Raw genomic sequence first — 144,179 nt, 5'->3', positions numbered from 1 at the left:
TCAGCAAAGTGCTGTCCTTCCTGAACTTGAATTATATCCCATAGTGACAGATTTCAAATAAAGGATGACCCGCTTAGCACTTAGCCAAGGAGCCCATATCAAATTCCCAGGCTTTTCCTCCTCTCTAACAATGAGAAAATTGTTTTAAATTAATCTTATATATCAAGCTCATGACCTCCTTAAAGATTTAATTTTAACATCCATGGCTGAAATGCCATTTTCAGTGTGTGAGCAACATTGAGGACAGAGCTCTCTGCATCACATTAGGCTCCACTTTACTTCATTTCTTTGGATCTTTTCCACCCATGTCCTCCCTTTGCTCGCAGACCTTGGCCTGGTTGTTGGCTACTGTAGGGATGGCACAGGTGGAAAGAGTAGAGGATTGCAGATGAGAGGCAAGACCTGGGCTATGCACTTTAGTCAGACATGTATTTTCTGGTGTAGGGTGACACTATGGTTTTCAGTAAACTGATGGGATTGTTGCTCCTGTCACTGTTATTGTTGTTACCTCAGGAGCACCAGAGGATTCATCCCAAGTCCCAGGCATTTTGAACTGGGCGGGTACAGAGGGATGCAGAGAGTGTGCTACAACAGTTTCTAGTATGAGTTATGTGCATAGTGCACAAAAATGTAGAACACTTGGATGCAGGTAGACAAATAAGCACACACATGTTTTGCATTTATATGTACCTTATGTATAAGAATGGTGTATATACATATATATATTTTATATATATAAATATATATATATATATACACACATATATACACACAAAATATATATATACACACACATCTGTAGATGCCTCCTACCACTGTACAACCCTCTGGGAAGCAGTACTGTGCTCTCAGTGCTTGGTCAGTGTGAACAAGTTTTCAGCGTCTCCCTTGCCTTTTCAACCAGAAGGACTCTCTAAATTTTGGTGCTCTCTTGCCCACTCTCCCCATATTTGATTGCACAGCTTTGGCTGATCTCTGCTTTTGGCTTCTCTTTTGCCTGGACAGGGAGCTCGGCCTGGGTTACAGCCCAGGCTACATCCACAGTGATGTCTTTGACTGCAGTGATATCTTCAAGGCAACATGCAGTAGGCTTGCATCAAAGCAAGGCTGTGTTTTACACTGAAGAGGCAAACAGCACAGAGTAGGTGTTATTCCGTCCTCTGTGGAAAACTCCTGGGACGGCAAGACCAACTCTTGAAGCTTTCACCCAACAAGCTTTGATGCCTTTTGAAAAGGCTGCCTTTTTCCTCTTTCCTTCCAGCTCTCTCAGCAAAAGGGCTGAGCCCATGCCAGTCCTGTGGCACCAGGGCACTGCAGCCACGCTGTGAGTGCCTGATGGGGTTGGTCGGCGCTCAGGGGCCGAGAGGAAGCCCAGCACCTTTGCACACTGGGGCCCTTCACAATGACTTTTGTTGCTGATGGCGCATGTTTGGTTGTACTCGTTAAATCTTGTTAAACAGGAAACAGGTTTTGAGGCGAGAGGGTCCCTGAGAGTTCAAGCTCCCGCTTTCAAATGTTCTTACAAGATGCACAATTGGCACCGACTTACAGGAAATGTTTAATTGGAGTCGGAAGGCACTGGCTCCGCTGACCTTGTATTGCATTCCTCTGGGTGCTCCTTTCACAATGATTTTCACCTATAGCTCGAATCAGTGATTTATTTATACCAGCCAATGGTGAGTCCAACAGCACCGAGGGGCTGAGCGTACCAGGCATATGCAGTGAGCTGGAGGGAGGAGCAAGCAGCAAGGAACAGTCCTGCGGCAGAGAAGGGGCTGCCACAAACCCAAGAGTGACATATTTATGAGTCCAGTATCGGTTGCCTGCACTGATAAGCCACGGTCATTAAAGGAAGGAAAAGTCACCTTTGTGTATATAAAATATACAAGATTCATAGTCTGAAAAGACTTGACAGGAAAACATTAGGTAAATAAAGGATATCCCATAAAGCATAATGTGAAAATTAAATTACCTCATAAGGGAGGAAGGCTGTCTGTCCCAGCAGTGAAAGTGAGGAAAAATGAAATTCCTCTTTTCCATCTCAAAACCGATTTGGCTTTAGGGTTTTGGGTGGATCTAGACACATTGTTACTGATGTCTATAAAAAAAGCATTAATGTCCATTATGTCAGACTGGAAATGCTGCAGCTTCTCATAAATTTTCACTAGATGCTTGCAAGGTGGTGAAAAGCATCTTAAGCATTGCTGCTCTAGGTGGCCAAATAACAGAAGTACTATCTCGACTTCCAATGTTGTTTAGGGTTTTCAGGTCTCACTAGATTTTATTTTCATCTGATTTTGGGAGCTATCCTAAATCACTTGGAAAAGTTTTCTGCCCTCCTCCCCAGACATTTCTTTTCTGGTGAGTGAAACATATCCAGGATCCACCTAGTTTTGCTTTAACTGGTAAGTAAGCCTCCAAAGCTGAAGAAATGTTGAAATATCAGGAAGAGGCAAAAGGAGGGAAATCAAGAGGGTCCACTTATTACACTATTCAACAAAAAAGATAACAGGAAAAAAAAAGAGAGAAAGAGGAAAAGAAAGTTAATCTGGTATTTAAGAAGTCCATAACTTAAAAAAAAGCAAGTTTTTTAAAATGTATTTCTATTTTTACAGAATGAACAATTTCACAAATAAGAGGTCTGCTAGTGGCTGTCCCTGTGGAAGGCATGTACAGCCCCTGCCTTGCATACAGGTGGCCAACAGGTGACATTGCTCATGGATGGCTTTGCAGTCTCAGCAGCAAATCCCTGCAGGTCCCCTCAGCCCCTCAGCCGCTCTGAAGCTCATAACTGAGAACCTCACTGATTCATAGGGTATTGTCACAATGCTTTTGTTGGGAAGGAGCTGATCCAACCTGAACCAAACCAATCTCCTTTTTTAATTAAAACCCTTATCCTGAAGATACAATTCAGTGATTAGGTAGACCCAAATCCAGATTATAGCCATCATTAAAGTCAGATTTATTTTTTCCCCAGTAGAATTCACAGATCACCATCTATTTATAAATGTAACAGTCTGCTTTAGTTCTCTCTCTTCATGGAAAAAGCCTGGGGAAAGTCACTTCCCCAGTGTGCTGTGGGATTTTGGAGGGATAACTTTAGCGAAGAGCACCTTGGGTCTTTGCTCCCAGGGACCTGTACCACACTTGCTGAAAACCACGTTTAACTTCTCTGGTGCATCAGACAAGCACGAATCTCTCTGATGAGGAGTCAGAGGCCCAGGAAATGAGAGCTGTTATTCAGAACAGCCTGCCTTTTCCACTGCAGGTTGCATCAACACCTCTTCCCACCAATTCTTCTGCTCCAGATCTTCCCAGGTCTGGGTCATGTTGCTGTCACATTCCATTCTGACTGTGAAGTCCTTTGCTTCCCAGGAGCTGACAGGGTCCTCTCCAGAGAGCCTCCAGCCCTTCAGGACTCTGCACCAGGAAAATGTACTGAGGATTGATATGGGTGACCATTAAATAACTGAAGGAAAGAAAAAGAGCAAGAAACCTCTGCTGGGCAAACTGAATTCAGTTGATGAGGCTGAAACTTAATTATGTTTGCAGACTAGTAGTCTGATGGCATCACTTTTGCACATCAACATTAAAGAATTGCTGGAATACCAAGCCATAAAGAATCACCATAAAGACCTCTCCTCCCATTTTTGGAATGCCCACAGTATAGACCCATGGTGTTAAACTTGGAAGTTTCTTTTCCAAGTCAAAACAAACACAGGACTTTCTTGGCAATGAATGCTGCTTCAGTGACCTCCATTGGTCTGGCTTTTACCAGACAGGGCCCTCACTCTTTTCGAGCTGCCTTTTCTTTCCAAGTGCATGGGAGGAGGTCCCTTATCTTTATCATATATCTTCAAAAGGTGCCTCTGAGCAAGGCAATCAGTATCACAGACAGGTTTGTGCTTAGGAAACTGTGACTAATGAAGCAATAAATCACTGATTTGCCACCTCTGGAAATGCAGTTTAGTCCAACTCTGTCACCTTTTTCCGCAGCCTTTGGGGACATTCCTTTATTTTAAGGGGTTTACTTTCAAAACTCTGCAGGTGATCCCCCCATTAGATAAAGAAGGTGTGATCCAGAAGAGAGAGTAGTTTTGCAAGAAGCCTGCCTGACGAGGCAGCTTCATTTCATTTGATTGGGGATTTTTCTTTAATTCACTCTTTTGCCCTCTGCTGATGCCTCAGCTCCCTCTCTAATAAATAACTGGTCCACATCACTAAAGCGCTGCACATAACTCAGAGCAATTTGTTACTGTTGGCAATGTCTGTGCAGAGGGGGCCCAGGAACAGACCAGCATGGAAGCAGTCATACCTCCCACTCTTCAGGAGCAAGATTTCTGCCTGATTACACAAGGGGTCATTAGTAGGACAATGCAAAGAAGGTCACATACAACTCCCTCCACACAAATTGTGTGTGCTGCAAGATACTCACACAAGCTGCTCTACCCAGGTGTATCTGGCAGGAGAAATCAATCCTGTGATATCAACACCACAGATGTGACAGGGCATAAAAAAACCCCAATACATATTTGTACAAACTGAACACATTGAAAATGTGTGAACACTTTACACAGCCCTGGGCCCAGAGGATAGCTTAAAATACAGAAATTCCTTTAGAAGCAGTGATATAATGAATCCAGTAGTTCTAAGGTCCTTCCAAAAGTTAGATTATAAACACAGTCTCCAAACAATTGGTGAGGTTGTAAAATTATGGGTCATGAACAATTTTAAAAGGAAATGAGAAATGACTACATGGGGGTTGTTTTTCCCCTGCCCCTCATCTCTCTGCTCTTCATGAACACTGAGCAGTGTTCATGGTTATTTTGATGCATGGTTATTTTGGCATGGCACCCACCACAAAATACTTACCTGGTAGTCAAGACACAGGGAGAGAAGGAGTTCCAGGTTCCTGCCTGGAATGGAAGAGCTCAGCTCTTCTCTGCCTGCAAAAAGGTTTGAGGGTTGTGGCATGTGGCACTGTGCAGGTGGGGCACCTACTCTGTTTCTTCCCAGGAAGGTCGTGAGGGGTGAGGGAGGAAGAACAGCAGCTCCTTGTTCACAGAAAAAAAATCCTTCAGTCCTCATACGTGCCAGCTCAGCAGGGCCTTTCTGAGTTTTCCTTTGTCCATGCACTTAGGAGCACATAGTGCCTAATGCACCTTTCCCATTGTAGCCACGTCCCTCAGGAACCCTTTTGGATGCCAAGACATGGAAGGAGGGAGGAAGCAGAGGGAACATTATTTCTGTACACGCTCGGGTCTCTGTGGATGTTGGTACTTGAGCCTGGAAACCTTGGGGCTCGATGGAAGAGCATCAAATGGAAGTTGAAAAATAAGTCAGGAGGGCAACTGGAGGGCAACTGTGGTTTGCCAGGGCTGTAACATCTGGGCTCAGTGGCACCCACCATGTGCCAGTGCTTTACAATTTCAAAGCTGTCTTATTTGTTTCTGTGGGAATTTCGGGGAAGTTTGTTATTTGCTGTTGGGTTTGTGTTTTTGTTTTGCTTTTTAACAAAGCACACCTCTCAAAAGGGTATGCTCTCCAAAAAGGCATTGTTTAAGGTAATAATACAGGAGGGAAAATGGAGGATGTGGGGGAAGGCAGGAGAGAAGCAAAGCAGACAGAAAACCTCCGTAGCTGCTCTCAGTAGAAAAACTCTGGGTCTATAGGGTGTGATGGGTTAAAAGCAACAGGGCCTCCTGGAAATTTTCAGATGGGTTCCATGGAAGGCCATTTATCCTGAGAGAAAAAAAGAAAAAAATCTTTAGGTTTTTCTTGAAATGTTATGTTGTTGTTTAAGATTACAGGAGAGCCAAGCAAGGCAGAATATCAGGCTCCCAGAGCTCCCATGCCCAAAGCACAAAGATCTGTGGCAAACTGGGTTTTGGCTATGGCCACACTACTGACCAAAAGAAAGGCCATGATGATCATTTTCCTGATGGGGTTACAGGAGCCTGGAATAAAAGCCACAGATTACCTAGGACCTCCACTTAGAGCCTCCACTACTGGCTCTTTGGCAGAACTGGTTTGCTTATTTCTGAGGAAGCAGTCAACTGCAAGAGGTAAGTTTTAAAACTCAGACTGGGGAAATGAAGGTGATTTGAGCTGCTTGGCTCCAAATACAACAGAAACAAGCAAATGGAAGATGAGGGAGCAAAGAGAAATGGCAGGGCACACCATGATTCCACTCTGTGAGCACAACAGCTGACTTCTCCCCTGCATGCCACCACTTTGGCAAATTTCAGGAAGGGCAAGAGCATAATAGATGGCTGTGCTGATGATGGACACTGCCTATGTCAGTCATCTGCAGGGGAAAACAATGCACAACAGGCCTCCTGTCTTTGACATCAAGCAGAAAGATAAACTCTTAATATCAGAAGGGACAGGCAGAAGATTACATCTTTCCCCATCCCTTTAAAGATTTGTCTTGATTAATATTAATATGCAGGTACCTCAAATAATGCACAAGGTTCAGATAGCCCTGCTGGTTACCAGTTAATTGCATCAAGGCAATAACACGCTTTACGTGAGAGGCTGGTATTAAATTAAAATTATTTGTTTTACCTGCATAACTTGTATTAGTGACATATTATTGGGCAAAAGGTTGAACCCAGGCAGTGTAAGATGAGAACAGACTTCACAAGATGGTGGCATTCAGCTCACTCTGGATGTTTCCTCTGGATGTGAGACCCCTAATAGGGTCTCACGAAAGAAGGATTTTGTGGGGTATCTCTCCACCTGTGTAACACTTATTGTAACACTGAGCCTCTGCATTAGCTGCACAAAAATAAAACAGCTACTCACACATGTAAAAGTCAGACACAGCTACTTGTCTTGCTGGATCAAGATAAAATTTCTTGCATCTCCAAAATGGAACTAAATGGAACTAAAAATCACAAGTTCTCATGGGATTTCCAGTACTTCCCATCTCGAGGCGGGCTACCAATCCTGCCTGAACATTTCACGGTGCTACACCTTGCAAGCCAATTCTGGTCAGATCCAGCAGTGGTCTCCTTCCTTAGAATGGAAAATATTTTATGTAAGGTATCTTTGCACACACTAACTTCAAGTTTAAAAAAAATCAAAAACAAACAAACCGAGGCTTGGTTCAGGTCTGGGCTTTTAGATTAGCTCTGCTTATTTGATTATTTTTAAGCTGTACTCATTTTTGTCCTCTTAACATGCTTATCCTTTCCTTCTCTTGCCCAGCATTTCCAGACCTGCTAAATCTGCACCTTTTTTGTAACATGTTTCTCTGGAAAGAATAAGCCCCTCCTCCTGCCTCCCCCTTATCCCTGTGTAAGTAACATCCATCACTGTATCAGCACCTGACTGAGCAGCACTAGGGAAGGGTCAAGGTATTGCTTCCTACCCTTGACAGGTGTTATAACAACGCTGAACCACCTCACCTTATAAAACTTTCCATTCTACAAACTGCTGCACAGACTTTTGTTCTTGCTATTCCATCCTCCCTGGAGGCTTCCTGGCTCTGCTTGTGCCAAGGCAAAAAGCCACTTGCTCTTCTGCAAGTACAAAGGCCAAAGACAGACCTTCCCCATCTTGCACAGTGTCTAGAAGAGCCAGTGAACAAGAGCCCAGCCTCAGGGGTCCTCTGTGATGGCCACAGCTGGCATTGTCCCCTGGGTTAGGCTCTGTCTGAGGCATGGTGCTGGGAATCTCCCCACCAAGCAGGGCTGTGCTTGGGCTGAAATAGGAGACCCAGAGGAGAAATTCCTAGGAATTCCATAGGAATTCTTCTCATACACCAACCAGTTAGCCCTTCTCTGTGGAGGGGTCAACCCCCACAGGCACTTATAGAACTTACACAAGCAATATCATGGCCAGAACTAGGAAATCAGGACTGAATTTGAAGTGTTGGGATGCCTGTTTGGTTGTGGAGGAGGTAACAAGTGCCAGTGCCAAGTAGAAGCAGTAATGCACACATGAAGAGCACAAGCACCTCAGAGGGTGATCTTCAGAGAGATGCCTGATACTCTTCCTCTCACTGCATTCCTCACTGTCCTTTTCTGCCTCCTGTAAGTGTCCAGACTAAACTAGTTTAAATGACTCCATCTCTGTGGCCATCCACCAGTTAGGACAATTAGCTGAAATGAAACATCTAGATTTCATGAATGAAATGATGAATCCTCTCCCTTGGGATCCAGATGCTTAGATGTTGTTCAAAAGTTCTCGTTTCCCACATGGCACATTTTCTGTTAGCTTGTAGCTCAGAGACACAATACAGCAGTCATTTGTCCAAGAAAAAGAGAGCTCCTTGGAGAGGATGCATTTTGGGACTGTCAAACTCACGTACATCCTTCCCTTTGCAATGATTTTATCTTCATGCAAATCAAGCAATTATTGCTGGGTGAACCAGTAGCCTAGCACAAGGATTACGCTTGGTCTTCTCCTCAGGAAATGCAAAAAAAATTTTCTTATCAACCTAACAGTGTGTGGAGAAAGCATAAGAGAAGGCTACTGGGAAGGTGAAAAACTGTACTGTTTCTAAAATATTTAGTATTATAATATATTATTCTACATACTTCCTTTCGTATTGTTTGGGTCATTTTGTTGGGTGTTTTACTCCACACCAAGCAGCACTGTGTTTAAGTAATTTTGTACATCCTCCTGCATTCAGTTGATGATAACCATTGTGGAAAAGCTGCAGACCTGCAGTCTCAGAAGCAAACAAATAGTTAAATATTGACTGGACCTGCTCAGAGGTAGAGTGAGAATATTTCTGACATTCCGAGGCTGGCAAGCCAGTGGAGAGGACCCCAGCCCAGCACCAAGAATTAGTGATTTCCACTCTCCACTTGCATTCCTGCAGACTGAAAGGTGGAATAAGAGACATTACAGCAGCCTTTGTCCATCAGAGACATCATCCAAGCAGAGGAATCCTTGCAAAGACTGTCTTTAAAAAACAAACAGCCAACAACAACAACAAAAAAAAACCCCACCAAGAAAAACCCACCAAATTTATTCCTTAATTTTGATTAGTGGTTTAATTTAGTTTGGCTATAATTCATAAAGAAATCTCAGGCATCTATCCAGCAGAGATGTGCACAGCTTCTTTGCCAGAACTCCTGTACTGGAGTACAAGCAAAACTGCTTTCAGCAAAACCCAGAGAGAGAAACTACAAAAACAAGAGCAATAAAATAATACCCTAGGCAGAGGATAAAGAAAAGGCTAAAGTCAGCATTTTATCTGATAGTCTATCTTCAGGAAATGCCTGTGAAAACAGTTTTGGAAAGTAATAGCTGATCTGGCTGCAGATATTCCCTGAAATAAGAAAGGTGCAAAATCCTGGTGCCATTTTTTGAGTGAATTTTTCATTGTTTTGGGGTTTTTTTTAAAGAAAACAAAATAGTTTTCATCAGAAGAAAAGCATTCTGCCACCCCAGGAAAGGCAGAGTGCCTATTATGGATAAAGTATTAGAAGATACAAAGCTGACAGGCAAAGGAGTCACATAATTCTAAGTGCAAAAGGAAATAAGTCTGCATGAAAAATGAGTGAATGGAAAGGAATAGACAAACACAGAGGAGGTCGCTATGGTGTTGAAGTGTTTACCTAGAGACGCTCTTTCTGAATCTCTGAGTGCCATCATCACAGTTTTCCTCATTCTCTGAATTTTTTATGTGCTTTGCTTGTTGGGTTTTTTTAATTGACAGACAATTGTACCTGTGAAAATCTGAACCTTGATCTGCTCTGCTGCATACCTTCTCTTCTTCATTCACTTGAAGGCATGCATTCTGCAGGAGAGGGAAACAGCTGGAGAGCTGGAGGTGTCATACTGCCACTAAAGAAATGTATCTGCAAAGGTTTTCAACTGTTATAACATCCTGCCTAACCACCCCAATTAAGCAAGGCATTGTAATTGTTGCTCCCAAAAGAGGGCTTCCCTTCATCCCTCACATTCACACTTGTTCAAAACATACATGTCTCTTGCAATGGCAGAGGGCTTGATCTCACTCTGTCAATAGCTTTTTTATGGGGACAGAAGCTGAGTGCAATGGAGCCACACATCTGCAATACAAATGCTATCCTAAACGTGTCTCCTGAAAGCAAATGCACAGCACATGGGAGCCCTGATAGATGTACTGTGTCCTGAAACCTGGGAGCATCATAAATAACACCAACCTCACTGTCAGTACCCAGGGCCCTGGGGCAGCACTACTATGGGGGCACACTTGGTTGTAGGGTGATACATAAGCAGGCATCTTCCCCTTGAATTTCTGGTTTATTTTCCATTGGTTTAAAGACAGGAGAAAGTTCTGGAGAAAGAGACATGGAGAGGTGCCCTTGTGCCTGGAGCTGGCGGAGTGGTCTGCAGGGAGGATGGCTGCACCTCCTGGCCTACTTGGCTAAAATGGCAGCTCAAAACTCCAGGCTTCCCTCAGTTGTGGTTTGTGGCTTATGGTTTCTTGGGAGGAGGGGCTCCCGAGGAGGAATAAGGGAGCTGATACCATAAAACAGTCTGTAAATCACATGTCAGCTTTTATGGCCAGCGTTCATACTTGTAGAGGCATCTTTCAGATTGTTTAGGCTGTTGGGCTGTAGGATGGCTCTTACTGAGCTGGGCAATATTGGGATTGTACAAGCAGCACGGTGGAAGCAGATCAGACACCCTGCAGACAACACTGGGGCTGGGATCCAGCAGGTAGGCTGAGATGGGTGTTTGGGGGCTGTAGAAGCACGTGCATTTCACTCAGCTGTAGCCAGTCCAGAGCCCCTGAAAGTGTCAGGTATATTAAATACTTGTAGGCTTGGGTACTGGATGCAGCACACCTGGAAACTGTACTGTAGAAATGAAGTGGCATCTTGCCATCTAAGTCAGGCACTCCAGCGTCCATGTCTTCCTCACATCTGGTGCCAGAGTCAATCAGCCAAACCAGATGCTGATCCAATATAGCTGTTACTGGCATGGAAATGGGAAGGGAACCATCCCAAATAACACCAAAGTGAATATCTCTTTAGAAACTGCCTAAATAAATAGATAAACACAATAAACTAATCCAACCAAAAATTAAAAATTATTTCCCTGAGCAGCAGCAAGTGGAAGATAAGAACCAGCCTTTATCAAGTCCAGAGGCCTCCTGGACAGAAGGAAAAACAAGTGGAAGATCAAATGGATTGTGGGTCAGGTAAAACACTAGGCAAAGAGGTTTGAGCCAAACCACAGGACACATTTGTCAAGCTCTTAAAAAAATAGAAATGCAGGATCAAAGCAGAAGCACTTTGCAAATATTAACATTTGTCACCTACTTTTACTTTTGATGTGCTTCATTTTGAAGACATTTCTCCCTTTTCTCTCTCTTTTTTTTTAACAGGATAATCTAATCTTTCAGTACACACACTTGCCTTCTTCAAAAGAAACACAGGGACAAAATTACTGAAACATGGAAGACTTTAATAAGAACAGATTAAAAGAACCAACATATGCTGAACAAATATTAAAAATATATTAAGCAGCAGTCCAGGGAAATGTTATTAACACTGGAGTCAAATATTCTAACATAAAAGTTTTGGTAGTTTTCCCAACAAAACACAAATGAAACAATAACTCCCTATATTGCATCACATTTGAGTGGAGGAAGAGCATTCCTGTAGCACTTGAGTCAGCAACAACATAAAGAAAATCACATTAGCACTAAATAGATCACATTCATTATTGATCTGTAGGTATTGTTTTGGAGATGCTACCCCATTGATTACCAAGATCAAAATATGGTTAAAAAAAAAAAAAGAGGCGACGAGAAAAAAAAATGGCAAGGAAAAAAATAAAAGGTTGAAAACTCTTTATGGAGCACTTTCAGCTGTGCGTTTGTCCCTGCTACACCAGTGAGAGGAGTCCTTACTCAGCGGTGATGCAAGCGGTTCCTGCAAGACTGCGTTACAGCTTTGTTTTCTTCTGCCCTTTGGTCAGAAGGTTTCCATGTCTCCACTGACATCCTGAGCCATAGGACAGGGGAGGGAAACAGCCTTGGAGGACCTTGGGCCTATGTTGAGAGCAACCTGCTGCACACTGGGCCACGGCGACCTTTTGCGCGCTGCGGCCCAGGCGCTGCTTCACACGGCGCAAGATACACAACAACAACAATACCTCGGGCTGAATTTAGGAAATTCGGTAATTGTCAAGTGTGGTAAATCATCTTTAAAGCAAACACTCTTGAAAGCACGGAGATAATGTTCATTCCCCCGGGATGAGGCGGTAGCGAGGCTGTGGGCAGGGTTTCAAAGCAGCCCCCCTCACACTGGGCGAGATAGTGCCGCCCGCTCCCTACGGGATTTCTGAGACTGCTGGCACCAGGGTGACAGGCCAGCAATCGTTAACAGGGGAAGTCTGTCTGGTGCCTGCTCTTTGTTCCAGCCCCACTTTCATATTTGAGAACCCTTAGTGTATACTTTCTATTCACAGCAACATTTCAGCCTGTCGCAAGTGTGGCCCCGGTGATTATAGTTAGGCAAATACAGCAAGAACCCACACATGCTTGAGCCCTTCAAAGTATCTTTTTTTCCCTCCGCTCAGTTTCCACTTGTTAATATTTGACTGAGTCTGTAGTTTGAACAAGTACTTCCCAAATATATTTCAGCTTTCAAAAAGAAAAAAAGAAAAGCCACCGAACGTTTACGGTGTTCAGAGCATTTATGGCTGAAACTCGTTCTGCAGGTTCAGCCATTTGTGCTGCCCATCCTTGCACAACTGTTCTCTTGTAAAATGCAGTCGGCCTTCTTATTGGGGAATGCTCAACACCCCTGGCACCACAGTCAGTTCCTCGATATCCCACCACGATGACTTCTTGGAAATACTAAAAGCAAGGAAGATGCTAGGAAGATGTGGCTCAAGGTGCTTACAGCTGCAGGGGGGATGAAGGCGTTGAAATGTGGATAACAATCTCTTAAGGGATCCACTTGAAGGAAGGACATACCCAAAGTGAGGGATTGCAATCACCTCCCTAGAAAGATGATGATGGGATACATACTTCTGACTACATGAAAGGGAATTGCAGTACCAGGAGGAACATCAGAGATGGGCCAATGTAAATGTTACTCATATTAACAAGTATGGTAATTGCCATTCCTAACTGCTATCCACATGAAAGAGCTTGTCAAGGGAACCTATTCCTGTTATTCATGATTAGGAGAAATGTACCTGGAATTTCACAGAAGCTGGAAAGCACAGAGTTCCAGCATCTCCAAGAGCAGCCCTTCCAAGCACTTTACAGTCTTAGCACAGGTGACTCAGTGGGATTTTATGCAAAGGCTTCTTCATTCTGCTGCTGGCAGCATAAAGCATTTTAAAGAGGATATCAATAGTGCTGTTTTTATAGAGGCTATAACAATTGTTCTTATGTGAATCTGTTCAACTGTTTTAAATCTCCTTAATCCTATGAGTGGACAAATGTGAAATCAGAGAATTTTACAGACCCAGCTTCTTTTTATTCAGTCATGCACATATACCAGTGCTGGATTTCAAATTTCTGTATATAAGGTTATGCCCTGTATGTTGATATTTTTTGCTCACCAAGATAAGAAAACAAGGATGCTGTGATATTTATAACAAGGCAGCCCATTTTCCCTTTGAAGAAAAGTTCTTCTTTGAAAATAAGCTTTATGGTAGATGTAAAAAAAAATTGGTGTGTTCTTAGAAATTATGGGTATTCCTTAGCATGCCAATATAGAACTATTATAATGACCCTCAACAAGCCTGAAAGGCTTTTCCATGAGCAAGAAAGGAATATGTGGGGTTCATCTCAAAGTCTGTGTAATTACAGAGACCTACAGTTTTACAGAGAACTGTAAAAATGGTGTGGGAACTGCAATGTATGACAGCAACCCCACTTTCATATTTGCCTTGCTTGTAACTGGAACAAAGTCACTTTAGGTGAAGCTCAGTCCCACTACAGCAATCAAACAATTCTGATCTCACAGGGACACCAGGGGAAAAAAAATGTTGGGAAGGCTGAAAATGGGAAAGTTTTTCTAAGAGCTTAACTTCCAAAAAATAAATAGCTAAGGTTAATAGCATTTATCAGCAGTGCTGGTTAAGTGTTTGAATCAAGCAATTTTTTACCAAATTTTCTCACTTTACCATGGGAAACCTTAGAACTACAGAAACCTTCAAAGCCAAGAAGAAAAACCATGGCTCTCCATCCTCTCTAATGGCTGTTACAGTGCTGTTGAAGACAAACAATCTCACAGTGCCCCTGCAGACATCCTGGGTGAAGGCACAGTTTTGTTGAGCTGAGTTTTATGTGGCTACTTAAATAAGTATAAAATGTTCCATTGTTTTCTTCCCATTCTTCTCATAGGCCATGAATGCTTCCTGTCCATTTCACAGACTGCAGATGTTAATGCCACATCTCCACTTTCTCTCCTCTGCCAACCCTTTTTCCAGGTGCCCCTTTACTTTCATACATGCTTCTTTCACTCTACTGTCTTATCTTCTGTTTTCCCACTGGGCAATCACAGTTGGACCTGTTTTGTCATTTTCTCCCTGGAAGACACCCCTCTTTCTGCAGCACATGGAAATATCACAGCTTTCTCTTCACTAATAACACCTCACCAGCTCAAGCAGGCTAGCAGAGGCAACCTGCAATCTCTCGCCTATAAGGCCTATGGGTGCTGCCAAATGACCTCTCTTTGTAGCATCTCTTCCTCCTGGAAATGCAACCATGGAACAGTTAACATTTTGAAAGTGTAAATCAGGCTCCTATCTTGGATGCAACTGGTACAGTTGGAGCATGGTAGGTTTAAATCAGCTCATAAAGTGAAAACTACATAATGAATGAGCGCAGAAAATTGACTTGGCAAAACTCCACTGCAATGATTTGTTTTCCAAAGTGCAGCTGATTTACAGATTTGAGGCCTTCATTGGTGCTCTCTGGGTTTAAAGCAAGATATTTCAACAAAAATTATAGCTGAAGAGCCATTCTGCTAATCCAGGAAATGTTCTGAGGGTGACAGTAAACGCTCGAGGTATGTGCGAGAGGGCTATGTCCCAGCTGGTACTGTTACATCTCTGCACAAAGCAGCCAAGCAAGCAGAGTTCCTGGATTTATTGGCTTTCCAGGCCCCTGCCCTGCCCATGGCCCCAGAGCCATCCCACTACTCCAGCAGGCCAGGCGTGGGTTTAGCCGGATTCCTGTGAATTCCCACCAAGTTTCCACCCCGTAGCTGGAACGGGCACGTGCAGACACTGCTGGATCTGTGTGATTGCCAACTACCCAGCCCCAAAACCACCCTTTTCCATGGGGGCAGGCTGATTCCTTGGAGGGCAGAGGGAAGCCTTCAAGAGCTGAACCATGAGTCACAGCCCTTGGAGGAAACAAATGCTAAACAAGGCACTTCCTTGGGCCTGCTGCAGTTTCTCTTAGTAAAGGGAGAACAAGATCTCCATGTGCTAGCTGCTGTCTGTGCTTTCCAACCCCAGCATTTAACTTTCATCTCATTCCTGAGCAAGGAACCAAAAGCTCTTGGAGAGATTGACCTACTACATGCTTTGTCAGTTGTAATGTAAGACTCAGTCCTTAATAAACGGGAAGGTGATTCTGTTGTGATGACAGAGGAACTGGTAGCTGACATCGAGTGGAATGCCTGGCTGCACACCAGCCATCTGTGGGAAGGTGCCCACAGGCATTTAGGAGCTCTCCAGGATGGATATATATTTTTTTTCTTTCTTTCTCCAGCATGAAATTAGATGATGGAAATTTAAAACTACTTAAGACATAACAAAGTGCCCATCAGAGATAATATAAGCTGTACAACCCTACAAATATCAGTGTCCTGAGTATCTTTAACCACAGTGTCAATTTAAAAACCAAAACAAGAGCACAAGGGAAACTCATTAGGATGGACTGTGCCTTCCTTCAACTCCTATACTGCAATTAAGTCCTCTGGCTTAGGGATGTGATGAAGGAGGTTGATTTCTCTTTTAGAGGATGTGATATTAGCTTGGAAAGCCATGGGGATATTTACTGACAGCTTCCTCACAAATGAAAATAGGATAAAGAGTTTATTAAACTTTCAAACTTTTTAAGATGACAGACTCAAATTATTGTTCCATGTATGATGTGAAGAATAGAAAGACAGAGGCCCTTCTGCTGTGGGGTGGAAAGATGGCTTTGTTTCTAGCAGACCTGAACTCCAGAAGTTAGGAAACCACAGATATTTCATATCACTCATTTGCCTGAGTCTGTGGAAAGAGAAGCTTAAAAGTTCTGCCACGATATTCTCATGACCAGAAATACTGACAGTCATCCAACCCTCCTTGGGAAGCTGGGAAAGGCCTGAAGAAGAAGAGCTTTTACAGGACAGAAACTGGAAGGAGACAAACTCAAATTACCCAGAAATGACTTGGCTGCAAGAGGAGGCTAGTCAGAAATGTAAACTCAGAGTTAAAGGTGTAAGATTTTCAGAGGGGCATCACAGTGCCTTGCCCAGCACTGCCTGACATTTGGGACACATTTTGGTGGTGTAATGCCAGCAGGATGTCCCCACTGAATGGACAGCTGGAAGGAGCTGGGAAACATGGCCCTTGCTAGTTCAGCTGGGCAAACAGGGCTGGACCTGCACCCTCCCCAACACAGAGCACCTGCCCATCAAGGCATTCAGAGGCTTTTTTTTTTTTTTGGGGGGGGGTTTTTTTGGCAGGAAAAAAAGAAAATCCTTCCATTTTTCTGTACTTTTTTATTGCTCCATTTTTAGCCCTGATTTCTTTCAAGCTACAAGTTCTTCCTCTTTGTGCCACATCCATAACTTCCTTTTCCTCACAAATTGAAGTGGAAAAATGTTGGAGGAATAATAGAAAATTCTCTAAGAATTCTCTTTTTCTGGAGATAAATTCTGAATTTTTTTCTTCTTTTATTTTCATTTACAGATTTTCAAGCTGACTGCTTTCTCTATCAAGCCTTGGAAAGACTTGACAGCTCCTATGGGCATGTGAAACCAAACTCACCACCCTGATTCTTAAAATCCTCAGAAGGTCAACATTCAGCAATGCAAAGCCTGAGACTATTACTTCTTGCATTTGCACATCATTATTATCTACTCGAAACTGTAGCTGAAGAAAGACAGGGGAAAGCCACAGGGATGAACTCATGTGGCTACCAGGGAAAATTTGCAATTGCCTTAAATGTGGGTAATATAATTTTTTTTTGTCAATACTTGCAGGGCAGTGTAAGAGGGCAGCTTGGCTCTGTATGTGTATTCACACAGAGTCGCAAGTTGGTGGCATGAGCAGAAGTTGGGGGGGTTGGGGTTTTTTTTGCTTGACTTTTTTTTTTTTTCCAATAGAACCTGGGCAAAGTTTTGTGTAATTTTCCAGTGACCTTGATTATGCAATTGGGCATGGCTGCTGCCCTAGACGACATCAAAGATGCCACTCTCATCAGGTGGCAGGCAGCCCCAGCCAGGTGAGGGACACTGCAAAGGCACCAGGCAGTGGCAGATGGTTCTCCAGCCTGCCTGGTTTAATGAATTTCTCGGGAAGCTCTTATTGCTCCCACTCTATGGTTTGTTTTGATTTTTTTTTTTTAAGCAGGGGAGTTACAGAGCAGCCAGTCATAAGACACACAGAGGCATCAGCAGTTAGACGATGATCTACTGCAAATCAACTGGATTCTTTATTTCCCCTTTCAAACAAGGAGAGGAAGGTCCCAATCCAGAAACAGCACGTGCCTAACTCCAGCCAGGAGCTCAAACCCCACTGAAGTGAAAGGGTTAAATTCAGCCCCCTTTGAAGTCAGCAAGGGCCGCTCTTCCTCCCAGCACTAAGTGCTTTGATGAACCCGCACTGTAACGCCCAAACGAGGTGCAAAGCAACATCCCCCCTTCCAGGGTCCCTCCCTGATGCCGACACAAGGCTTTGGAGCCAGGCTGGAGCCGGGGCTGGGACACGGCCCTTCCACCCTTTCTCCTATAAACGTCAGGAATATCAGGTGAGAAACACCTGGCTCCTCTCTGCAAGCCTGGCCATGGGCAGGCAGCAAAGAGCGATGACCCTGCAGAGGCAATGTGGTGAGGCAAGCAGAAGTATTGCTGCCCCAAATTTTCTGTGCTGTTGGAGACCCTGGTCATGCTTGATGAACCTCCTAACCAACCTCACAGGTACAGAGGAAACCAATTTCAGTCTCAAACTGCAAAAATGTGGCTAACATTACCCAGAAACCCTCCCATCACTGCCGCATTATCTTTCAATGTTACCATAATTTTACCCTTCCCCCAAAGACAGATGAAAGCCACCTACACCCAGTGTTTCAGGTGGTTGAATGTTAGTTTTTTTTGTGGTAGGACCTGGAAAACTAAGCTATGAGAGGTTTGTACCTGGTTCTCTTTGAATACTTCTTTCTCTTTGGTCCCTTTACCACAATTTCTGTTCCCTGAAAGCCTGGGAGGCAGACCTTAGCAAACAGGTAATCTGTCTCCCAAGTGCTCTTGACATAAGTGAGACAAAGAAGAATGAAAATTGCCCATTAATCCTTGGTTTTCAGATTTTTTTTGCATCAAAAATTTTCTGACCAAAGCAAGTTCTTTCCAAAGCATCTTTTTTTCTTTCCCCCCAAAAAAGGCAGAAAATTGAGTGAAAAATAAGAACCAAGAAAAAGAAAAGATAAGGTCTGGTCAATCAAGCCAGGTCTCTTGTCTCCAGTTTGTGATTATGTTTTATGATCTCAGACACAACAGATTGTGAGCCTGCAATGTTTGGAAATAGTAGATGATTAAACCTTCTGGCCAGGTGTAAATGCAACCTTTGTCTTCTGATGACTGTGTGAGAATTACCTTCCTTCTCAAAGTCCCTGGCTGGTCCTGCTCTTACTGATACAAACACCCCTGCTTGGAGCTACAACCACAATGTGGTTCCACTTTATTTCTTATCTATCCACAGGCACCATCACAGCCCATACCATTTCAACTGTCCTGAGACAGAGGAAAAAAAAATGCTGAGCAAGCTACCAAAAATTTGAAAGAGTGTGGCCTGTAAGTTTTTCTACTTCTTCACCCAGGGGATTTTGTACCAGGTAAATAATAGAAAACGTGTAATGATTGACTAGGCTTTTAAACCTGAGCTGAAGGTAAGTTTGCCTTGCTGTTCCAGTTAAATATTCTCACTAGCCCCCTTCTTTTTCTCCAGCTGATCATGCCATGAAGTCCCATTCAGTCCCTGATGCATTCTTTATTCTTTAGAAATTTGGGCAATAGTCAAATCTGACCTTTAGAGCCATAAACAAATTAAATTGTTTCACAACCAAATAATATGAAACAATATTGAATAGCTCAGCTTCCGCTGAGTTTCCTCTTAAAGAGAAAGAAGCCCTGGAACAGCACAGACGCGGGAGATAGAGGGAGAGAGGTGGAGGACAGGGGATGCTGATACCCCAGAGGAGTGAGATGGCAGAGCACTGGGGCTCAGCTAGGGACTGATGGCTATTAGCCCTTTGGAAAATGTTGTGAGAGGCATTTATTAGTTATTCCCTCTTCTGGGAGCAGAGCACTTCCCGAGAGCCATACCCTGCTGCACAGACACCAGTGCCAGCAGCACCTCGCGCTCTGGCTGCGCTTCAAGGTGAAACCCAAAAGTGGCCAAGGCGGCCTTGGTGCCACTGGGTCGGAAACCATCTCTGCTCTGCACTGTTTGCCTGAACTTTGGCTGCAGGCAGCCCAGCCTTCCTGCACACACAGCTCCTGCTGCCACACACGGTCCTGCTGACACGGCCGAGGGGCAGGGCTGTGTCACCTGCTGTCAGCCCTGCGGGGACATCCTTGGGAGCACGGCCCTCCCTTCCCCTCGGAGGGCATGCAGGAAGCTGACAGCTGCCGAGGTGGCAGCAAGTGAGTCCTCTTTGGAGAGATGCTGTAGGGTTCAGCACCTTTGTGGAGCATTGCTGGAATGCAAAGCATCTGGAGCAGATGTGGAAACGTGATAAGGCTCCTTGCTGTCCTTAAAAACACTGTGAAGTGGCCGGGTAGGGATTCCCCTGGCAAAGGGAGATTCCCCAGCTGGCACCAAGCAGATCTCAGTTGCCAGTGAGGCTCTGGGACCACCACAGGCAGCCCACCCTCAGCCCCTGGGGAGATCTTTGCTGTGGGTGGCACCCTGTCGCCTGCTCCCCCGGTCTCCTTTGCAAGGGGACACCCCAGCTGGAGACAGGTCACCCCTCTCCTCCCCTGCCTGTGCAGCCAGCTATAGCTTTTGCAGAAAGGCATAAAGAAAGAAACAGAGCAACGAGAGGAGCTCTGAGCCAACATGAACTGCACAGTACTGCAGCTATATTGGGCAGGTGGCACCCACAGGCCCCTTGCTCTGACACCAGGGCTGGCAGAGTTGTCCCTGTCCCTGGGCACCCATCAGCACAACAGCCCCCCACTTCCCCATCTGTGGGGCACCTCTCAGCACCGACACCAGCGCCAGGACACTCAATGTAGAGAGATCCCAAACCACAAATAATTCTTTCCCTACATGATGTCTGCCCACACCGTCCAAGCAACAATCTGCTTATTGGAGATGTACAAATGACACTCAGAGCTGCTGCTTTTCCCTGAGGCTGGGCACCTAAACTGCCATTACTGTCTCTGATATGAAAAGTATTTAATTACCTACAGCTATGTGCCATTTACAAAGTAGAGACAACAGACATGAAGCACATTTAGATGCCTTAATTAACTTGAAGAATTATGAACCCGTGCCTGTGACTGAGCTGTAGTTTTGCTTTCTGTAAACCGTTTGGCATAAGAATGAGGAGTATAAGAATTAGATGTAGGAATACATCTAAATATTTATACTATGTTCACTACACCAGTATCTGAGCACATGTTTATGTTGTAACCTCCACTTTTACATCCGTTAATTTTGCTTTGCTGTGTAACCCCGGGTTAGCCACTGCTCAGTGCCACGGTGCCCTTCTACAGGCACTGACTTGGCTCTGGGATGATTCAGAGCAAAGCTCTTTCTCTGGGCAGTGCATTTCCACGCTCTTGGTGCAAGACTTGCTGAGGCTTCAAAACCAGGACCAAGGATTGACCAGACTTCTGACCTTAACTAGGCTGGCAACCCCTGCCTTGTACAGCCCCAACAAACGGAACCTCCTCACGTCGTATTTCAAAGTCCTCTGACAAAGGGCAAGGAAATGCTGTGGCTGGGATCCAGTAGCTGCTGTCATCAAAATGCTGACAGAAACAGAGGTTAAGGGTACTAAATATTTCACTGTTAACAAAGCAAATCTAATGTGGTTTTTTGGGGAAAGGGGGATTCTGCCAGCAATACTAAAATACTAAAATACACACAAAGCCCTGAAACTAACTTTGAGAAGTTACTAAGATTTTAGAAGTCTTCCAATTAGATGAAATAAACGTGCATTTTGATCAAATGTTCTGCTCTATCTTTAATGCTTGTTTTCATTTAAAATATTAACCAGTAAAATGAAGAAAATTCATTTTTGGGGAACAAAGTCATACTTGATTTTGAAAAGTTCCAAACAAGGCTTCTTGTGCCTTGGCATTTTGTTCCTAAAACACATTTGCTAATAAATTGTTATCCAGAATAATCCATCTAATTTCACAATTATTGTAGCAAAAAGAAATTTTAGCAATAATACACTCTCTCACACACAGGTATTTACCTTTTTTTTTGTCCATGGAACAGAATTGCAAGTGCTGCAGGCAGAATTTTTGGCCAAAGGGCCATTCGGAATTTTTGTATTAGCAAGCTAAATGGTTGGACAGGGTACTTCTAATTTTTTCTACTAGACACCATGACACCTGCCCCTTGCCTCATTCCAGAAGATCTCTTGAAGTCAGCATCTTCAGGGAGGTGGTCCCAGCAGAGGCTTTCCCCCAACATCCTTGATTCTACATTTCCAGCCCATCTTCTACCACTCCAGACAACAGACACAGTGTCATCACAGTCTCAGTGACTGACAGCTTCCTCCATGAAGCTCAGCCATTTAGCACTGTCTCTTTGTTCTGTCATTTCCGTGACTGCCCTTCTTTCCCCTCCACACACACAATTTCCCCAGTCAGTGCCCTAATCCTGGCTCTGGACAGGAGCAGCTCCCTTGCCATCCTCCTTGGAAAATGAGAAAATGAGTTCTGCTTTGCAAGGGACAATTCTGTTTTGCCAGCAGGGTGAAGAGCAGGAATGACATCTGGCTCTCTGCAGCCACATCCCCAGGGGAGTGGGTGGGAGGTGTTGGCCACTGCTGGGAACAGAGCCTGGGAGAGCCAGTTTAGGTGGGACAGGGATTTGCCCCCCTGACACGTGCTGGTAGATGGCTGCTGGGGAGCCCAGGCTCCATGCTCAGGGCCCTTTGCATTGCAGGGACACCTCTCACCTCCATCTCTGTATCTCACAGCAGTTTTGATTACTGGGATTCAGCCCCAGACTGTTTCATCCTATTCCTGCTTCATCCACCTGCTATTATCTCCTGCCATTCTTGAGAAATTACTGCCAAATTATGCTGCTCTCTCTTTTTTCCCTCCCCATCATTAATTTCTTTTCTAGGGTGGAGAGCTTCCCAGATCACCCTCCACCCACTTACACACATGCATGCACACAAACACACACTTTATAGAAAGTGTTTACTTATGCGGGGGCAATAGTTTAAAAGGTAAATGAAATAGAGGACACAGCCTGGATTGGCTTAGCAACACAAACAGTGCCAGCAGGTAAAGGGCCCAGGCCTGTTCTTTCCCACCTCAGAATTGTTTTAAAATGACACCCCTTCATAATTAATTGTACAGCACCTGATTAGTCACTATTGACAGACCTAGAGCCAATTGACTTTTTTTCCTTCTTTTTTTATTTTTTTTTTCATCTGGCTGGGTAGAAAATATGAAGTGCCTGTAGCCACACACACAATATACCTTCTGGTGATTATATCAGGCAGCTGAGCAATTAGAGCTGGTAGGATCAGCTCAGGAGCTGGAGGCTACAGCAGCAGGATCACAGCCCAACCTTACCCTTTAATATGAAAATGAAGAAGGGAAGCAACAAATCCAATAAACCCTAAAAGTCAAACAAAGCCAACTGGGAGCTCATTTTTGATAAGCTGAAGGAAGAAATGGGGCTGATAAAGCTGGGTGCTTCTTCTGCTGCTCTGGTGTCTCTCCTGCATGAGGAGGATTAAACTAGTCAGGAGGCAGCACCTAAGTGAGAAGGCAACCCCAGTGGCAGAAAATGTGTGTGTGGTTCATCAGCACTGGATTTGGGTCAGAAGGGGTGGGTTTGTACCCCTTTCCACTTCCAGGCATCTGTGAGCACTTTGCAAAGCAAATGAGTTTGCTGTGGGACAGGGCAAGGACACATCATACCAGGGGAAGGAGCAGGCAGCCTTCGCTCACCTTGATCTAAAACAGCATTAATCTTGCTGGAAACTCTGAAAGAACAAAGTCGGTCTCCACCACCAGGAATGCAGTTGAGGTGCTCCATCTCCTGATCTCCAGCATCCCGACTCCAGACATGCTGCTTCCAGGCATCCCAGTCAGCCTGGTATCAGCTCAGCCCAGCCATTGTACAACCCAGTAAAGCCGAGGCCTGCCCCTGTGCAAACACTTTACTCTCAAAGAAGAGTATCTGTACAAGACCTCAGCCAACTTCAGAGTACTTCTGAGTGAGGTATTAAGCCAATATCAGTGCCTACACAGGCGTTTGCTCCAGTGTGAGTTAATCAGGTTAAACCCATACCTTTGGGTAAATACTCGTGTGCAGGCAGACAATGACTTGGGATTTGACCAAAGCTTGGTGAATACAATGTGAATGAATGTGTGCTCTGAATAAATAAATAATTAAAGACACACCTAATTAAGGCTCCTCTGTGGTCATTCTTGAAGATGAGGCACTGTATGCAGGAAACCTCTGGGTCAGCTCTAAAGCAGATTACATTGATTTATCAAAGGACCTCCTGTTCTGGAAGCTGATGAGTTCATCGGGAATATTTTGCTCTGAAAAACTCTCCTGCATGGAAAGGCCTCAACATAGCCTGTGTTTAAACTTCTTAGACACAGGTGATTTTACATCCTAGATGTAGAAACTTCCAGACTTAGACCCCAAAGCACACGAGACTGCAGAGCAGAAATTCCACAGCTGGCTGACAAGAACCACTTGGCTACAGGAGGAGTTCAAGCCACTTTGGGCCCAAGGTGACAACTCCTGCTAAAGATGTCTAGCACTGGGCTGGGTTAGTAACATGGTCCTGATGTACACTTTTAAATCGGTATAAAATGCAGCATAAGGTTAGTAGAAACTGCTGTAGGTCAATTAGAACCAAGTCACAGCTGTTTAGAGTTCCAGTTTAGGGTCCAGTTCTCTTTAGAAGAATGTAAATACTGCATCAGTTGGTGTCCTGAGACCCCATAGATGAACTCTAGGATAGGAATGTATCACAAAATTGCAAATTCAATTAGTTTGGAAAAGACTTCTGAGATCATCGAATCTAACCTTTGACTAAACACCATTTTGTCAACTAGACCATGACACCAAGTGCCACATCCAGCCATTTCCTGAATGCCTCTAGATATGGTGACTTCACCACTTCCCTATGCAGCCTGTTTCAATGTTTAACAACCCTTTCTGTGGGGAAATTCGTCCTCATGTCCAACTTGAACCTCCCCAGGTGCAGCTTGAGGCATGTTCCCTTATCCTGCCACTTGTTTCCTGGGAGAAGGGATCAGTCCCCAGCTGGCTACAGTCTCCTTTCAGGTGTGAGAGTATAGAGAGTGATAAGGTCACCTGTGAGCCTCCTTTTCCCAAGGCCAGACAGCCTCAGCTTCTTCAGCTGCTTCTCATGGGACTTACCCTCTCACCCTTCCCCAGCTCTGTTGCCCTTCTCTGGACATGTTCCAGCTCCTCAGTGTCCTTCCTGAATTGAGGGGCCCAGAACTGGACACAGCACTAGAGGTGTGCCTCACCAGTGCCGAGCACAAGGGGACAATCACTGCCCTGGTCCTGTTGGCCACACTATTCCTGATACAGGCCAGGATGCCATTGGCCTTCTTGGCCACCTGGGCACTGCTGGCTCTTGTTCAGCTGGCTGCCAACCAGCACCCCCAGGTCCTTTTGCACTGGGCCACTTTTCAGCCACTGTTGTTGATAAGTTGCAGACGCTGTTGAGGGAGAGATGAGAAGGGCTGACACTGGGGCAGAGGGTAAACATGGTATCTGTTTCAGGCAGTGTTTGATGCCACCTGAAAGGTGAGTCCAGTTACAAATGTCTCAGGCAATGCTCAGAGGGGAAGATCTGAATGCCACTTTCAGAGGAGGAAGCAACCAAGAGTTCCGGTCTTGGAGGAGGGGTGTTAGGAAGGCACTAAGGATGGAAATGCTGGGCCCAGTGACTCAGAACACTGGCATGGGATAGTGCAAACTCTGGTTCCATCGCTCACATCTACTGGTGGACTACATGAGCTCACTTGTCTCTATGCTATGGCATCTACTTAGATAATACTTAGATAAGTATCTTAGTGGTCATGATGTTGCCTTCTTTTGTGTGTGTGTGTGTCTGTGTGTGTGTGCGCAATGGCAAGACCAACAGATCCCCAGATCCCAAGGTACTGCAGCAACATGAACGATCCTGACAAGGGGAGGAGCAAGAGACCATGAAGCCCTGCTTCCCTGGGACACCAGCAGCTGAAATCCATTATGGACAACATTGTAATAAATGCTGATCATTTTTTGTTAGTGGAGGACGAGTGTCTGGGGATTGGAGGGCAGTGCATTCAGGCTGAGTGCTTCAGGCCAGGTGCTGAGGAAATGCTGTCAAACATAAATGGCCTGAGCATGGGGATACCTTTCAAAGTTTTGTGGAAGTCCCACCTTGATCATTAGGAAAGACCTATCAGTAAGTTTGTACTTCCTAATGTTCTTTATCCCTGACATTATCATGCTTGATCTGGCTGTATTTTTCTAGCTCTTGAGTGGCTTTTCCTCCATGGGTTTGAAGCTATACCTGTGTAAGAGAGATGTGTCTCTACCCATATCAGCAGATATACATTAGCCATAGGGCTATCTAAAGGATATTCTGTGTCCAACAGCTCGTAGACTTGAATTATTTTTCTTTCTCATTAGTAGTGGTTAGGAATGATAATTTCTATTCTGCAGATTATTTTACCATTACAAAATTTTTTGCCATTTTGACACCAAAGTATTAACCTGAATTGCTACCTAATTTTAAATTACAAAATTGATATTCAGGAGGGCTTTGTTGGGATAATTCCAGGAAAGTTCACTTTGTCAAAGATGATGATTCATTAGTTGAATAATTTACTTAGAGTAAAATGTTGAAATAACAGATTTTAATTTCATCCTCTACGTGAAATGCAGAAGACTTATGACTTGTTTCAATATATTTGGTCCCACCAGAACTAGAATTCTTTTTGTATAAAATGTTTAGAAATTTCAAAAGGAATAACTGTTCCACTCAGGCTTTAATATATCCTGCAGTTATAGCAAACATCACTGTTCCTAGTTTGCATATTTTTTATTCTCTTTGTACTTTACCTGTGGGCATAAGCCAAGAGGTAGGGCCCAGAGGAAGGTAATTTAAAAGAGTAGTAATCCATGAATAAACTATTTCTTGTAGGAGAAATCATAAATTTTGCCGCAGCTGTCCAACTCAGGATGCTTAACAGTACTCCCACAGCACATTGTTATTCCAGAGGACCATTAATTCCTGCCAACTTTTGCTTGTTTGTCTGTAGATATTTGACTGTTTGCTCAAACTATGGAATGATAGTCTGAAGATACCTACACACAGGGAGCATTTGCTCTTTACTATTTGCAGTGTCATCTTCTATTGTCTTCACACAGTTGAGTAAAGCTAAAAGGACTGTGCCATGGTACTGGGGCAACATGCCACAAATTGTCTCTGATAAGAGTTTTATCAGATAAGCAGCTTGTTGATCTAAGAACCTGTCACAAAGAGAAAATTTACTAGATAGCTCATTTCCAAGGAAAACTCCATCTTGAAACTTTTGAAACTTTCCTTCCAGCAGCAGTCAAGACCCAGTGCTTAAAGAAAAAAAAAGATTGTAAAAATAAACCAATCATGTACCCGTAGAATTGTGCATTCTTGTTACAGGAGAGATCTCTGCCTCTGCCCCTACTGCTTTGTAGGATGAGAAGGTTGTAATGGGGTCTCACCTAAGTCTCAGGGAAGTGAAGACAGCACCAGTGGACTATGGCTCTTGTTCTGGGGTCAAGACTTCCAAAACCACCAAAAAAGTGGAGAATGTGCAGGAAAATACAGATCAGAGGCAGCGCCTCTCAGTCAGTGTCCAGCTTTTTTTTGCTGGTGGTACAAATCCATTCAGAAGGAAACTGCATCACATAGCAAACCCCACTTACTTTTGCTAGGGAAAGACACAATACAAAGACGGGGAATTTGAAGCCAGATTAAAAAAAAACCCAACAACCAAACCAAAAACTGATGTGAGAACTTACAACTACATTCTTTACAGTGAAGCATGAGCAGAATGGCAGCAAGCTGCTGGGCTCACCAGGAGGACAAAATGCAGGGAGGAACTGTGTGGCCAGTGTTCTGCAGGAGACCCACAGAGCTGTGCTCTGGCACCTTCAAACCTTCACAAATAACACCTGGAAGGACTAAAACCACTTACACTTGTGTTTAGCTGCTGATGTCAGTAGCCACCTGTTACACAATGTTTCCTGATTTTCATCTTTCACAATCATTTCTATTCCTGTAGGAAAATGTTTGGAACCTCGAAAGCATCTTTATCCACTTACTTCAGTACACATATAATTTTTCCCAGAGCAGACCACCCCCATCCACTTGCTAATGCCTTAGCTTTCCCAGATTGTTGCACTCCCAGATGCTAAACACTAATCACCAAGCAGGGAGGCGTGTGAAACCGTCCAGAATAGATCTTTTACATCCCACGTTAGGTCATGACAAATGACTTGCCATTAATGAATTTCATCGGGACTAGCAGGGTGGGGGATGCAGGTGTGGTTTTCAGAAATCCCAGTGGCAGCTGTTCGAGGTGCAGCAGCCACAGAGGCATCAGCAGGAGTGCATGCAATGGTCAGACCTGAGAAGTGACTGTCCAAACCACAGAGATGTGAAGAGATGCAAGAGACAGAGGGGCCTGAGGTCAGCTTAGGTTGGTATTTCTTGAACGAACCAGGCTGTACAAAAGACTTGATTTAGGTACATTTTTTGCCTTTCCTGCCATCATTTTTTAATGCCTCTGCATCCACAACATGTCTTATCCTTTGATTTTCCACAGTTCTTTCAGCCCATAGTTCCCCTTCCCACCCCTGGCCTATTATTTCTCTCTCCACTGCTAACAGAGTAAACCTCAAGCAGAGGCAGCACTGGTGGGATCATTGCAAATCAGCCCTCCACAAAGTCATTTTGGTGCTGGCCTTGCATTTCCTGAGGGTAGGTGGGGTCACATCCCGGTGCTTTCAGTACCACCATCGATGACACCAGACTCACCTGGCTGGATGTCCTGCAGCTTGTCAGCCCAAGGGGCAGCGGCAGCAGCTTCCCCCTGCGTCTGCACAGAGCTGCTCATTTCTTCAGTCCCTTCACCCTCCCTCGCCAAGAAACATCCTCCCTAGCCAGACATCCCATATTATGACTTAGGCAGAAGGCCATAGGTTTAGTCAGTTTGTGTACAGTTTGCAATTATTCAGCTGTTTTAATGAGAAGAAAGACCTTGAGGCCCGTGATGTCAGAGATAAGAAAGTGTGGAAAGCAGCAGATGTGTGACCTTGCTGCTCTCCTTTTGCTTTCTCCTTTGTTGTGTGTGCTGCAGCTCTTCAAGGTTTTAATGCCAGGAAGGGGTGAGGAGAAGGCAGAATGCTGGTTTCACTGTACCTCAAACCCCTGGTTTGTGGAGCAACTCCTGGCTTTTAATACAAGGCACTAGTGACAACCAAAATCCAAAACTTGCTGCTTTCGAGCTGTGGTCTTGTAGGCTGTAGCACCTAGATATTTCTTCTCTTTGGTAAGTTGGGATAGAAGTTCTTAGTATTCAGTATTTTCCCAGACAGAGAAGTTTTCCAAAAGAAAAATACCAGTTAATGAACACTGGGAGTCTTTTTCAGCCAGAACACCATCTCCAAACATGTGACCAGGACTGAGTGAAAGATTTCAGTTTGACATGCGTTTGTGCCCTTTGGCCTCTCAGGGAGCTGCACTGTGAGAGCTGGAGCCAGCAAACAGGCAGAGGTGTCTAAACCAAACCTCAGTGGCCCAGAGGCATCTGAGTGCAAAGTTTTCATGCTAAACTTCTCTGCTCAGGTGCCTTCAGACATCTGGGGTGTACCTGGCTTCTTAAAACATGGCCAAGCTAAGTGGCAAAACGCCTAAACCCCACAGGTGTCTGTAGCAGAGTCTCCTCCCAGCTGTCTTGCCAGCAGCATCTTCTCTCTGAGCACTGTCTGGGCACAGGGCTTGGTGCTGTGCCTTCAGGTAAACCAGGAAAACACAGCTTCAATACAAAACTGGTCGGATAATGCAGTCCAAGAAGCAGCTGGTGCTGGTTGTTGTCAAAAAGGGGAGAGACACAGAGGGGTGGGTAGAGGAGGCTTGTACCCAGCTCTGCCTGGCACCATCTGTCAGAGCACAAGGGAACACAGACTGTGATGGCAAACCTGGTAGACAGGATCAGAATTCAAAATCTTAAAAATGAGGAAAAATTAGGGAAAGAGACATTGTTTTGACAATTTAGAGAAAGTGCATGACAAAACTCAGCAGAGTGAAGTGCAAGGAGCTACAGTCAGGCAGAAACAACCAGGCAGAAATGGCTGGTTAAGAAACAGTTCTGTGGAAAATACCCTAAATCACACAATTACCAAAACCAAAAACCAAAACCAACAAAGCAAATGTCATGTTGGAAAGAATAACAAGCAGTGCTGCCTGTACAAAGAAATGGCCCTTTTGTTCAGTGTGGATGAGCTGTGCTACTGCTCTTACAGGGTGGCCAGTTTTGTGCAATGCATTTCAGGAAAGATGTTGGCCTTTTGGGGAGAATCCAGAAGTCTGGAAAACGTGTCCTGCAGAGGAGAGCTGAAAGAACTGGATGGCTTAGGTCAGAAACAAACAGCTGAGGGGGATGCAGTAATAATCCTCAGCTACATAAAACAGCTCAGAGATGAAGAAGGGAAATGTGTGCTCCCCTGTCCTTAGTGACCAGGAGAAAAAAACCCAAAACTTTTCTAATGGTAAGGCAGACCCTGAAGAATGATGTAAGAACATCTTTCACAACACAGTGCATGTATAGTTGGTCTCTTCTTGGGCAGAGACACAATTTTGGAGACCCCTTCCAATGCCTCCATTCATTTCCGTACTCCAGGCATGAGATCCCTCACTTGCAGGTAGGCAGTCATATGTATCCAGAACCAAATAAACATCCTTACCACCAGCCTTGAGGCACAGTTCCCTTTGAAATTATTCCACTTGGCACAGAAGGACTATGGAGCCATTTGTCTGGAGTCGGAGATCACCCTTGCCTCGACCAGTCCGTGCAGGTGTGGCCAGAGTGGTGTGGATTGGAAGAGTTTGTCACAGCTGAGGGTCCCTCCCTGACCAGCCAGCTCTTCCCTGGGGCGTCAAAAGGAAAGATAGGCCTATTTGAAGAGTATTTAGAACATCTCTGTTACCCCTGAAAATACTTCCTGAGGGAATTTCTCTCCTCTCCTCAACTATAGAGGTAGCTAAGACGATCAGGAGGCTAGATAAGCAAACTCGGTACATCAGCTTATATGATCTCCCTCTTCCCCAAAATGTCCTGCTTGCAAAAAGTGGCATTTTTGCACACATTTCAGAAGACATTTAATCACATTGTCATCATTTCTCTGAGTAAGATCTAGACCCTTGAACTGTGAGGGGGAAACTAAATATTAAAAAATATTAGCTGGACATGATATTTATTTTTCAAATTAAAAACCCACAGCTCAGTTCTTTATTGATTGCAGCTGGAAGTCGACCCGGCAGGCCATTCCCACTTGCAAATACTTTGCCTGACACGTCAGGGAACAAGAGCTCCAAGCAAGTTGTGCCAGCCACAGCCCTGGGACAAACAGCGCCTGCTCCCAGAGCTCACCCTGTGCCTGAGAGGGGGCCAACACCTCGCCCTGAGCCATGGCACTCCCAAAAGGACAAAGCAGAAGAAAAGGAGCAACCCTAAGGCTATGATGTTGGGAGCTGTGCCTGTGCCCATCATTATGTGGCTGCTACATTCTCAAGGCAACTTTCTGGGACAAGATGCTGTGTGCACATCACCTGCCGAAACACAGTGGCCAGAAAATACAAAATTCCAGCCATACAATGGCTTTCTTCCACTTATCTCCCATAGCTCTCCCAGCAACCTCCCCTTTTATACCTCTGGACATATTTCAGAGGCCGGTGTGGGCATAGGCAGGGCGCAGGGTGGGCTGGGGCAGCCCCACGGAGCAGGTAGGCAGCCCCAGGCTGGCCCCGCCCGCAGCCCCAGCGCACCATTGTAATCCTTATCGGCCTCAGGCACATTTTTTGCTCAAGGTGGCAAAACGCCCAGGACTGCCAGGCTGCCAAGCTTTCACTAAAAATACCCCTCAGACACATTTCAGACCGGGCTCATTGGAGAAAAGAAAGAGTGAGCGTGTTCTGGTTGGAATGGAAATGACGTGGAATGAGGCAGGGGAAGAGAGAAAGGGAAGGGGAGACAGAAGGGAGAAGGAGGTGGCACGAAGGCTGGAGCGCTGCCCATGGCAAGCTAAAGCCAGGCTGAGCCTGAAGGAGGAATTGGTTGTCCCTGGGGGTGCTGAGTGAAGGCACTGGTGTCCCATCCCGCTGTAGAAAATGTTTGTCCCTGTCGTGCTTCCTGTGTGTGATGCCACCAGCATGGCAGGAAAAGAGGGAGCATCTACAGGGATGTCCCCCAGCAGTGCTGAGAACAGGCAGGGACGTGGCATAAGGGAGAGAGGGACCAGGGTGAGAGGGCAGGAGGGAGCCCAAGAGATCAAAGGGAGCCTAGGCAGCCGGGATGAAGGCAGTCTGGTGTGGAAAAGGAGGGAAAGGAAAGAAAAAACAAAAGTTGGGTGAGCAGTGGGTACAGAGCGTGGGGAAGGACTAAAAGCAAAGGGTGGGTGATGCTGTGTGGGTGACAGGAGAAAGGGAGAGGAAAAGATAAAAATTAAAATGAGTTAAAACAGTACAGGGGATGGCAAAGCACTCTCAGTATGAGGATCCTCTGGCTTCATTCTCTGTCAAGCTGGATGCCATTAGCTAGAAGATCCTTGGGCAGATCCCTATTTTGGGAACCCTGCACAGTGACCAGTAGTTCATTGACTTTCCTGGCCTCCAACAAATCTGGCTTTCATTAAATATAGCTGATTGTGTTTTATCAATGTTGCAAATGGAAAGAGCAGTTGCAGGGGGGGAGCAGTAAGGAAGGGGCTTAGGTTTTGGAGAGTCAGGACTGACTAACCCATTTTGCTTTTCTTCTTTTTTTTAACATTTACCTCTGTGTTTAAACTGTATGAGAACTGACAAACCTTCACTAACACAGCCTGTACTTCTCTCTGACCTTGCAGATAACCATGAACCAAAATGTGCAGCTCCCTAATTGTTGTTCCTGGTGGCGCTTTACAGGCTTGTGCTAAATTTAACGAGGAGGAGGAGGATCTGACTGAAAACCTTCCCAAATGTTTCTTTCCTGTGGCATAGGAACGGATTGGAGATGCACGAGGATTGGAATCACTGTGCGCCTCCTGTGGCAGGGAACAAAAGTGCAAGAGATACAGAAATATCCAGAGGGCGCAACCTTACTGTAAGGAGTTAATCCAACCACTGGAGCCTGCATGCACTTTTATCCGTATTTATTTGTCCATATGGCCATAACAAACATAAGCACAGGGTTTTTTGTATCTGGTCACAGCCCCGTGCTTCAGGTCCTGCCACACACACCATGAGGTTCGTGTGACAGTGGAGGACCTGAGGGACAGGGATCCTCTCCTTGGCCAGGGTTTCTTCTGCCCACCAGCCTGGGGACGCCCTGCACAGGGGTAAGGAAGGACACAAGGCAGCAGCTGGGTCCACGAGGACCTCATGTGGCTCCTGGGAGGCTCAGTGCCAGCCAGGATGGCATTCCTGGAGCACAGACATGCCACCCTGGGCCAGCCTCAGTGCCAGGACATAGCACTGACGCGCTGTAGCTGCTGAAGGGTATTTTCTTTTTCATTTTTCATTTTTCAAGATGCTTTTTTCTCTCAGTTCTGTCCCTTCTGGCCTGGTATGTTCCACACTTATGATATGTCAGAGGAAGCAGATGTTGCCCTAACCACAGAAATTGCCACAGTGTTTAATTTTATTAGTCTCTTGAGAAAAAGACTGTAGGCATCTTTCACAAGCTGCATGTGCCAGCCTGAGAGCTGCAGATGACACCAGGCAAAAGCCATCCATCTGGAGGATCACAGTGTGTCCAAAGAATGACCTTAAAACAGGAGACATCAGATCAGCTTGAAATTACCTGCTTATTGAGTTAATGTTGCAGAAAAAAAAAAGAAAAAAGAAAAAAGAAAAGAGAAAAGAGAAAAGAGAAAAGAGAAAAGAAAAGAAAAAAGAAAAAAGAAAAAAGAAAAAAGAAAAAAGAAAAAAGAAAAAAGAAAAAAGAAAAAAGAAAAAAGAAAAAAGAAAAAAGAAAAAAGAAAAAAGAAAAAAGAAAAAAGAAAAAGAAACAAACACCAAAACCCAAACAAAAAACCCCAACTTACCAGAAACACACAGAATGATACAAAAATCATAAAGAACAGAATATTCACTGATCAAGTAAAAGGGACTGTAAAATTCAGTGGGTGACTTGGAGCCCTGAAGAGCCCTTCCTGAGCAGGAACCTGGTTTCATTGCTCCTTGTTCCAGCACCCATCTCCCCATGCCTCCTCTCCCTGCCACTGTCTGTCCTGTCTAACAGGACTGCAAGTTTCTCAGGCCAGGGACTGTTTCTCCCTGGGGTTTTGCATATTCCCAGGGCAGTTAAGTTGTCTGGTTGTTTCCCCCACCACAAGCAGTGGCAGCAGGAGGAGCAGCAGCAACCAAAGTTTTTGTACCTCATCAGAGCCCAGGCTGGTGAGATTTTTCCAATTGTGTTGCATTGTTTGGCTTTGGAAAAGAGGAGAAACACATGACTTACAAGGATATGGGAGATTCTCCCATGGTCCCATTGCATATTTCAGTCAAGTAAAATTAACCTCTTCATGGGAGATGAAGATTCAGTGCAGGCAGGATTGCAGTGAGTGTGGTGGATGCAGCAAGGATGAATAGAGAAGAAACAAATCAATTCACAAACAGAGGAAACAAAAAACTGCCGCAGACAATCCAATAAAAAAAAACCCCAAAAAACAAAAAAAAAACAAAACCAAACAAACAAAAAAACCCAAAACAAAAACAAAAAAACCAAAACAAACAAACAAAAAAAAATAATGTGGGGCCAGCTGCAGAGAGCTACCTGAACTGGAAAAAAAAAAAAAAGATTAAACAGCCTGTGCAGTACATGGAAGAAGAAAACCCAAACCAGTTTGAAGGATTAGAGAGCCACATCCTTCTAGGTGCATACAGCCAGTTGGTAGTGGCTGCTAAGTACCGCTTAGCAGCAGCAGCAGAGCAGCAGAGCAGCAGCAGAGACAAAAGTCAATCTTCTGACTTCTCTAAATATTTAAGTGAAGACAACGTTTTCTAGTGTGTGAGGGGCAAGGGCATGGAGGACATAGCAAGGGAAATGGCTGTGGATGAACTGAGCCTGTGAGAGGAGCATTTAATAATAGATGCTTGTGTTGCAAAGAGCCTGTTATCCATTTATTTTTCCTGAAAGAGGATTCAGTCTTAAAATAGTGTAGGAAGCACCGATTGAGGCAAATGCCCACACTCCTGCAGTGCCAGGAGATGGGCTGTCAGCAGCTAGAGTACCTCCACTGGGTTTTCTCCCAAAGGTTGTTGTGTTAAACCATCCAGTTAAAAACCTGAACTTCTGCCCAAGTCCCCTGGAAGTTTTCCCACCTTCCCTTCCTGCCTGAGCATGCCTGGGTGTGTGGCTGCCAGCTGGGTGCTGCAGCATGGGGAAAGGAGATCAGCAGGTGGCCCAGGACAGGGATCCCAAGGTGCTGCTGTAACTCATCAAGTATCTGACAGAATATCTGAATTCATGGTCAGTACTTTCCAGAACAAGAAACATGAGAATGCAGGTCTAAAAGGCCTAAAAGGTCTAAAAGGCCCCATAGGTCTTTCCTGTCTTTAGCCATGTGTGGGTGTGCTGGGATGTAGTACCTGACAGAGCCTATATGAACATCTGGCTTTATTTCTGCTGGAATCCAGGCCTTGACTCCAGCCACCTCAGGTGGCAGACAGGGAAACAGCAATATTGGCAGAGTCTGACCAAAATTGTGGCACAGCTCTTGACATATGCACATATTTCCTCCTCTCCTTGCCAGGCCTGCTTCCAAAGTCAACTGCTATGTAAAGCTGAAGAAGCTCTAACTCTACCACAAGCAGAGGTAGGGAATTTTTGTCCAGAATTAACTGGTTAATAACAACAATCCTTCAATTTTTTCCTAACTGCTGTGTTCCAGGACACTTGAATTAACAATTCACCGAGCATGTTCACTTTGAATGAGTGCATTGAAATCGGCACAAACTCAAACAGAAGCCCTATAAAAAGCCAGGGCTTTATCGTGTGCTCGGCGGTGGCAGCGAGGAGGCCTGTGGCAAGGAAACAATACCCGTCTGAGTGGAGCGAGGCTTTATCTGCCTGCCATCAGAACAGCCCAGTCGTGTTGTTTTTCCGTCCGTTCCCCGTGGAAGCCAGCTCCGGTGTACAGTACCAGCCTGAGCAGGAGCCCGCGGCTGGCTCCCTCTGTTTGTAGGGCTTGCTGACATAAGGTGGAGTTGAGGTTATTGTGGTGTGGGACGTTTCCTGCCCTGGCCGCTGATAACCGCAAATCCCAGCAGCCTCACAGGCTCCCTTTGTCTGAGCTATGTATAGCCGTGCCCGCCCAGCCCGGGGCAGACGCGCTCGCATCCCGGTGCCCAAGGATGCTCTGCCGCACGCTGATCGCTGCCCTGGAGAGCTGGCTATGCTGAAAACCTTCCTACACGGGGTCCAGCTGAACTTTTTACCTCCGGGGCAAAAGGAGGAGGCAGAGGATGGGTCTGTGTGGGGCAGTCGCAGCCGTGCAGCACGGATTCCTTCACACCAGAAGTAAAAGGATTAAACTGACTGCTGAAATCTGGCGTCATTTACACCGGCTGAGGTGTAAATGAAGACCTTGCTACGAAAACAGCATTAAGTTCACTTTGCATTGTCCATCTCGGTGCCAGTGTGGGTGGTGAAGGGTGACACCTCCGTGACAGTGTGTGTCCCCTGCCCCAGGAGTCGGTGTGGTGGTGCCAGCCAACGCATGTGAAGACACGACTCTGTGTGTGGCTCTGGTGAGCAGAAAAGAAGTGCAGGGAATGTGTTTTCATAAAGAGGTGATACAAGAGGAGGTGTGGACAGTCAGTCAGGAGAAGGATGAAGTGTGGGATGCAGGAGAGGGGAGCACAGGCACAGAAGGGTTGAGCACCAGCTTCCAGGATGTGGGCAGCACAGAGCTCTGCACTGCTCTGGGAAAGTGATGGAGCAGCAAAGGGGCAATGGACAGCACCGTGCAAAACCAAAGGGTGTGGAGCCCAAAAGAGATTTCCCGAAGCCAGAGCTCTCTTCCAGCCTACCTGCTGCAGGATCACCCCAGGGACCAAGTTGTGCAAGTGCCAAATGCAAGTTGAAGCAGGGAAGTGTAGTTACATCTCTCTAAGTGAATAAAATCCTGCAGGAATATCCCCTGGTCTCAAAGCCTGCTAGCCCAGTGCAGCTCACACTCATGGGGCCAGTTAACAAGCCTCTAAAAACAGACTTGTCACAACTAATGTGCATGGTAGTCACAGCTGCTGCAAACACCTGAAACACTCCAATCACAGAATCACAGAATTATTAGGGTTGACCACACTGTTCCCAAAGCCCCTCAGGATATCACTGGCCCTCATGGGCACAAGGCACTGCCAGCTCATGGTCAACTTGTCATGCACTGAGATTCCCAGGTCCTCCTCTACAGATCTGCTCTCCAGCAGGTCGCCCCCAGCCTGTGCTCATACTTGGGGTTAACCCTCCCCAGGTGCAGGACCCTGCCCTTGCCCTTGTTGAACCTCATCAGGTTTCTTTCCACCCAACCCTCCAGCCTGTCAAGGTCCCACTGAAGGGCAGCAGAGCCTTCAGCTGTATCAGCCACTGCCCCCAGTTTTGTGTCATCAGCAACCTTGCTGAGGGTACAGTCCAGTCCATAATTATTTACTTTCATCCAGGTAAATTATTATAAACAAGCAATCAACAAGTTGAATAAGACTGGGTCTTGATCCCTGGGGAATGCCACTGACTACAGGCCTCCAGCTTCAGCTCCACTGATCACAGCCCTCTGGGCTCTGCCATTCAGCCAGGTCTTGATCCACCTCACTGTGCATTCATCTCACCCAGATTTCCTGAGCCTACCTACAAGGATGTTCTGGGAGACATGTCAAAAGCCTTGCTGAAGCTGAGGTAGACAACATCTACTGCTCTCCTCTTATTGTCCCACCCTGCCACACCATCATAGTTGGGTTGACCAATCCTGAGAATGATCAAGCATGATTTTCCCTTCACAATTCCATGATGATTACTCCTGATTAACTTTACTTCTATGTGCTTGGTGATGACCTCCAGAATGATCTTCTCTGTCACCTTTCCAGGGGTGGATGTGAGCCTGACTGTCCAGTAGTTTCATGCATCCTCCCTCTTGCCCTCTTTGAAGATAGGAGTAACATTGGCTTTTCTCTAATCACTGGGCACCTCCCATGATTTTTCAAGGATGATGGAGAGTGGCTTAGCAACCAAATCTCAGGGTGGCGGTAACTGGCACGGGCCAAGCTCATGCAGGTACTTGTGCTAACAATTCAGTGATACAGAGCAGCTACATCCTGGCCTAATTTAATTTATTGACATAGGTGTGGCAGATGACATGGAATCCTCTTTCCTTTTTGATTCTTTGTGTGTGGGCAGCAGCCCAGACTGGAGGCTCCCTGAGCTGCCCTGTACTGATGCTTTCTATGTCCAGAGTGACCAGCCAAAGCACCCAGACCTTCACTCCCACTGACACAGGCTCTGCTGCCCTGGTCCCTCACTGCAGCAGCCACGGCAGACAAGGTGCTGGAAAGATCAGCTTAGTCTGGCAAACTGCTTTGGTGCAAGGCAGAGGGCCAGAGTCCCTCCCATCAGCTGGGCATTGGGACCATGCTGAGGGAGGAATTGGGCTCAGAGCCAGCAGAGGGGCAACACAAACCCCTGAAGAAGGGCAACCCTCTGGTTCCAGGGCTGGTGCTGACACTTGGCAGGGAGGTGTTACAAGGCAGCAATATTTTACCTGGGCTCACATGCAGTCTCAGCAGGCTGTGCCCTGTGGCTAAGCTGTGCTGCTGGGACAAATGGCAGTCTCCCTGAGCACCCCAGGGGGCTTAGGAGGTGTCCCTGGTGACATCTGTTATCCCAGAACGGAGAATTTCTTCTCCCCACCCCACCTGGTGAGCAGACCTGCTCTGCATGGAGGTTGAGGCTGCACAACAGCACCCATGAAGAGGAAGACAAAGATCTGTCTGGCTCCCTTACACCAGTACTTGACTGCTCACTGAAAATCTGGCTTTGGTGTGGGTCTGTGGATGGCAGAGCAAAGAGTGTGGTGGAAGAGATTAATTAAACCAGGGCTTGAGGGTCTTGATGGCTAGACCTTACTTTGCATGAGGTACAATTCTCTTCTTGCCTCCACAAGGAGCCCAGCACCTCCTGTTACTGCTGGTATGGAGCTACAAGCAGTGGAATGGTACATTCCTCTCACAGCAAGCCCAACTGATGTGCCCTCCAGCTGGGAAGCACTGAAGACTTTCACTTTTACACTGTATTTGCTTTACTGCATTCACACCAGCTTGGGGGAAGAGCACTAATACCATCAGCTACCAGTGTCTGCCTCTAGTAATCAAATATCCTGCTCCCTGTGAAACTCAGACACCAGGCACCCGACACTGCTGCTCCCATGAGGCTGCAAAGCAGGAAGATCCCCCATCTCCTGAGCAAATTCAAGTGAGAAAATGATCTGAATAACGTGCCCTACTCACCTCAATCTACAGCTGCAACGCCTCACACTCACAGATTACCCAGCCCTGGTAATCAGAGCAGATCCCATTTAGCATACCTGTTAATTTATCAGGTGTTTCATCTGTCTTAAATGTTCATTTCTCAGTTGTTGGACCAGACAACATCCACATCTTTCATTCGGTTCGCTGTTTCCCCACCCTTTGGAATGCTCAGGGCTCTCATTCCTCCCTTCCACTTTGTCAGCCAAAGAGCTCTCCCAGTCCAGGCACAGCCATTCTCTCTGAGTCATGTCTGTACCCCTCGTGGGGACAGATTTCTGTGCCCAAGGATGATGCTGCACACATGGCAGTGAATGTGGTGACAGAGGCTGGAAAAGGCCTTGGGAAGAGGATGTGGCAAACACACCCAAGGTGGAGCTGCTCTTAGGTGAGGTCTGTAATGCTAATGGCATAGTGAGTCAGACCTTGGAGACTTCTCTTACTCCTCTTACCTGTCCCCTGTGCCATGTCAGAGGCCAAGCTGTGGCATTCCCTAGGCCCTTCCATCAGCCAGAGGGATTCATTGAGTGCTCTGCTTGCAGGAGAGACCCTTTGATCCCTAGCTTGAAGGCGCTTTTTTTGGTGTTAACACACCAGTAAGGCAATGCCCTCCCCCAGCCACATTTGAGCTGGAGCTCCAGCCCTGTAAGAGCCCAGCAAGCTCCTCTGACCAGGCAGCCGTGCTGGCCTGCACGCCAACCACAGAAGGTACAAACCAACCCGCAGAACAGAGAGGGGAATAAACAGGCAGCGCATGGAGGGCTGGGAATGCACGGGCTGGGACTGGAGCAGATCCGCTGGCTGTGCGTGGTTTGGCTGGGCTCTGCCTGCACCAGGGAGCACAGGTTCAGTTCTGCTGGAGGGACAGAGTGAGGGAGAAGCCTTGGATTCCATCCCTCTGGAATGAGTGGCGTGTGGGTACAATGAGCAGGACCCAGGGTGACATGTCAATCAAGGCCAAGCACTCCATCCATCTCGCTGTGCTAGTCACTGCCGGCAAATTTTCTCGCTGTGAATATTCCACCCGGCTCCCTCAACTCGCCCGGATAATGGCATTTCTGTTCCAGTTGTTTAAACTAACAGCAGCACAATTCGCAGCCAGCGGCTTCAGCGCTTTGTGTTCATTTGCTCAATCAACATTCGCCCCCTGGTAAGCGACTTTCAGAGAAAAGTGTCACCGGCAGACAATGGGCTGGCAGTCAGCAGCAGCAGCTCTGTGTCTAAATGTTTGCAGACGCTCGGGTAAAATGTCTCAACCCAAATTTATAAGGACAGTGCATGGGGCGGGAGAGGCAGTGGGGAGACGAGGGTGGCTTTCCTTCATCCCTGCCCCTGCGCTGGGAAGGCCGGGGGAGGCGTCTCCAGGCGGGAATCTCGGCGCTCCTGCTGATGCTCGGCCTCCCGCCTTCCCCGCGACCTGCGCCGACAGGGAGCTCTTTCTCCGAAGGACGTGGCTCTGCTCCCAGTTCTGCTCGACAGTCCCCTGCCACCAGCAGCTCCCTGGCAGTGCCCCCAAACCTCAGAACTTCGTGAGAAGGATTTGCCTCCCTTTCTGCGGCTCACGTAAAACATTTATTTCGACAATGAAAGCGATTATTAATTCCACCCGGTGATTTATTTTTCCTAAAAGCCCATTGTTATCCCCTAAATGTGCATGATAACTTGCCATTTGAGATACCAGCAAATGGCTTATAGACTTGTCTACCAGGAAAAACCATGTCAGTTTATAAACAGGCTGGTTAAGTGGCTCCCTTGTGGCAGCGTCCTTATTTTGCTTTGACAGTAAAACTTGATAGGGTTTGAACTGTAGACAAACCATTACTTATGTAAATTGATATGATTTTCTCGTGCAGCTGAGACACCCCCTGGTTTTGATAATGCCATAGAAATGCTATGTACCAGCAGGTCATCTAGAAGTTAGATGGCAGGTTCCTTCTCATCCTTCTGACAAGGAAAAGGTCCTGAATTGTGAACTTCCCTGAAACTTTTATCAGAGTCTTTTAAACAAATATCTCTACTTTCTTGCCTTGGGAAAAAGAAAAAAAAAAAAAAAAAAAAAAAAAGGACATTTCTAGCGTTCCTGGCTGCACGCAAACCTTGACAGACAGGTCTTCCAAAGATTCAAAAGCCAGAAAGAGAAAAATGAAGAGTGTCTTGGGTTTTTCTGTCTCTTCAGGCTTATAAGAGTCTCCAGCTCCTTAAGCCAGACCTGACTGCTGCACGTGTGAGTCTCTGGCAGTGCAATCTGCCAGCCTGCCAGGTGTTGAAGATCCAGGTTTTACGCAGCTTGACAAAACATTGTCTGGTTTTTACCACCAGTGTTTCCCGCACAGCATATGTTAAAATGAAAGCCAAGAGGCTGTGCTATAAATCACCCCATGCACCTTCTGCCTGCTCATAGAGACTTTTCCTACTCCAGAGACCCTTTCTCCATCACACCACCAAGCCCCTGCTCATCCCAGGGATGTCCCTGGCAGATTGATCCCAGCTCCAGGACCCGGAGCGGCAGCCTTCCAGCGCACATGCATTTTGGGAAGGTAAATACACAACCAAAATATCCAAGCTGCGGGGCGGCGTGACCCTCGGGCGACCCTTAGCCTGACCTAACGCTGGTCACTCTCACCAGAAGATTTGTTTATCTCGGGACCTCGAACCTCCCAACCCGAGAGCACCGGGCTGACTCCCAGCTCCAAGGCCTGCCAGTGCTGGCTGCCAGCCCCCATGAGGATCGCCCAGTGAGAGGCAGATTTCATTTTTTAGTCCCATCCCCCCAGCCTCACGCCAGGCGAGTGGCCGCGATCGTGCTAGGAAAGCCCTGGCAAGCGAAACTGGAGTGTGAGCCCCTTCCTCGGCCTGCGGAGCAGCTGTGGGCATCCACTCAGGAAACAGCTCCGAGAGGAGCTTTTCCTTTCATCAAAACTTGGAGGAAATTTCGCCCGCGGGTTTCCTCTCTTTGCAGTGTGGACCGGGAAGCAGTTAGGGCAGCAGATGCAAAAGCAGGGGGAGATTTTCTCTCCCCATAAGAGAGCAGAATGCAGGGGGCAGGGGCGGCAGCGGCACGCATCATTTCGGGAATGTCTGCTATCCCAGAAGTGAGTGGAAACAACCCATCTGAAATATGCAGAGCCATTATCAGGCCAGGGCTTAAATAAACTTTACTGTCCATTCAGTGATCAACCTCCCTGGGAGCCACCGGCTCCATTCATCACTGTCACCTTTTCAAAGTGACTGTGATGACAGTTCATGATCATTAACTAGTAATGGTGTGCTTTGCATTAACAGGAGGGCACATCAAACGGGCAGGCCCGCAGCTCGAAAGTTAACTAAATTATATAATAAACATTCTCCAGCTAACCATGTACAGATGGTGACAAAAGGTGGGACAAAGTGGCAGGCGGGAGAGGAGAAGGAGCACTTTGGTACCTACCGGGTGATTCGCCCCTCGGCTTGCTACTAACTAGAAATGGCACAACGTGCCTCTCCAGCCAGAGGGACCAGAGCCGCTTGCCGAAGTTGCAGAAGTTTTGCTGTCAGAAAACTTGCCTGAAGATTTCACAGATCTGCCACGGCCATGGGATTTTTTTCTGCATTTTGTCTTTTTTTTTTTTTTTTTCCCTTCTCAAGTGGTATTCATTGCGGGCAAAGATGAGGCACTCCAGGCACAATTCAGATGGGAAACATTGGAAACTGAAAAGAAGAGGATGTGAGGAGAGAGATTTCAACTTGTCCTTCATCTCAGAGGGCTGGGGTGGCTCGGTACCACTTCCTACTGGCACAGAGCTCCAGGCTCCTGTGCAGCCTGGTGCATGCTCAGAGCCAGAAGTGCCCATGCTTGAGTGGGGCCACCAGCTCTGCCAGCTGAGGCAAAACAGCCTTGTTTAGAGAATAGCTTGGGAGGCAAAAACTCCTAGCACAATTCTCAGTACAATCCCTACTGACTGAAAAACATTTAAAAAAAAATCTGATTTTTTCCATCTATTCACCAGCAAAAAAGGAAAAAAAAGCCATAAATCTATTTTATTATAATTTATTATATTATACTTGTAACCAGATCGTTCACACAGAGAAAAATGGTGCCTAGAGTCGGGTTTTAAAGTCCATAATTCAGCACTTTAGGGATATGGCAATATATTTTATGTGGGACTTCAGCAGTAGCTGCTGGATGTTCAGAACTTCTGCAAAAGTCCAGCAAAATTCCACTAAATGCACTTCAGCAAAGGGCTCTTCTAACACATAATCCAGAAGCCTCTCTACTTAAATGCTTAACTATGGATTTGAAGGGTTTTATTTTCAGGCACCAATTTTTTTAACCATTCATTTTAATGTTTTAAATTAGTGCAGTCACAATCAGGAAAACCTTTGTGTTCCCATGACTTAAAAATTACAAAAAAATTCATCAGTCAGTGACAGTTTGTCTTCCTTCCGTCCCCACACCTCAGCCCCTTCAGCAATCTCTCAGATGATGTACTTTTTCATTATTTACCCCTCTCTCATAGCTATGTCTTCACAGAAAAATGTGCCAGAAAAGGTAATGTGGACTCAGCTTTTATCCTAACCTAAACAGATGCTGGAGGGGAGGAGAAGGAAAGAGGGTGGCCTGATTTTTGTAGTTCCTCTCCCAATAGTTCTTCAATCTGCACTCGAAGAACTGGCATCCCTGCATGAAACATTTTTGGACATGTATTTTCAAAAACAGTCTATTTTTCAATGCTTAAGTTAGTGTGGGTTGAAGGGATTGACTTTTCCTCTGCTCATGCAACCACCTGTTTTCAGGCACCACTGAGCAGGGTGACTCTCCCACTGGTTCACTCTAACTGTGGGGAGTGCTGTTAGAATTGAGATTTTTGAAAAGAGGCTTTTAAACCTGGGTCATTCACCATTTGGGAGCATGATTTTGAAAGTGTGTGGCTTCAGCTCTCTGAGATGCCCAGAGCTCCCACTTGTGTCAGGTCTGTGGGAATTCCATGGGCATAAGGTCACGAGTGCTTCCAAGAATTTGAGAGACCTGCAGACAGAAGGTCCTGTCCGAATATCTGAGCAGATGAATTGCATTTCAGAGCACAATCATCTGCTGCTGCCACCTCCCCTGTCCCAGAGGTTGCTGGGTTCCTGCAGCAGGACAGCAGCAGCAGAACGTGAGCTCTCCCAACCAGAACATCCCCGACGGCTCCAGCTGCTGACAAAAGGAGGCTGCTCCGAGACAACAAGCTGTGAACTGCTCTGACTGAGATACAGCCCTGCCTCTGCCCCTGGGTGAGAAGGGTGGGGCAGACACCACCGGCTGCCATCTCTGCTGCTTGCCAACAATGTAAATGGGGAGGCGCAGCTACGGCAGCACATCCCTTCAAGGCTAAGGACGTGAGAGGGAACCTTAACTTCTCCTACAGCTGCTCTTTTCTCTTTTAAGCTGCAGGAAAAGAAGTGACAGTGTCCAAACTCTAGAAAGCCAGCTAGGACACCCACTGTCATTCACCCCCCCTCTCATGCTCTGCCAGAATCCCAGCTGGGCTCCGCTGCCTGCCCAGCACAGCATTTCTCCTCGGGAATATGTTGGGACACCAGGCATATAGTGCCCTACAAGGGAAGAAAGCCTTTCAGAAATCAGATAGAATGAAGAAGCTGCATTATTTTCTCAGGAGATTTATATTTCTTGTGGGATGTTGCTTAACAAATCTTTCTGTCTCTCTTCCTTGGTTCTAAAACAATGTTTCTGACAGAAAAGAAAAGCAGAGAACTACAACTGGTTTGTGATGTTTCACAAACATCTGTAAAATACCAATCCACCCTGGAACAGAGTGGGTGAGAGAGGCAACACAGCCGAGGACTTCTGGGTCCTGTTCCTGGTCTCATCTGTTGTCAGCTGTGTCATGTCACTGGAGTCACCTCGGGATTGCTTCGTGCCTCTCTGTGACTGTCTTGCAAATGAGATGCTTTGTATTTCAGCATCGATGTAGTCTTTCAAGTAGCCCTTGAGGTGATATTGAATGGGAGCTGATGGACTCAGATGTACTCAAAGCAAAAACAAACAAACAAACAAACAAGAGCTAAGCCATTCTCTAATATTAACCATATGCCCCATACAGGAATGACAGAGGTTTTGCACTTACTCCTGAAGGTCTGTGCTGGGCTAAAGGTTACCATATGCCATAGGAATGCTCTGCAAACACCAATGAGTGGCCATCAAAGCTGAAAACTGAAGTTACTATATGGTCAGAGGTGGTTAATTGCAGCTTCTGCAGCCTGCTTGACTAGGTATACAGAACATTCAACTGCTTGGTTACCAGGGATGTCAGCTTTTCTGCTCACACTTGACTGACTCATTTTCTACATACCATTCAAAAGAAAATGCAAACAAAAGTGGCTTTTCAAACAGAACATGATTTCTTCTCCAGAGTGGCATCTACAAATCTTTTATGAGTTCTACAGTGACTGATCAGGAAGGGAAAATCAAGATCCATGGCCAAGTGGCTTAGGAAGGAAAGGGAATGGAGTTCTCAGCAGGAAAATCAAACTCTGATTGCCAATAACTATGTTTTGCTTATGCTGGAAGGTCTCCACATATTTTGCAAGCAGTTAACTTGTACCACACATCTCATGCATCAAGCCTCTGATGTGGGTAAGGGCATATGATAAAGCACATTTTTTTCTAAATAAAGAGCAAGAATACAGATGGACATCAAGGAACATGGATCCACGGGGGTTGCATTTACAGTGACAGTGACTGTCATTCTTCAAGGATTGTGAAGTCAGGGACTAGCAAAGTGGGGCAGGCAAGCACATCAGAAGCATGAATGAGATTGGGATTATAGCATCATAGTGTGGGATCCAGCTATGATCAATGGAAAGAAAATAGCTGTATTGGTCTGCCAAGATCACCTGAGTGGAGCTGTGTTCAAACTGAGTGATGGGTGATGGGTGTCCATCTCACAGGCATGGCTCAATCTGCAGAGGAAGATGTTCTGCAGGAATGTGTCTCCTCATACACAGAAACTAGATGAAAGAGCATGCTGAGATGAGGAATGGCAAGCTAAGACACAATAGGAAAGTGTCCCTGAGGCACATATTGGTCTTCCACTGTCACTGAAAGGTATAAATTCACAAACATAAATTATAGAATACATGTAGGTGCAAAAAGCACCAGAAATCAGTCTGAGATGGAGGTGAAGACAGAGTGGGAATTAGGACTTCCAACAGTATAATTCAGCCATTCTCCTACAGTCTTCATTCAAAAGTAGGTGGTGATTCAGGTTCTTAATTTCACCAGAGTCCATTGAAACACCTCTGCCCCCGCCATGTATACAGCTGAATCATCTCTTGCAAAATGCCTGCCCTGGTCTCTTAGCAAAGATCTACTCCAGTCCACTGGCTTCTTTGGAAACATCTGCCCACACACACGATTCCTTCTTTGAAAACAAAAAAATCCTAAAAGGCCAAGAAAACTAAAAGTGACAAAGCCATTCTCACCTGGTAGAAGATATGAGAGTCATCACTAGCAAAGTGACTTGAATAGGAAAGCCTGCAAAAGTAATTTTATTAATCCAGACAGACTGGGAAAGACAGGGTGCAGGGTATGACAAGTATAGGCAGCAAATGAGCAAAGGGGAAAACTGAGCAAACCTTATATACTGAAGAGTGAAAGGAAAGTGTTTCCTGAGCTGCTCCATTGCAAATTAGACCCATGCAGCTGGATTCCTACTTCCCACTTTCAGGAAAAGTGCTCCAAACAGAGAAAATGGCAAGCTCAGCTCTGACTAGGAAGCAGGTCTGGTTAAAATTATGAAAGAAACTAAATTTCCCTTCCCCCAGACTCTTCAAGGGCCAGAGATTTGTGTGCAAAATAAGTCGAGTTTTTCCCCATGGTCAAAGACTGGTGTTTTATTTATTTGTGGTCAGTAATGCTGGACCTCTGTCATATTTTGCTGTGGTACTCCATTATTTAATAAAGTCCCAAGGAAACTGGCCAATGCCTTTGCTTGACAGGGACTACTTTCTGACACTGCACCTGGCCACCAAGATCACTTTTTATTGAGAGAGGAGAGGAATTAAAAATACAACAAGAAATTGGTTTATAGCCTGAAGGAAGGGGAAATGTCAACCCTGAAGTGGTTTGTGATTTTTTTTAACACATTAGACCAATACTGCAGCTTATGCCACAGAGCACTTGTGTGTTTCGATCAAGCTGCTTTCAAATCCTTCTAAGCACCACAGGCCTTGGCAATTTCTCCCTGTGACCAAAACCTGAGTCTGCCCAGCCACTGCTTAAGAAAAGCCTTGGGTTTTATCTATTCTGAAAGCCTGGAGTGAGACCCCTCAAACAGCTCCTTATTCCCACGTCCCAGGAAAGGCAGCCAGGCTCCTGCAATCCCTTGTGCTGATAGCCACCCTCTGTAGTCAGATTTGAAAGCCTTTCCTCAAGGCAAGGAACATTACCACTGCTCACCACCAGCCCAGAGCCTTTGTTACTACCCTGCAGATCTGAATCCTGAACATCATGAGGCTTTTGGGATGGAGGCTAAATACAGCAGCACTGTAATACCAAGCCCTGCAACTGCAGGGATGAAGACAGTGTGAAAACAGGGACCACTCTGCCTCCTCAGTGAGAACATTTTGAGACAGCAGCTACTAGGCCTGGGAAAATAAACCAGGGGAACTAGACAAGAGAAAATTATAAACTGTTGAAGTCCTGGAGTACTTCCAGGTATTCAAGCAGGTAATAGATTTGTTTAAATAAGTGGAAATAGTTTCAAAACGTCAACTTTGCCACATTGTCTGGCTTCTCCTTTCTGGTTCAGCTCCAGTCTGGGAGGTTTGTTCATGCATGAGCTCAGAGAAAAAGTACCTACTGCAGAAATATAGCAAAACCTACAGTGTTTCAGCAAGGGGATTTTCAGCTGGCACATGTCTAATGTTTTCATGGTTTCCTGTTGGACAGATAGCTCTGGGGAAACAGTTATATGACCTACTGCCCAAGGAACTATGCACAGAAATAAATAAGCAAGCTTAGATAAATGTGACACTTGTTCCTCTCTTCCCTGCCAGAGTTCTAAAGGCTGTTGGATTCTTGATAATCCAAACACCTATTTTGGCCAAAACTTTATAACTAATATCAGTTAGGGAGGTGACACAATAGAGCAGAGCCTAATGACTTCCGAAGTCCATTAATATACAACCATATATATATAAAATATACACATATACACCATATATATGTATATATACACACACACACACACAATACCAATCAACAGGTTAATTAGAAATAGAGAAGTATAATGATATTTCATCCAGGATGCAGCACATAAGTCTATTTGCTTCTCACAGGAATGATGGCATTTCAAACCTCTGTGGATAGCCCATTAATCTCCACAAGTGCTACTTTAAGACATTTTAGCTTTTCAATATCCAACATTAATTTGTGGCAAATACCAATTTCTGCATCTTTCCAAAATTGTTCTTTTTCTCTGCAGCCCTGGCTGAACAATAATAACACACTCATTAAGTACAACTTCTGCCTGGAGGTATTTTATAATACAGCAGTTTCTGAGATGCTCCCTTTGATTCAGAGCTATGAGAAAACAAGGCAGACAATGATTATTGGATACTCACAAGAATTGTTGCTGGTATGGAGATGACACAGATGTCCCAATTTTCACAAATGTTCACACACTTCAAGACAATTCCCTTTATTTGTCTAAGTGATCACAAACTGGCTGCCAGATTTAAACCAGTTTGCATTTAGCTCAGCATCCTATGGAACCAAACCTTGGGCAAACTAAATTTCACAAACCAAACTTCAACAAAGCCTGAGAAAAATAGACAACTGCATAAAAGGGAAGAACGAGTGGGAGGGAAGGGGAGAGAGAGCGAGACCCAGAGAAAACAGCATGGGTCACAGCCGGAGCTCAGAGAATCTGCTCCAGTAAAAGCTGATGAAAATCTGATTCAGTTCACTCCCTTAATCAGAGAGAGACTTGTTCCTCCATATGCTCTGTAAAAAAAACACTCCTCATGTCAGTAACATGTGGAGACAGCAAATATTTCTCAATTGTGAATGATTCATTGACTTAATAAGCATCTGGCCTAAACATCTGATATATATTTGAAATTCCATCTATTTCCTAAAAACTAGTCCTTTTTTTATTTTGAGTGATCAAAACCAAACGATAACAGTAAAAAAGGCAATAGGGTAGTCTTTTTTGGATGCCATTTGTGATCAGGGGAGAAGCTGTTTACCATTGGTGTGGACCAGATTGGGAGCAATTCCTTGCTAAAACCCTTCAGCTGCTCCTTTCTCAAGCGGAAGAGACTGAACACGATGCACCTGAATCTGGGCAGTGAGGGACCAGTGGTGCTGCTGGGGTCTGCTTCAGGCAGGGGAGGTGATGATAGCATTCCTGTGCAGAGGGCTATCCCCAAAGGCAGCTGGTGACTCAGCCTGCCAGGTGCACACCCGCTGCAGGAGGACACAGCTCCTGGCTCCAGCTCCAAGCCACACCCTGCACCACAGGTCCCTATCAGATGACTTTTGCCACGCACGGAAACTGGCATCAATTACAGATCAATTTATCACTTTGGAGCTGGATCAAGCACCAGCCCTCCAGGTCACTGTGGCTCCAGCCCCACATGAATCAACATTTAATATGGCATTAAAATTCTCTGGTGATTGCTTTTAACTTTTGCGCAGTGTGTGCTTAGGGCCGCAGAGCGCGGGTTCTGCTGTGCAGTGTTTTGTAGGCTGGTTTGAGCTGCGTGTCCAGAGTGATATTCCTCCTCTTCTGGATGATCCAGAACATGACACTCTCGCCCTGAACCCATTTCCCCTCTCTCTTCTATCTAGTAACAAAGCAGCCTGGGCACAGGGATGCACAAAACATCCTTCTGTGGTCTGCAGTACAGCCAGGATATGAAGGACCATGACACAAGGGCAACTTGTTATCATTCACTTCTCCAGCATTTTAGCTTCTTTTCCTTCCTTGTTTCTGCTGGATTAAGCTTTTCCAACATAACTGGGCCGACTCTGGGTGTCTGGGCTTGATTTAAAGTTCAGTGAGGTTCTTTATTTTCCAGGAAACATTCTTCCTTCCTCTCCTTCCATGATTGTTCCCACAGGTTTTAGTTTCTTGTTTTGGGGATTTTTTTTTTCTCCCTTTCTGGGTTTGACCTTTGTCCAGATGCTTTTTAAACAAGAGTCTTGAGGGTTTCAACACAGTTGTGCTTCCAGTCTGAAAGGGGACTTAGCTGGACAGATTGGAAGTCTCAGAGCTGGAAGTTCAGGCTCAAACACTGCTTGGTCACCTTACTCCACACAGAGATTTACACCTCCCAACAGACTGTACAGGGGCTGCTGCTCTCATTAACTCAAAGAGCCCATTCCTGTCCCTGCCTACCACAAGCAAGGATGGTTACAAGAAATTTAAGGCAGCATACTGAAGCAGGAATACCTTCCTTCGAGGCTTTTCATGAAAACTACATATATGTCTGTGCACATGTGTGTGGATAAAGTAATATGGAAAGAATATAGAAAGAAAATCTGTTGTCCTCCTTCATCCCTTCCCACATCCACCAGAATGAGTCTCTTCTCCACCACCAGGTTAAGCAGTTACCATCTACCAGAATCAAATACATTTATTCTGAGATGCCAAATACCATTGTATTGGCAGAGAAGACAAGACCTAAGACAGTGTAACTTGATCTAAAGCCTCTGCAACTTTTCTGTCTTTCCAGCATGGTTTGCTTGGCTGAGGTTTGTCCCTGCCCTTCTTTCCTACAGATCCCTCACACTAGGCCAGTATCATAATGAATATTGCTCTCCCTGCTGCTGGCTTGCTCATCTGTCTTTGCCAATCTAATAATGCACATACTGAACACTTACACACTCACCAGGTTTTCTAAGCTGCTCATCTTGGAAGGCTCATCCAGAATCTCACAGTGCAGACTATGGGAATCTCCTCTTAAACCTGCAGCCTATATTCTTAAATCTACACTTAACTGTTCTCTCTACTATTTTTTACTCATGTATACTCCTTATAGTCACTGTCCTTCAGTTCCAGTTCCTCTTCTTTGCACTTTTCCCATTCTGTAGTTTGTGAGTGAAGCTGCTTTGCCCTCTCACAAGACAAAGGTTTCCAGCCTCCTGGTTGTTCTGCTAGCCTGATACTTTTAGCATGGTCTGTTTCTTTTTTCAGTTCTTCCTACAAAGGCAGCTGCCCAGAGCCACACACAGCATTTCACACGAGGTCCCTCCTCAGCACCTGGCTCAGCAGTACAGCTACAATGCTCCCCTCTTCCCTGGAAAGACCTGCACTGACTCTGCATCCAACTTACACTTCCTGTGACTCACTACGGCACCCTGGTTTTCACCTTCTCCGAGCCCTCCGGCTCCAGTTCATTGCCAAAATGTTTATTATTTTTCCCTAAATACTCTGAGATCTTATCTCTTGCAGCATTAAATTTCACACCTCTTCTGCTATGTGATTATTCTGTTCTCCTTGTGGAGATCTAAATTCCACTCTTTATGTAAAATGCTTCCCAACTCCAGGTCATCAGCATAATCCTACACTGACACTTGGTGAAAATATTAATGCAACTAAGTAGCCAAATTTAATTTTATGAAACTATGCCAAGAAAACTCCCTCAAATCTATTATATCTTTTTAACAGGTAAATCACTTTAATTTGTTGTCTGTTAACCACGCATTGAATTCTCAATGCAAATAGTCAGAGTTCAAATAAAAATCATAACCAATAATTTGACATGTGAATTTTTCTTAGCTTTGTGAGACTGAAATGGAGATGAAGAAGTTTTTTGCTATAATTCTTCCATTGGTGTTACTTGGGCTAGCTCTGCCTTTATTAACCAAAGGAAAAAGAATGAGTACTCTTAATTCAAGCTAACTGTGGTAAAAATTCATATTAAAAAAATAATGAAACTTTTAGGTCTTTATGAGCCAGTGGGTTTTAAGCTCTAGTTATCCTTTTCCCACAGTCTTTAATTTAATCTGCTTCAGCATCCCTTACTTGGCTAGGTTCTCCTCAGAGCTGATGTTGCATTAACACTCCTCTCCTGGCAGTGAGAAGACCTCAGACCAGAAAAGTCAAACCAAGATTCTCCATGTCTTCCACAGAACTTTTCTGGCATGTTTGGTCCATGACTGCTTCTGCCTCCCTCTCTGAAGTATCCCTTAAATACAAGTGACATGAATTGCTTTGCCAGATGCCTGATACGATTTCTCTCAGGAAAAATGCATGTTGATGTTAATCTCACATGACATCGGGAGATTACATTTCTTCCAGGGATAAAAAAATAGAAATCATCCTGATTTTCCTCTTCTGTGCTCATATAAATCTGGTTACGTGGAAGATAGAACCCCATAGGTCTCATCTACCAAAATACTTTGTTCAATACTCATTCTGAATCAAATTGCCCCGAATTTGTGACTCTACAGCTATGAAATGTCCATGTTTCCTTCATTCCCACACAGGTTCAGGGTTGTAGCTTAGTGAACAAATACAGCAAGAAAAATCTTATTTCCATCTCTTTGGATCAGACCTTATGCTGGAGACTAATAGAGAAGAAAAGGGAAAAAAACCAAACAAAAACCCAAGTGGTAGGAGAGGACAAGAAGCTGCCGCAGCTGAGGACAAAAGTCCAAGGCAGGACTTACCCAACATGACCACAAGGAATTCTGTCAAACTTATAAAATCTGCATTAATGCCAGGCTAAGGCAAAGACACACACAACCTCTCAATCAACTCCTTGGTACCACTCCTCCTCCCTGGTAACCCACCACACCACCCTCCCCTGTTTCCAGCTCCCACTCCCTTATCACAGCAATGTGAGGGACCAGGGTGCTCAGACCCTTCTTCCTTCCAGCTGCTTTTCCATGATGGCCTCATCAGCCAGGAGCAGGCCACTGGAGATGGGCACATGCACTGCCTGATGCCAATATCCATTAACAAGGATCCAACATGCTTGAAAAGTGAGGAAAACTGGGGTCACTGAACGTCAGCGAGCTCAGCATCCTTTCTTGGTGTTGCCCAGTGCCTTTGAAGATCAGGCCCTCGGGTACTCGCTGCCTGAAGACATGAATAGACCTTTCTCTCTGCCCTCACTGCAGACACTGGCAGCATTGTTAGAGCACAAGCACAACCAAGTCTAAACTGGCTGAAAATTTGGCTGGCCTTTTTGCTTCAGCGTGATCAAATGGCAGCATTGCTCACCGAGTGTGAAGGGCATGAAAGGATTAGCCGCCCTCCCCCAGCAAGCAGGTGAGCTGAAACCCTTTCCAATTCACTACATGTCAGTTTACAAGTAAAACATAAGGTATAAATGCAGCTATTGTTAAGGTGAAGCAGCCATCCTGGCTGGGCAGTTAGATTAGCAATTTACCCTTTGTAAAAGGATTAGTACACCCCTATTGTTTCAGTGTTTATTTATCAATTTGCATTTTTAAAAGGGGGCATATATCTGATGAGGGCCCAGTTCTCCAAATACCCCGGGCCGCACCATTTCCTCCCAACTCCCCATTGACAGAACTTACCAGAGCATTTTATAGACCAGAAATTGAGGAGAAACCAAAACTTTGGCAGTGCGGCTGCTCACACAGCATTTTGTTGGGCCAGCAGGCATCCCTCCCTCTTTCAGCTGAGAGCAACTGCTGGGTGCTGCCAGCCATGCAGATCAAACACCAGAACTGGATTCCCACTTTTCCTCAGAGACCTGAGCTGAATGCAAAGATATTTACGGCCCATTCACCACAGTTTCTAAGGACATGAAAACCTGTGCCAGATTCTTCCCTTACACTGATTGCAGGCAACAAAGCAATGAAGCTCCTCCATAGAGGTGATTCCACACTTGTGGTCTTCAAAGCTCCTCAAATAATTCCTACAGCTTACACTGGGCTCATAAAAGCCTGTTTTTTTACTGACAAGGGTAGCGAAGAAATTACTCGGTCCATTAAGCACAGAGGTTAGCATCAAACATCATTTCTTGGCATCCCAACATCTCCAATGCACTTCAACTTCAGTGGTGTTGGGCGCTTACAGAGTCTTTGGGAGCCTTTATTGCTGCAAGGGCTGGTTCAGTTTCCATGAGCCACAGGGACTCCTCGCTGGAGTTCAAGCTCAGGGAAGAGGTTTCACACCGAGCCCTTCGCAGCAGGGAGAGCGGGAACGCGGCTCACCCAGCCAGCCCTGCCAGGAGCACGGGCTGGCTGTTCGGCAGGCAGCAGCTGCTCGCTCGGATTAGGTAAAAATTCCTTGGTCAGAGGGAACAGAGGTGCTCTGGAAGGGAAGTGAGAGAGCAGATTTTTTAATTAAAATGACACCTTTGCGCTCTGGTACAGCTCCACAGCCTGCTTTTCCATGAGATGGCGATTTAGGAAGCCATTCTTTTAGACCATAAAAACAGTTTGGAAGACAAACAAGCTTCCAGCTGTGCTAAATTATTTTCCTGCTCCCACAGGACCCAGCAGCAAACTACAGCATGTATTTTACAGGCCTATGATTTATTTATATAGACTAACATACAGGTATTGATTTTGACCCACAAACCCCTTCTGTGGCTGGGGGCCTACACATCCCAAAGCCTTCTCCCAGCCCAGGCTCCACCACCACAGCTGTGCAGGAGCAAGATCTCCATTTGTGAGAGAGGGAGAAGAAACCACAGGGTGTTCTCTGGCTTTTTGTAACTCCTTCCTCACATCCATTTCTTTTTTACCCAAACAATTCTAGTTTGTTGATCAAGCATCTCACACAGGCAATTAATATTTCCTGGTCATGGGGGAAGTGAGGAGGCTCCAGTGGGAGCTGTTAAGATCTTAAAATACGCTCTGTGCTGCTGGCTTATTGCAGATACTCTGATTCATGATGGAAAAGAGAGGCCATGAGTGGACTCGATTAAAGACATGAATTTAGGAATCATCAAGGAGCACATAAGGCAAGCAACAGCTACTCTGCCCAGAGGATCATGTGCATTCATAAAATAAAATAAAAGTAAAATAAATTAAATTAAATACACAGAAAAGGAAGGGAGAGAATGTAAGGGACAGACCCTGTCCCAAAGGGCTTACAATTTACATTTAGATTAGCACAAGAAGAAGCAACATTACAGGGAAGGTGGGTGAGGGTTACAACAACAAAACTTTGTGGCTGGCCTGCATTGTAATTTCACTAATTAGAAAAAGTGAAGTTTCTATAATAATAATAAATCATTCCTATCGACTGATTTGAGGGAGGTACACAAATACCTGTGGGATACACTCTTTGATTGGATTTAGCCATTCTACTATTTGGAGAAATGGTTTTAAATCATTAGCCTTTGAGGTCTGCTTTGAAGATAAATGAAATGTACCTCAAGAAGAAACAAGCCTATTTCCTAAACTTAGATTCACTGTATGTCCCCGAGTAATGCTGGTGGGCACAAAAGAACAAATCAGGTGATATTGTTAGCAATTGCTCCAGAATGACACATGGAGAGGATTTCTTGCTCTTTTTACTCAAGTGAGAAAATCAATTACCACATCCTCATGGACAGGGACTGGCAATCTCCCAATGCATGGAGCTACTGACCACTCCATAGGAGCTGGATTAACCAGGCTGATTGCTGGTGAGCGCTCGGGTGTCCATAAACACTGACCTACATGCAGATGCTTCACCTTGAGAGCAAGTCTTCTCAACAGACCTGCAGAGGCCTCAAGTCATCTCTTAGACTGGACTAGCGTGGCTGTTATCAATAAATATCTAATCATAGCTGAGCACAGCACCAGCCCACAGACATCCATCACTGCCCAGGTGCCATGGCTACGGCACAACACACGGCAGCAAAGCCATGGCACCACTGGCACCACCGCCGCCCTTTATCGGCACTGCACACTCTGCCTCCCTTCACGAGGCAGCAGCGTGCTCTGGGAAGGGGTGGCACTGGCAAACACGATTATTCATGGCTCTTCCCATAACAGGGCCCTCTCCTGCTCCTGATTTACCACAACTCCCCTCTCAGTATGGAAGCAGAGAAGTGACTGTGACTCTGATACTTCTTGACCCTACTCCAAAGGCTGGTGATAGCAGCCTAAGATCTGTGAAGAAAACTGCTGATGCCAAGAACTGTCCTGAAGTGTAGTTTTTGTTCAGCTCAATGTCTAAGGTTGGATAGTACAGGTGAACTACCACAAGGCACGGCTGAAACAACTCCTGTGTGGATACAATTGAATATATTGCCTCATCCAAACAAGAATAGAAGGGAAAAGCCAATTACTCTGTACTGAGAGCACTTTCCCATTCAGCTGGCTAGAAATAGGCCAGGGATCTCTTGGTATTGTTGATATTTGAACCACTTTATTTTTCTATATCAAATTATCCTCAGATTTTCAGGCTAATATTCTGTTGTTATGATCTTTCTGGATTCAAATGAGGAAACAGAAATCAATATACATTTGAAGCCAGACAAGCTTTGGCAACCATGTTCTGGCAATTTAGCATGTTAGCACACGTGTCTGGGGTGAGACTTCAGCTTCCAAAGGTACTTTTCATTGCCATGCTCCAGATTCCCCTTCCTCACCCTGCCCAAAGTGCTCACTGAGTGAAGGTGGTTTCCTGAACCCAGTGACTGGCAGCAACCACAACACTTTCTATCTTAGCTCCAGGAACATCAGAAGGCAAATAAATTACTATTTTAGACTGCCCACAGTCAACTGTTTGAGGTCAAACAAAGGTTTAACAACACATTCTAGTTTTAAGGCAAGCTTCAAAAAATACTGTACTACTGGATGACCACAGAGTATTCAATGGTCAAGGCTAAATGGACACCACTGTACCAGGCAAATATTCTAGAGAATTCTGTGACTACTGTTTAAAGGCAGACAGAGTGAATTGATAAGGCAGAGGTCAACAAGTGGTTCTGATATAAAACATTAAAAAAAAAAGCAGACCCAGATCATGGTACAGTAACTTTTATTGCAGAGATCAGTAGGCCAGCACAGCTATTCATAAGTACTGTACATACATGAGTGCTTCGTGCTTATGCCAGCCTGCACAGGCTAAAATGGAAGCATATAACCAATTAGTGTTAATAGGCAAACAATCATTAGAAGTGTTAACAAGTGATGCTGGAGAGGCTGTTTTTCATTTTATTACTGATCTCTAGTAAGTGTTATTATCCTCATAGAATAACATTCTATTATGAAATGCACATGCACAGCATTAAAGCCTTTGATAGTCCAATGCTTGCCAGCAGCAGCAAAACTGTAAACAAAGTGAAAGAATCATTTCTGAAATGCCAACAGCCATTAGTATTCACAAAGTTTGGAGGATGCAGAGAGCCAAAGTGTAAATAACAGGAATTTACTATGACCTGGGGATCTACGGAATAAATTGAGTATTCAGTTTCTTCCCATTTTTTAAAAGAGCCTGAACACACATGCTTAATCTCAATTGATTTGTGCCTGAACTAAGGTCTTCAGTCTGTTATTTATTTTCAAATCTTTTCAGCCAATAGACTCCCCTAACATTTTTCTCTTTTATAACACAGCAAGCAGCTGCAACTAATCATATTTCATTATGGTTTTGTAGATGTTTTGTTTTAAAACAAATTTTATTTAACCAACAAAAATGCAACTGAGCAACTTCTTACTGTAGAAATTTTTCTGAAGACTGGCAGAATTGGACATGACATCAGATACAATCAAGACAATGTATTTGTTTTAAATTTTAGCAAGGAGGACATGGGTTGAGGGGAAAAAAAAACCACTTTGAAATGAAGGACAAGACAGACTTAATCTTTGCCTACTTTCTATTACTGTTCACAGACAGATGACTTGAAAATTACAGATGCATTTTATATGACTACCTATTTATTGCAACCATTTCTTCAGCTTTGACATACAACCAGAACAATAAGTGAACAAGGCTTACATTTCTGTGTTGGAAATATGCAGTCTCCATCCATCAGGAAAAGTCTCAATGAGAACTCATCCTGTGTCATAACTGAGTAACACCAAGCCCCTCCCAAGCCACCTTCAGCACCAACACAACAGAGCAGGGAAGTGCACACAAGCCACTTTACTGCCCTGCATATGCTACATTTAGGAAACTTTACTGAACTATTAAATAAGCAATTATGACAATATAAGATATTAAATGCAGATAGAGTAGTGTCAACCAAGCTACTAAATCTGGGCTTTGGGCTTTCCCACAGAAATATTAGGGGCATTCAAGTAAGCATTATGCCTTTCCTCCCAACACACACTTCTTTATTCTGAAGACATCTAAAATTCAGTGAAGAAAGAAAAAAAAAGAAAAACATAACACAGCAAAGTCCTACTGGGGAATAGGGTTTTAATGAACACACAAAGCAACTAGGTGACATCTTTATCAGCCCTCATAAACCTTGATTGAATACACAGTGATAAGGCCTGTTTAAACTGTCATCCTCACGATAACAGAGGCAGAGACAACGCCGGCCTTAGCAACGACCTGTGCGAGGGAGGCCCCTGCCGAAGGGGCCACCCTTCCTTCCCACTGCTGGGCAATGTCTGTGCTGTGAACAGTGCCCAGCCTGCACGGCTGCCTGGGCTGTGCCACGCTGGGGGCACAGGGCTGGGATGGCACAACCATGTCTTCTCCCAGCAGTGGCTTGGAAGAGCATCTGAGTCAGCTTCTCTGGCTTTGGGGATGGCCGGTTCTCCAGGGAAGATGGGGGCTTTGAGGAGAGTGACCTTTAGCACTCAGATCTGCAAACAGCAAGAATTCCATATAAGTGGCTTTAAAGAATTCAAGGAAAGGTTTTTGGGGGTTCTTTGGTGTTTGTTTTTGGCTCTTTTGCTGTTGGGGTTTTTTTAAACCACCATCATCTCTGAGGCACATAGCATTAAGCACTAGGAAGCAAGGCAGCATTTGGGGCCAATATGGCTATGGAAGTGGCCAGTGACATGACTTCTATGAGAAGATTGGCCTTGGCCATCTAGGATACTTAATTTTATTTTTTTTTTAATAAGTATTTCAGACCTTTAAGCATCTCCAAGAAACATTTGTGCAGATTGCTAGGTTAGTAACTTAGGATATAATTATTCTTCTGCAATTATTTCTAACTTTAAAAAAATACAGCATACACTTGAACTTTTATTCTTTCTCCCCAAAATCGTTCTTCCCTCACTGCAATGCTTGCAGTGACACCCACTGGCTGTGGGAGGTGGAGTTGCAGAGAGCACTTATTGAAATACTCAGTGCACTGACAAGATCACAGAGAGAGAACCTCAGAGAAATGTTACCACCCAAAAGCTGGCATTTTGTCAGCTCACTTAGTTATAACTCAGTACCTGCATTGAATACAGCCCTTTCTCATTAACAGATTTAATAAGGAAATAATGATCAACAGTTACTTGTTAAGTATAATAAAATACACATTGGCATATAATTACTAGTTAATTAATAACTCCCAGTGCTTGGGTGGTGGAAGGTATTAGTTCATTTTATGCCTATTTGCTCTGTGACAAGATTGAAGTAGCACTAGTACCTGGTTTCAGTTTTTCATCAGGAAAACACCGAACTGAGCTGGTACACCACAGTGTGACTGGTTGGCAGGGGAGGCATCTTATCTACTCAGGAACTCATTACAGCTGTTGTAGGAGTCCCTGCATACACCAGCAGATTTCTTTTCGTACCCCCAAGCAGTAATTTCTCATTTCACACTTAAGAAAGAGAGGAAACACAAAACTTAGTGACTTGTGTAAAGACTCACAGGAAAACCACGGAAACCAAATGTAACAAATCACAATCTAATGGCCTCAGTTAGAGGATAACTTGTTTCTTCAACTGTACTAGAGAAACTTCTCTATATTATATACACATAGGCTCTTAATGTTTAAACAAAATTATCCAAGTTTAAGCTGAAACACAAACAAATCACTCCTGTTACACAAGGTATTTACCAGAAGAAAAGGCTGAGTTTTAATTTAACTACAACATGATGGCTTGGAACGGATCAGGGGAAATTTCAGAAATACTTAGAATAAAAAATTAGAAAAAAAAGAGACCTACTTTTTGCCTGCTCCATGGCATAAGCCAAGAGCAAATGGCTCCTGGCTGTGAGCACACAAGGTATGTTTGCTGACTTACTCAGATTAAAAATATTTTAGTCACCCTTGTGTTATTTCCCGCATAGACGGCACTAATGTTCTCTCCAGAGAGTCAGAAGCAGAACTATTACATCCATGGAAAACACATTTATACAGGACTTCCCGCAGAGCTGAAAAAAAAAAAAAAAGTTATCCAATGCCTTCCCAGCCAAACTTCCTCCTGAAGTGAAAAATCCTTCCCTTTGATAAGAAAGCTGTGTCAGACCACATTTCTGTCTCTGACAAAAGAACAGCGCTCCCTTGGCTTGCTCCAGTTTTGGCAGCTGTGCTCAGCAGAACCAGGCCGCTCTTCCCAGCCAGTCACCACGCTTAGCAGAGACACCACTTTATCTTCCCTGAACAATAAAACAAAAATGAACTATGTACAAAGCAAGCAGTAACTGTGGGTAACACTGCCCACAGCTCCCAGGCAGGCAGTTCTCTGGGTTAGAAATTCCATCAATAATGTAACACATCATTAAAGACCTCTCTGTCCTTCCCCCCTCTCCCTTTTTTTTTTCCTTGGCCTGTCCACATTCAAAGCTATCTAAGGAGATGTTCAATGCTGCATAGACACAGTTTGAAGCAGAACAAGCTAGGCTTGTTAGCTTCCTGTGTTCTTTCAGGAGGAAGCAAATTAATAAAGCACAGGGAAGGACACTTTTCGTGCAAACATGGAAAGCTGGTGCCTTATAGGTCCTCTTGTTTCTAATTCACTGACAGCCAATCCAGATACACAAGCAAACTTGTTCTAGAGTTTTGGGCTACAAGTACCCAGCACCATCCAGTGCTCTACTTCCAGGTTCCCTAGGGTACCTACTGACCTCATCTCAGGCTACCTACCCTTCCAGAAAAGCCAGATGTACCAACTCATGAAAACTATTATGTTATCATGGATGCAGTGCATTTCCCTCACTGCTAGCTCCTATGGACACAGCATTGTGCCATGAAGATGCCTTAATCTATATCTGCCCTTCAGACACTGCAGGGCACACAGCATTTAGCATTCAGCTGTGACAGGGAGGAGCTTAACCTAGGATGTGCTAAGCTCTTCCTTATCTTCACTAGAAAAACCTGCCAGCTCCAGGCCATCTGTATTAATATTCCTATGAGCAGTACTGGCCAGCTTAGTGTTTAAATACCTGTACCTCATAAACCAACCAATCTTAGACCAACAGGTCTAATTTTTGTAGGAAAGGACAGGCCAAACCCAAGAACTCCAGGCACAGCAATGATGCCCCCACTGATTTCCTCTCAAAATTAAACGCCATGTGAAAAAAAAGGCATCTCAACATTTGATAATTGAAGATGGTCAGAAAGAAAAAGATCAGACCAAATCAATATTAAACTCCTTTCCTTGTCCTTACAGAGGATAACACTAGCTCTCCTATAAGCACACACTCACACCCTTGGAAGGATGCTCTGGGGAGAGGTAGTATGATGGTCAGGAATAGCTGGAACAGACATATAGGATATATGTTTGATGGCAAATCCAGATGTAAAGTACCAGTTATGGCAGCATTTTTGGCTAAATGAAAATTGGCAAGAGAAACAAAAAACAAGGCACACTTGCCATCCAGTAGAGGGTGAGAACAACAACAAAAAACTAAAACAAACCAAAAGCCAATCAACCAACCAAAAAAAACCCAATAAACTTTCTTCTGAAACACTCTTGCTAGCTAGCTGGTTTTTTTCTCTCCTGAGGACTATTTGACTACATCCTCAAAGTTGAGAAACTCCTACAAAAGCCCACGAGTAACCTTTCCTGGAGTGCTCAACAACTGCTTGCCAAATCTCGGCGTCACCGCTGGATTCAGCACAGCAGATAAAGCCTAAAATTAAATGTCTGGTATCCCAATCTTGTTAATGAAGATATGCTTTTCAAATCTATTTCATTTCCATGCCACTTACCAATAAAGCAATGTCAGCTCAGGATAAGTAGATGCCCAGAGGGCTTGGCCCACTCAACCCTACTTGGCTGCAGCACTTTAAAAGCTTGAGTGGCTCCCAGCTTCTGCTCGCTGCAGGGCGAGCACCTCACACAGCTCATTACTGAGCAGTTGATTTGCAGCAGCTCCTTTAAGCTGCTGCCTGGGTGCAGACAGCCACAGCACACAGAAAATCCAAGTCAAGATCACTTACTCCTTTACATCCTCAGTGTGTGCCATGGGAAGAAAACTGTGTTAAATAAAACAGCAAATCCACAACTTTTGCACCAGGGACTGGCTCGTAACTCTCATGCCTTCCTTCTCCATGGGTGGAATAGTTTTCAGTATAATTATAAGACGTATTCCTCCAGGGAGATTTAGTGTGGAGGGACCTATCCAGGGTGGTGGGACATGCAGGACATGGCAGGGTTCCAGCAGGACTCAATGTATCCATGTTACAGGCTCCCCAAAGAGGGTACAGAGGAATTTAAAACTCAGTTTAGTAAACCACTCTTCTCTCTGTCAAATTTGCCATCTGAGTTTCTTACTTCATAAATGCCAGAAGAACTAGGTCTATGGCTGTATTTTAGCTTTAAGTTTCCCTATTCCCCTACTCTAGCCCACTTCTCTATCTCAACAAAATAGTATGGTGCTTCCAGACTCTATGTCCTCTACAGGAAATGGTGGGAGAATGCAGTTTCAGCAGACAACAAGATCAAGATTTCCTCAGGCTTACACACAATCAGAATCACCTGAACAAAACCCAATATCGATATAAATTAGGTGCCTTAAGTGCCATGTGCTATAAATCAGAAAAACAGACAAAAAACTTGAATATGTTGTACAGCTGTACCACAAACAGCTTAACTAGGGCTCTGTGTTAGGAAAGCCACCTTATCTGGATAGACCTGAAGTGATCTTTATTTTTTATCCTTTACTGGTCTCATCACAGAAAAGAGGAAAAATAATAGTATTGTATCAATAGTATCAAAGCCAACAATCTGTGGCCATTGGGAAATAGATGGTATATAATTGGCATTTAGTTTATATAGCTTTCATACAGAACCTCATGCTACCTTACAACTATAAAGCATATACATGGTAGGGATTATGTAATCTTAGCAGAAAAGAAATACTTGGAATGTGATTTCAGATTTACCTTGTTCAAAGAGATGGAATTATTTTCCTAATTCTTTATGGAGGCAGCAAGAAGTCCAAAACCAGACCCCTTCTCTTTGCAAGCAATCCTACTGAACTTCCTCCAGGCAACATAAGTGCACAAGACACTCTAGATGGAAGCTTCTCTCTTCTAGTTGCTTGTGAGTTTCTTTGAGAAGTAACCCTTAAGCTGCCACCAAAAACCAAATCCAGGATACAGTAAGAATGAAAATTAGAGGTGGCCTATAGGACAAAAGGACATCACCCAAGCTAAACAACCTTGAAACACTTACTTGTTTCTGCATTTCCTCATACGGTTGAGATCAGAAGTGGCCCCTATCCTTTCCTCAGGGGTAGACAAAAACTTTTTCTTATGCCACCAATGGGGAGAAACAAGGGATGTCAATAAATTAATGTGAAATTATGCCAAGAACAAATTCAGGAATTCCTCCTGTCAGTACAGAAATTCACAGTGGAGTTAGGGACACAAGGACAAGGCTTCACTATGCTTATGGCAACCTCAAGTGTAAAAGAACACAGGAGGACAGAAGGGACAGAAGAGACACACCAAGAAGGAAGGGACACAGTTCTGCTATCAAAAATACAGACAAAGAAAGAATTGCAATGGAGGATTTCAGTAGTGGGGACAGAAGCACTGAGGACATGAAATACAAACCCCACAACAGTTGTGACAGAGAGAATAACAAGAGTTGCAAACATGGAGGTAAGGTCCCTTGTTAAAGTCAACGCACATAAGAACCTGTGCCTGAATGACATTGACCATCTCAACATTCTTATTTGTGAAACATGACTTTGCTACCGGGGATGGAAATTTTTGTTGAAGAAATAGCTCTCTGGTCTGTTCAGCCTCTTGGGAGAAAGATTATGAGTTACTTCAACTTCAAACTTCTGGCCTTCAAGTAACTTGCATACTCAGGGAAGCCTTGAGAAGCTGGACATTCCTTCCACTGAGCAGCCTGATAGGCTTCAAAGCATATTTAACTGTAAGTTGTGTTACTATAGAGTGGAAAATATTAATCAGCTCTTGCCATCTAGGGAGACTGTGGTTATCATTAAGAATATGTGGGACACTCTTACAAGAATTCTTTTCCCCTGCCTGCTGGACAAGCTCTTTCATATAGTTTATCTGCTCCAACTGCATGCTTTTGAAAAAAAGCTTGACTAAATGAATACTTTCAACTAGAGCTAAAGGCAAACACTCCACTGGAACTTTGCCCTAATCAATAGTAGCAATGTTCATGTCACATGAGAGTCAGAGGATAGAATATGGTGCTTACTGAAGTCAGCAAATAACCTAATTATACTTAGCCTGCTTGAAGAAGGAGACAAGTTAGGTCTGGTCCACCCACATATTAATGCAATCATCATTATCCTTATCCCTTGTTTGCTTTGTGCTTATATTGTAATAAAAAGTGGTGCCAAATGGAGGGTGCTACTGACCCCTTGTGGGAGAAATACACTTTTTAGGATGCCGACATGTCAATGGGGAAATCGGCTCAGAATTAAGTTTGTCTCCTTACCTCCCACAGATTTATTTCTAAGGAAAATTCAGTGAAACAGTGTTAGTGTTGCAAGAGGTCACTATAGTCTCACAAGTGTATTTTAAAAAAATTAGAAATTAGGTTTATTAGCTTCTCTAGGGCAGTCACATAAGCATCAATAAATCCTTGTAGATCAATAAATTGTAGTAGATACTGCAATGACTTTCCCATAACTTAAAGTCTTGCATTGTTGAAGACTAAAATTTGTACATTGCCAGTTGGCACAGTTCTCAGTTTTTAATATAAACTATTTTAATCCATCATGGCATCACTTCTAAAGACTGCAAAAAACCCCTACCTTACTATCTCCTGGAAAGCAAGGACATGCTACTCTGCTGAAAAGGAAACAAACCATTTAAAATCCTTAAGTTTTTTTCAGCCAAAACCTTCTTTTAAGTATCAAGAAAAGTTGGTATGATTCATTCTTGAAAGCAAAAGTTTTCCAAGGCACGTCACCATCATGAGCAGGGCTGCACAAAAATTCAACTTTATTCAATTTTATTTCTGACAACTTATATTTCCTTTCCTTATGGAGGAAAACTAAGTCTGAAAAGGAAGGCTAATGCTTTTTTATTCCAATACTACCACTAATCTTTACTCCCTAAATGAGAGTACACCCATGAAGAAATCTGCATTTGATTCATGTCAAATCCAAAGGAAATCTCCATGCACCTTCACCACTCCCATCAGAAACAGACAACTGTATATTGAATATAGCTGGAATGACTTAGAACAGCCAAGTGCACTATACAGAAATTAACTGCATTACACAGTACTTATATAAAATTATTATAATTATTTATATTGTACACTAGGAAACAGCCTTCTCAAAATCTAAACCCATCAATACCAAACACTATTAAAACCTGCAGCTTCCACTGCAATCAACAGCAGGGGCTGAAACCCTTGAGACCACAGAGATGAAGTCTTCAACCAATGCCAGCACTGCTCCTGTCATGTTCAATGAACACATAAGGAGAAATATGTGAACAGCTCATAAATCCCAAAGCAAAGAACAAGAGGCTACTTCAAATGTATTTTAACAAATTGCATAAATTATTTTAAAATAAAGTTTTTCAAAAGTATTTGAAAACACTGTTTTTATACAGACCTGTCATATAAACCAAGGCTGAAGAAACTTGAAAAATGAAAAGAAACTGAGAAAGAGAGCAACAAACTTTTTATTCTGTCAGTTCCTTTTTTCACCTGTACACTAGGACAAATAAAAACATTAAGCCATATAAGTCTGGTTGGTTTTGTTGCCTTTGATTACATAGGCTTTTTTTTTTTTTTTTTTACAAATGCATCCATTAAATTGAATCCTAAAAGTACAAACCATGATGCAGCATCTGTTGTCTCAGAATATGGAAGTTACTGTATCTGGCAGGAGATGTTTAAATGATCACATTCACATAGCCAGATCTGTAAAGGCCATTCAATTACAAGTAAACACAGAGTCTAACATACACTTAACAGCAACTCGGGTCAGTAGAACAGTACTATGAACTGCATATTTACAGAAAAATTTGCACATAATCCAGAAATAATTTTAAATCAACCTTTCTGTTGTTACAACATAATCCACCCTTTGAACTTCTACTGTGCTGCTTTAACAATGTTTGAGTACCTTGGAGATTCAAAGGCACATAGCACTTCTGATGCTTCTACAAACTCATTCTTCAGGAACATATTACAAAAGAACCAGTTTTTTGAAGAATTTCAGACTGCAAAATTTCTCAATAAAGTCTGGTGCTCCTTTAAACATTGTATGCAAACAAGTAACCAAGTTTGCAAATACCTTTTCAGGTATCCAATTTTCAAATTCCATGGTGACATCTAACATCATTACAACTCAGAAGGAGGAAGACAAATGAGCCACCACCCTTTTTCCAATGTTGTGTGCAAAATATCAGTATTAATTCAGCCCAACTATACTTTTAAATCAAAGCTCTTCAAAAAGTCAGTATACATCTTATATGACAAGTTTTACTAACCATACAGTACATCAGCATTTCCTTTGAAAAGCTTAGACCTTGCTAAGCAGTTTTAAAGTAAGCAGTTATATAATGCTATCTGCATACAGAAATACACTACATTCACACAGGCAACCTTAAATTTTTCCAATAAACAGTCATGTCAAAATCTACAGTTTACAGAAAATACAAAGTTAGTTTTAACAAAAGCAAAAATGCTCATTATGATTCAGTAAAAACTGTTTCCTAACATGAATAGTTTGCATTCATAAAGACACTAAGGCTGGGACAAATTAAGTATTTCTAGAAGCTCAAAATTACACAAAGTTTTCTAACTATGAAATGGCATGCAAACATACTGATTTTATTGTTGGTTATTTCTCTCTCGCTTACAGAAGATTTACCAGATCAGAGTAAAGCCGCTACTTTTACATGTTATACAATGACCTCTTCCTCACACTAAAAATGTCACATACAGAAAATTTTCTCAGCTGTCTTTGACACAAAAGCTGCTTCTTTAAATTTGAATATTATGCCCTTAGATCCTCATGACCAGTGCAACAATTAAACAGCTTTCAGAAAGCTTAACAATATCTAAATTTGCCAATTTTCCTTTACAGAAAATATATACAAGTTTATAAGTCCATGGCGAGGGCATTACAACTATATTAACATCAACTCACTAACTGGATTGAAAAGATACTTGCATTCTTGTGAAGACCCTATGGCTGCTGCCCATTTAGTAGTTCTATCAAGGCACTGTACAGTCATTAAATCTCTAGTATTCTCCAAGATGTGCTGAAGAATATTGTGAATGTGTTTAAGTTGTTAAAAAGCCCTGAGTCAGAACTTGCGTATTTGCCACAGGCTGAGCTATAAAAATGGCACATACTAAAGCTTCTGCAGACAACAGTTTAGCTTTGTCAACACAAACAAAGTATGAAATGCACAGAAAGACAACAGTATGAATTCCAGGAACTTATGCACAGGTATACAATGTACTTTGTGGCAAATCACACACTGCTATTGTACGCAACTTTTACACAGTAATTTTCTAAAGTAAAAAAACCTCTGCAATGTATTCAGACATCAAAACTGATGAAGCAAAAGAAAACTGATGTGTTCCCCACCCCTTCCCAAAGACTACGAACAGCTAGAGAAGAATTCAGCACTTTGACAGAAAGGAGGTAGCACTGCTAAAGGTTAGACTGTAGTGTTGTTGGGGTTTGGTTTTTTAAAGTGAAAACTTGACCCATGCAGCACAAAGAACAGGATAGGCTCTTCGGTTCACCAGCTGCTACTGGAAGAGTAAAATTAAATTTCTCAGAGGAAGCTCAGATCACTAGCTGAAAGCAGCTTCTTCAAACAATTTAGTGTTTACACTAACTGCAATTAATACTGCTAAAGATAATTACACATACATAAACCTTCATCTCTAGAAAATATCTACACAATAAGTACTTAATTATTTTAAAAGACCATTTCAGGTCTTTAAAAGAAGCTAAAATACCAATTATAAGATTATGCTAAAAAGGCACAAGTACTTGTGCAAATCTGCTATATTCTCACCCAGTCCAAGTTAAGAATACCACCTTCTAATCAAACTTCCACATTTAGAAAGGAACTTGTTTGCTATCTCACCAGTCTAGTTTTTATTATCCACTTCAGGAAAAAGGGATTTCTCCAAACCCCAATGTACAAATACACAGTAATCCAACAAATGGAAAGTAGGTAATAGCAGCCCAGATTTTGAGAAGTGCCATATAAGCTTGGGCCACAATAAGTGATGATACAAGTTTTGAGAGGAAAAAAAGTCAAAAGTAGTTATACAAAAGTGAACAATCTACAACTATTTAGTTTATTCTGTTAACCTCCTAGGTTGTCTTTACACTTTAAATCACTACATAGTGATATGACTGTTTATGTCCCTTAATGAATGGAAAAGAAAGTATTTTACTTAAACATCTGAGCATACCTCACACTGAACAATACATATTTTTAGGTGTCTTGTTACTTGTTGCAAGAAACAAATGGAGATATTTCATTCAATTTAATTTCAAAATTGTTATTAAATGCTGGGGAATGGACATAACAAACCTTACAACCCTTACATTCTACGACTTTACAATAAATTAAGAGATAAATGCCTAACTGATTTTTCTAATTTTCACTTTGCTCAGGTGAAATTTAGACTTTAATCTTTTGTTGAAGACAGATGCACAGTGATATTTCCTTAACTCTACTACTTGTTATGATCCCCTTTGGCCTTCAAGTGAACTTCTCATCCTTCAAATATGTGCTATCCAATTAAACATTCACACTCTGTGCACAGATAACCACAAAATAAAGTGAATGAGCTTACTGGGATCCTCAACAACACTGGCTCACCTTCTACACCTGAATTAAAAGAGAGAGTCTAATATAAATATTTATTTCCATAAATGATACTGGATTTGCAAGCATTTTTCCTCTTTAAGTTTTTTGAAAGGCAAACTGTATCGCCATCTCCAGACATGATACAGCTCTTCCTCCTGTCAATAAAAGACCTATATAAATAATTCAAGCATCTTGGTTAGCTTTCCTAGTTTTTAAATTCAGTTGTTTTTCTTGGCACTAAAATAGTTGTTTTTCTGCGTCACCATCAAGCTGACACAGTTCAGTCTCAACTGGCACACAACATTGCTGAATGAGTCCAATCACAAACTCCATGCAGTCACATCCATCTGGTGTGAGTGCAGTATAGGATACTAAAGCTGCTCCTACAGCAATACCTTCAGTCATTGTCTCCATTTCCATAGGACTGTGATGGTATTCAAGCACTGAGGGTATTAGACAGTAACTTACATCCAGTTTCCTACCCAGGATGCTTCAGATCTGTTCTAACTCAGCTGAATTATTCAGCTGATGTTAAGCTGGAATACTTTCAAGTAACTCTGGCTTGTTCCAGCAACAGTCAGGAAAATGTGAACTGCTATACTGAGGTTTCAGTTTTGAGTTGTGTTATCAAGAAGAGATCCACCCTGCATCTGCACAGCCAAGTTTGCAGAGGTTGCCTTAAAGAATTAAGAGGACAAAATATGTCTGCCAGAAACAGAGGAAATCAAGTACAAATCTGATGGATGACAGGCTAAAACTCAGAATGGATCATCAAATGGCACATCCTATTATAGAAGTATTTCCAGGGGAAGCCTGACAAGAAACTGAAGCCTACTACAGAAAGTTCAGCTGTAAAACATGCTACCAAAAAAATAATCACCAAAAAACCCAAACCAAAAACCTTAGTAACATGCATATTGTGCAAATGAAAACTGCAATGAACACTTAGATGCACGCGGAGTTCAAGTGGAGATACCCAAAATGATGAACTGAAAAAAGGCCTTACATCAAAAACTTTCCAAAACTCCTTGAAATTACGGTACTTTTGAATAGGAATCAAGAAGCTAAAAAAGGGAAGCCTGCTTCATTTGGTCAAGAATACAATTATCTGAGAACAGATGACTACTAGTATACAAAATAAACCAGACTACTACAGTGACTCCAGATTGTGATTGTGTCCAATGAAAGAACACTGAAAATAATGAGGAACATTTGGAATGCTGGATGAGGATTAAAGATGGCTATTGTAAGGCTGTGTATTACACCACTTCATGGTGTTAAAAGCCCCTCTACATATACTTTTCCAATATATCACTGTACTTGTTTCCTGGAAAACTTTATTCAGTGTTTAAATCTTATTGCTTAAAGGTTTGTCTATCTTTACAGTTTATTACTAACAGTCTTCTGAGACATTTGCCAACATTTGCACAGTTCAGGCATATCAAGATCAGTTTCAGAAGACAGATTGATTTATCTGCAAGGACCACAATTACAACATTATCCTTACTTGGATCCTTCCCTGAACTATCCTTTTATCCACATTTTAGACATATGCAATGAGAATTCAATGATAAATTCATCTTAGCTGCAAGTAAGGCACCTAAGTGACTCCAGCACGGATTTCTTTAATGTTCTGCAAGAGCACATCCAAATGAAGTCTGCACAATGGCAATGGGCTACATGAACTGTGCACTCAGAAAACAGTCAAATCACTTAGGAGCAAGCACAGATTCCTTTTAGCTACAAGAGATCCTTAAATCAGTGTATTTTCTACCACTAAAAAGGATGAAAGGATACATTTGTTTTCAAAATATTAATAGTTTGCAGTCCCTAACAGTAGCATTTTGGAGGTCAGGAGGAACAGCTTTTTATCATGTCAGGGACAAGAAACTCCTTCAGCAAAATTCAGCTCAACTAGGCACAGCTCACAAAATTCACTGTTCTGTCAGCAATATCTTCATTTGCAGTATTATTAGGTAATGCTCACAGATAAGTTCTGGTGTTAACACCCCACTTAGATGAATAATCAATATTAAATATTCTCTTTTGCTGTTGACACTGTTTGCCTGGAGACAATAAAACTCACTTAAAAAGAAAGGAAATTTTGCAAAATCTCTTTTTTCCGAATTCACAGACCCACAATTTCTAAATGGCTCTGCATGTATGTGTTTCTACACAATGGATCAAATTCACTCATCTAAAAGGGATAACTGACCCACAGCTCAAATGGTCTCCTTTCCACTCAAGCTAAAAGCAATTCCATACAAAGTCAAGTAATTAGCAGAATTATGAAGCTCGCTATTTAAGTTACTTAGCTTGAACCTGTTAGCTCAAAGTGCAGTTTTGGAAACATAATGCTTCTAAAACAGATTTTTCTTTTTATTGTTTTCTACACAACCCATCCTCAGGAACAAAGGACATGATGAAGTCAGAATTACCCTACCATTGCATTCTGAGGCATGACCTTATGGGAATAGTGTATCTATTATTACTGTGCATATATTTTGTATTGATTTTTCATGACTGTGTATTTCAAGACAGAAATTAATTGTGAATCAGAACTGTCACAGGAAATGTCAACACTCTCCAGAAAAGCACAAAGCCAAAAAAAAAAATCCTAAATATTTATGTTTGGTAGTAACTGAGTAACTGACAATATAAAAAAAAAATTCCCTTACATCACTTGACATCTGATACATACATGATACACATGAACAAAACCAAAATAAGATTGTTTCTTTAAACTTTAAGGGGAAGAAGAAGACAGAAACAAAATGGAAAAAAGACTGCTTTAAATTAGCATTAGGCTTAGAAGTTTTTTAAGAGTAAAGCTACAAGCTGACTGTTCAAATACTGTTTCTTTTATTTGGTGTGTTCACAGTCTTTAAACAATTACTATGTAACAAACCTGTGCTACAGTATTAGAAATGTTTTCATCAGAACCCTTTACTACCTTTCAAACTAACAGAGGTTTAAAAGCATCAACATGTCCTTACTCTTTCACAACCTAGTAAAAAAAGACCCCGGCCCCTGCTCAGTACAAAAGGATCCTCCGTTCGATGGCCTTGCGGCAAATGGGGCACTCGCTCATCCGGTCTCCGCAAAGCTGGCACGTCCCGTGGCCACACAGGAAGATCATGTTCTTCAGGCGGTCCAGACACACAGGACACATCGTCTGCAAAAGATTTGGACAGGTTACCTCCTCAGTGGTAGTAGTCACACAGTACTGAGTGTGCAACATCTCAACTGCTGAAATTCAACAACAAATATGTCATCCTAAGCATAGCAGATAATTACCATAGCCACTAAGCTAAATTGTGGGGGTTTTTTTAAATCCCATTTTTATTCCACATGGACTTAAAATATATGGGCTTTTCCTACTCCATCATGACACAACCACGTAGATTTTTTCAAAATATGATTTCTTTAATTAAGGCAATCCAGTAGTAGGTTGACACCATATTTTCAATATAATTATGCAGATTTGCAACATTAAAACACTCTTCAGAAACATTCTACTTTATATCATATAATCTTCCAGGGAACAAAACATCAATAGCTTGATGTATGCAATGCTTGGGTAATGATTTACAAATTTCTTCTCAGGCTAGCTAGCCATTCATAAACTTACCTGTAAACACCAAGCACTCAACACCCACAGAAGGAATAAAAATGTTGCATAATTGATATGTAAAATTTAGTACTTTGTGGAAGTTATCTAGATTTTCAACAAAAAGAACACCTCAAGTTTCAAATTAAGAACAGTTTAATAAATCTGTAACCTTTACTCATAACAGCAGCACAGCAAACTTTTAAAATCAGTTTTAATTGCTGAACGTGAAGTGATGGTCAATGCCCAAAGTTCTTCAACAGCAAAATTCATTTTGCACCAAGTCACTAAGGAACAATGTCCTTCACCTTTTGTCATGTGCAGAAATTGAAGTTTTCATAAGGCATGTTCCTTCACCATAAATATATTGCAGCCATATTAGGATTTCATTTATAACAGTTTATCAAATGTTAGTAAATGAACAGATGTTACAACAGACGAAAATTGTTAAGACCATTCTATAGAACAAATCAAATCTAAGATGTCCTCTTATCTGAGACATACTACAAATATCTAACAATTACAAATATTGATCTCATACATAAAATGAAATACTGACAATGCTTGTATTTCAAATACAAATTCATTTTATCACCACCTTGCACCTGTGATTTACTTCTGTACTCATCAATGGGGCTTCACTTCAATTTGTTCCTTGCATGAGAGAAAATTCATACCAAGGTACCCTGTTCAGAAAAATCCTAAAGCACATTTTCTATGAAATCAAGAGGTATTACTTCCTAGGGTAGATAGCATAACTCAAGACCAAAAGAATTCACCAAAATTCTGTTTAAGAGTTTAAATTGGCATGGAATCTGGCCAAATCACTATTTTTATCTTCAGGGTACTAGTATAATGGACTAGCAGGAAAATAAAACTTCCAGGTAAAACCTTAAGCCATTTTATACTGTAAAAAAGCCCTGAAGGGGAATGTGCTCCAGCTTTGCCAGAATTTCCACAATACTGTAACAAAACATTCTCAAACTAAGAATTTAAAGAAGACTGTCTGTCTGTCTGTCAATCAGTCCTGCTCATTTTTCCATTCACATCAAGTCATCACCTTCACATCCTACACATCAATGGGACCTTTAGAGTATTCCTCCTCCAGCAACTCACAGACTTCAGGTATCAGTGAAACAGCTATTTCCAATGCAATGAATACACAGCTGTGTGACACGTGTCTATAACTTGGCAGCGCTGGCGTGATGATCTTTCACAAAGGACTGACAAAGCAAACACTCATCTTATCTTTGGGAAAATCCCCAATGTGTAGCATTTACTGTATGTTTTGGCTAATTATTTGCTTTTGTGTCTAAATATAATATCAGAATTACCGAAGTTACAAGGGTCTGTTTCTCTCCAAATGCTACACCATTATTTAAAAATGAAAACATCCATTAAGGAACACAGAAAAAATTAAAAAATCAAATCTGTTGAAACATCATTACTTTGAACTGTTTCATTCAGTCAAGGACAGAAATCCCAACATTTCATTTTATAGATATGCAGTATTAGAAGATTGCCCTATTTCTCCTGCTTAGTACAGAAGCACAGTATATAAAATATGTTAGCTGTTTCATTTCTTTACATGATACTACCTTAACACTTAAGTTACTTCACACAGTAGGAGGACTCAGCTGGCAGAATAACAAGCTTCCTGTTTGCTACACAATTCTCTTCTGACAGGCTTTTCTCAATAAGTTCAGCAGTTTCCCAGTGGGGTATAAGCCCAGATAACGGAGTTTTATCCAACTCTGAAGGAGAATTCCTTATTTAACCACTTTGCAGAAAGTTCACTGCAAGCCTTATGCCCCTTTTGGACAGCAGAAAATAAAAGTGAAAAATAAGTACCTGTAACTATTATATTATTTGTTAGAACATCCTCTGCATGAAATCCCATTTTTATCTGCTTGCAACATTTGACTCCCATCTTTTAAAGGAAAACAAATAGTATAAAAAGGCACGATGCCTGTTCTATATGAGAATTAATTCTTCAGGTAAGTACTCTGGGAAAGTGCCCATTGCACCTTTAGTATAACTGGGTTTGCAACTCAAATTATTTTTCTTTCACTAACAAGGTGTTTTAAACTGCTTGAAGTATGAATTCCTCACTACTAAAAACAGTTTTTACAACAATATACAGGTGCACAGTGACAAAATAAATTTATTTTTTAAGGAAGAAGAAAGTGATGTAAGTATGGTGAAGGAACATACGTAAGATATTAGATGGATGATGATGATTATGTATGAAATGGAGTGAAGGTATTGCAATTACAGTCAAAAGGGTTCACATTCAGGGAATCCCTGACGAATGGTGTGGTCATCAGATGTGGGAGATTCTGTTGACATCAGCATCACTTCTGCTTGGCACCAGAAATAGTTTTAAAAGCTTGCTGCACTAACATATTAGATTATCATTGAAGGTATGAGTTGAAACAAAGGCTTATACCTGCTGAAAGAGAACAAATTAATTTTAAGTAGAAAAATATCAATTGAACACGAAGACTGAACTATTACAGCACAAATCAAAAGAATATACAATTATTCCGGAATGCTGTGCATAACTTCAAGCACAAATTTAAAAGATGAGATGATCAATTTTAATCAAATCTGACTTGCTGCTCACAAGTACCATACAATTTGCCCTGTCACAAGACTAAGCACAAAAGACACTGAAAACACAAGAGTCTCAAGCCAAGAGGCGTACAAGGAGTAGCCAGAACCATCTCCTTCTAGTCAGAGGCACTGAACAATTCTGCCTGTTGGCTAGCAAAATCCCAAAGGTCAGATAAAATCAGAGAGAATAAAACAGCACCTAAGGAAAACTGACAAAAAAAGCCTGAGATCACATCTAATCAAGAAGAAAAACTCTAACAAAGTAGTTTTCTTTTCACGTGCCTATACATAAGAATATCAGCATAGGCAAACAGAACTCTGATCTTCTATAACTCCTAAAGTATCCTGAAAAAATGTATCTGAAGAAAACAGATTACTTGCATTTAAGCATGCATCTGGCATCTTGTGCATGCACCATTTCAAATGCCAAAAGAATAACCTTATTCTTTCCATTCAATGCTAAAAACTAAAGCAGAAGCTATATAGTGGATGCAAGCCATCAGATGACAGCAACGTCTGGATTTTCCAGGTAAGACAGAAACGCATTTTCAAATTACAATTTTCAATCATGCATGTTCTTTACAGATAAAAACTACACAGGAAAGAGTTTTGAATTTCTGTGACTGGGGTGCTGGCCCAGTCACCATATGACAGGAAAAGCTCCTCACAGACACTCAGTTGAGCATATCAGCTCTCAAATTTAAGGCATTTTGAAACACAGGTCCTAAAGCTGGCAATCTAAATGTTCTAGCCCAAGCTTTCATGCACATGAACAGCTGAATCCAACAACTACCAGGACTAGATGTGATACTGCTATCACTGAAGTATTATGGACTGCTGTAAGCCTACTACAGGAAAAGGCAAGCTAGAACACCTCAGTTTCCTGTAGCCATGAAAAGTTTCTTCCAATTGTGTTATACACAGGGAAACAAAAAGTCGCATTATCAGGGTTCTAAGAGAATAACCTCATTCAGTAGTCAAATGCTCCAGATCCCTTACTGCTGAAAGATCTGCAAACACTACACCTAATTACAAAGATAAACCTTAACATTTAAATTCCAAATATTTAAATTACATGTATAATATTTTCAAAGTTTTAACCTTGCAGCCACACAGTTCTTTGAAGAGTGTGTTTGCTATACCTTTCATAAGACAGATAACTGTCAGCTATTGTTCCAAGGCAGTTAATGAACAGACAAGTCAAGATTAAGGTAGATACAGAATGATGAAGATGATCTATTTTTATCACTGTTCTGTGAAAACAGTTTTTTCTGTACCAACACATTCAGGTCAGCTTAACAGTCAGAGAATGTACTGGCTGGGAAGAGCATCCTTTTTCAGTCACATCAACACACATGCTCTAATAGATGGATTATCAAACATAGCCAATTGATTTCTTCTTTTAATCCCATACATAGAGGACATACAAGTCACATCCCACAAAAAATACTGGTCTTCCAACTACAGTTTAAGACCTGATGCACTTCAACATGTCATTTTGCTTTAAATAATAAAGGATGCATTGCCATTTTCAATCAAGTGGTTCTTGCACTTAATGGGTCTTACAACTTTTATCCAGCACTTTTACCTGTTCCTTGATGTCTTGCAACTGTTGCTGCAGCTTCTGTACATCTGCATTGACATTAGTGTTGTCTTTGTCCTTCTGCAAAACTGGAATGTTTCCACTTGCTGTAACATTAAAAGAAAATAAAGATATGTGATTACGCAGCAATCTAATGAACTGGGAATAATTATTTCCAGTGTCACAGCTACAATTTTCAATTATCTGAAAAAAATGTTAGTCAACCATCTTTGATAATCTAACTAAATTCACTACACCCTCACTGCAGCTCAACAAAGAATTTGAGTTTAGCAGCAACACTTCTTTGACAAGTATTTCCATAATAATGATGCTTGTAGTCCCTTAATGTTCTCAGAATTCTTATTTGTCAGCGAAGTTCCTGACATGAATATTTTTTGCATATGTTTAAGAAAAAAAAAGCCAAATTCCTTCACACTGAAATGACTTTTTTATCTGCAGAGATGATTCTATTTGGTGTTCAAAATTGCCCAAGTGTCTTAGAAGCAGTTCATTCAAAATTTGAACAAGCTCAGATTAATAGTCCTCTATTTGACTGATCTGGGAAGCAATGGAAGAAAGAATTGTCAAGTCTTGAATTTCCAGTGAGTACTGAAAATCTGATTTTAATGAGTATTCTTATATTTATCTATATCAGAACATTATGACAAGAATGAACTGACATCCCATTCTCATAAACTCAACTGAAATACAGTGTAACACATATACACACACAGAGCCAATACAAATAATTCATAGAAATTACTCAAGTAAGTCACAAGAAGTTTAAAAACTAGTCAAAGGAAGAGATGTAAAACTAGACATTCTCTCAGGAAAGTTGCTTGTACCTAGATACAAAATACTTACCATTACTTCAGAGTACCAGAAGTAAAAAAAAAAAAAAAATTTGCTCATTTGCACAATCACAGAAAATCTTCAACTTTTACTTCTCAGGGCATTAGTAAGTGGCCAAGTCATCACACGTTTTGGATTCTACTCCGAATGCCAGAAGCAACTCTCCAGTGTAATGACTGGTGGTGTTACCACAATTGCTGCTACTGATGCAGAAAGTAGTGCAAACAGCAAAGGGATACCTGGGTTAGCACTGTTTTCATTAAACTTTTCTTCAGAAAGGAGAGAAATATTTAGATAATTTGAGAGAATGAGAATAGGTTGGTGGAGGAACAGGAAGGAGTATGGGCTCTGGAGTCACTCACAAATATCATCACTGGTATCTTCTGTACCTTTCCCTCCGCAGCACATTATGAAAGGCACTCTTCGCTCAACCACTGCCCGACACTGTACACATTTCTTCATCAAGCTTGCACAATCTGAGGGAACAGAAAAATAAATCAACTCTGAATCTTCCCACTTTGTTTTTCTTTTTTTCCTATACATGAGTTTGTTTATTCAGAGTAACTATACAGCAATTACTTAACAGATGCTTATAATACGAAGAACTACTTGAGTTTATCTCCACATAATTTTCTGCAAATGACACCTAAACAATGTTCTTTTTGATGCTGAAAGTAATCTATACTCTATCTCCTTTTAAGGTATTTCAAGTGAACATGTTCCTCTTTCTCCAGACGGATGTCTAGTCCACAAGAATTTCAGATGTTAAAAGGTAATCACACATTTGAGACCAGAACTTCCAAGAATGTAATGACTATCTGGCTATCTTTTTCTTTAGAACAAAGGATCTCACTAACTGCCCTAATGCTCCAGGGGCAAAGAGATGCAGCTCTTTACCCTTAAGAGAAAACCTACATATTTTGATATAATCCTAGAAAGGGGGCTGTAATTTTCTACTTAAGGCAAGTTATTGTCTCATAAATGCTAAAATGTTACTGTGAATCAAGAGAGTGGGTCCTACAAAATACACAAACTTGAAGACTCTCTCATCCTGCTTGAACAAGATGGCCAGAAAAAAAATCTGGAAAGAAATAATCTACAACTGTTAAACCTTCTGCTGTCCTCGTTACAGCTTAGACTTGGTGACGTGTACTGCGCTGCTGAAATCCTTCACCACAGTCATCAATCTTTTTGTTGTCTTCTTTCCTGGGATTCAAAAAAACTTCTCTCATCATCTTTCAACTGCAGACAGTGAAAGAGGCCAGATCAGGCTAACTATAGTCAGTGGTTTGATGTCAGCTGCCTCAGCTAGAACAGAGGAAGAAACCAAACTTCTTTAGCAAGTCCAAGCAAGCAGTTACTCATGGGAATGATTACCTTCCCTCTTGTGTAGATCCTCATCAATAAGGACTGCTATTCTCTAGGGAAATGACCCTTCAACAAAACCTTGAAATGTCTGGAGACAAGGTGATAGCTGCATTCTCATCCACTTCTACTCAAAACCAAAAAATTTCTAGAGCTCGCCTACCTATTTTACCATTACATAAGATAAATCAAAATGAACCATAACTGCTGCTCTTTGCAAAGATATATGATGTGACTTCTGGGGCAAAATACAGCCCTTGTGCAAATCTGTAGATTAATAATGAAGCATACTAAGTATTTATAGACAATATTTTTTATAACACCATTTGCAGATCTGAATGCCTTCAAAAAGCTGCAACAAAACAAAAGAATTAATTCTAATTACTACCAAAGTGTTAATGATATACAGTAGGCTTCTATTATGTGAGAAAGCCTACTCACAGTTAAATTATTCAGATGACAGAGCACACACTTTCTAAATATTTGAAAATCTCCACTTTGTCCTCCAATTAATACCAGCATGACAAATGTCAAAATTCTGATGACCACACCAGACTACCAAGTAAATTGAACCTGAAATCAGATTACTAATTGTCACTGTTGCGATGGACACACGACATACACACACTTGTTAATGGTTTTAGCAATCTGATTAAAAACATTCTGTCTCACAATTACTTCCAAAAGAGGTTTTCTAAAGTTACTTACTCTCACAGGCACACATATGACCACAAGGTTGGAAGAGCACTGCTGCCTTTTTGTCTGAACATACTACGCATTCTTCAATCTGTGAAGAACAACATACACACGTGAGCAAAGTGCATCTCCTGCTCTCTACATTAATTTGCAAGGCACATGGGCCTAAGAATCTCCATCTAGTGGGGTTTTTAACACATTCAGCATCTCAAAATACAACTTAAATAAGTTATCACACTAACTTCTAAGAACAGGTATTTGCTGGCAATTTTTACACATTCAGTACAATGACAGGCACAGAGAAGCATTTAGAATACCATATATTTATTTTTCTTTTCTCCTTCTTTATTCCATCAAGGATACTTAAATCAGGGTTGATCAGACTGGAGAAGAGAGTCTCCAGGAAGATGTTATTACAGCATTTCTGTACTCAAAGGGGGCTTATCAGAAAGATGGGAACAAACTTTTTTGCTGGGCCTGTTGCAGTAGTACAGGGGGTAATAGTTTTAGACTAAAAGAAAGCCAATTTGGTATAAGAAAGAAATTTTTTATTATGAGGGTCATGAAACACTGGAACAGGTTACCCAGAGTGGCGACAGATGATCCACCTCTGGAAACATTCAAGGTCAAGCTGGACAGGGCTCTGAGCAACATGATCCCATTGAAGATATTCCAGCTCATTGCACAGTATCAGATGTCAGTCACATTACTGATTTTAAAGGCCCCTTCCAACATTCTATGATCCTATGAAATTTAACTTAAAAGGTACTTTTACAGAAATGTTTTAATATTCTGGGCTAGGCTTTCTCAAGTCCTTTTGTGTGAGAGCTGTATATATCATGGAATCATCAAATGGTTTGGGTTGGAAAGGACCCTAGAGATACTCCAGTTTCAACCCCTGCCATGGGCAGGGACATCTTCTACTAGACCAGGTTACTCAGGGCCCCATCCAACCTGGCCTTGAACACTGCCAGGGATGGGGCATATGCAGTATGATCAAAGACATCACATACAATTCCATTTTTACTGGCCTGCACCACCTCTTTCAGTTCAAAGAACTGTTGTCCTGATTCATTTATTTCTTGGCCTTGCGGTTTTTATACAGAAAAGTCTAAGAGAAGTATTGACCAGATATTCCAATCTCTCAAACTAATTCAGCAAAAGAAATCTAAGGAAGGCTATCCATAAAGCTTAGCTTTCACCTGGGAAAGCTGATTTCCATAGAGTACCTTCTTTAGATGAATGAGTAGGGGCAGAACCCTCACTTTGCTACTCCAAATCACCCAGTGGCAGACCCTTTCACTGACTGTAAAGAAAGTCTAGAGAAAAGGAGCTCCCACTATGTTAACATTTGGCTTTTGAAAATACACAATGCAGAACAGCAAATAGTATAAGAAGAATAAGAGAGTGAGTAGTAAGTGCAACTTTATATTTACAATTCTTATACTTTGAGATGGAGGAAAAGACAACATACTACAGAAGCAGACTAATCAAATATGTTTGGAAAAAGCAAAAAAAAAAAAAAAAAAAAACCAAAACAAAAACAAAAAAACCAAACAGGTTGGGTTCCAAAAAAAACCCCAAACAAAGAAAAAACACCCCAAAGCCAATCTAAAAATCAAACATAAATCCAAATGCAGAACATGATTTCTTTTTTTTTAACAGCTAAAAAAAAACAGGACAAGACTTGGTGATTACAAGGAATAAAAGAATACTCAAACAGAAAAGCAATGGGGAGGTATTCATATAGTCAAAACTATTTGTGAATAACCATTTGAAAAACCTTGGTCTCCAAAATAGGGCATGACTGATTGATTCTCTGAAGGAAAAAGACAGTGTAATGAAACTCATGTTTCCAAAGAAAAAGAAGGTGAAAGCTGAAAGTAATTATTAACTACAGAAACAAGCACATATTAACTCAGTTTACAGGCAAATCATCCCTCAAGTAGCCCTAAGGAATAGAAGAACTCAATATTACTGAGGGAAATTGTATTTCAGAAGAAGCAGCAATTTATCTTAATATGAAGAAAAGATACCATGGCAGGGGGAAAATAGTCTATTTCAATAAAGCATCCTCACGTGACTGTATTAGGAACTCTGAGGACCTGAACAATGAAGACATTGCAAGGCAGGGAGAGGTAGGTATGACAGGCAAAGAGAAAAGAGCAAGATATCATTATGATGCAAAATTCACTCCATCCAGTGAGACATGTGTAAGGCATAATACCACATAAAATATGTATATTTCTTTGACCTCTTTTTTACCTTTTTTTTTTTTTTTTTTTTTACTTTTCCATTATAAGAGAACCAATAAATTTCAGAGGTTTTTACCTTTGTCCTAGACTGAACTTGTTCTTTACAGATGAGGCATTTTTTCACCCGTGGTGAGCACAAGGAACACGTGGCAATGTGGCCACATGGGCCAAACAGAGTGTCTCTCTTCATGTCTGAACACACCATACATTCTTCTAAGGTTTCAGAATCATTGTTGATCATAGATGGACTTCGGGAACCAACCTGGCCACTACAAAGAAACCTTGCAGTCAAACTTTTAATAATTTAAAAGACCTCACTCAAATTAAAATGCACATCAACTGGCTGCTTCTACACTCCTATGCACTCGGGCATCAATGTACAATCATACAGCCATCTGAACTACCTTTTCCCAGAAGTACAGCTGACACTGCAGTGCAAGATTACACACTCAGATAAGGCATTGTACAGAAACAGGACACACAGGTCAGGATATCGTGTTGTGAGCCTAAAACGTCGCTTTCCCTCGTCCTAAGAGCTTGCTTTACTAACAGTGACGTGCCCTGCAGTGGGCAGACGCAGCCCCCGGGCTCGCCCATCCGCCCCCACGCCCGGCAGTGCCGGACCGGGGCCGGAGCTCCGCGCTGCGCTGGCCCGCAGAGGGCGCGCGTGCCCAGCTCCCGCCATGGGATGGGCCCGGGACACACGGACACACACACGGACACACACACACAGAATCCGAAAGGAAATAAGCGCCTTACTCTTTACCAGGCAACACCAATAAAAACAGCCTCTCTTTTTCACATTTTAAGAGTACAGTTTTGATTTCCATATAGGAATTAAAGATGAGAATCGCTTGTGGCAACGGGCAGAACGTAACTAGGACAAGGTGAATCCTCTGGTACTGCATAGACCTGATAACATGGTACTTCACTGAAATTGTGATTTCTAGAGACATCAGACCTACCCCCTCGTTCTCTTTTCACAGAATCATACAGTTGTTCAGATTAACAGGTACTCAGTAGGTGACCTTCTCAAAGCAGCAACAACAGTGAATTCATATCAGTTTATACAAGGCTTTGCCTATTTCAGTCATTAAAAGTTGTATGGACAGAGATTTCACAAATTTCCAGGCCAACCTGTTTGCAATGTTTAGTTATTCTTCCAGGGATTTCCCCCTGACTGCCTTGTGAAGTTCTACCAATTCCTCCCCTGAAGACTGTCACCTTCCCATTCTCATCTTTCCCATACTAATATGCATGAAAGCTTGGGTAAGTTTCAAGTAATGTATTTTTGAATAGCATTCAGTGTACCATAAAAACCTAAAGAATTAAAAGTAAAAAAAAAAATAGCCACACACAAAAACCCCCACCAAACTCCCAAATTTGTATGTTTTAATTAGGTATTGCTAATTTCAACATTTTAAAAAAATCAGTTAATCTGTGGAAAGCAGACATTTGGAAACAGTGCATTTTATGAATATACAAACCTGACTTTTTCTTTGTGACATTTAGCCAATGCTTTGCAGAGACTTGGATCAGGGCAGAGGTCGAGAGGGGACTGACCCTTCTTGTTACGAATGCCGAGGTCAGCCCCATTGGCTGCCAGGAAGCAGGCAATAGATGCAGCACTCTTCTTCTCTGCTCCTTGAGTGCCAAGTCCCATTATTAACTGAAAGAAAACAAATATGTAAGCAAGAAAGACTCTCTAAACAGTTAAGAATCATCTGGCTAAAGGAAAGCTACTTGACATGCACACTTATACGTAAATGTGTAAGCCAAAGGAAGCGTCTCTAGAACTAAAATCAAAACAATTGCTTCATTCTGAGTCAGCTATAGTCAGCTTTCTTTTAGAAACTAAAATTCAGCAAGGAATAGTTCTACTGAAGCACTCAATCTCCTGTACACCTATACTCACATGTGAAGTGGCTGTCCTTCTATGTAAGCACTGTAAAGGGCAAAGTTACAGTGGGTATATTCAGAACACACTTCAGTATATGCTCAAATTGCTCAGTTCAGACAAAATGCTACCACTGCACTTGGACTGAAATCACAGTTGAGCATAGAAATGAATGCACATCTACTTTTAGTCCAGTAAGAAAAGTACCTGCCCAAGAAAGACTGAAATTCAGTTACTTTCTCAGCCTGGATGGATTAAAACCCACACACTGTCCCTATCTAATCACATAATGCTACTCTGCCCTTTCACAGCTGTTACTGTATCCTTGTGTAACTGCTTCACAGGGCCAGCTAGAAACACTAAGAAGGCTCACTACCACAGCCCAGCAAGGAGTGGATTCCCCAAAGCATTCTAGCCTCCCAACACCTTTTTGTATTAAAGCTCAATCAGATGAAATGCATTAAGTATAATACAGACTCCAGAACTGCTGGCATCACTAAGAGTCCCTCAGCAAACTACACTACACTGTATTCAAAGGAAGAGCTTTGGCAAAGCCAGGGCAGCTCCAACTCAAGGAAACCCAGTTGCTTAGGGAAGCATTTTTTAAACCTCAGTCTATATGTTTGTTGTTTTTTTTTTTTTTTAATTAGAAGTTCTTATATCAATATGTGTCAATGAGGCTAAAAGACTCTTGAAAGTCACTTTATGAATTCAGATACTCCTCCTGCATTCTCCCTCATAATTAGGTAAGAACAGTACACCTCCAAAGGCTTTATACCATGAAAATCAGTAAGTTATGGAAATAAATAATTTTTTTGTGGTGCTCAGAAAACAGAAAATTTTCATTTATCAATTGAGACTGTTTTTCTGCACTTCAATTGCAGAACTGGCTGAAGCAAAGCAGAGATGTGATCCAGCTTCAGTCCTGGTACTTTGGACTGTATTATTAATCCAGCCAAGGCAGCACAACACCCAGTGAAACTGATTTGCTCCATGGTTGGCAGAGTCATTGTGGAACAGTCATCTACATTAGTCACAAAACCCCTAGGTCCTAAAATGCCTCTGCATGCTGTACAACTTGAAAACACCAGGACAATGTTGCATCCCATGACATTTCTTGGGAAGCCTGCAACTTTTCAGGCACAAAGAATGAGAACACCACGGAAGAACCCATGCACAAAATACTCTCCATTATGTCTCAGTGCCCAGTATGGCTGCAGCATACCTCTGGAGGGGGCTAGCCCTGAAATGCATCAACACAGGCAAACACAGCCAATTCACCAGTGAGGGAGAAGTCTCAGTGCAATCCACAAAAACTGTATAAATATCATCTAAGTAATTGTACCTTTGAAGCAGTAAACACTTTCCATTAGTTTCTTTCTTTTAAGTTAGGATTTAGGCGGTGGCATCACTTAAAAGCATTTTAAGAGTCAGAAATACACCGTAAAGACACTTGTATATTAAAATAAATTACACAAAATGACCCTGGGAATAATACAGTCGTTTAGGATAAAAAGTACTCTAGGCTAGAACAGTGCATCTGTAATAAAGCAATTCAAATGACTTTTTTGTGGTGGTGGTGGAGACTATACTTCAGAAAATTTCTCTTCCTCCCAGCTGTAGTCACAACAATATGCTGGATGAAAAACTTAAAAATTATTTAAAGAAATGGGGTTCACTGCTCATAGCACTTGAGCACAGTAGTATTTTTCAGAATGGTACCTAAAATGAGTAGGGCTTTGTATACTATCAAGATTGCTCACTACATGCATTTTAAACAGTCTATCAAAAATCAGCTGAAGAAACCTGACAAAAATTGTTTTATGTATAACATAAAATATCCTGAGTTGGAAGGAATTCACAGGGATCATTAAGTTCAGCTCCTGCCCCTGCACAGGACAGCCCCAAGAACTGCACCAGGTGCCTGAGATCATTGTCCAAAGGCTTCTTGAACTCTGGCAGGCTTGGTGCTGTGACCACTTCCCTGGGGAGCCTGCTCCAACAGGCATAATGTTGGCATTCAGAAGGAGCTACTAAAAAAAAAAAATCAATGTTAAAGAATTCATTCAATTTACTTCCATTTATGAAATAAGTGAATGATAATCAGTAAAAAGTATTGTTTCATATTTTAAACAGTGGTCAAAGTAAAAAGTAACAAATCATACAATTTCAATGAGTTGCTGTCTAACCAACTTGATCAAGTATGAAAAAACTCTAAAATCCTGCAAGTGAGATTTTTCTTTTCAGTTTATTCAACTGAAACAAAAATAGAAATAATTATTCCTATTATGTATGTATGTGCTAGAAAGAGGCGCCCTACAGGCCTCAGTAGGTTGGAATCTCCAAGACAGCAGTGCAAAATTAATTAAAATTTAGCCAAGCAAAAATGAGCTCTAAAAACTCAATATTTACAGAGATGTATTGCTATCACATTGCCTAATGAAATCTGATACATTTTGCAACCTTTAAAGGAATTAATGAAGAAGAGTAAAAAAATCTCTCAAAACAAACCCTCAATTTAAGTCAAAACATTTACAAAAAGAAAACCTTACTGATTTCCAGACAAAATTATTAATCCTCTTTATCATCTATTATTCATCACCTGTATTTGCCATTCCACACAAAACAAATTACCAATGTGTCCTTGGATAGCTTTAAGGTCCAAATGCCTGCACATATTTTCACAGCTTCAATTCCGTCTTTGTTGATACTCAATTTTGGGGCAAAGGCAGCTTAATATTTAAAACTGTTTAATGGTAAAACCTAGTTTATAGAATTTTTACCTTACTGTCATTTAAATAAAGGTAGATAGATACAGGTATTGTTCTCGTGTCCTGTTTTTCACAAAACATTTTCAAGATAAGTTGATTTGCCGATCATCTTAAAGTGTTTTCAGATATATTTACTCCATCTTTTACATTTCACATAAAATAAAAACAAGCAAGTTTTTGTCTCTTCTCTGCCAGAACTTACCTTCTCCACACCACTTAAACCTCCCAAATTTGTTAGTTTGGCAAAAATTTTCTCTGCAGCTAAACAAAGTGCAAAGAAATGACCAGTAGTTTGATCACACTAATTAAGGAGAGGAGGTATTGGTTGATCATGATTTTTTAAAATTTTAAAACATTTTTAGGTGATCAGAGACACAATGATGAGGGGATTTTTTTGTTTCTCATATCTTTTGCCTGATCTTTGTCTCATTACTTCAATAGAAATGTGAAAAAGTTACACTTTTGTTTTAAACCAAGAATACTTGTCAAATGAAACTAGAGATAAAACTTTATTCTTTAAAATATAAATTCCCCCCCACAAAGAGAAGTTTAAAAGGTGATGGAAGAAAACCCCACTTCTGTTAAAATCCTCAAAACTCAATGCACAACTCTAGCTTCATTGTGAAAGCCATTAATAAGACTGAGCAGAGAAACCAATTTATGAAATGCCAAATCTGAGAAAAAAAAATCCCTTTCATTCATTTCACAGTTAAACACATGAACACAAAGTATTCTAGACAGCTCTCATAGAGTCCATTTCAGATCACAGAAACAACTGAGCTGTCACCACTCTTCTTGTCTCATTTAAAAGGACACACACATTTTCTTACACATGTTAGTCATATTTCAAATCTCTTTCAAGGCTTATTCCAGTGTATTTCAGTGAGACTCAGTAACCAATTTGAAAAAAAAATTGTACAGTGGAATGATTGTTTTGAACAAAGACTTTTCATAAAGTTGGTGTATTTTTCTTAATGAAACGCACAAGCAACAACAAAAAAATGTCTAATGTTAACCCTCAGTTAAAATCAGAAAAAACATTATACTAATAACTAATGGTTCAGTAGCTCTGATACACCACTATTTTGTCCATCTTTAATATCTAAAGAAAAAAACTGTTTCTTTTTCTCAAGCTGAATTGCTCCGTAATTTTATTTCTCCTATGTCTTTCAGGTAAACTACAAACATCACCTCTATATATGGGGTTCACACAGCTTTTTGGGTGTGAGAGTTTCTTTTCTTCAGTAAAACATTTTGACTTTTATTACCTGGAGGCTTTTTGACTATTGCCTTACTACAGCACAATTTCTGAAGTGAAATCTGTCAAAAATATACATCTCAATAAGCATACAAAATTAAGAATGCCCGTTCTAACAGAAAATACTTTCAGAAAGTTAGAGAAGCAACTAAGCAACTAAAGTTATAAAGACATGCAAGACGCTGAATCACAGAAAACTATTTCAGTCTTATTCTGTACTGTAATACTGTTGAATACTCTTTCCAAAAAAGCTACTTTGATTTATTGGCAGCCATACATGTTCACTACAGAAGATAAATTTGTAGAAATATTTTTGAGCTACATAACCCTTTTTCTTCAAAAAAGGTAATGACTTCATGTGGAAAGCCACATAGAACAATATGATTTCTGCCTACACTGCATTTTAATGCAGAATGTCTACATAAACTTATGCTGCCAAAACCCAGTCCAACAGTACAGAAGTAGACCAAGAGACAAATATACAGGAGAAAAAAAAAAGGAATAAATAAATGTGTTTTATTTACTGTGTTCTTTGATGGCTCCCAAGCAGTATCTACCTTGCCCACATCTTGCATGTCTTGGAGTTGGCGGAGCTGTGACAGGGTGTGGTGTCTCAGGGCTTCATGCAGGGGAGTATCCCCATCTTTATCCTGAATATCCAATTTAGCACCTGCACGAACTAAGAGCTGAAAAGAGAGAGAACCAAATTAAAAAAAAAAAGCTCCCTTTTAGAACTAATTTCAAAAAATTATGGTTTAAGATTCTCTAGGAGGTTCAAAAGGGCTACTCCTATCTTGCTACAATTCACAGTTTAATTAATTTAAATCCATTTTCCTTACCTGGAGCTCAGCCCTCAACCAACGCATTTATCTGTCTCAAATATCAAGCTTATTTCAGCAGAAGGCTAATGCTTGCCTGTGCTCTGAATGCTACAAAAGACATAATTTAAGAGGATCCTTTCTACTTCCTTAGACTTTAATTCTTATAAGACAGCCTACAAACAATGTAATTTATTAAAGCAATATGTACAATACTTGAGATAGGTATATATTCTTTACTATTAGGTTTCAATGACCTCAAAAATCATCATTTTCACACCATACTAAACTTTACAACTTAATTTACAGTGTCCTCGCATAAGCAAAGTAGTTAAGCATGTACTTTGGTTAACCCTAATTCAGGAGAAGACATAAAAACCAATGACACTATTAAAAAGTCTCTCAGAACACTTTGGAAAGTAATGAACTGTAAGACTTGTCTCTAAGGCTAATTTTAGACACCCGTTCCTATTCACATGACACAAAACAAGCACAAGGCTGCACAGGCCCTCCTATTCCTATGGCCTTTGCATACAGCCCTTCCATAATTCAACCCACCAGAACTTTCTTAAATACACTGTTGAACAAAACAAAGCAACACATGCTGACAAAAAAATACCAACTGCCCCTAAAAATTAAACCCCATCACTGTCGCCATTCAGAAGCCTGTAGGCAGCAGCTGAGGTTTTAACTTCAGTTTTTGAGCTTCTGCTACTCTGCAAAATTGGGATTAGCAGCAGAGACAAAAGGCATAGTCCAAAACCAAGAATATACAAAGAGGGATCTCCCTCTTTGGAACCCACATGCTTGCAAGGAGTTTCAGTTTCTCAGAATCAAAGAACTTCAAACTTCAGAACAGGCTAAAAGGAATTGAAAGCCTAATTTTCAAGAAAGTATCTGCCTGCAATTATTTGAAGCTTATCATTTTCCCCAAACTTCTCTTCCACAAGTGAAATCAAGAATACCAGCTAATAGCTGACACAGTCTAGTCTCAACTTCTTACACTCTCTAAATGGATTTACTCTGGACTAATTTCTTTTCTCATATTCATATCTTGTGTCTACCACTAGCTCTTTACTGCTTTGAGTTTCTCCTGGAATCCTTGACTACCACAGATTTTCAGAGTCTTTGCAGAAGTTTAAAAAAATAATTAAAAAAAAAAAAGCAAACCATTGCCCTTTGTCATGGCAGTAGGACTTTTAAAAGAACCGTGCTACCTTTGACCACTATTCCACAAATGCCTGAGGGTACAAACCCAGCCCTGGAAGCTATCCAATAGGAATTAGTTTTGGAATACGGAGCCAACATGTTCTTTGCATGGCTACATGAGCTATTTTAGGACTTCTTAAAGTTAATCCAGTTCTGAAAAATGGATACTCTACAGGGTCATTCACTTAAACATTCTCAGATATAAGCATGTCAGTGAAACACACGTGCTAGTTCTTCTACGTGCCTACCTTCCTGCTCATCTGCTACATTAATATTGTATTCCCAGGTACTGTGTAAATTCCAGAAGGGCACAAGAGTTCACCAAACACAGCTGCCAAATAGCTTGCAGGATGCAAGTGGCACTGACTCTAGGAAACCATTCTTCTGGTAGCAAGCAGTTCCAGATATAGGGCCATATCACATGTTTCACTGTAACGGGATCACACCCATCAGCCTGCAGAGCTGGAGAAACCTTATGGCTAAATAACACTTAACAGAATGCAGGTCTGCATAGGGGAACAATTCTGTGTAGGCCTGAATAAGAGACAGTTTTCCATACAAGATGATTCCATTAAGAAAAAAAATTACATCAAAGGCCAAGGCCAGGTTGATGTATTCACTCTGAGAGCAGTGAGTGCTCTCTCTGAGCCTCAAAATCCCATGGTAGCAAGGCAAACAGTCACACAGGTCCTGTATGACAGTGCACACAGGCCAGAAACAGCAAGCTACGCCAGACTCATCACACTTCCTGTGCTAGCAACAAAGCTTTGTTGAAGCATTCACTTTTGCAACTATGCAAGCAAAAAACCAGGATAGCATTCCTTTCACCAATAGGGCACTACTGTTCACTGCTTATAGGTCTCCCAAGCTAAGAGCATGGAATGTCAAACACTCAGAGACTGAAAAGGAGTTAAGGTCATAAAAGATGTTTCGTGTTACAATTTGCAAAAGCTACGAGCAAGAACAATTATTCATACAGCAGGAGGCATCAGAAATGCTATTTGAAGATCCCCTTACAGCACCACAAGATTCAGACAAGTAACAGCCGAACACATTCTTCCTTACTAAACAAGAAGGGATGCTGGAATTGGCAACCACACAGAGGAAACCATAATGTACATGTACAAAAATTTAGCATGCTTCAAGCAGCGTTCATATTGCTGACTGCCCTTCTGTGCAAGTTGGCAGGCTTCTGAATGAAACAAAATCCAATCAAACAAACATGCAGTGACTATATGTTGTCAAATAATTTTCTGAACGTTCATGAAGTATTCATATTTTAACAGCCACCATCAGCTTTAGCCAAATGCCATTAACCATATGGCTTACTGCAAATAAGATACTTACCCTAACAATTTGTGTATGCTGTCGTTCAACAGCAAGATGAAGAGCAGTTTGCTGGTTAACATTCTGGATATCCAGGTTAGCATTGCCCTGCAAGATATTCAAAACATTAGAGCATTATCACCCCAGCAACTCATCTACAGGCAAGGCAGTCCATTAGGACACCGACTATGACCCTGAATACGATTCCTAGTTAGGGGATTTGAGAACAGAAGAGATTAAATACTTAATTATTCACTGTACAGATGTTGATCTGTTGAATGAAACTAGGTATCCAATTTTTCAGTCTCTCTGCACCATTAGGCCATTGTAACAATCTCAGAGGCAAATTTGACCTTTAGAGCTCAACACGTCCTTCCCTCCTCCACTGCTTCTGCATTGCGACTGCAGGCGTAAAGCAGCCAACTATTTTCACATCAGATGGTTAACCAAAGCATGACATTTAAATCCTCCTGAGAAAAGTCCTACCTGATGCACCAAAAGTTCAGCCACTTCCACATGATTATTAAGAGCTGCCAGATGTAAGGCTGTGTAACCATCATCTTTTTTCTCATCAACAATCCACGGTCGTGGTAGCTTGGACAACAACACACGCATTGCGCTGAAAAGCATAAGCAGAGATGGCATAAACACCCCTACAACGTATGTTGAGTGACAACAGTAGAACATTAATTCTCAGAACTATGTACTAGTGGCTAAAATAATTTTAATCTTTTTTCAAACAGAGAGAGTGGGTGAAAAGCTATACCAACAGTTCCAAAGCAGAATATTTTCATGTTCATTTCCTTCTCATTAAAGCACACAAACAAACTATACAATGCCTGGAACAGTGTGAGGGTTGGGTTTGTTTTTTAGAAGATTGCTATCTAGCAATAAAAATTACATTAAAGAAGCATTCAAACAAACTCTGAAATGTAGAGAAAAGAATTTTCTCCCTCAAAATCTTTATAGCATCCATTAAATACTTCAGTATTTAATGACCAAGTTCCACTACATTAGATTTCTTTAAAATCATCACTTTATAAACTGATGCCATGGGCTGTAACAGTTAAAACTCAGTTTGTACGAAAGAAAATGGAGGAAGATCTCTTAAGCACAGACAAAATAAATGCTGAAACTGTTAAGTGAGAACTAGTGGGATATTTTCTTAAAATATAATGGTTGACTATAACATACCATGGCAGTGTCTGGTAGTCAGGGAGTAGGGTGGGGAAAAGCAACTTGATTACTACAAGTATTAAAGCAGACTAAAATCCATAAAGTCCAAAGTTAACCTTCAGTTAAGGGTATTAACAACACAATGCTAGATAAACAAATTGCTCAATCTTGTATTCTCTGAGAAATACAGTTTTCGTAAGCTTACATGTCTTCACATAGCTTTTGGAAAACATAAGTTACCAAACTTAAACCCCTTATTGTCTTATCTTTATAAACAGCATATGCAGCTCCCTTATGACAGTTCCTTAAAGACAAACACAAAACCAGAAACTGCTACAATCCTGTGCCAAGAAACCTCTTCTGTCATCTGATGTTTCCCTACTGTTGAAGGAACATGATATCTACAGGAGAAACACGGCTTCTGCACAAAATTCAAACTTTTAAAATCCAAATAATCCTTGCTAATGCAAGTGGAAGCACTCAGTCACATAGTGCATTGCAAGGCAGATAATGTATCTAAATTAAAGAGTTCTTCAAGAGCTCTGGTATCAAAAATGTGGGATCTCAATAATCCTCAGAAAAAGCCTCATGAATTGAACCTCTCAGCTTTTACTTAAAAATACCCTCATAAGGTATGAATGACGGCCCCATCAAGTACAAACTGAACTCCCAGTTCATTCCAATCATATGTTGCCTTGAACATCCACACTGAGGTGGAGTAGTATTCACTCCTAAGCTCTCTCTTAGAACAAGCCAATGAGTTCCCTATAAAAAACCCCTAAAAGTTGTGTCTGGGCACAGATCACCCTAACAGGCCTTCCTTGAAAGCAGAGAAGTCTGTGAGGTAACAGTAAGGAAGTGCATTCCTTCCTACTCTCTGCTCAAATGCTCCCAAAGAAGACTCTGCTTAACAAGTATCTCCATGTTCTCCTGCTACTGAGTGCACAACATAAACCTCTGGTTTCACACCTATGCTGCAGCTGCCAGAATGGCATATTAAGTGACACTTTTTTGTCCCCAGAATCAGAGTGTCTACAGGAATGCCAACTAACCAACTGCATTTTCAAGGCACAAGGTCATACGAACCCACAGGAAACCAACTGTTACAAGAAGCATCCATAGCCAGGCTGCTCTGGATGTTTGTCCTCCTCAGAGTGGACAGAAGCCATTTTCAGCCTCTTAGGATTATTTGTTTTCCTGGCAGATTGCTTCTCACTCCCTCACAGTCCAACTTATAACACAGCAATATAAGACAACAACACTTACCAGACTGTACATTGCTCATTGTGAGCCATGGCTCAGTTTCTATTCATAACACTTTCTACAACTCTCTCATGTGCTAGGAAGAAAAGACTAGAATACTTCAGAAAAAAAACAAACAATGGCAACATTAATTCTTTGGGAGATTCACTTATGTGGGATTTTTCAAAGTTAGCAATATAATTTAATAAAACTCAAGTTACCAAAGCTTTATGAAATGTGGCAAAATTAACCAGTATAAAGTTGCACTGATAAACATAGTCTATTTTGTAATGCAATGATGCCATATCTTCAAATCTTGGCACCATCAGAACTGTGTTTAGCTGCTTTAGGGAAGCATGTCTGGAGCACTATGGTTTGCTTGGTATCTGGGCACACAACTACACCAGCCCTTCAGAATGCTGGGCTACTACAAAGCATACAGTCCCAACAGCACAACAAGCCTTCTATAGTGGCTTCCCACAAGGCATCATGTCATGTAAGCTTGTTATCTTCACCTGCCATGCTCAGTGCTTCTAAAGACCCCATAAAGCTCTTATCTACTGTGGATAGTCTAAAAACACAAAAAAAAATTCCTGAAAATTCCCTATGACTGACAGAAGCAATATGACTGTGAGCAATGAGGAAAAGGTGGGGCAACAATAACCTAACAAAACAAAGAAACAAAAAAGACCAACAAGAAATTTTTCTTAAAACTGCAACTACAATTTGAGGAACACTGTGGAAGGGCATCAACACCAATTACAGCCAGCATGTCTCCAAAGTAGCTCTAGTCACTAAACAAGAAACTGTCCTAACCAACTCAATGATATTTTATATCCTTTTTTACAGTAAGGAAATAAGAAAATTGCCAATTCTACAGATACACAAAATTTGAAGTCCATTGACACACTTTATCAGATTTCTCAATATGTAAATGTACTTCAGAAATACTATTGACATTTCTTTAATACACCTCATCTTTGAAACAAAAATAAGAAACCAACTGACTCAGCATTTTGTGTGCTGTGAAGAAAAATCACTCATCTTAATATGTGAATGTTATCCTTACCAGATCCTCTTTCAAATCTTTAGTTTGCTGTCTTATACCAGAAAAAATTTTATCTGAAGTTTGACTGAAAAATATTTGGAGATATTTTGCTTTCAGAAAAATGAGATGCCTGCTACATTTCTGAATGCTTTTAAGAGACCTTGGTCTTACTGGAAAAGCAGAAGGACCACCAAAACAAATAGCATCTGTATGGAATACATTTTTATCTTACTGTTCACAGCAAATCACTGAAGGGTCAGGAACCACTACTCAGTTGTTTCTTTTTATTCAGAAAAAGACTATATCTTTCTTTCAGACCATGCTGTATTACAGGACAGCAGGCTAGGAGGACTGTTTCATGGAATGACACCTTAAAATTCTGCAAGATATTAATACGCTACAATGGTAAATTCAGCTCAGTGGCTGCATCCTCCTCCTCATTAGATGAGAGGTAGTTTCTTTCAATTTTTACAGGATTTTCTAGAGCTCCTGCCAAAATTTTGACAGCTAAGTGGCTACCATTCAGAGCAGCACTCACTGGAACAGGCATACATCATAAAAAGTCACATTAGAGAATTAATGTTGCCAATTACACATAATTCATGATTCACTCTTCCCCATGAAGTATTACAGAAGAAGCTGGGTTGTATTGCTCTGTTTTGAAGACCACAACATAGATGTGAAAACTGGCTTTCATCTTGCATACATTAAACAAACCACAGACTGCTTTCACTGTAGTTGTACTGCAAAGATCAAGAAATAATCTATTAGTATCCCTGATCATGCAAACACCTGAAAAAAACTTTTCAAACTATCATCTTCAGTGTATTCAACTGTAACAGATTATACGGCTGTCTGAGGAGCTGCAAAGATTACTGATGAAATGCTTAAAACTCTTAATTGAAACACTGAACTTATGCCATTACTATGCTATTTGTACATTACTACTAAAGCATCACCAATAAAAAATTTTGTAATAGGCAAGCTTTGGTATTTGTTGGTCTGCAGTATTTTCAGCTTAACAGGAAGCTCATAAAAAGATTTTGGGCCTTTTTTACCTGGATGCCCATTTGCAACTTCTGAACATTTCTAATGGAACAAGAAGATAAAAACTCCAGTGAGAATTGTTGAGGGAGTTATCTGCAAAGCTTTAATAGGGATAAGCAAACTATTGCTCCTTTTCTAGGCGCTAAACACGTGCTCAGTCAAAAAGGACTGAGAAGGCTCATGCGTGCATAGGGGGGGCTGAGATGGAGGTATCTGCTGCTTTCCCAGGTGCAGCTGCTGGGGATACCTTGGCTTATACTGCCCAATTCATCCCCATAAAATGACAGCCTAGACTCTAATAGTTACAAGTGATTTGGTCAAAGAACATCCACTAATATGGTGCTACATTTAATTTGAGATGCAGAAGAGTAACAGCAAATGCTTCTGTTGCATGCATCTTTATTTGATCTTGCCACATGAGTAGCACTTTTTTTTTCTTTCTATTTCAGGTTTTTAGAGAGTCTGGAACCACAGCTTAACCTATATAGGACCATAGAATCACTTGGGTTAGAAGAGACCTTACAGATCATCTCATTCCAGCCCTTGCCATGGAAATTCAGCAGCATGAACTCTGTATTTGCAATATAAGATATGGCACAGATCTGAACAATACACTAATTTACTTTCAGCCACACAGAGCACTTGTTTCAACACCAGTTACCAACATTAGACATACAAAAAAAAATTATTCTTATGATGAAAAGTTAGCATATGGGCATTATTCATTACCAACCTACATATAAAATGTTGTGTTTTATGCAGTACTTTGCTCACAGAATTTTTGCAGATGCTCATCAGTACTATCTGAGAATGCAACATACAATAACAGATCTATTTGGAAAATCTACAAGATAAAAGTACTTGTAAACAACATGAGGCCAACGCCTCATTGTATAAAAAAATTCCAGATTTAGCAGTCTTAACTGCAAAAACATCCTTGCACCCTGTTTTAAAAAAACATGAACAAAAACTAGAGAAGATTCTCTGCAAACAACTGCAATTTGACTGCAGAATGAGGCAAATGAAGAAGGTTGAAGGCTTGTGGAATCGTGGTAGGGTGGATTTGTTTGTTTAGCCTTTCAGGGTGTGTTTGTTAAGGTTTTATAGAAACAAATACTTAGGCAGAAAAAAATAGAAAGGCTACTCCACAATCTGCATAAGCACATTTAACTTAAATTCTACAATCCCACTTTTTTCCCTGCACTTCAGTTCCTGCATTATGTTGTCTGTACAGACACATAATTTTCTAGCAAGTGAAACAACCTGCCAGACTCCTGATTTGGCAAGTTTGCTTTCAGACAGATCAATGAGATATTCCAACCTACCTCACAACTTCATGATCACTAGAAGCAATAGGAGTAAGGGAATGACAAAGCCAGAGCTGCAGGGAGGGCAGACCGCCCTTTCCAGAAGCAAAGTCTTAGATCAGCATAAACTTATCAGCAATCCTCTCACCAGAGGTTGTAATGATTCACTGCACTTTCTATTACAGGTTTCTCTACTTTCATGCCATTCTCCTCCCTCAACTCAGGTTTCCACTGTCTCAGTATGACATGGTTTTATAATGTATTTTACAGTAATCCTGGCTTGAAGTATTCTCCACATACACACGCACCACCTCCACCTCCACATACTCCTCTCCAGACTCCTAACCCTGGCTCAGCTAAACCCATTCACCTGCCTCCTGTTAGAGCCTCAAATAGTTGAAGGAACAATTCAGATTTAAAGATAGCTTCTATGGCAAAGTTTTCTTTCAAGACTGAGTAGTCTGACATGCATTTCACAATACAACAGAAGAAAAACCACATTTTACTAAAACTCTTTCTTGTCCTGTTGACTACCACCTCTGCTCAAAAAAAACTCCCACAAAAAGTGGTCCCGACACAGCATCTGAAAGGTCATCCTCTTCTGCTGGATTATCTCTCATATGGAATAGTACTCCAAGCCTGCTCACTGTGAAGCCAAAGAAACATTTGTACCAACATAGTGCAAGAAGTAACACAGGAGCAGGACAGCACTATTTTTAGCAACCATAAGATCGTAAGTGCACGTCAGCACCCAACTTGAAGCCAAATCAGCTCCCTGATCTGATTTACAGCATACTCACTGTGCAGTACAGAGAACCACTGGAAGAATGAAGAAGGAAGTTTCTATTTCTCAGGAACAAGCAACAGGAAGAGATTATTACCTTAGACTGGTACGACTGAGCACACTGTACCTTGAATTGAGAGTTGCAGATAGAATTCGTATCTGACCAATGGTCTAGTTAGTAAAAGTTTAAGAAGGCAGGCTGTTTCCTTCTTTTTGCTTCTCAGATTTTCAAGCATCTCTTGCTTTTGAAAAATCAGTTTCAATATACATGTAAACAAAGAAACAACGAGGTATATACATTTACATGGAATTCACAAGAACGTAGTGCACAACACTTTGTCTTCAGTGTATAATTATGAAAACAAAGAGAAAAGAAAAAATGTGACTTGAACCAGAAAACAACAGAAGCTACAGGGTAAGCAGTAACCAAGCACAGGATAAAATCAACACAAAAAGAAGCACCAAGGGAAGTATAAATCCAATATACTGGTCTGCTCAGGACTTTGCAATTCACTCTCTACCCTACCATACTGAATTTTGTAACTACTAATTACATCAATATTAATTGAATGGCATTTTGATTTAATAAGTTTGTTTCATTTTAGATTGACATATTTTCACCTTTTTCATCCTTCTTGCTCCCAAACAAAGATTTTGTCTGCAAAATACAAAGTCTCGAAGTATTTGGGTTCCCGACTGTTGTATTTAAATGCTAAATTTCAGTTATTCTTTTTTAAAGAAAACATTGCATATACTCCCCATGAATATGAAAATCTCTCTTCATATTTTGAATGTGCAGTTATTAGTCTTGCCATGAGCCAATTTTGTAAACATGAAAGATTAATGCAATGAGCTGTTCCCTTGATTTCTTCTTTTTTTCTTTTCTTCTAAAACAATTCAGTTTTTTTAAAGAACAGTAGCACCTAATTTATAAATGCATTTATTTTCTTTAGATGCAATTCTATAGATAAGCATTAGGAACAAAATACTATGGCATTATTAAACATAATGGTATGGAATGATATGAATTTACTAATTAAATTTTTTAAAATAATTTCTAACTTGATTTGAATATGGAAATGCAGGGCTACAAATGGGCACTGACTTCTTATTTATAAAATAACTGTATGATTTGCAATTGAAAACTTCGACTGAGGCTGCTCAGACCTTGGGTTAATCGACACGTTAGTCACGGCATTTTTCAGTGATCAAGAAACCAGGTTACACAACCTGCCATGGCAGCGCAGGATATTTATTGTTCTATATCTGTGTGAAGTCCCTGCCTTGTTACTAGCAGGGCTGCCTTTTTTTTTTTCCCTCTCCCACTCCTCCCCCCCCCTCCCGCCCCAAACGTTTCTAAGTATAGTGACAACCTCATCAGGGTTTACTAGTAGCAGCGCAAGCTCAGTGAAAACCTGGGAAATCTAACTGGAAACATGAGAGAGAGCTTTATTTGGCAGTGCTAAAAAAACCTGGGGACAAATGGCTAAGCGGCGGTGGAAGTGCAGGCTGCACAATCAATAGGCAGAGAGCCGGATAGAGGCTCCCTTCGCTGCCGGATCGACAATCGACAGCTGAGAGACTATTTTTTGCAATGGTTGACTAAATATGGTCAGGGAAGAGAGAGGCACAAGAGAGCCTGTTTGCCTGGGAGTGCATGTTTCAAATGCTTAGCTGCCTATAAAGCCGTAACAGTTTTGCTCGTGCCCTCTAAGTGGGAAATACGGTTGGTGACTTCTGTAGTGTGTGTGCGGGAGCCCTGACCTCGCGAGCAGACTTGACCTCTGAAGATGGAAAGTAGCTTCAACACAGACCTGCCTACAGTTAAGCCTGGAAACATAACCTCAAGCAAGAAAAGATGCAGTGCAATATCTAAGGAACTAGAAGAAACCAATATTTGCCGGGGGAGGGGGGAGACGATCGCTATTTTTTTGGTGCCTCTTTCTAATTTTTTTTTTGGAAGCAACTCCAACTTTTGGGGGCTTGGTTTTGTTCTTTTGTTGGGTTTTTATTTTTCTTTTTGCCTGTGATTATCTTCATCTGACAGTGGGCTAAGTTCACCTTCCCTTGGCTTCCTAGCATCTATCCTTGGAGTCTTAACTCTCAGTCCAGCAGACATAAGGTATAATTTCTATACAACATCATCCATATTTTAGCATTCAAAAGAAAGGAAGAAGGTGCCAATTAGGCACTCATCTTCATGCCTTTTATTTTTCTTTTAAGTTTTATCTATTTAAGGTGGTGAGGTACTGTATGCACCGACATGCGCCCCCCCTTGCCTCCCCCTCCCATGTAACGAAGAGCTGATTCAGCGAATAGAGTGAGAGCACTCAGGATGAGATGGCTGCTGCTGATGTGTCTCTAGGTCATTACCTCTCTTCCAACTGCAAATGCTGCATGATACTAAGCTTACAGGTAACAGAACATCAGGAGACCTGCATTATTCTGCACGTTTAAAGGATGCCTATGACTTTCTGCATGTATATCTTATTTACTAGACTGTTTTTTAAATTGTTGTATTAATCCCTCTACTCTGGGAACAGCTTAATTTTGAGTGTGCTAAAGTACCAAGCATTTGTAGTGTAAAGAGCAGGTTGAAAGAAAACAACTGTTAGTCCAAATTTCATAGCAAAAAAAAAAAAAAAAGGAGAAAACCAAAAAAACCAAATCCCAACTTGCTTAGTAGGTAGAATTCTTTTTAAAGAAGATAAACAAGTAAATTGCAATGCCATTAACTGGTTGTTCATTTCAGTGAAAAATATTCTTATCTTCCTATGCACAACTAAAAATGTACAAACTTGAAAAAGAAAACCTTATAAACAGTGTTGTAGTGCAATGCTGAGCTCTCAAATAGGTCTCGGCAAAATTTTCAAGGTGCTTTATATCAGACGTACATGAAAACAGCCTACTTAAAAACTAGAATGTGACTGCTGTGATTCTAATGCTGCATTGCTGATTCTCCTTGTACTACTGTGCTAGCTACTGCTACACTCTGATTTGCTCTCTATCAGCTGCACTAGGTTTTTGTCATGAGCTGCAGAAATTCTTACTTCCTCTGCTCTCAGCTTTCCTTACAACTATTACAGTTACTAATTGTTCAGCTTATTTCAAATTCAGCTTCTAATGCTATACAGACAAAGCTTACTCATTACTGTAACCAAACCAACTCCTGAAATACAGATTAAGCAACCATAAGCTATATCTGACAGTCCTTCAGAAGTCAAAGCTATATTGCACATCAAATATTTAACCACTGCTCCAAACCAAGTCGCACAAAATCTTACAAAACTTAGGCTTTGTTTCTATGAGGGTTTTTGGTTGGTTTGGATTAATTTTTTAGTTAATTATTTTAGCTGTCATAAATATTTCAAGGGTGGACAAGACTTTGACTGAAGCAGGTGAGTGCCAGTTTTAAAAAACGAGAAAAGCTGCTTGCAGAAGTGTTGAATAGGTATTAGCTTTCACATGTGACCTTCGGCCTAACAATCCAAATCCTGTCACAGCAGTTAGAGGTTGTTTTCTTAATTCAATGTCATCATCTTTAGGATAAGCAGGATCACTGGTGACATGTGCTTTTGTGTTTGGGTTGGGCTTTTTGTGGGTTTTTTTTGTTTGTTTTGCTTTATTTTTTGTTTTGTTTTGTTTTTTAAATCACTCTGAAATACAGTGTAAATAAGGATAAACCTGCAAAGAGTTTGCAGAATAATGGATGGGATACAAGAAGCATAGAGGTGGGATTTAGGGTAAGAAAATAAGTTTATAACTGCTATTTTATATCAGTCTGTGCTTCCCTTCAGGATACTAGATGCAAACTGTACCCCAGCATGAAAATCTGCTAGAAGACCTGGGAGGAAGCTGAAGTTTTTACAGTGGACTACAGCTACTAATTCTAAGAAAAGACATTGCAAACCTACCAGCGATTCAACTCTCTACTTAAACACGGTCACTTAGAAGAGCAAGAGGCTGCAAAAATATGGAAAATCACTTCTAACATCAGTGCCATCCCAAAATAATGAACTATGTCCAGCTTTAAGACACTGTGCAGGTAAATTGCATTGCAAAGTTCAGTTAGCATAGTAAGTTTATTTTCTACCATCAGTTTATCAGAACTGTTGTCCTTCCAAAGAACTGTTAGCCAGTTTTACCTAATGACAGCAAGAAAAATCAGCAAAATACTTTTTTGGTTCATCTGACAGGCAGTCAAGCAACTCTGTGTGTACCTGCTCAGAGCACATACTTCTTTATGTACCCATATGAACATACAATGCTATGGAATGTAAAGAAGTATGTATTTTTGGCAGGCAAGGAACGACCAGTAAGAGGAAACTAAACAGCTGCTGGAAGAAACAGGTTTCCCTCTTGTTTGAATGACATTCATGTGACAAATTGGCTTGCTAAGGGTCAGCTGGTATTGCCAAAATAACTCATACTTGTTAGTAACAAATCACAAAACATTAAATTAAGTGACTATAAAAGTGGGTAGGAAGAATTGTTAACAGCTGATAAACAGAATATTAGTTGCAAACAGAATTCAAAGCAAGGCTGGAAATGAAACCTTGAAATGCACCAATTAAGACTGCAGCATAGCTGCAAAATTCATCATTACCAGTACTCCTCACTTCATAGATCTTAAACTAAACTTAAAAGCCTAGTTATCAAAATGCATCTCATAAAAACAAGCCGCTGTTATAGCAATCACAGCCTGTTCTGTGTACTTCAGATGGTAGTATTTAAATTTACATCTACCATAGAACATTAAATCCACAGGTTGCAACTGAGACAAGTATTAACAGCTATGAAATTACAGTGTAATCTACAAAAAATGACAGCCAAAATAATTGAGTATAACTTCTGCAATTTAATAAGACTTAAGTTAACATTTTCTCCAAATCAGCACTTCTTATGCTCACTGAGCTCTTCGATACAAAGTGCAGTGTCAGGTTTATGCACAGAAAGTGACAATACAGAGATTTCTAGGCCAGAGTTGCTAGTCAGCAGATTAAAGCTATTGACAGATTCCTAAATGAAAACACAAATGACAACTACAGCCTAAAAGGTAAGTTATCTTAAATACTCTTTTTAAATTAGCTGAATTTATTTTAAATCCAAATTCAAGAAAATTTGCCATAAAAAAAATTTTAAGAACTACATGAGAAATAGTTCCACAATAGTCTCAAGTTCTAAAAGTGATATTAATTAAAATACACTGATGCATAGCCTCCCTAAGTAAAGATACTCAACATCAAATCCAGGAACAAGGGGAAAATGTGAGGAAAGAACTCCCCACTCATCAATTCAGCCATTTCTATTCATGACAGTAGCCTTCTAAAAGCAGTTATTAAATAGGATATGTCCATGATAAATAGGCACATTTGGCCCAGATTAAAGATTCTAACTGTAGCCCTTTGCTTACTAAAATGTCTGTGAGGAAAAAAACTCCAACCAAAACAAACAAGAAAAATAAACAAATGCAACACACGATTTTTAGATGGAGAACTAATTTTTAAATACTCACATAATTCTCAAACAGCTAATAATATCCACAGCCTGATATTTTTAACACCTGAGACTACATATTAATATATATATATATGCAAGCAGAAATATTACCTTACCTGCTTAAGAAAGCAAAGTTTCAATACTTTTTTTAAAACTCTTTCTCTTAGGAGCAGATATTTTGACACGAAGGCTACAGTATCTTAACATCTAAATTACAACCTGGTTTAGAGTGGGAAACAAATCAAATTGCAGTAGCTTTTCTGAATAAAGCAAGGCCACTAAACTCAGTCATGCTCACAGAAGCAATTTGGTATAACTAGCAGTTTCACTGAGGGGTTAATTGCTAAGCATTTTCCTCTTTTTCTGATGAGTTCCTGCGCTCAGCACCAATTGATTTAGCTTCTTCTATAAAATGGGACAGATTTTTTTAACAGCTTTGATTTATCCAAGAGGTTTTTGGTAACAATTTATCATACTGTGTTCTCCCTTGTATAACATTGCAATGTTATTCTGACACAAAATGACAGTTCAGAGTGATACAAAAGTTAAAATTATATGTTGACATTGCTTCCTGCTAGTTCATGTTAGCATATCTCTAAGAATACATACCCAGTCACTCTAAAATGTCACATCCATCACTTAGATCAGCTGTTCAATTTTAACTGAGCACACGTTGAACTTTGGGCATCTGCTGACACAGTTGTAACTCAAACATTTCAACTGTGTGACTGACAGGGATAACAGATGCTGACATTATCAAATGCTACACGGCTTTTTTTCCACAGCCGTTTTTTGTCCCGATATGGCCAGTACATGAAACTGTATTGCCATCCAAAAGCGCACTTGAGCAGCTGTATCTGTAAAACAGTTCCTCTATAACTGGTAAAAATAGAAACTCATTTTATAGCCATCTTGATGCTTAAGTCCAAGTGACACACCTGCTACATTTCTATTAGGATACATAGTGTTGGGGAATATATTTACATAAATCTTCTCACCATCATCAGACTATGCAACAAACACACGTCGGCTATCCTTGACATACTCATTACTAGAGAATGGTTTGAACTAAGGTTGTCCCCTAATTTCCACTGCAGTCAAAGCTCAGAAAGAATTCAGTATGACATAAAAAAAAAAGCTATGTGAGCTCGCACAATTTTGTATTAAGGACCTTAGTTGAGAAGAAATCAGATGCAACCCGAGATAAATCTTTAAAAGCTGTATTTTTCTGGCATTAAACGTTTTTACGTATGCTATCAAGGTAAAAAATTAAATTTATCCTGCTATATTATATAATCATTCCTAAAAAGTTAATACTAACCAGAGATATAGCAATGGAATTGAAAGCACTTGGCATTTATATTTGTGCTAACCAACTACAGCATAAAAGCAGCTGCAAAAGAGAACCTGCCAGAAAATGAATGAGGAGAAGGGGGGGAGGAGGGTGACAAGGAAACTGAAACGTTCTTCCCCAGTAAAATTTAACATAAAGAAATAAGGGAGCTCTATCTATTTCTGATTGAAACTTTAAGACTACAGTTTCTAACCTATTCTAAAATTTGATTACACTAGACAGGAGAAAGTTTAAACTCTAACTATGATTTGATTTAAGACTCATCCAAATATCTTCAAGGAAATACTCAAGGACAGAACAAATCGGTACAGGCCTTTCTGGTATACAGCTTTTAATTATACCATCTCCAAATTAGGAAAGAGTTAAAAATTTGCATTGACAAGAAACAAATTGTGTAACACAGAAGAAAGCCGCGTGTTCTTTGTGCACTGCTCATGTGCTTTAAAATGTGTTAGTGAATTATAAGCTTCCTGCACTCCAATGCTTTGCTAAAGCTGGTAAAATGGAACCAAATCACCTCTTCAATGGATTTGGTCCCCTTCAACCAGCTGTAGCTATGCATTGATCACTACAGGATTTCTGAGGCTGTTAAAACTGGACACGAAACCTGCTCAGAGCAATTATGTAGTCCTCTCTTCAGTGCAGCTCAACTTCTAGGCAGCCTGAAGATGGAAGGTAACCAGGAGTGTAGCAAATTCTGTGTTCCAAAATTTCAAGTTTGTATTTGTAAATAAATTGCTACTGGTGTTTAACATTTTGTCCATACACAGTAAAAAGCATCTCTTACAATATTTATAAAGAAGATAGGTAAGCAGTGAAATAAACACTTCCCAATGATTTATTGTCTCTTGTATTCTTCCTCAAGTCTGGTGCCCTTTCTAGCAGAACTTACCAAAAAAACCCAAAACCAAAAAAGAAACAATCATGAACAGTACTGCAGGGCAGGTTTACTTTCTGGGCATCCCTCTCCCCTTTTTTATGTTGTACAAGGAAGGAAACTCCCCAGGGCAGGAACTGTACTTGCCATTTCTATCTGTCAGGCACATTATTTACTACTTAAAGATAATAAATTTGTTACTGACCTCAACAACTACAGGCTAATCTGCCACCTAATAATAGGTCTGCTCATGGAGATTATACTCTTCCTCCAAACCAACTTGAACAAAAGTATTCTTCCAAAGCATTTTCTGACATAATACTTTAATAAGAGGTTTTAAAAACAGACTCTCTTTGCACTTAGCTTCAACTGAGCTTAACCTACATTTACTGTCAGAACTGCAAATACAAAAGCAAAAAACCACTTTGACTGGTTTAGAAAATAATTGTACCACTCTCATTTCCTCAGAACTTGTCTCTCTGAGACCTCCATGACAACACAGCCCGTGAGTCCTGCAGACACTTCCTGAAGACACTCATTAACACTACGTAGAAGTGAGAAACCCCACCTCTCAATTAAACTGCTAGAGTTAGAAATCTCACTGCCAACCCCTTCAAACCATCTGCAAATCTAAAAAAAAAATTGAGATCTCCTAAATAATAAGAAAACCATGGGGAAAAATTACAATTCTATTTTAAACCACAATCTCCTGCTTGCCAGTTTAGGAACATAAAGATGACATACTTCTTGCTGTTGGAGAGCAATACCTAAAATCTGTATCTTACTCCAGGACTTGAATTTTTTGATTTAAAGTCCAGCAGAATTTATTGCTCTGAAGAATTAATCATACACGTGTGTGAAGTCAGGTCAGCTCCAAGAGCAGCCTCTATTTAAGATGCTAGCTGCAGAGTGGATAAAGCTCTCTTCACAAGACACAATGCAAATCTAAAACTAACTGGGGCAACGGATATAAAATACGCCTACACTTCACAGTCATGTCTTCAGCTCAAAATCTGAAGTCACAGGTATGCGAATAGATCAAACATAAGCAAGAGATGATAACGTGGCAAAAATAACCAATCTGTACAGTATTTTCAAATTTTACTCTCCTTTTTTCTGTCTGAAAAAAATCTCATTAACACTGAAGAGGCAAAGTCTGCCAAGCTTTGAGGCTCACAGTACTTTGAAAAAAGTCCAAAATAAATGCACTTTTAATATGACTGACTCAGTTAAAAATTACGAACAAGAAATCATGTATTAAATAAAGTTTAACTTTCCTATACTTGATTTAAAATTTCTTTTTAGCTCTATTTCCCATGCACGAGTTTAAAGCTACCTGCAGTATAAACTAACATTCAATCTACATTTCAATATTATACATCAGCACAAAAACCAAAAGTTGTTTCTGTACCAATTCACAAGGTACAAAGACAAGCAAAACATGAAAAGGAGATATATTCTACTAAGAATAGGATGCTCTCAGAAACACACTGTACCTTGACTTGTGGAAAACACAGCCAAACTGCCATGGAAGATAAAGTGCTGAGACAATCTCAGCAGTATTTGACATAAATCGCTATCTTTCTTATATTATTTATCCAATATTCAAACATTTAAAATAGAATGTATTTGTTTTCATATGAAAAATTAAAAACTTTGGAATGTTCTTCTCAGCATAATTTGTAGGTTTTTTCTTGGGACATTTATCTCCTTATTATTTATAAAGGTCAGAACTCAAGAAACAAGAAGTTTTGCTCTAAAAATGAAATTGGTTCCAAACACCTATTTGACATCAACTAGAAAAAATACTACAGAAATCCACCTCCATTTATTGTGATAATCATGCACTTAACACATGCATTTATTTTATTATCCTTAACAAGGATGGTGCATGTCAACTTCATTAATTCTTGCATATATAGCACATTTTTAATTTTTAGAATTATAGCTATGCACATAAATGCCTACACATTTATACACACATATGAATACGTGTTTAACTTTTATAAAATAATACAGAAATTACATAATATATCTATATATTTCAATATAAGGAGAATTTAATGCATTGTATTAATATAAGGCACCACATCCTGAAGCCACAAAAACTCCAGTTTAGGTGGAGCAGGGAAGCTTAGATGAGGAAAGATAGGTCTTGAAGTAAGGTTTCAAGCAGAACCTATTACCACTGTCTGTGACCCACAGCAGTAACAAGCTAAAGATGAGGGGGTTATTTTTAACAGTGTTTTAAATAGCTTGTGCTTAGTGCATTTAACAGATCAGTAATAGACGTTGCTCTATATCAGATTAGAAAAACAAAGTGGTAAATACAAAAACTTGGGTTTCATTCAGAAACAGCCAAGTGGCAGAACTACAAAATCAGCAAGGAAACAAAGGAGTATCACTGAAGTCTTGAGGAATATAAAACTCAACTCCTATATGAATGAAACTATTATGACAAATTTTTGCCAGGGGGAGAAATCAAAATAGATTTGTTTTGGTTTCATTTTCAATTATTTCTTCCCAGGCTGATGGGTAAAATATCTAATGCTGTGAGCATTAGATATTTTAGATTAAACTACTCCTTCCATGATGGGAGACAAAATTCCTTTTCTGCATGCTTTAGCAGTGCTCAGATGGAACTGCAACCAAAAAAGAATATTAAATATCTGTTTTAGATACTAGTGAAATCCCTTGTATGGAGGGAACCCGCACAGCATTCAAATCACTAATACTGGAAACATTTTCCAATACTTCCACTGAAAACTTTTGTAAAGGAGGAAGGATTCTTGTTAAAATTGCACTATACTTCACATTCTACCAACCATCAAACTGATCCAGTCTGAACTACAACTTGGATCCCCCCATTAAATGAATGGTCACATCTAAAATATTCACCCACAGAAAAATCTCCAGCACATGCCCATGAAAAACATTTTTTTCCCTACATCTTATCTTGAGATTATGGTCACACAAAGCAGCTACCACAAGAGCTAAGGAAAAGCATTGCAGGAAAAAAAAAAAAACAAACAAACAAAAAATACCCCACCAGGGTAACTGAGACAGGAAACAGTGCTCCAGGCTAATGCTGTTATATAAGTAGGAAGAATTCACTTTAGAGGAAGAAGTTACCAAATGAGACTTGGAAGAATTGTCTTCTGAATGCCAAAAATAAGCTCCCTTCACATGTTCTCATAAAGACCTTTTATGAGTACTGTAGAAAATGGTAAACATTTATTCGTCCTATCAACACTTCCAGCCACTACTTTTACCTCATGAAATTAATCCATTCCACAAACATAGATAATTAATTATGTTTACTTTTTAACCATCAATCTTGATAGCTGTGTTCTAAGAGACTAACCTAGATTTTAATCCCATATATTAATAATGGGTGGAATTTATACAAACTTACAGCATTATTTCTCCAACTTCTCTCAACTGAAAAACCAAATTTAGTAGTAAACAAGGAAACATGCACATTTCTTCTTTTGTGTAAACTATACTAAATACTTTACCTGAGGATAAAGTATTATTGAAGTCTTGTTGGCATGACAGCTTTGGAAAATACTATTTAGCCACAGTGTAATAAGGAATCAGCAACACAACTTTTCTTTAAAGTTCTATCTATGAAGGATTTTTCAAGAGCTACCTTAACTGAAAATTGAATGTAGACATATAGAATGCAGTTAGTATAAAACAAGCTATGCTTTAAAATGAATTTTTTCAGTTGAGCTGCTATATAAAAGCTGAAACACAAAATTCCTTCTAGATATACTTCTATGAAAATATAATTAACTGTTTCAAATACTGACTAATATAATCTATTGCAATAATCCTGAGTGCTTTACAACTGTATGGTTTACTTAATAATTATCCACAAATAAGTATTTCTAAAAACCTCAAATTCCTTTATCAATTCCAATACTCAAGAAGGGAAACATAGCAGTATTTACAATTTTTATCCTATATCACAATTTCATCTTCAAGATCTTACTAACTTACTTATCAAAACTTTTATTGGCAAAATTTTATAGCCATGACAGGAGATTTCCAGGAATTTGGAGTTATCTGGATAGAAGACTCCTAGCTTCATTCTAGTAAGGGCTTCCAAACATTAGAAAGATAGCTAAGCAACATCAACATTTAAGAAATACAACTACATGCAGATGTAAGGACCTTCTGAAAGAATACCAAAGTTCTACCCTCACCTGTACTTGTTTTCCTTTTACATACAATAAATAATAATCTTTAAAAAGAAATCTGTACCTAGGGTTTCCTCTTAGTGCAGCATGATGAAGAGCATTAAACCCATTGTTGTTGGTGATAGTAACATCTGCTCCAGCTTCTAAGAGTACAGCAAGGATATCATCACGCTTTTTACTTATTGCATCATGAAGTGGAGTGTCCCCTTCAGAATCCTAAAACCAGAAACAGTTTACGTCAATTTTTGCATGCATCCACATTAAAAAGATGTTAAAATATCACTAGGAAAACTGACTGCATAAACACAAAACAGCTCTTCCAGACCTGAGTGCTGCTATATTGCAGAGTTCAGAGCAAGCTGCTTCTCATCTTGCTCCAGTTTTGCAAATGCTTCAGTGGGAAGCACCACCCTGAGCTCCACCATTGTACAGACACACTACTGCCAGAACTATGCTTTGTACCCCATAGTGCTGAAGACACTGTGGAAGATAGTGACTCCTCTATGCTGCTCATCCAGATGGAGTTGGATGCCCAAATTACAATTTATAAATAACAGGACAGCAACAAAAACTAATGTGACAGAGGGAAGACAAGACAGGCAAAAGGAGGCATGGAATTTTGAGTAATAAATGCTAAGTTTAGCCAGCAATTAACCATGTAGAAGACAATACCAAAATGACAGTGTGAAATTAAAGCATAAGCAAATCAAAATAAAATGCAGTCCAGGTACAAAAAGTAGGCATATCTGTTGTTTTAACTGAAGCATATAACTTTCCATGAAGCAAAAGCCAATGTCATAAACCAATATTAAGCTTTTAACTTGTTATGGCAAGATTATATTACATAAGGTACATGATAATACTTGACAGCACAATTGAACAAGGAAAGAATTTATACTTGTAGTTTAATGCTTTATTTTTCAAGTATCCCAAATAAGGAAAAAGTACTTGTTACTCCTAGAAGCATTTTGTACATTACTTATTCAAGGATTCAAATGGTTGGACTGAAGAGAAATGCCCTAGACTAACTGCAAGAAAGCATGTCGATTTAAGCTTACTTCCAGCTACATAGGCAAAATCTCCAGATTGATGCTTCCAGTAAAATTCTTGCACCATGTAAGTCTCTTGCCACCAACACTGACTCAACTGCAAGCTAACACAGAAACTGAACATTTTAGCAATACACTAGTACAAAAACAGATCTCTACAGTGAGAATCAAAATCTGCCAAATAAAAAGTGCCAGAATATGGCACTTGAACCAGTGTGAACCAATTTGCCAGAACCAAATCATGTAGCTTTTATTTGGTTTAAATGTTAGTATTTCCTGATCACAAACTAATATATGTTTACAGAGTGAGTGGCCACAGTAGTAGAGTGCTGGCCAGTTAAATTCCAGTCATGCCTCAGTCTTACTCCCCTGTGTTTTCATTGACAAAATCAATCACCTACTCACATTTGCACATCGCAGTTCCTCAGCACACATGCTGAATCTGAAAGTTCATTTTTTTCAATAGCCAATTATATTTTCCAGATGCAGCATCCTTGCACCATTCCACTGACTTTTTCAACTGAAACAAAATTCTGTAATTTAGACTCGGGTAAATCCACTTAGGCTACCCATAGTTCCTATGTGACTTACAATCACCCTTCACTGGTCTCAGCACATGAGACTCCTTATTATATCTACTGTTCAACAAATACTAAGCAGGATCTGGATGGATATAACAGCTCAATCTCAGCAAGATCAAGACAGTACCTTAAGAGTCATATAGAAGGAGATAAATAAACAGTCACTATGCTCATTAATTTCAAAAAAGTTTTTGCTCATCTTCTTTTATGTGGATATACAGCACCAAAAAAACTGATTATTGACACGGCAAAGCAAGGAGGCAATGTCTTGTTACTGCATATCTTGATTTGCTCAGGCCACTACAGCTTTTTCTGATGCCAATCTCTTCAAACTTACCCATTCTCATTTATTTTATTAATGCAGCTCATGCAGCTGCATTCAGCAGTGGAATACCTGCTTATCTGATTTCCACTCTGCCTTCTAAACAGGACATTGCACTTATGCTACTGCTTCCATCACCTTCATTACAGATGAAATTCCCTATGAAATTATGGTACTTGAGATCCTACACAAGTGCTTTCTAGATAAAAAGCTGAATATTTGAAAGTGAATCAGACTAAAGAGTTCTATCAATGATAAGTCTATTTTGGGGAAAAAAATAAAAGGTTTCTTTTAACAAAACATTCCACAGTCTTGTTGGCCTGCTAAACTGTAGCTTGCAGAAGGAACACAGAGTTGTGGGTTCGATACAGGAGTAATTAATCAGGAAGGAAAGTTAACAATTAGAAATAACTACAGACTGTGAAAATACCAATTAGCATCAACTATAGAATAAACCAGGTGTCAATCTAGCTGTCAAGAAAACAAACAGACTGAACAGCATTTTTGTTACAGTTGATCACATGGTGGGGTAAAGGTTGAGACAGAGAACTTTACCATCTCTGTTCCTTTCAATCCCATTTACCATAATTTTTCTATCACCTACATGCAGCGAATCACACAATTCAGTAGCTGAAAAGTGACTCTCCATTAAAATTCACTTTACCTGGAGACTGGGGTGGCAGCCAAAGTCCAGTAAAGTCTTGACAACTTGCAGATGACCTTTGTTGACAGCAATATGGAGTGGAGTCTGCCTGCGCTTATTGCGAGCATTGAGATCTGCGCTGCCGCGGTGCAAAACCTCAATCACAGCACCCTCGTCACCAAAGGCTGCATGATGGACAGCCCTGTCTCCATCCTTGTCCTGAAGTGGAAACAATTTGATGTTATAAGAAAAATGAGACTACCATGACATCATTAAAATACCCAATTAAATAATTGCTCGAACTGCAGCAATAGACGATGAAGAATCACTTAATATATAAACAAACATGCTCTAAAACATACGATAATCCACAGCATATATAACTATTGCCCTGAATCTTTGTGTGGTTTGTTCATCAAACTCAAATGGCTTCATTTGGGCTCCTACTACAAAACAACAACTGTCAAGAAAATATCCAAAACAAAAGAACCAAAACCCCCACAGATGAAATCCAATGCCCAAACAGTATTACACTTAATATCCCAGGGCAGTTCTTCCTGTAACTTGGGAAGTGTTACGGATTCCAAACCATATTGCAAGACATGAGTATTTTCTTGTTCATATAATTAGGTTAGTATTTATTAGGATTTATTATGTGTCTTGGTTTTGACTTAATAAACCTTTTCCAAAGGAAATTTGTGTCTGATGCTGACATTAACTAGAAGTTCTGATTCTGTGCTGATGATTCACAGCATTAAAACTCTGATTCAGTTTGTTTCAGTTTCACACAAATTGAGAATTAAAATGTGAAAGTCAAATTTGTCAGTTTAGGCTATTTTAACATTCACAGATATTGACTGTACAACATGAAACATTTTAAAATATCAATCAAGTGATTTCAGCATTAATGACAGGATACAAAAGATAGAAGTAAAATGGAAGTTTACAGGATGAAATAACTTCCATAAGCTAGTTTCTAGCTGGGTATTTCTGCACAGTTTAATGTAACCATGCATGCGTAGGATTCAATTTTGAAAACAGAGAAACACTGAAAATTGTAAAATAAAATCATGACTGATCAAGGGCTCACTGCCTCTCCTGAGTGAGCTCAGGTTCTCACCAATTTGCTTCTTCAGCAACATCTTTCTAAGTATTTTTTATTATATATCGCCCATTTCTAAAATGTTTTAAACCTATGCAAAAATTAATAGCACAAAACGTATTTGCGCAATGAGACTAGTTACAGCATTTTAAATGGTGGAAGAAGACTTATCTCCTAATTATCAAATGTATCTTTTTGAAAATATGGATATGGTTTTTAAGATAGTCAGGGCAATACATAGCAGCTTCAACAGCTTTTTGAAAAGACACTTTTAATCCTTCCAAATCAACTCACGCTACCAAATTGCCTTCTCAGATTGCAGGATTCCTTCTCAGGAACCAACAGTCAAAAAAAGCCAAAGCTTGCCCATTTGGAAGGGAAAAGGATCAGAAAGGGGACCTTCCCTATATTTTTCATCTGGTTATAAGGGTCATTCTGAGGCACACTTTATCAAGAGTGTGCCAGTAGTCCTAAACTGCTATAAGACTTGTATTTACAGAGCACTTGGTTTCACAGAGGCATGGTAATTTGTCTTTTCATATTTGCAGTCTGAAAAGTACACCAAGATGTTTATGGATGAAACCCCATATAATTATTGAATGTTTTAGTTTTACTATATTTCAATTCTGGAGATACAATCACCTGATTTTATTAAGTCTTAATGTACAGAATTCCTACTTTAATAAGCAGAGGTCCAGTATCATGCGGGCCTTTTTTTAGCTCAGTATCAAAACAAATAATCTCAGAAACTAAATCCTACCCAATAGCAATAATTCATCTAGAAAAAGCTAGCAGCTAGTAAATCATCTGTCCTTAAGACTTATATTTACATTTAGATATAAATCTAAATATTAAAAGCACTACATTTCTATACATGCCAACAGTATAATACAATACTGTTCATATAATAACTGACAACCATTAATGCCTTCAGCCTAGAAGGTTACATATTCTTACTATGCAATATCTACATCAGGGTTTTTGAGCTATGCCAGTAACCAACCGTTCTCTGACTAAAGAGAGGCCACAGAGGCCACTTGTAGTCTACATTAAGACATCAGAGAAAAACAGAGGAGAAAACAATGAGGATATTCCCAGAAAATGTAATCATGAACGGATATACTCAGAAGTAATGACTTTAAGTGTAAAAATATCCAACTTAGCTATAAAGCAAGGAAAGTAAGGATTTTTATCCATTGCTTCCATGCCTCAGACCACAACAGTGAAGTGAATGGATGACATTTTTGCTCTCTGCTTAATGGGATGGCTCTGCTGACCTTTGCATTTCATAAACAATTATGTTTATAAACATTATATATACATATAAAATACTGGTAAAAGAGCTTACATTTTTAAAGTTTGAAAGATATAACTACAAATCTAATAGTATTATGAAAATTATTACTATTATAATAACCAAGGCAATTACATAATCAAGTGGGAAAACCATCCTCACTTCAGCAACACAGTTATGTGAAGACAGCTTTAAAAGTCAAGTAAAATCCCTGACAATTTTTTATGCTAGTGTAATGGTGCTTCTGTAGCCTGAGCAAACATGAAACTCTTCACAATTCTAGTGCTAGCAGATTACCAGGTGGACTGTCTTCAAACTGCTTAAGCAGTGCTTCTACCCATCTCTTTAATATTTCTAACCCTCCCTTCAGTCCACCACTTGATTAACATGGCAGCTCTGAACAGGACAGTACAGACAAAAAGCAGTGTAGCCTAATTTCACCAGTATTTGCTTTGTACTGCAGTGAAATCACTACTTCTATCGTGAAGTTATTTCACAGAAGTCAGACCACAGCAAGTATGTATTGCATCAATTTAAGCCAGCATGAAAGCTTTATAAATTAATGGTATGTCTGTAAAAATAAAATAATTCCAAGAATTACATTGCCTCATTAATGCCTTCATATTCTTTTACTTCTGTATATCAAACACAATATAATGCTAGATGCTCAAGCATGTGAAGTTATTTTTCTGTTATGCAAACAACAACCGGGTGCACAATTAATTTCTCAGCATCCCACTAGTCTTCAGTTTTTATTATTAATAAATCAAATTTGACAGATCCTTCTTGTGCCTCTTGCCTTGTGCAAAACAAGAAACGGTTACAATATCAGAGTGCATTCTGTGCAAATAATTGAGTAAAAATCAATTCAAAATGGAAGCATCACAGTATGGTGATAGATAATTCTCACGAACAATTATTCTAAAAAACCTAAACAAGAGGTTTAAACCGAAACTTCCATTTTTAGTGAGGTTTAAAAAAAGGCACTGAAAAACTGGTCACAGAGCTGGCAGTTTCTACCCAAAGATACTGCTATTACCTTCTGCTTAAACTTGTTTTAGTTAAGAATTGAAAGATTTCTCCTAACTGAACTTTGTGTATATAAGAAGCATGGCAAGCATCTGAAGTTGGAGATGCAGCATCTATAAACATCTTTTTCCCCTCAATGCCACAAGCAGAGTTCCCATTGCATTCTACTGTTGAAATGAAACCAAAGGAAAGAAAGAAGGGGCATCATCACATGCTGGCTTACATAGCTCTATCATGTTAGTTGTTATATTTCATTTAATAAGAAGTGGTAAAGAATTAGATATTGACCCTTTATAATACTGTTAGTAGGAGTCTCATTTAGTAGGAGTCACAATCACAGTTATAAAAGCAGTTTTTCACTCTGGCATTTAAAAAGAAGGCAAGTTGAGTACAATTGTTATGCATGTAACAAAGTTTAGGACACATAAAGCATATTTTGAAATTTTTAGGTTACCTCTGCTTCTACATCCACGTTCTGTTTCAGAAGCAACTTCAAAATGTCGACATGGCCATTCTGGCTTGCAGCTTGCATAGCTGTGTGTCCAGCACATTGCCCATTCACCTGGAATGCCAACACTTGCAGGTGAGTTTCAAGACACACACACTCACCTATGAGGCTGTTTAGCAGTAGAAAACTTAAAGCAACAGCACACATAACACTGAATCAAATTACAATTTTAAGATGCCTTTTTAGCATATATAGATCACCTAGGGTTTCTCTATTTCATTTCTCTATTAGCTAGACTGAAGGAAAGAGGAAGAAATGGATTTAAAACAAACATTAATGATACTTGAATTAAAAACATTCATCTTTGGGTGACTCCTGTAAAGGCAAGATTTTTGAGAACAAGTCTCAGATTTATACCTGTCCTCTGCTTGCCAAATTTATGGCAACAACAGGAGAGAGTCTGAACAGAAAGCCATGTTTTGTCAAATCTTAAGTTAAAAATCAGTGCTCAGAACCAAAGAAGTCAGACTCTTATCTGCAAGCATTACTACAACTGTAGTGAGAAGGACTGTAACTTTAAAATATGTTCTATAAATGGAATCCTATAATTACTAAGCATTTTCTTTTAGACTTTTCAGTATTAGACAAGTTGGTAAAAGAAATCTGACAGAGAACAGATTAGATGATCTACCTTGTGAGTTTTAATAAAACAAAACAAACTCACAACAACAGCAAAAATATCTTGAAAAATCTACCCTCCTTCCTTCTACGCCCCTTGAAAAAAGAAGAATTTGAATATCCTTCAGTAATTGTGAACGTTTGGTTCTCTGCACCAACCCTGGCAGTCAGAGGCTGAAAAGTATCTTAATTTATGGCAGACAAAAGACTACAAAATCTGTCCAGCAAGAAAGTATGTACAGCTCTGTATTCACACAGCCCACACACATTTCACAGGACAACAAATGGGAGAAGAGATACTGGAACTAGCTGTATTACTTCTAAGAAGACACATTACCTACTGGCAAGGAGTATTCACAACAGCTGCCCTTCCTTTAGTAACTAGAGGCCCCCCAAAAGAGATATTCCCAAAACAGAACACTCACATCTACGTCTGGCCTCTTTAGCAAGTCTTCCACTTTAGCAACGTCTCCATTGGCAGCAGCTTTAACCAATTCTTCATTGAGATCTCCAGACTCTTGGGTTTCAAATAATTTTTTCAATAGCTGGGACAATCTCTCTGTAATTGTTAACCAAAGGGCAACTAAGATTACAATTCTAATTACACAAGAACAGAAAAAAACCCCAGCTACATTTGTTTTGTTTCTAAGGCCATGTACATAGTAATACACAGACTATCATAAAATAGCAGCTGTAAAATGACTGAGTTTGAAATAAGAGCTGCACCCTAGTACCCTTTAGACAGTGAGACTGCCACATTAGACACTTCAAAACAAAGATTACTGAACCATAAATAGCTTTTCTTCTGCAAAATACAAAAGGGTAGGACAAGGTAAACATGATCTTATGTATTGCTATTACAGACTTTCTAACATCAGGTATAGCCTGTCTTCTGTGATTTGAAACACTAAGTTGTATTACTCTTCTAGATAGTTTTATGGCCACTGCACTCGGTTCTTTATTGAGAAAACTCACAACATCTATGCCTCCTTAGGAAAAAATCTAGAAAACTATGTAGAAAGTTTTTTTGGCATTAAAACAAATATGTGAAGAGGAAAGAATAACTAGCTATGACTAAAAAAAGGAAAAATTCTAGTTTCAATTGAAAAGTGCCAACAGAACACAAAACACGCTGGACAGTTTTTCTGCCTTGTTATTATATGAATGACAGCATGTTCAACAAAACTGAAGTGTGATTACATAGACACCAAAAAATCCCACTGTAATTAGTCACAGGATGTCTGACTAAATTTTAAGACAGAAATTTCAAAGAAATAAATATTCTGACTCATAATAAATAACCACCTGCAACAGATCCCTTGCCTGTGCCTGCTATCTTAAACCACCTATTAAACAAGGAGGCTGCTTGTTACTGCCAGTGACACTCTCTGCATGCCTCAGTCCCTATTTCAATCTGATGTCTCTTCCAACTATTTTGAAGTCTTTAGAGTGGACTTCCAAAGACACACCTGCACTGTGACCAAACAGAAGCACCTGATCAATATAACAACATCTCCGTATTAACTGCAAGCTTTTTTCCTATCTTTCTCACATAAAACTTCAATTACTCAAACTCCAAGGCTATTATTAACCTTGCATACAGTGTATTAATACCTATGAACAATTTTTTAATTAACACAATTACTTGCCATACATATGGCAATATTACTAGTTATTCTTCAAACTTACCACCAGATGCATTACTTATAGCAGATCCTGCTGATGCCACCTTCGAGACAGCTGCTGGATTATAGGTCCAAGATGTCCCACAAACTTCTACCTTTAAGTCACTGTCTGAATAAATCTGCTGGACCCGACCAACTTTACCTAAAGTCTGAATTAAAGAAAACATCAAATGTAAGTGAAACATTTAGATACCTAAATATTTTATTTTTAATATTATATAAATTTTATGAAATCCATTGTTTAACAGTACAATCACTACTACTTTAATATAGGTTTCATTAGGTAAGCAGATTGCTGCACCTGATCAAGTATTACACTGAGTTTGACAAAAACTTAAAAGAAAATCCCTTTTAGACTGCTGCAGCCTCCAGGTACATTACCAATACTGTACAGGTACAATACAATAACACAAGTACATACCAATAATGTACAGGTACATTACAAGAAATACTGCACAAGCCTGATCATTCTGTGAATGCAAACACACAGCTACTCACTGGAAGCATTGCCTCGGCCCACTCTCCGTGACCTCTCTGGAGAAGCTTGATTCGCTCCAGGTCGTAACACACTTGCACAAGGTCTCCCACTTGGAATTGAGAGGTTCCTCCTTCTGCACCTTGAGCAGCATCTCCACTTCGGACAACGTTGGCCTTGGTGAGAACAGCTGGATTAAATGTCCACCTAAACAAATAAACATTTAAAGAAGATCTTAAATACACAAAGTGAAACATATGTTTAAAAATCATCTGTTTGTGTAATTTTCTGCTTGTATGCCTACAAACTTTTTGTGACTGGATACTATAGATACTATATTTGCCGTTATCCATTTTTTGTCCATAAACTTGCCTCATTAATTCATTAATTGTGGCTCATTAATTAATTTCAAGGATAAGCTTCAGAAATATACATTTGTAAAGGCAATTAAGAAAATATCCTGCCTATGGGAAAGCAAGCTGACAGCAATGTAGAAGTCCTGAAAGTAGCTATACTGTTACTTTATTTTTACAGGGATAGGAAATAACTGGTTGAAAAGCAGCAGATCCAAGTTGTCTCACAAGGACTGAAGTGTCAGGAAACAACATAAGAAGAACACAGAATTTTGGCCCTTCCCCCCAGGTCAAAAGATGCAACATTAAGTTATAACAATACTTTTCAATTAAATGAATGTCCCAGATATACCTCAATTTTCGATCAAACTATCCTATTGGTAGTTAAAATTGTACTGATTTAGAGGCATTACACTGTTTCATCAGGGAGGAGACCACAAGACAGAGTAGCTCCTGTCACTGACTCTGCTGATATGACTGCCAGAAGAAAAGCCACTTGCATCTGTTTAGCTGGGAAAACAGCTTTGCTCTGCATTACTTTGCAATATTAGCAAACAGTATCCTGAATGAACAGTACACTGTTAATTCTTTCTGAACAGACCCAACAGGTCAAACTCCATATACAACTGAAATGATATTCCATTCACCTGCTACTTTTTTAAAGAGAAGCCCAATACTTGAGAGCAAGAGAACAGAAAACCATGTGGCCATATTAGATTCAAACCCCGCTGTACAGCTGGGTTTGAGTCTTATTAATATGGATGCAGCTAAGCAAAATTCAAACCAAAATTGCTTGCAGGGAGTAGTTTTGACTTCCCCAATACCTCCTGTTCTTGGTCTGTATTTACATAAACCAATATTTCTTTGAATAATAAAAGGCTAGATATGGACCATGCCAAAGTAACTCTAGTTTAGACAAGATCCACCCTGAAGTTTGTCACCTGTCCTCTTAAACTACTTTCCTGAAAACCCACAATGAGTTGCTATTACCTTGCCTCTTAAAACCATGGGATAGATAGTTTTTAATTAAAAAGGAAGCTACTGCTTAGAACACTGCATTTTGCAAATAAGATAGTCTAGAATGTAATTTCTTATTTTGAACATAAATTTTCACAAGTGAGAGGCACAACAAAATTCCTTTTCCCACTAAAGCATCCTCAAAGTGAAGTCCTCATTACACATCTAGAAGGAAATCTTAACAGACACAAAAGGAGAAGAAAAAGTTTCTGGCACCAAGTAATCTCAATCACTGAAGGCAAGGGAAGTTTGAGAAGCAATGATGAAGGCTATAGAACAAACCTGTTGCCACTTGGATATTGTACTACAATGTCATGGTCCTCATCGATGCCACAAACCGTTCCAGTTGTTGTTAAAGTTTCAAACATGCCATCAGTCCATCCTCCATGACCATGCTGCAAAGACTGCACAATTTCCAAGTCAAGGTCAATGTTTACAAGGTCACCTATTTGCAGCCCACCAGGGTTTCTGTTACCATTTTGCTCACCTGAAAGGGAGTAAGAAAAAAAAAAGTTTACATCAGCATACTAATTTTCCAAGCAATTTAAAGAGGAGAAGTTAATTTCTGAGACTCACAGAATTGTTAAGTTTGGAAAAAATCTTTGAGATTTTCAAGTCCAACCACCAACCAAGCACCACCACCATGTTCACTATTGAACCCTGTTCCAAGTACCCTATCAACATGTTTTCCACACTTCCAGAGATGGTGACTCCACACCAATGTCTCTGCAACCATAAGTGGCCAAGAGGTAAAATAAACTTTGGAACCTCTGGCAACAGAACGGTGTGTTTCTTGTTGAGTTTTCAAGGCAAATAGCAGTGACACTGGCAAATGCTAAATACCTGTGACAAGTTCCACTATGGACTCTAACTGGGATCTTAAGAGCTATCATATGGTGTTAGACATCTGGACAAATAAAAGCTCTGGTGTCAATAAAACAACAGTGCTTTTGTGGAAGGACTTAGATTTATTACATCTCTTAGTATTTAAGCCAGTTCTGTAAGAATGAACAGCTATGTTTGGCTTTTTAGAAATACACTGCACAGGACACACAACACAATTTATAACTTAATGAACACTTAAAAGCTCCCTTGCCATCCCCTTGGCACACTGATACCAAATACTATTTAGAAAAGCATGACAATTTATCATTAGTACATAGAAATGTTACTATTTAAACTTCACTAGTAAGGACAGTACTTTTGGATGACATTTAGAAAAGAAAGGGAAATCCAGAGTGAGTATAATTAATACTAATCAACATAAATTTACTTCAGCTTACCTAACACAGGACAATGGTCTCTGTAGAAAGAGCCTCCTTTTGCATCTTGAACACATTTCAGGTCAGACTACGGAGAGAGATTGAGAAAACTTTAGTCCTCAGTGACCGAGTCTCCAGGTCAGTGAAACTAGAACTGAAATATTTAATTGAGAAAGGCTGAAAATTATGTGTACAAAAAACATGTCCCATGATGCACATAATGTCAAATACTTTCCAATCTATCAGCCTTGACATTCTCAAGACTTTAATAACCTTTAAAAATATAAGAGGCTATAAAGGATGAGAAATTTTTAGTTTAAAGACAGGAATTAACACAAAGCACCTTTGCATTGTTCTATTTAGTTATTTTTCCTTTTAAAAATAATTCTGTGAACACAAGCAAGGAAACATCATTTAATGCCTGCCAGTGCTGCCCACTCTTCCCAACACTTTTTGACAGATCCATGTTTAACTTGGAAGAAAACTTGCCACTCAGACTCTATAAAACGAAAACTTCTTAATTAAGAATATGAGGAAGAGTATTACTTCAAAAAAGCCTACAAAATACTACACTGAGCTAAACATGTTCTTTTTAAAGAGAAAAGTTTTAAAGCTCATCCTTCATAAAACTGTTTCATATTATGAGAAAGAGAAGCTTCAAGTGTGGTAACCAACTCCTACTCATAAAGCCAGCGGATTTTCTATAATTCTCCTTTCCTTTATGCGTAATGCTTAATTCCAAATAGCTATCATCTGCCATTGTTCCTTATGAAACAAAGGACATTTTTGTGTGCAAAATAAGTTGGGAAGGAGATCAGAAACTGCAAAATGTGTCAGAATATTCTATGGCATGGGGGAGGAAGTAGGGGACAGGTGGTGGTAATGATATAATTAACCACAACTAAACATACTTGAACAATTATTTCACCCCTGTCCGAGATTTACTGACAGACTGTCCTCCTGCAAAAGGATTAAAACAAAAACTCTGAACTCTTCCAAATCATCAAGGCTCTGATGAGCACAATACCACCCTTGGCAACTGGTAAGCAGAAACAATACAAAATTCAGTGTATGTCCTGATCTATGAAGAATGTACCGTCACTTTGGAAAAACGATGAAGACAGCCAGAGGAAAACAATGAGCTAGAGGAAAACAATGAGCTTTTAGCCGCTCTTCAAATCCCCCGAGGAAGCAGAGAAAGCTCACTCAGCACAGCAGCAGCAGGCCTGCGGCAGGATGCTGCCACCCGGTGGGCAGGTGCTGGGCTAAGCCCGGCTGCAGACAAAGGGGCTGCACGGCCCATCCCAGATGGCAAAAAACTCATTCATTCCCCGGAACCAGGGAGACTGAACGTGCGCGGGAGCGCTGCGTCTACCCACTGAATACAAGCCCTCCGTGTCAGGCAACAAGCAGCTGTCTGTGAAGGAGACAAGGAGGGGTGCACATGTAAGAGCTGCTGTCACATTCTTCAGAACACTAAGAATAGAGCGCAGGAGAGTCCAAAGGCTCTCCTCCCTGCCAGGCAAAATCAGGGTGAAAGACTGCTTGTGTTACAGCAAGTGTTAGTGCACTGAGCAGACTGATGGCTAAAACCTAGCAGAAGCAACAAAATGTTCATTAAAAGGCTAATTACTATTTTGCAGCCGACATTACTAGGAAGCCTGTTACAGTATCCTACATTTTCTAGAAAAAAACCCCCAAAACTCAGAAACGTGCACTTGAATTTTACCCTGCCTGCACTGTGACCTGCACAGTTTATTTCTGGAGTATAATGATATGCTTGGTTGAAAGACTAAGTGGTAGACTGGTGTCCAACCTCAGCTTCACAACTGTCTTTCTTTCTCTTACATGATGTAGTCAACATTACATTGCTAAAGAATAAAACAAGAGTCTGATCTAACTATAGCAGAAAAGCAAGGGAATGTGGCTTTTTTTTTTTCTTCTTTCCCAGAAGCCTTCAACAAAATAATGGAGGACCCAAAACACACAGAAAGATAAGACACTGACAGATACTAAGGTAGCAAAAAACAAACTTATATACTGTATATATCAGACTGCCTTTGGCAATGTGGCAAACAGCACTACTAAGAAAAGTACTATCAACATGATAAAGGCCTGCAAATACCTTAAAATATAACCAAACCCAAACAAAATTCTGGAGTTTTAAGACAGAAAACTGTAGTTAATTGTATTTCAGTGCCACAAAAGCTGGGTAAGCAACTACAATTTTCCTTCTAGCACTCAGCTGTTATACTTCTCAGAGAAGGAAAATAAGCTTTCTTCTGCCCAAGTAATTGAAGTAAAAAATCAGGGATGATGGTAAGCTCCTCATCACACTACTCTGAAGACTGCATGGCAAGAGGCCCCCCTAGTGCACATGGAGCAAAACCACACATGGATGGAGCCTGGATGCACCAGGCTTTGCACTACAGAGAACCTCACTGGGATTTCTAAAAGTTATGAGTCACCCTGAGACTTCAAAATCAATCAAAATAGCAGATTGCTTGGAGATGATACGTACAAGTGTAAAAGGGAAAGTACCAAAACAAGGGATGTTAGAAGACAAGTTTTAGACTCACAGTGACACCGCCAGAAAAAGAACTAACAACTGTGAGGCTGGGTATAATGTAAATACATGGTGGAGATGAACAAATCAGCTTTTCTACAATGACTTGATGGAGAAATCACTTGATAAACCTCAAGTAGGATTCTTTCAGGAAACAGAAAAATAAGCTAAAGATCTTGTAGAATTTGTGTATGATTAGGGACAGAAAGCCCAGTTAAGCAGGCAATCAATCAGAACTCAAGGAAAAGCATGCAAATCAGACATTGCAATGCACAACTTGCAAGTCAGTTGATGCACATGAGCAATGGGTAATAATAGTCTTTGCCTACAATGGAGAACTTTGGTTTTCTAGCCCCCACACTTTAACTTCCTTAAAATCTGCATTCCAGCAGTATGTGGTTCTATTACACAGAGATCATGACTTGCCCAAATAGGAAATATAGTAAGTGTACTTTGACATATCATCCAATTATACCAATGGAAATAAAACAGCAGCAATTTCATCTTCATAAAACTTCAGAGAATGAGAAAATGTAGAGCAAAGTCAGCAGTGCTGCCAGGAGGTGTAAAAGCACCATTATCCCTGACCTTGAGGAGGAAAACAAAGCTGAAGGAGCAGCTGACTACAGAAATAACTTTTAAGTTATTCCAATCAATATGGAATGCCACCCATCAATACCAGGGAGGAAGGATCTACAGACTTGGTAAGAAAACGAGCTGTGCTGCTGAGAAAAAGAGGAATATTTGATCCAGATGCACTGATGCAGTATCTAACAATATCAGGAGCAAATATCAGGGGAGAAATTAATACTGATCTTACAGATACACCAGCAGGAATAGTGCCATAGCTGCAGTTGTTCAAGGTAGCACTGAATACACACAGTAAAGGTCACTTTAGGTCTTTAATCTCACAACAGCTTTTGGCAAGGAAATCAGCCCTTTGGAGGCAAATGGAAAAAGTTCAGTGCCTGCTGCTTTGTCACCAGATTAAGGCAACAAAAGACTGGATAAATCCGTATGTTTTAGCTAAAGGTTTATAAGAAATGCTGTGTTTCAAATTTCATGAAATCAAATCTTTCTCAGTTTCAAGAAGCTGGGAAAAGTGAAGCAATAAATGGAGAAGCTATAAGATGGTAGAGAAAGTGACTGAAATGACAAAAAGGTGTGAGGCACAGAAACAATAATAACATTTTCTTAAAGAGGAAACCAAACCTCAGGCAAGTACTGGATGAATGGTTTGTAACCTTACTATGTATTATAGACACTTATAAAAGCTTTGCATGTGCAACATTTTTTTTAAGGAGGACACAGTCTTCCTTGTCAGTTAATACTATAAATAAAATTGGAAAATGATCAGTAAATACATTTCTCCTTAATGGAAATATTTTTCTTTGCAACACAGAAAGATGAAGAACTTGACTTGGTTGAGACTACAGGAGAAATGTGACTACATCAAAAAGAAGCAAAACAAAGTCTGCTGACAAATGCAAATAAATGCACAAGATAAATGACCAGAGAACTGGAGATTTGAATGACATTACAGACCTGACAGTTTTAACTACAGTGGAAGGTGTATATTTTGTAACACTCACATACAATGCCTAGTATACCAAGATATTTACCTTGCTTTTATTTAAAAAAAGGAAGTGGTAACGAGAAATTCTTAAAATCCTCTAGAGCATTTTCAAATAGTAACTTCATGGGTAATCCAAATAGAAGTTGATGAACAGACATGAATTATCAATCACCAAGAGGCAGGCAATCTCAACTTCCCTTATGCACTCACTATTTGGAATTTGTGGAAAAAAGTACACCAACACAGATGGCTTACATATCACTGTGACAATGATGGATGATAACTACAGATACTTCTTTCAGAGGCTATGCAGATGAAAGCACAATCCTCCAAAATGAGAAACAAGGAGAGGCTACTCACAGCAAAAAAAGGCAAGTGGTACAGAGAAAAGAAATTCTGAAAGAAACAGACTCCTAAATGATGAAATTGATTTAGGACACTCCTGTAGCTGGAACTATTTTCCACTGAAAACCAATGGAAGTCACCAGCTTTACATCCTCCGCTCACGTGGTATCAAGAAATAAAATCCAGTCACAAGTCCCAAAAGCAAAATCACAATCTTCCCATTAACTTTTTAATTCCATATGACCTCTCTTTCTTGCAAAAGGATGTGTTCACACATTTTTGGAAATGAAAAAATGTGCAAAGCAGGTTATTTGGTTGACAGCTCAGTTTGGCTCAGGACTCCGAATACATATAGGTAAGAAATGTGAGTAGCATAACAAACCATGTAAGCCAACAGTAGTTCATTCTTACTGAGGATGTAGCAAACATTTTATCTGACCTAACAGCATCGTAAACACAGATTTCAACTTGGGAATTTGTGATTTGTGGCAACAGAAACTCCCAGACTTAAATGTCAGACTTTACCAAAAAAAACCCAAAAATACAGAGGCAAGATGTACTTCTCAGCCACTTCATACGTAAACACAGCAAACACAAATAAAACCTCCAAGTATCTGACCAGAAATAAATGCATGTTTTCAGTCAGCACCTGCTGCCCCACCAGGCGAACCTCATCTCTCCAAAGCTGGCAGGCCAGATAGATTAATTTTGAGGACCAGATGCAGCCTATAAGCTATCAAACAAGAACACTGACTTACAATAATGAGCTGTGTTTCTTTAATCAGCTCCATTAGCATGAGTCAAGTGTTACCCGTTTGCAAGGCAGGGTCTCTTCCCAGCTGTATTTACATGGCTACACACTCTTGAGTATTGTTGATTCCACATTCCCTGGATGTTTTAAACCAATTTCCAAGTACCAAAACAAGTTTGCCCCAACTTTATGTGAACTTTCTGACAGTCTCAGCTTTACATAACTGCACATAAATAGTAGTAAACAATAATAATGAATTGTACACTTAATAAATTATTAGCCAGTTATAAAATTAAGCATTACATTCAAATGACTCTCATAGATATTCAAGAATCCATTCTGTCTGAAGTGAAAGTTTCATTTTTTGAAAACACCAAAGATAAAATTAGTGTAGAAACGGATTACAATCAGGTAAGCACTACTTACACAGCCTCCAATTATCCTTTCTGTACATCCATGTGTACATATTTTTTTCTCTATTATCCTAAAAATAACATCTACATACATAGTCTCACACACAGTTTAACAGGCTTTTTTTTAATTAAGCAAATATTTGTATTTCTACATAACTTGTGTGAAGGGCCACCATTCACACAAGTTTTGTGTGAATTTACAGCTGCAGTACTTAATGGAGTTTTCTAGAAATATTTAACATTTTCAAAGGTGGCAAAAGTTGGGAAACACATAATAGTTGATTTAAAAATAATAACTTTTTTAAATTAAGGGAATAACTATTTCAAAGCAGAATGTAACTTATCTCAAATGTACTTTTTTCATGAGACCAGAAGGAATCTTCAGTGATCCCACAGCACTTTTATTATGTAGTCCAAAAATTTTAACATAGCAACCAAAGTCATAACAACCACAACAACAAAAATTCAGTTGATCTGTATCTCATTCTATCTAGATTTTGTAACCATTACCTTTCCATGTATCACAAGAGAGAAGACACCAAAGATTTATTTAATGTTATACTACAAAACACAACATACATTCATTTTTGCCAGTGTATAAAGAATTTTCTTTAGAACTGGGGGGACACCATGAAGCACATAATTTAATACTGACTCATAGTTTGCCCCTAGGATCTTAATGCATCAGAAAAGCTGAGCTACACTAAATTACTTTACTCTTTTAAAATGTAACACTAAAATATGTATTTATCACAAAAGTGGTATTTATTTTCATTTTAAGTATTAAAATTAGCTGTAATCGAGGCTATAAGGTCAAATAGTTTACATTCAAAAAAGTAACTGGTCATTGTTTAACATTTTATTACTGTTACACATCTGACAAGATGACACTTCAATGTTAAATTAACATGGTTTTCCCCTTCACAATCAAACAAAAATCATGCAGAGAAAATGCTAATTAAGATGTTTTAAGCAGCTGATAATCAAAGTAACCTTTCCTTGACCCACATTAGGATAAGAAAACCCAGCAACAGAAGGCACTTAGGCTAGAGTCTGACCCATTTTCTTTCTAAAGCTGAAGAAGTTGCTGGAGAAGCTTCAAAAGGAAACAGTAAAATTTAGCGCTAAGCAAATTAAGGTTGTAATTTAATTCAGCACCCTTCCATTTGCAAAAATAAAATTACTCTCAATAGCATTCCAAGTATTGAAGTAATTTGAAAACTGCAAAACTTGCAGTAATCACACCAAAATTTGAAGTCAATGGAACAGTTCAGGAGTTGAAAAACAGGGTTTTTAAAGAAGTTTTTAACTATGCTTCCCATTCTTTTCTGAATTTTAATCTAAACACAACAGTAGCACAGAAAGATAAATCTGTGTGAGGCAAATATTTAGTGTGCCAGAAAGCAGCTCTTAACTTGTAGTTATCCACATTTAGTAAATTCCCAGATCAGACTTCCTTACTAATACATATGCATGACCCTTACAGCTGGATTCACAATGACCTGACAACCAGCATGCAAACTGACAAAGCATATTACAAAAGCACGACCATAAAGCACAAGTTATTCTTACTGCCCTTCCCCCACCATGCATTTTACCCTTTGTGTTCCTTTATACTTACCATGCCCTCAAAGCCGACTCTGTAAAGGTTTTTAGCACCATTGTCCCAAAGAACATATGCTGCGCTATGTGGACTCGACGCGCTCCAATCTTGGATTTCAGTTACCTATTCAGTTGTGAAAATAAGAAACTGGTTTCTAGAGCAAAGATTCAGAAGTACAATTTGAACTTCAAAATTTACTCATCTCTTCAAAATAATTAATGATATTGTAGTTTTACTAAACCTGATAAAATTTGTTCTGAAGCTGTTTTCTGCTTGATGCAGGTGTTCCCTGGGTGTGTTAAGACAGCAGTCTGATTGTATACTTGGTAGGCCTATTTTTCTTTTGTATATTTGGAGGTTATCTAACTACACAACCAGAGAACGAAATCTGAACAGCTCTGATATGTTCCTACCAGAAGCATCATTAACTAAGAGAAACAGGATGAAAACTATTCTAATTGCTTCAATATGTCTGGTTTAACTTGCATTAGCCTGGTGGCTGTGCACTATGTGAAGAGACAGTTTTATTTCCAGAGCCAGTATGTTTAACAACAGCACAAAAGGAGAGTGAAAATGTCTTTCCCTGACATTTCTGAAATCAGGAGGCCATGCATCAAATTCTGAAAACACTTCCATTATTTATAAAAAAAATCAGTTTACGGATTTTGCTTTCACTCTTACTTATATTTATTTAAACAATGTTTCTGCTTATATTTATTTAAACAATGTTTCTGCTAGCTACGACCTACCTTTCCACATTTAAAAACATTTATATGCATTTATATATTTTTTCAGATGTACAGGTAAACAATCTCTCTAATACAAATTTAGTACATAAAGCAGACTGTGCAGGATAAGACTCTTATTTTGCAAAGTTTCAGAGATTTCAATGTATTTTGACATGGGAAGGAGTAAATAATCAACATGAAAAAAGCTGCATTTAAATATCTCTTGTCTTAAAAGATTTAGACTTACTATTTCCTTTCAGTAAAATTCAAAATCAAATCCCCAAAAGTACTAAGGCTTCCATAAATGTCTAGGATATAAAATAAGCTAAACAAGAATATAAAATAGGCTAAATATCATAGTCAGGAACTTTTCACTCTCCTTTAAATGCTGTTTAAGTGTATTAAAAATAAATTCAACAAAAAACACCAGGTCGCCAAGATACAAGGGCATCCAATTCTCAAATTTGGTGGTAAAAATCATAGTGTATTTTACACTGCCTGTTTTGAGTTCATACTTATACCAAACCTTCATCAGTTCTCAAGGTAAATGGAAGTTGTAAAAGTAAAATATACAAATGTTATGATAAGTAACTTATCATTCCATACAATTTTCAATAAATACAAATATTTTTACTATAGCACTGCTTAAAAAGCACTCCAAGACTGTCCTAAGCCAGTAACATAATAGCCACACCCAAAACTTGCAAAGCTTTTTGATTTTAAAGTGGAGAAATCCCTATAATCATTATGTGAAAAACAAAACCCTAGGGTGCCAGCACTGAAAACAAAATGTGCTGGCCCACAAGCAGTAAGATTACAGAATGCAGTGATGACTAGAAAGGGCTACTCTTGATAGCTCTGTTTTTATACCAGCTCTCTAGTAATGCTGAAATATGCTCAAGATCTTAATGTTGCTACAAATCTTAAACAGACAACAATGACAAAAAATTAAGAATTAAAAAAATTCTGTGCTGATATTGTAAAAAATGCAAAATTAAAATGTAAACGAACTGGCTATGGTGTACACACCCTCCTCTTCCAAAATGCTTAAATATTACAAGAAAAGATTAAAAAGTGCCCAGACAACTAAAATACGAGCTTTCACGATTCTATTTTTGCTCTACAATTAAAAAGGCCACTGAGGCCATTACATGAGCAAAAAGAGGTGCAATTTCTTATTTAAACCAGTTTTATCTTTACCTTTCCTCTACGCCCATTGCCACCATCTTGATCTTCCCATTGCCAGTCAACTCCTCGCACCACCCTGGCACCTGCAAAGATTCCTCTTGCTGTAATTTTCTTTGATTTACGTCGAGACTCCAACAATACCCTGAAGTTATTAAAAGAAGAACCCACAAATGTCAACATAATAAAGGAAGTCCAAAACAAATCTTTGGGGATGGGAAGGAGAGCATCTTAAAACAAAAATAACCCACAACTGCAGATTTCAGTGCATGAATCACACAAGCAGTACACAAGAAAAAACCCCATGAACTTCCAAAATCTGATTCATTGAATGTTTATGATTAGTTGTTAAAATTCTAACAATTTTTCTCCAGACTTCCTACTACCAGCATTCATCTTGTAAATGCGTGCATATAGATCTGTACTTATATGATTGAAATCATTAAAGTATGTGCAAAGCCATATAAACACATCTCTGTTTCTCTTAGATGTGCTCTAAGCCGATACTTCTGTCCCACAACTGCTCTGTCACTTTTATTCAGAATTATGCTACTAAGAGCATCTCTTTTCCCTCCTCTCAGTTTTTCTACATGATTTTTATAGCATCTTTTAGCAAATTTAAGTCAATATAGTAGCATCCATTTCTTCAGTCATATTATGTGTTTTTTTTCAAAGGAAACGTCTTCTATTCCTTCTGACTTCAGCAGAACTGAAGTATAGAAGCCTAAAAAGAATGGTTCACGATTATTTAACTAGAAATAATAATCTCAAAAGCCACCAATTTTCATGTAACAAGGCTTCTTGCTTCATACCAGGAATATGTCACCAGGCATGAGAATTTTTCAGCTGACATTTGGAATGTTTCCTGACCACTTCAGGAAATTTCTCAGCATCCTGCTAACTTTTAACATCCAGCAGATGGCACACAAGGAAAGAGTTCAACTGTTACAATCAATATAAAGAGCACATGAAAATATTGGCCATTTTTTCCCTAAGAAAAATAAAAATTACCAAAAACACAAAGTAATCTCCTTTAGAGAAGTTTCTTAACCTACAAAACTGAGACAAAAACCTACATACATTACTTCATTATGCCACCCATACAATATCCCAGACCCAAAATAAAACTGTAAGAGCTTATGCTTCCCTTCATCAAAACGTTCTTACATGTCTCTTGCCATTTTTCCTGTGAGACATCCCTCAAATTCAACAGCACTGTTTTGCCCTTTTCTCCTCCCTAAAATAGTTAGCTTCCATCATTTGTTCTCAGCTAAGCTTGATCCAATAGAAACAGCTCTTTGGCAGAAGAAGCTGCTTTCTAGATAAGAGCTCAGTGAGTGTAAACAAAGAAAGGAAAAAAGTGACAAGATGCAAAAAAATTTCAGCAATATTTTACACAGTGTATAATCTATCTGTAAAACTAAAACTTGTACTGCATTCACCATAACCAACCTCTTAAAACTACAAAGGAAACCTCAGCTTAAAAAAGAAAAAAAGTCTGGCAAGCATTCTCAAAAGCAACAAGACTTCAAAAAAACCAAATAAATAGAAAACGTATGTATTTTGTCACCTATTCTCCTTTAACTAAATTAAGACAGCATCTCAAAGTCCAACTTCTAAGTCTTGTTCTGCATTCAAAATTGCAATTGAGGGTAAGTTTACGATACCCATTTATTTGGTACCTAAAGTTACTGGTGTGAGCCTCCTAAAAACAACCAACAAAAAGTTCTTATGTTTTGATTAAGCCACTGACTTGGGCATCTGAGCCACAGTTAAAACCTTTAAGCAAGCACTTGAGAATGTAAACACAGACCCTGTAAGACATAATTTGAGACCTCAGGCTGTGTGCTCCAGCCACTTCCCTTAACTGTAAAAGAACTGATTAAAGCACACCACTAATTTACAGCATACTTGTAAATCTAACTTCTCCAAGAAGATATAAATGTTGTCTTACACATGTCACATTCAAATGAGGACCATATCTAAAAAAAAAATATTTTGATGATTTAATGAAAGACCATTCAGGAAACATCAGAGAGGTGACACCACAGTGTGTAGCCTTTACGCAGTGTTTTTCCATAGCTCTCCAAGTATTTAGCAGCAGGCAAATATCACTGTTCCCACTTAACTGGTACATAAATCATGACAAAGAGGGGCTTTGGACTGAGACAAGTTATTTAAAGTCAAGAACACCTATACAAGGACACACTAAATGCAATTTTGTTCCAAGTTCTCCACTGAGAGATGACAATAGATGCTTAAGAACATGAAAACCAAGGCAAGAGCAGAACAACCCTTCATAGCATCTTTTCTCTGCTTCCTGTAGTGAGCAGTTTAAGCAGTTCAAGTCCAAGTCCAGATCATCCTACTTCCCATAACCTTCAAGGAGGGTATTTCCCCTCAGTCTGTCCACACCATTACTGAACCTAATTAAACCTTCACATTCAGAATTCATCAACAAATCTTTTTGTGATTACGCATAGTATAAGGGTAATTGCCTGTGTTTTAAAGCTGCTATATGAGAACACAAAAAATAGGAAAGCCTCAAGGAGATTAAGCAAAACTGAATAATCATATCCTAACGTTTTCCTGTACTCTGTTCTTCCTAAAATTTCCATGTTTTCCAAGATCCAAAGACTTATCCTAGCTATTTGTCTCCCAGAAACAGAATCTCAAGCCTCTTACTCTCTTACCTAATCCAAATTTCAGTAACCACATGTTCAGCTTCAAAGTTAACCACAAATACCTATTTCTACTTGATTTCACGAGGAAAAAGTTAGGTTTTACCTTTCACTTCCCGGTGTGGTAATTCTGTAAAAACGATGCCTCAGGTGATGCTTGTCCCCATGATAGCAAACTGTGCACAAGTCATAATTTGTGCATTCAGCACATTTCCATCGGATGCCAATGATAGGTTGCTGTCGACAAGTATCACACATAGTCCCATCATGTTTGATACCTGTGGAAGGAAAAGAAAAAAGAAAAAAAAACCAAAAAACTTTGCTGCATCACTACAGACTTCTGTTGCACATCATTATAATTTGAAACCATATAGTAGAAATTTAACAATAAAGAAAGGCTGCTGCTTATACCCTATCAGCCTGAACCACTGAGGGGAAAAGATAGCGGACTTTGCCTCGTATCTCCAGGTGGCAGTCTGTTCCTGAAATATTCTATCTTCTCTCAGCTTAAAAAGCTGAGAAGGCTATGTCTGCTTCCTTCCATCTATACAAAGGAGAGAAAGAAAATGAGAAATCTTTTAACTACAAGTTAAAGGGTCAGAAATGGGTTTATCAAAACACACAGGGAAATCTAGAATTTTATCTCTGGAGTACAGCTATCAACACATGTTATATCACAAAGGCCACTGTGCTCAACTGTGTGTGGCAGCCTAAAAATTACTGCTTTGACTTACACATTTTGTACACTCGAAAATTTAAGTGCTTGTCTCTATTCTTTTTTATACAGGAAAAAAATTAAGCTCTCTTGGATAAATGCCATTAGCTTCATGAAAATGTTACCATTTTTGAAGCATTTTACTGTTATTCTGGTTTTGTTTCTAAAACGAATGTCCCAGAGACAGACCAGATGTAACCCACTAGCATGAGCTCTGCCAAGCCTTCCATAAAAACTGATCGCAAGTCATTAGCCTTACAGCTCTGCCAAGCTACAGCAGAGCAAAAATGATCAGTCACAGAGTTTCCATCCACCCATTCTAAATACAGGGAACAGCCACAAGTTTATTAAAAAAAAAAAATCAAATTCTACTGTTTGGAAAAAATTGAGCAATAGAAGAGAGAAGCACTACCATTCAGTCTGTAGCACTAGACAGAAATGAGCACTAAGAAGCTAGAGTAACACGGAGTTTTCCCAATCACTTCCCCTTAAAAAAATCCCAGATCAATTTGAAACTAAGTGAGGAAAAAGAATGGATTTTGCCTCCTCCATCAGGGATGCTTTCAGAAATTAATGCCAAATTCACTATAAAGCTATTAGTCACTTACATCCAACAGCTGAGCCATCTGTAGCAAAGAAAAATCAACAGTTGGAAAGGCAAAACTGAAGGAAATGCCTTCTTGTTTGATCATTTCACAGAAACACGTAATAGCTGAGGTTAGAAGTAAGGTTTGCAAATTGTCTCTTCCAACAACCACTGCTCAAAGCACGGCAAACTAGAGCTGGCTGCCCAAGACCATATCCAGTCAAGGTTTTGAGCACCACCAAGAACGTACTCCACAACACAGCATATGCAACCATCCCTAGAAAGAAAACTGTTTCTTCTGTTTCAGTGGAAATTCCTGTATTTCAACTTGTGCCCATTGTCTCTTGCCTTGTCATGTGGCACCACTGCAAAAAGCCTGGCTCCATCCTCCTTACAACATTCATCAGGCATTTATATACACTCTTAAGATTTCCCTGAGCCTCCTCTTCTCCAGACTAAGCACCACCAGATCCCTCACTCTCTTCCTCTACCAGACGCCCTTAAGATTCTTTGCAACACATTTGCAGCCCTTCACTTGAATCTCAGTATGACCACATCCCTCTTGCTCTGGGGATTGTACTGAAGCATTTTACTATTCTTTTGGTTTCAAAGCCGAAGTCTACAAGAGTGGATTCATTAAAAGCACAGAGATATCTTGTTTGTGTTTTTGTCACCTTGCTTAAAAAGACTAACTAGTTACAGTGCTTGGGGTTGAGAGGTAATATTTGTTTTGGTGTTATTTCTAACTGATTGCTAAAGTTGTATTTCACATAGAAACAGAAGTTACACATCTCTTGATTATATTCTTTTTTAATGCCTGCTGAACTTTTGGGAAGGCATTTGGCCAAGAAATACATTTATTCTGGATGTGAAGGGACTAAGGAATTGGGTGCTGTAGGATTCTTCCACTTGACCAAACAGCAGGAAGAAACAGCAAAAGAGCAGTATAATCAGGAATCATGTGATACAAAAGAGGTCATCTCACTGTAAACTTAAATAAAAACTAAACACTTCTTGACAGTGAGGCAAAAGCAGCTATGCAAAACTCAGCAAAATTTGTTTAGGAAAGATCAAGAAAAAAAATCATACAAAGATATTTGACTCAAGTCATTTTACTGACCACAGTTTCTGGGACTTAAAAAAAGAACAGTGCATGTCTGTACTTAAAAGTATCTGATCTAAAGGGACGTTTCTGTATCTCACAGATCCCTAAACACCATCCTGATAGAGATATGGCCTTTCTTCATCCATTCCCTGACACATGATTCCAGCAGCAACACCCACTTCAGCGCATGCCTCACCTGACCATGCTGCTCAGTTCTTTCCATTATGTGAGAAAAAGGGGTTTTTGCAGAGCTGGGATGCAAAGTGCATCAAGAAACATATCAGGCTGGAAAACAGCCAGGAGGAAAAATATTCAGCTGAACTGGTTTCCCAGTCCCATTCTTTGAGGTGCTGCTCAACACTACTGCCATGAGAAACAAAGAATTGCAGGGCAGGAGCAGGCAAGTAATCCTGTTACAGAATGTCTAACCACTGCACCAGAGATCTGGAGGGAGAAGCAGATTTGTATGCTTCTGGTGACAGTGGACTAAGACACCTTGAACTTCATCTGCTAAAAAAAGGATAAAACAAGGTGCTACTACTGATTACATAATGTGACACTAAACTCTTATTCACTGTCATAATACAAACAAAATTATTTTGAAAGAATTTTTGATCTATCTTCTTTAACATGTATTTAAGTTCAACTAGATATTATAGGTACACAAGGGTAGTAGGTTGACCTTGCCTGGCTATCAGGTGTCCACCCAACCAGTCTCTCACTCTACCTCCTCAACAGGACAAAGAGTGAAAACAAAATGAAACAGCTTAGGTCAAGCTAAAAGTGAAATGATTTACCAATCACCATCACAGGCAAAAGAGATTTGACTTGGGGAAAATTTACAGCTAATTAAAAAAAAAAAGAGGATGGTAAGGAAAACAAAAACTAAAACACCTTCTCCCAATACTTCACCGTCTTTGCAGAGACAACTGCATTCCTTCATTCCAAACACCTCTATCTCCCTGCTTCTTCCCAGGGTAGATTAAACTCACATAATCTTTTTGGTTGGAAAAGGCCCTGAAGACCATCAAGTCCAGCCATTAACTTAACACTAACAAGATCACCACTAAACCACGTCCCTAAGCACCACCCCTACACATCTTCTAAATACTTACAAGGATGGTTATTCAACCACTCCTCTGGGCAGCCTGCTCCAGTGCTTGACAACACTTTTGGTGCAGATGGGGAACGGAGGTCAGTCCATAACAGCTCCTCACACTTTTCCCCTGCCCCATCATGGGTCCTCTCCACAAGCTTTACTCCTTCAGGAAAACACTTTGAGCATGGGCTCCCCCATGTGCTGCAGTGAGGGTCCCTGTTCCACTGTGGCCTCCCTGGGTGGCACGAGGACAGCCTGCATCACTGAGGTGTCCATCGGCTGGTTAACCATCCACACGCCAGAACTCAGCACTGAGGACCTGACAGTGGCACTACAGATACTCAGGGGGAAGGAAGGAGACATTATGCGCAGAGTTTCAGACCAGCTTGGTTCTACCCCAGTGGACTGAAGGCTCATTAGTACTGAGATAATTTCAATTTACTTTTACCAAAAAGCAAAGCAGTTTATGCACTCCCAAACCATCCACGATGTAAATCAAACCACAGTATGTAAGAACAACCAGGAGGCTGCATCAAGTATAGGCTCTGGAGCCAAACTAAAATCCTGACCCAAAAGCAAAATCTGCCACATAAACTCTTCCCCTCTTCAAGGCTGTTTAAGAAAGCTTGAGAAACACAAATGTTACAAAGTTTCTATTAGGAAAGAAAGCCTTCATTAAACCCTTGGAATAAATGAAGTGCCATAAAAACTTCAAAGTTCAAACAGCAGCCTAGAGCTGACCAGCTGTGCACCAAAAGAGCACTCTAGCTAAAAAGAGAGCTAGAGCACTTTAGCTCTCTAAACTGAGATCATGAAAAAATTAAACTTCTAAATATTCTTCAAAATTTTCTAGAACAAGGCTATTTCAAAATTAAACAGGTTTTGTGTCATATACACTTAAAAAAACCAAAACAAACCAGGTAATGAGAAGGGTACTTTCACCATGCCTAGTTACTTTCAAATAACTGCTGTTTCCTTATGTCCCTTCACCTTTAGTACACCATAAAATCCAATATTCCTGATATCCCCATGTCATTAATGCTTTTTAGTACTTGAATTTCATACTAGTTTTCTACCTTAATGCCATACCTTATTTTCACTTTTCTCATCTCTTCCTAAATCTTCCTTGGATTACCTAGCCCACCATTCCTCTGTCACCACTCATTTATACATCAATTTCACAGCCCTTCACAAGTTTTTGAAACCCATGCTCACTCTTACAGGTGTGAAAAGAAATAAAAGCAGTGTTGCTCAAATTGCTAGTTGAATTTGTTACAAATAGGTTTTTTGTACTGAAGATAATTAGATGGCAATATACAGCTGTCCAATAGAAGGATTTTAACAGTAAAATCAGATGTACAAGGGGTATCCACGTTCACTCACTGTTAAACAGAAGACACCAGTAGTGATTTCACTTCTCAGAAGAAACAAAAGCTGGTTTCCAATGAAGTCATTACTCTCTACAGAACTGTAATGCACTAAAATCCCTTCATACCATAATGACAATACCACCATCAGGTACGGGATACTATAAACAACTTAAAAAATTATTTATATACACTCCAATTTAAAAAGCAGTAACAATGTTTTGTTCTTCCTATTCCTTCACCCCAGACCATTTTTACATTAGGGCCAGAATTCAGGTAAATTGAAAACAAAAAATTCTTAGAGATAACCAGTTAGATTCTGAAAAACTGCATGAAAACTCCAATGAGTGTTCCCACAAAAATAACTCATCTACTACATACACCATCTGGAAGTAGCCAGCTGACCAATTATTATTCCAGATACAAAATGCCAGACTTGCTAAAGCATGTGTCCTATCTGGTAAGGGAATCACAAGATACACAGGAAGGGAGAGGATTATCATGTAGGAGATATGGGGGAAGGGCAGGGAGAACAAAGAACACGTTTATTTAAAAAAAACACATCTCCCAAGTACCACTGCTCAGGAAGCTATTAATTTTTTTAATTTGTGAGGGCTCCTGTAGATATTTACAAGTAGCCACTAAAAAAATCTTGACTAACACAACTTGCTGTAAATTACATTTGATGTTCTAAAAGCAAGAACAAATAAACAAACACACAGGATAAATCATGGGTGCTCTGTCTTTTAAAATGCTTTGATATTTTTGACTTCATGATCAATTATGCCCCTTTTCAGGTACAAAGACCTATTAATACATACAGAAAGCCACTCATCTCCTGCAGATAACACCCAGATTTTCAGTATTACCAGAATACAGCACATTATGCTTTCCACACTGCACTGATGCACGCTCCAGCTGGGGGATAATTCTGTATCAAGATTTCCATTTCCTGACTCCAGCCCCTCCACCACCTCCCCTTATTCAAACACAACTTGGTAAATTCTTTCAGCAGGAAAATAATATTGTTACTTTGAATCAACTGTATAAAAAAAGGAAATGAATGACAAATGAATTCTGCTCTATAGAAAGCAAATCTTCAGAAGGAGAATAAACAGAAAAAGTTTCTGTATTGCTCATGGCTATTATGTGAACATAGCCAGATGTGCTCTCTACAAACATGGTACTTGTCTGGCCTTTAGCTCAGGCAAAAGGCTGCCTTCCTTTCTAAATAAAAAGCTTGGATTTATAACTTTCTTGCTTTTCTTCAGCAACTCAAAAAACAACTGTTTTTTCCAGAACACTGTCAAAAAAGGGGGACACTCAAGACTCGTAGATCCTGGCAAAAAACTACTTCATAGAAAAAACAGGAATTATCAGCAAGTAATTGAACAAGCACACTGCACTACTGATGTATCATATCTGAGCCCTTTCTCCATTGAGGAGCCAGCTATGCAGGATCTACCCAAAGTGTTTCTTCCATGTGAAATTTTGATTCTTTTTAAATCCTTGGTTTACCAAACCCTCTCAAGAGCTCTGTCACACTTAAAGCAATGTGGGCAATGTAAATATGACCACACCAAAGGGCAGCTAATACAGCAAGCCTGGTAGAGATAACCGAAACAACCCCAAAATTCATATCACAAGTCCCTCATGATCCAGATGACTACATCTGGAGCAAAGAGTTTATAAGACATTCTTCATGTAAATAAGTTTTTATTTTAAGAAGACTATCCTAGAATCTTAATAGCACTAAGGCTATTAAAGTTTTCTAAGATGTTAACATAGTGTCACAATGCTGGTAATAGCCTACAACCACTGAAAGACAAGAACAGTTTATCTTTTAAGTCTATGAAGCATAGTTCTGGCATATATATGCACATACATTAATCAAACTCAACTTGCCTATTTTTTTTTTAATAGAATGACCTTCAAACATAACTTTTATAACACTCTAAGTTCCTGATGCACCCCTACTGTTCTTGGCTGCACAGGCCTCAAACTTAAAGCAGCAATTCCAGCTGCAAGCTCCACTTCTAAGAACTTACCATCAAGACTAGTTTTGAACACATAATAGAAAGAACTCCCAGCAATAACCAATTTTTATTTTTACTATTTTACTTTTATATTTATTTTCCCTATAAACTTACATTGTGATTGTAAATTCATGAACCAGAGAATTTTTTTCATTTTAAACTATAAGAGCAATGACACACACTCCACTAAGTATCATCAAACAAAAAGCCACCCCATACTTTATAACATTTCCTTGCTCAACATCATCATTAATACTACCACAAGAAATTCCTGTTACCTAATTCCACTTACATTAATGTCCCTAGAGAAGTATCAAACTATATCATCCAAAGTCAGTCACTTACTCTAAACAATGGACAGTCACCACCATGGAGAAAAAACAAATCATTACCAAAAGGTGAAGAAGGAAGTGACTTAGACAAGACTACAAAGTGAATCATCAGTAAACAGAGGACTTCAGTCGAAACTGACAGCACCTTAACTCTATTAACTTTGCCCTTTTGTTACAACTACTTTACAGAATTCTACTCTTCCTATCTCCAGGAAATAAAGACCTCAAAAGTAACTCCCTCTTGCAAAAAGCAACGCTGGGTACCTACACACAACAGTTCCATGAAGATGAGGATGATGTTCACCAGAAACCTCAGGAAGAGAAATACCATTTTGCTAAGCCTGACAACAGCAATGTGTGTGACACAATATACAGTTTTATCTGAAACAGAACTTAAAATTCTAGTACAAAAGTATAAACAGAAATTAAAATCAGAAGGAATAAGGCAAAAAACAGAAATAGAAACATGACAGTTTTAAAACTGAATATTAAGTCTAGGCTTCCAGATACAGTTAAGAGGACACCATCTGCTTGTAAATATGTCAGGCAGGGCTAGAACAATGAGCATTCGAGGCTCATATGCAACATTTATGCATATGCTTCTGTTCTAAGAAGAAGCAGTCCCACTGGTTTCTACAGGACATCAAACACAGGTAAAAGTTTCTAAGCATAAACATCTGCAAGACAAGGACTGACAACTTGAAAGACTCCTCTTTCTTGTTTTAAAGTCCATTGCAAAAGGATTTTCAAAAAAACCATCATCATCATGCCAGTAGAGAGGAAGATACCCAGTCGCTGAAAAATTAAATCCATCTCAAAGGGTAACCATGCAATCTTTGGGGTTCTTTCCTTAGCAAGGTTTTTTGTAATTAGTTAGAATGAATTCCATGATTCTGTCTCCTCAAAAGTCTTTAGCTTTAAGTACTGCTATAATTCTCCTTGCTGTAACACTACACGTAGCTGGCACAAAGATGGTCTCTCCATCACGTTCTAAATGAAAGACATATTACAAAAGAGTACAGCTCAAGTGCCTCAATAAATCAGTGCAAACACCTCATTACTGAGGCCCTGACCGGCCCAAAAGTCACCTCACAATATTTCTGATAAAACTTAACAATATCTATATCTTTCTGCGTGAGCTTTCACTGTAAAAACAGGTGCTAAAATGAACATTTCCCTGCAGTGTTTTCAACACTAATACTGCCGCATAATGTCAGTGCAGATCAAATTCCATTGTCCAAAATGACAGGATTTAAAGCATAAATATCAAGCAGTTAAGTCATTAAAAGAATCAACTCATGCACTTCTTTTCCTCCCAATACCTTTACTGTTTTACAGAAGCTCTGGCAATACAGATAAAAGGCAACGTGCAGATTACAGGCACAAAACCACAGTATTTCAACCACTTAGTGTAACCTTTACAAAAAAGGTAGTACACATCTCTTCTGCAATTATCCCTATACTTGATTCAAGGATGACTGCCAGTATTTTACAAAACTGCTCCAAAATATAAATTCAAGAAGTGGGGATCGGGGCGTGAAAGCAAACCCAAACCTTGATGTATCACCCTCTCGGCTGCCTCTCTCCACCTCCTCCCCAGCACAACAGGAGCCTGCTGTCTGTGGCAGATCACTTTTGCTTTGTTTCCAATTTAGCAGTCCCGGGACAACTTCTGTCCCCGCGGCCCCGCGCTGTAGATTGCCCCAGGTTTCCGTGTACACACACGCACACAGACACACGGACGCGCACAGACAGACACCCACGCCCGGGGAGGGTGCCTGACTCCCCCCGCCCGAATCCAAGGCAAAGGCGCACCTCTAAAAGGGGAAGAAGGAAGGGCGCAATCCGCTCCCCAGGACGGGACCCCGAGCACCCCGGGGTGCTGCCCTCCGGACCCAGCGCCCTGGGGGTGGAGGTGCCTCCATTCCCCATCCGCTCACCGGTGGGCGCGCTGTCCAGGATGCGGAGGTCGTAGGCCCCGGAGCAGCGGTAGTTGGCGGCGGTCCCGTTGTCCCACACCACGACCACCTCCTCGGGGCTCTCGAAGCTGCGCACGGTGCCCACATGGCCCTCGCCGCCATCCTGCTTCCCCCACTTCCAGTCCGGGCCGCGGACCACTCGGGCCCCGACTCCTTCCACCATCACCCGGTTGTTCCGCGAGCTGCTCATCCCGGCGGCGGAGCCCTGGGGCGGATGGAAGGGGCGCGCAGCCCGCAGGCGGCGGAGGGGGACCCCGATGGGGGCGGCTACCTGGGGCGCCGGGCGGGAATCTCCGTCCGGCTCTTCTCCTTGCTTGCTTGCTTGCTTGTTTGTTTGTTTGTTTGCTAGGTCGCTCGCTCGGTCCCCTCCTCCCTTCCTTCCTCGCTCCCTACGCGCCCATTCCCCGGCCCCAGCGGCGTCCCCCGCCCGTTCCCACCGCCGGCCCCGCTCCCGCCGCTACATCCGGGACCTGCGGCCGCGACGGCGCCGGCTCCAGGGAGACCGGCGCGCCCGCCCCCGCCCCGCCGCGCCGCGCATGCGCGGGCGCGGCGGCGGCGGGCGCGTCGCTCGAGCGCCCCCTGCGGAGCCGCGGCGGGCACTGCCGCGCTCGCCCTGCCCCGGCCCGGCCCCCGGGCTGTGCCCGAGGGAAGGGCCGGGAGCAGAGGAGCCAACCGAGGCTGTTCATCCCTGCCTGAGGCTTCGCCAGGTCTCAAGCCCGGCCATTCCTTCTGGAATCGCGGCGTCCTGCCGCCAAGGGCTGTGGCGTCGCCCCGCCCGGCCCTGAGGTGATGATGCGGCGGCCGAGCCGCCCGCCTCCTTCTCCATCCGCAAGGTGCTTCTATCGCCCATGCTTCAGTGGCAGAGGGATTATCAATTCAATTGTATCAACTAAGTCATGAGCGATCTACCTCAGGTAAACCATAGAATTATTGAAGGGTTTGGGTTGGAAAGGTCTTTGAGGATCATCTGGTTCCAACCCCCTGCCATGGGCAGGGATAACTTTCAATAGAGCAGGTTACTCAAATCCCCATCCAAAGCAACCTTGAACACTTCCAAGGATGGGGCATTTTATGAACCTACAAT

At 40.7% G+C, this 144,179-nt stretch overlaps 1 protein-coding gene and 2 long non-coding RNA genes across 5 annotated transcripts; 1 reads left to right on the top strand and 2 right to left on the bottom strand.

Annotated features, from left to right (window-relative positions):
* Positions 1 to 57,121: 57,121 nt before the first annotated feature.
* Positions 57,122 to 62,247, bottom strand: LOC118694421 (uncharacterized). The gene is made up of 2 exons (XR_004981430.1): positions 59,699 to 62,247; positions 57,122 to 58,916 (listed from the first exon to the last, which is right to left on the bottom strand). It is a non-coding gene; the product is annotated as an uncharacterized LOC118694421 (long non-coding RNA).
* Positions 62,248 to 66,109: 3,862 nt separating this feature from the next.
* MIB1 (MIB E3 ubiquitin protein ligase 1) lies at positions 66,110 to 143,491 on the bottom strand. Of its 3 annotated transcripts, none has more exons than XM_036398711.2 (21): positions 143,057 to 143,491; positions 133,983 to 134,154; positions 131,211 to 131,340; positions 129,301 to 129,405; positions 122,050 to 122,116; positions 121,049 to 121,253; positions 119,420 to 119,603; positions 118,926 to 119,070; positions 117,662 to 117,795; positions 116,565 to 116,672; positions 112,707 to 112,904; positions 110,155 to 110,306; positions 92,038 to 92,170; positions 91,573 to 91,659; positions 88,723 to 88,884; positions 83,760 to 83,941; positions 82,349 to 82,541; positions 80,030 to 80,108; positions 78,319 to 78,432; positions 77,111 to 77,211; positions 66,110 to 72,471 (listed from the first exon to the last, which is right to left on the bottom strand). In XM_036398711.2, the coding sequence occupies exons 1-21, from the start codon at positions 143,283 to 143,285 to the stop codon at positions 72,331 to 72,333; spliced, it is 3,021 nt and encodes a 1,006-aa protein (XP_036254604.1). In that variant the 5' UTR covers positions 143,286 to 143,491; the 3' UTR covers positions 66,110 to 72,330. The 3 variants fall into 3 exon arrangements, with proteins under 3 accessions (XP_036254604.1, XP_036254612.1, XP_036254621.1); XM_036398719.2 differs by having other exon boundaries at positions 78,346 to 78,432; XM_036398728.2 differs by having other exon boundaries at positions 88,756 to 88,884.
* LOC118696553 (uncharacterized) lies at positions 99,808 to 105,845 on the top strand. Its single transcript, XR_004981657.2, has 3 exons — positions 99,808 to 100,277; positions 100,379 to 100,570; positions 101,953 to 105,845. It is a non-coding gene; the product is annotated as an uncharacterized LOC118696553 (long non-coding RNA).
* Positions 143,492 to 144,179: the final 688 nt, after the last annotated feature.

This window comes from Molothrus ater, chromosome 1, assembly GCF_012460135.2.
Source record: "Molothrus ater isolate BHLD 08-10-18 breed brown headed cowbird chromosome 1, BPBGC_Mater_1.1, whole genome shotgun sequence".
NCBI classification, from domain to species: Eukaryota; Metazoa; Chordata; class Aves; order Passeriformes; family Icteridae; genus Molothrus; species Molothrus ater.
This window is presented reverse-complemented; position numbering and strand designations above follow the sequence as displayed.

What these genes read in the sequence shown, in the direction of transcription:
- MIB1 (XM_036398711.2), bottom strand. Translation starts at nt 143,285, where the DNA reads ATGAGCAGCTCGCGGAACAACCGGGTGATGGTGGAAGGAGTCGGGGCC. An exon ending in CAATATCCAAGTGGCAACAG is followed by an intron (nt 119,604 to 121,048) that starts GTTTGTTCTATA and finishes TTATTTGTTTAG; the next exon opens with GTGGACATTTAATCCAGCTG. An exon ending in TATAAGTAATGCATCTGGTG is followed by an intron (nt 117,796 to 118,925) that starts GTAAGTTTGAAG and finishes TAACAATTACAG; the next exon opens with AGAGATTGTCCCAGCTATTG.